The sequence below is a fragment of the Rousettus aegyptiacus genome, unplaced genomic scaffold (genome assembly GCF_014176215.1).
Source record: "Rousettus aegyptiacus isolate mRouAeg1 unplaced genomic scaffold, mRouAeg1.p scaffold_m13_p_2, whole genome shotgun sequence".
NCBI classification, from domain to species: Eukaryota; Metazoa; Chordata; class Mammalia; order Chiroptera; family Pteropodidae; genus Rousettus; species Rousettus aegyptiacus.
In genome coordinates this window covers 40,762,602-40,906,780 of record NW_023416295.1, presented here as the reverse complement: position 1 = coordinate 40,906,780, position 144,179 = coordinate 40,762,602, and the positions used below count along the sequence as shown (strand labels likewise).

Genomic DNA, 144,179 nt, shown 5'->3' with positions numbered 1-144,179 from the left:
CCTAGGTAATTATATCAAGAAAAATGTGTTTATTTTTTAATAATCTAATTGGAGTATATCATTTCTGCAGGCAGTCTAATCTAATAGTTTATAATTTGGGGAAATTCAAGATAATATGCTAGAAATAAGCCAATGGTTATTAATTTGTAGAATTAAGTTTTAACCATTCTTATCTCAGTGTCTTATAGTCTCCTATGGTGGCAATTTATTATTTTGCATGTAAGCTGTATTCATCACTATTGTTTAAGCCTGTGTCATATTCTTTAACCAGTAGAAATAATCTCTATTTTCATCTATAGTTTTTAAATTATATTAGATTAAAATTATTCCTCATATGTCTTATCATTAACTTTTTAATTTATCTCAAAAGGTTTTTCAAGTCATATAACACAAGGCTGCTTTGCAGACACAAAATCAAACTAAATATTATCTCTGCCCTCAGGGAAATTTCAGTCTAGCTAGAGAATTAAAACAAGTAATAATAACTCAAAATTGGTTCCTAGATGAACTTAATCCAAGTTCTTCAGTGTTGAACAGTGTACACTACAAAATTTAGTATAAACTTTTATTCATTTAAATATATGAATATAAAGATGATCTGCCTGCAACAGTCCAGACCTCACTAACCACCAGTACTGATTCAGCTGATCTGGCTGGCTTGCTGAGTGTACCTTTTCCGTTTACCTCTTAGCTCGGCTTGGATAATGTGTCCTGAAATGTCCTTAGTACTTTCCTCTGAAAACACAGTTAGACATTATTATGTACATTTTACAAATAAAGATTAAGATTGAGAGAAGTTAAGTTCTTTGCACAGGGGCCACAGCTAGCACTCCTTTTGAGTCTAAGTGCCAATATTCTCCCTAAAACATGGTCGTCTTCCCCCTTGGTGTCACTGATGTCAGAATCATTGTTCCTTTGACAAATGCTCCACTGCCTAGGTCTGTCCACAAAAACAGAATCTGTTCCATGCAAAATTTAGGGAGACATTGCCTTTTCTACATTCATAATTATGACTTTCTAGAAGAAATGAGAAGAATTGATATCCATGAATGTCTCTGCCTATAATGTTGTGTTGTGAAGGATTCTGAAGCCTTGTTTGAGATTATAAGAAAAAAGTGCCATAATTGTCGATGTTACCATGAATATAGAAAGGGTAGGTAGTTGTATATAACTTAAGTATTTTTTCCTTTCTAATCATCTGTAGATTAGCACAGTTTATACATTATATCTACAATATACTTTTGCTGATTTATGGCGAATTTATTTTTCATTACAATCCATGCTGTAGTCTACAATGACTCTGTTTTGCCCTGACTTTTCACACAACATGGTAATTTTTTTATTCTTGCTTGTAATAACTATCTACTTCAAACAGTGCTTTTTATAATCATTAGAGGAAAGATCTTTAACCTATTTAGTTTATTATCTTTATGGAGAGACTCTAGTTTGTCACTCTTAATAGTTAGATATCATATGGACATAAAGAATCAAAGTTAACAAATAGGTATAAAAAGTAATTTATAGTCACAAAGAATTGAGTTATGGTTACCTTAGTAACCTTAACAATGAACATTAAGGCTTTCTAAGGTAGAAAACTCAATCGCAATAGTACAAAAACATGGCTTTTTATGCTTAATAAGCTGGAAGTGTTATATCATAATTGTGTGCAATAAATTACTTCAGAGTAAAGAAACCTCTAAGACAGTAAATCAGCAATATTTAAGGGTTGACCAGCTTCTTTAAAATGTCCTGTGGCCAGAAAAATAATATACCTTCCACTACAAACTGTCTATTGATATCTATGTAATAAGAGAAGTAAAAATAAAAATTTGAACATATGATAGTCTAAAAAATAAAGACAAATTTCTAATAAAATCATGGAACCCAAGCATTGGTAAGGATCTTAGAGATCAGCCAAAAGCAGAAATGTGTTATATAGATGCCCTTATAGATTTCAACCAGCTTTGGCTTAAGCCTTCAATCGAGATTTTATTTTCTCGCCAAGCACCTTCTTGTTGTTGTACAGAATGAGGTGTTATTATAAAGTTGTTTCTGTGAGCCAATAATCTGCCTTCTTTTTGCATTCACCCACTGATTCCTGCTCTGTCCTCTGGAATGATACAGTGAAAACAATCCTTATAACACTTGACAGACCTTTAGATATTGGAAGACAGCTATTAAAGCTTTTCACTAGTCTGGCTTCTAAGGTGAACCTGTCTCAGTTCTTTCGACTCTTCCTGTAGGTCATAGTTTCCTGCCACTTTCAGCATCTCCTGGTCACATTACAGATTATAGATGTCTTTCTTGAATTAAGGGGGAACAGGTGCCAAATTGAGCGATGTAACTTTTTCCTGTATCAATTAAATTCCAGGGATAGAATTAATGTGGCCTATCTGAGACTGAAGGGATCTATACTTTTCACGATATTCTTATTAGCCATGCAGTCAACTAAACACTGCTTTTGTTTAGATTGTTTCACATGAACTGCTGCCTAATTTCTTTTTCCTACTTTTGTGTACTTATATATTTGCATTTCCAAGTCTAGGCAGCAACCCTTTAAGCCTGCTAAATTTCATCTCATTGTTTTGGTCTGGTATTTTTGCTTGGAAATATAATTTGGCAGGATTGGGAAATAAGGTTTTGGATTGCGAGGCTATTGTTGCCAAGCTTTTTAATCTAGTAATTATATCTTCTATTTCTATTGCTGAAAGTGTCGATCAGGACAGATTTGGGAAGGGAACTCTGTGGTCTTCCACGTTTGCCCTCATTTTGAATTGAAACAAATACTGATGGTTAACTTGTCTTGCATTTGTATGCCTAGAGAAACTTTGTAAAGCCTTTTAAAACTATGATTTTTTAAAACCTCACAGCCACCTATAAGGTTGATTTACAACAGCTATTATATCTTTGATTTACAGATAGGAGTATTTGGAAGGGCAAAGACCTACCAAATGGCACAGTGAGAACTAAAACACATCCTAACTCTTTTGCTTTAGTACTGTCGTAGCTTCCAGTGGGATCCATGCTTACCCTGAGGAAGAAAACAGGGTGTTACCACCAGTAGCCATTGAGATCCAGACAGCATCAGGAGGAAAGGAAGAGACTCAATATCCCTGAACCTGTCATGCACTCAATCCATGATAAACAAAGCGAGCCAATACTTAAAAGTAATATAGCCATCCCTTTTTTAGTTAAGATTATTAGATAAACTATGAATACACCTGGGCTATTATCTTACCTACATTACCGGCTTATCCATTAGGATATTGTAAGAGGTAGTCCTTTCTTCTAAAATTATTATATACCAGTCTTAACATTCTGTACCTACCAATCCAGTAATTCTGGTAAAAGATACCCAAATATTTAGGAATATTTTATCCTTAAAAATCCATGTAAAATCCTATATTTTTTTCCTAAATATTAATTATTTATATAATTATACCATTTTGCAATGGATACATTTTTGTTTTTCTGAAATGGGGATAATATTATCTTTCAAGTTCCAGGAACCTTTGTAGGACTTTGATTTTTTATGATCTTAGATAACTGATGAAAGTTTCTCTGTGATCCTGATATGACATCTCATTTGCTTCTGGAAGCTCAAATTCATTTGTAGTTATCAGAAGTTTTATAATACCTCCTTATAAATCTTGGTCTATGATTGATTACATAATTTATTGATTTCCTATTTTTATTTGGAGACTTTGTCATTTTGTAGCAAATATGAAACCAAAACAGGTTTTGGATATTGTTTGTGACATCTCGAAGTCTGAAATCATTTGGATCTAACAATGTGACTGACTCTTTTTATTCTTCTTCCTGCTCTAAACACAACAGCTGTTTCTAATAACTTTTTTCAAATCCTCAGTTTATTCTGGGTTTTAATTTTTCTTGTATTATTTCTAGATGTTTATACTACTCTTTTGAATGAATCCTATTTTTGAGTCTCTTCATTTTTTATACATCTTTTTAAACATAAGACGTTAATTAGAAAGCTCCTTATACAATCATACTGATTTTTAAAATAATGCTTCCTTGTTTCCTTTTCTTTGAGCTATTTCATTTCCAATGCCATTTACAAATATCCAGCCCTCAAAAAATGTTTTTTAAAAAGAAGAAAAAGAAATTTTTTTACCTATTATAGGCCATGCATTATTGTAAAGGCCTTTTGTGAGAACTGTACCTGTCTTTTCACTGAAAACTTTAAAATCTGTTTTCCTACACTATTACTTTTATGGTCTTTGAGTTTTTGGCAAGTTAAAATTAGCCAAGAATATTGCCAAGGAAACTTTCATACTACATACAAACTGTTGTGATAAATGAGTTTGACTACATGTTTTCCTCTTTGGCTTAAACAGAAAAAATCTGGGGAAATATTCTTTTCAATCTACACAGATTTCCTATGGATAAAGCCTTGGCAGCACCAAATGGGATGGGAAAGGTCTTTACAAAAGCAAGCCATTCTTCAATAAAGCTTGATTGCTATTATTTCTGGCATGCCAGTACCTTAGAATTATTATTCGATATGGTGAAAAATTTAAAGATATGTATGAGAATTATTAAATTCTCAATGTAGGAAGACTTGATATCTTTAGGAATTGTTATTTTATATTTATTAAGGTCTAGCAAATTAGTCTCATCAGAAATCCTAACCTGTAGAAATGATCCCTATCATTGTGGATTTGCTACCTTGAGAGCTAATCAGTCACAACCATACTAACTGGAGATAAAGTTGTTAACATAAAGGCTACTTCCACAAAATCACTTGGGAACTTTGACAAGTGGTAGACAAAGAGAAACATGCAACCTTGACAAGTAAAAATTCATTTTTTTATAGTGTCAGATCTTTTTTTTACAAAGTATGGTGATGCCAGATCTATAGGTTAGATGATTCTGTCTTTCCATTTATTTTATCATTTGGGATCTTTCCAAAATAAGATATTTTGAAAATATGAAGAAAAACAACTAGAAATTATGAAGAAAAGCAACATGTTAGTGCCTCATAAAATCTCTTTGTTATTTTCCTCATTCCAGATTTAAAAACATACCAGAACTGTATATTCCTAACTCACCCAAAATGATAGCAACTATAGCATTAACCAACATTTTTTCTCCAATAGAGTTCATAAAATACTTTACATATTGCTATCTGATATGATCCTTACAACAACCCTGTAAAATAGGTGTGACTATTCCAATTGTACAGATAACTGAGATTCTTAGAGTGTCAATTACTTTCCTCAAGAGAAAAAGCTAGATAGTGACAGCTTAGAATGTCACAGATCTCAATTTCAAATAGTGTATTCTTTTCACTACATTACATATGAGGAAGTTTATGGTTTCTTTAAAAATTCTATTAGAAGAATTCAAAGAAGAGATAGAGGCAGAAGTTAATTGTAATATAGGTCCGGAATAAGTGATGTTAGATGAGGGCAGACCTAAATATCGAGGCCTCAAGTGGAAAAAAAAAAATTAAGGAATTCATACAGGATTAGATGAGGACTATTCAATAATAAGAATGCCATTAATCATTAGGGAGTTGAAAATTAAAACCATAATGAGATACTACCTTACACCTGTCAGAATGGCTATCATCAATAAATCAAAAAGCAAGCGTTGGCGAGGATGTGCAGAAAAGGGACACATCGTGCATTGTTGGTGAGGTTGCAAATCGTTGTAGCTACTATAGAAAACAGTATGGAGGTTGTTCAAAAAGTTATAAATGAAATACCTATGACCCAGCAATTCCACTTCTGTGTATTTATCTGGAGAAATCCAAAACAGTAATTTGAAAAGATATATGCACCTCAAGGTTCACTGCAGCATTATGTAAAATAGCCAAGATATGGCAGCAACCCAAGTGCCCATTAATAGACAGTTAAATAAAGAAGACATGGTCAATATAGCCAATGGAATATTACTCAGCCATAAAAAATTAAATCTCACTATTTGTGACAACATGGACGGACATAGAAGCTGCTAAGTGAAATAAGACAAAGACAGATATATGTTCTCACTTATATGTGGAAACTAAAGAACAAAATAAAAAACAAAAAACAGACTCATAGATACAGAGAACAATCTGATGGTTATCAGATGGGGAGGAGTTGGGATGTTCAATGAAAAAGGTGAAGGGATTTAGAAGTACAAATTGATAGTTACATAATAGTACAGGAATGTAAAATACAGCATAGGGAATATAGTCAATAATATTGTAATAACTGCGTATAGAGCCAGATGGGTACTAGAGTAACTGGGGGGCATCATTTCATAAATTATATAAATGTCTAGCCACTATGCTGTACACCTGAAACTAATATAAAATAATATTGAATGTCAACTGTAATTGAAAAAAGAGAAAAAAAATGTCAATGTCCCAAGCTCTACAATTTGTTTTTATTCTCAATTGGTGTGAATTCTAAGATTAATTTAAAAGACTAGGATCTTTGGTGGCTCAGAAATATTTCATTGAGCATTGTGAATAAATGGCCAAAGCTACTCGATGATGAAAAAGAAAGAAAAGATAATAGTATTTTATAGTTGTTATATTGGAGAAGTGGAGAGAGACTTTTTCCAATTTTAAGTCTTTATCCTTTGTACTAAAGTATTTCTGTTTGCCAAAATATTGTGATTCCTTTCCCTGCAGTGTTTCCTGTGGGAGGATACATTCCTTTCCTATGGCACTTAGAAATGTCCCTGAACCTTAGAACAGAAGTGAAGGTATGTCTTCTGAGCAGAAGCTAGAAGAGCCAACTCATGCTTTTCCATGTCTCCTTCCCCTGCTTCAAGAAGAGAAATATCCAAGAGAAAGGAAACTCTTTTGGTCTGCTTTCTGACACAAGAAAAACAGAGGAGAGCCACAGCAGCCCTGCAATGAGCATATACCATGAGGGAGAAACTTTTGTTGGGGTTTGTTACTGCAGCATAAAGTATACTCTCCTGATAGATATATTCCTCCTTCTAAATGTTTATTCTAAAAGAACTGGAAAAATAGTGAAATGTGCATTAATTCAGTTTCTTAATAATAATTGTCCTGTTAATTTATTTTTTTTCTATTAATAACAAACGAAAATGACATTTAATTTAAATATTTCTAAAGAATATGCTATCAATACAGTAGAAACTGGGAAAATGAAATGACACATTATCAAATATATGAAATATCAAGATATGTACAGCATAAGTAAGGATAAGATGAAAAGTCTTGAAATTTGCACATGGTGCTTAATAATTACAGATGCAAAAAAAGTAAAAATAAAAATAAAATAATTACAGATGCAGCAGTGACAAAGTTCTTCAAAAGCAGTATCCCACTGAGCAGAGAAAATATGTACATTTTTAAGTAGAGTTAAAAATTTTCCCCCAAATTTCTCTAGTTCTAAGAACATTTTTCAATATTCCTATTACACTTTAGAGTTCCCCAGTAATTCCAAAACTGTAGGCTTTTTGAAAACCAAAAGAGCCTTCAAAACTGTCCTTATTGCCCTAAAATAGTCATGAGTAATAAGTTTTGCTTTGACACTTCAAAACTGTATATCACAGTGAATTAGTTATTTCTCATTTTATCTTTAGTTTTTTACAGGAAAAGAAATGTGCACATGTCTAAACTGATAGCTCTGCCGGTGGTCATTTACCTACATTTTATTTGTGCATCCTCTATTTAAATAATAGCTTTTGGTATTTTTATCTTATTATTAAAATTGAAAACTTTAATTTTTTTCCTTAATATGATAGGATTATTTTACTCTAAGTATGTATCATTTATAGTTAACTTCAAGCTCACAAATGAGTAGATTGACCCATATGTTACATACTGAATCCCCATATCAACAACATCTCAAAACATTTCTTTTCATTGACATTCGGATCACTCCCTATAATCTCAAACTTTTGCATTCTAGGCACTTAAGGGTTCCTATTAAAATACTACCAGTTTATTCTGAAGTTGATGCTATTAATACCAGAATGACTTAATTTACCATAAAACAAGGTATTTTCTGAGGGTATGTTTTCATAGAGGTAAAAAAAAAAAAGAGGTGGGGCTGGGGGGAAAAGAACCCAAAGTATAAATAAATCCAAAGCTAGCTCATCTCTCTGTCTCCCTCTATCTACCTTCCTCCCTCCCTTTCTCCCTCTCTCCCTATCCCCCTCTTTCTCTCCTAAAACTTATGGCCAATCTACATTACTGAATCTTCTCCCCATCCTAGTGTTCGACTACTCTAGGGTCAATCCTGGGACCCCTCTCTTCATTATCCTAGCTGCAGTCACACTCTAGGTGCTCACATCTGGTCCCAATACTCCAAATACTATCTACAGATGAACAACTAAATTTTCATCTCCAATCCCAACCTCTCCTCTGAACTCCAGGCTCATATATCTATCATCTTCTCTCTGATGTCAAATAGAGACCTCAAATCTAACATGCAAAATTCATCATTTGAATGTTTCCCAGGCCTTCACTTCCCACTGTTGTTTCTATGACAGTTAATGGCAATTCCCTTCCTCTCAATGTTCAAACAAACAAAGAAAACTTGAGATTATCCACTTCTTAATTTCTCTTGAGCCATATGCCATCGGCAAATCCCGTCAACTCTACTTTAGATTATACCCAGAATCTGACTACTTTACTTCCACTTTTCTCCCCATATCCTAATCCATCACAATCTCTTATCCAGATTGTAGCAGTAGGCTCCTATTGAAATCCTCTCTACCGGCCGTTCCAGGAGTATGTTCTCTATGTACAGGAACCTCTGGGATCATTTTAAAATAGAAGCTAACTGTCTCACTTAACTGATTCATAAAAATAAAATCCATGATTATTATCTTTCCCTTCCTGCAACTTCCTGCTGCTCTTCCCCTCAATTTACACACACATTTTCTCCCTACTTCTCAGATCTCATCTCTCACCCTTCTAGCCCTAAGTCATTGCTGTCCCTGGCCTTCTTCCTGCTGCCCCTCAAGACATTTGCATTTGCTTCGTGCCTGAAAAAGATAATCCCTCAGCTATCTGTACACTTTAGCTCAAGTGTCTGCTCAAATATCACCTTATTGAAAAGACTTCCTTGAGCACACTGTGCAAAAATAGCATCTAATCATCCATCACTGTTTCCTACATTTTTCCTTCATAGTCCTGACCACCCCCTGACTAATTGGATATTTGTGTCATTCTCCTGCTACTTAAACATTAATTGCTAGAGGGCAGGGACTTTGTCTGTTTTGTTCACTCTTATGCCTCTAGTGCCAAGAACTATTTGTTGAATGGATAAAAATCTGATGCATTGAAAGACTTTGGGTGATCAGGGAGCAGGATTAGAGCTGCTGGAAAGGTGTACTGTATGGGGAGAGCAAAGAAGTAGGACCTAACCGGGGATATATGAGTATTCAGGATAAACTTTGTCTACTATACATTTCTCCAAAAGTTATTTTTCAGTGTGAAAAATGCCAGAGAATCTCCTATTTATAGGATATTATTTAAGTAATTTTGACAATAAAAATCAGTGTAATCTTCCTTCCTACTCATCTCACACTCTAACTATGCCCTTTTTGTCTGTAGCATAGTCTCCAAATTTATTTGTATTTTTATGACTCCATAGTAATCAAACAGATGTGATCTTTTCCACTTATATTCTTGGTTCATTCACAACATAATTTGATGTGGAAACTCTTTGTCTTTATTTAAGATGTTTTTGGACTTGGGTGTATGTGTTTTCTTTTAGAAGCTACATAGGGAGCAGCAATGAAGAAGCAGGTATAGTGAACAGAAAAGGAGAAAAAGCCAACATAAGGGGGCAATATCCGGGTTACTGCTGAGAACAACAGACTCAATTCCACTAGTACTTTCTCAGAAGCCTATTTTTAAAAAAATGCCTCCCAAGGTTGTCACCCTGAATGCAGGAGTCTAGAGTAGGGGTAAGCCAACTATGGCCTATGAGCCAAATCTGGCCAGTGACCTTTTGTAAATAAAGTTTTATTGGAACACAAGCATGCTAATTTGTTCACTTATTACTCATGACTATTTTAGGGCAATAAGGACAGAGTTGAGCAGTTGCCATAGAGACTCTTAGGCTATAAAACCTAAAATAATTACCATCTGGCCCATTTCAAAACAAATCTACTGGTTCTTATCTCATGGCATTTATCTTCAAGCTCCCATTCACCATTGTCAAAAGATTTCCTGGAGAGCTTTGTCTCTTCCCCACTTCCTGGCTTTGCTTATAAGAGGGCCAAATAATCTATTGGAGCCTCTGACCGAATGTGGAGGCATGCTGCATGTCATCTAAACTGGTCACTGTCAGTGCCAAATGAGTCTGAACTAGCAAAGAATTGCCCCAGTATATTCAGCTGAAATCAAGAGTAGGCCAAGAGAATATGAAGCCTGCTTCAGAGGCATCTTACAAGTCTTGATTTGAGGATATGTTAACAAATTTGTGCCTTGATAAAGGAAAATCTATTTATAGATGAAAACACTTAACTAATGAGGATACTAAATGAGACTTGAAGAAAAATTGACTTACTGATTGAGGCAGTTATTACGGTCTAATTGACTAATGAGTACTAATCCTAGCCATATCACTAATATACAATGAGGTCGTGTTTCCCTAACCTTCCCATAAATTACTTTTATTTTCTCGCAAGCTAGTAATGCCCAAACCATTTTAGTTATTTTATTTCGTATTTATTGATTTCAGATTTTTATGTTTACATAAAAATTGATAAATGTTTAATGCAAAAAATTTATAAGAACCTATGAAGAAATTTAAATTTTACCTTATTTCTTATCCCATTGCCAAAAACTTTTTTAAATCTGTGGTTTTGTATGTTATCTTCAAGATTTTAAAAATATTCTCTTTGAATATGCATCTACTTATACATAGTGTTTAAAATAAACCATACCAACTTTTCACTAACTTACATATCTCAAATATATATTAGACCCTTCTCTATATCAGTATAATAAAGATACCTCATTATTTTGAATAGCTATATAGTATTCCATTCCATGGATAATATACTGTAATTGATTTCTGTGATAAACATTAAATTGTTTCTAATTTTTTGTTATTTAAAATTGTGCTAAAAAAAAAAAAAACAAACAAACAAAGAATGTGCTCAACACATCTACTGCCCAGATGCTTGTTTCCAAATACCATTCACCACTAAATGGAATCATGGTTCCTTAGGAAAATGGCTGATTCCAGGGCTAGGTCAAGGACAGTGAGCCTAAACCATCTTGTTGTACCAGAAAAATAGCAAGTGTTCTAAAATCATTGGGATTTGTGAAAAGGTCACAGAAGCTCACTTGAAATGGTCTCATTTGCCAAGTCTGGTCCAATTTGAGCACCAAAATAATGAAGATGATATATTCATAATTAATATAATGTTAATATTATGCTAATGTTAATAAAAATTATTTTACTGACTAAAATTAGAATCCATTAGTCCACACCAATATTAAAAAAATTATTACATAGGGAAAAATAAAAAGCTCTTCCTTGTAGTAAAAAGCAAATAATTTATAAAAGAAATGATGGAATTATAAAATCAGTATTTGGTAATCATCATATTAATAATTGATTCAGATATGAATTAATGGGTGAGAGTCTGAAGAGTAACTAAATATTTGTTTAGTCTCAAAGTACCTATTAATTACAGAGAGAGGCATGGTATCTTTATACTAGAAAAACTGGCAAACACTTTAACCAAGCAATCAAGTTAACTCCACCAGTAAGAGGACAAAATTGTACCATGTGTCTCCTGGTATGATGCACTAAGGAAAACACAACATCACTCCCTTGATATTCCTGCCAAAAGTACATGATATGAACCTAACATGAGAAGACATTAGACTAACTCAAAGTAAGAAAAATTCTACAAACTACTTGGCCTTTACTCTTTTAAAATGTCAATGTCATGACATACAAAGAAAGATATAGAAACCGTTCCAAATCAAATGAAACTAGAGACAAAACAATGAATACAATCCATGGATTTTCTTGTTGTTGTAAAGAATATTACTAGGATAATTGCAGAAATCTGAATAACTGCTCTAGATAAGATAATAGTATTATATCAGTATTAATTTCCTAACTGATAAATTTACTGAGATTATATGAAAATGTCCTGGATTTTTAGGAAATACACAATTAAGTATTCAGGGGTAAAGGAGTACTCTGCAACTTATTCTCAATGCAGAAAAAAAGATCGTGTGAGGGTATATGTAGCGAAAGAGAGAAGGAGAAAAAAAAAAGCAAATGTAATAAAATGTTAATATTTAAGAATTCTGGGTAAAAGTTATATTTTTTAGATATTCTTACAATTTTTCTATAAACATCAGATTATTCCAACAGTAACTTTTGTAAATAATAATCTAGTGAACATCAATACATATAAATATTTGTATAATTCTAAAAGTGTAACTATAGGATAAATGCCAACTGAAATTGATAAATCAAAGAATATACACATTTTAGATTTTCAGAGAAATTAACAAAATTCTTCTGTGTTACTCCTGTGTACCCTTTGACAATCCACTAAGACACAGAAGATAGTGCATTATTTTACACCTCAACATCACTGAATACTGTCCCTCTTTTGAATGTGAGTCTGATAAGTAAGAAATAAAATCTCCTTACTGTTCAGAGTTGCATTCCTTTGATTAGTATAGAGGTTTGACATCTTTTTATATATTCAATAACCATTTGAATTCTATTCTCTTTAAAGTAGATGTTCATACACTTTGCCATTTCAGGTGTCATATTTTTATTAATCATTTATAGGAGTTATTAATATGTTAAGAATAGTAGCCAATATAACATTGATTATGAATGTTGATTACACTAGTTTATCCTGTCTTAATCTTTTTAATAGTTTTATAATTTTATATAATTGAATCAATCTTTTCCACAGGCATTCAAGATTTCATATCATGTTTATAAAATCTTTTCTAGTCCCAAGAACATAAATATATTCATCTATTTTTTTTTTCTGGAACTTTTGTTTGTTTATTAAATAACATTTAAGCTTATCAAAGTTATTTTTCTTTCTAAATAATTATTAAAATCCATTTTGGTAATGATAAACTGAGTCTATATAAAACTTTTTAAGTTTTATATTGATAGAAAGGACATTAATAATAATCTGTAAACCAAATGCTTCACATGTTCTATGTTTAAAATAATTGTGTCTCAAAATAGTTCAGTTTCCCTACCTTGCTAAAGATTTATGACTGATTTGGATCCCAAGGACGGGTTTGGTAGATTCTCCCCCACTCAAGTCCTACTCTAACAAATGAGAGGATATGTAGGAAAAATGCTGCCATTCTTCCTGAATAACCTATCTTTTCTTCCTAGAAATAATATCTTAGAGTAAATATCTGCCTGAAGAAAATCTAGTTGTTTTCTGCTTAGGTAGGGCTGGCAGGCAGTGTCAATCCCTTTGATCCCTTGAAAACACATGGGCCTGTGGGCTGCCATCCTCTTGAAGGATCCTGTCATTCCTTATCAATCCATATTAGACAAGGATGGTGTTTTGTAACAATTTATATCCTTCAAGGTGATTTAGCTATTTTCTGCCAAGATTATGCTAGAGGATGTCATTACTTTTGTCCTATCTGTCTCATTACTTTTATTGCCAGAAAATGTTATTGTTTTCTTTCTTGATAATCCATCTCCCTGTAAAAAGATTGTATTAATACTTTTATGCTGGATAAAAAGATTCACTTTTACACTGAAGAACATAGAAATGAGATTGCTGTGCCTGTTCTTTAATGATGCTGTCACAAATAAATAATAAACAACCCTAAGAAAAAAGGACTTTTAAAGTATCAACATGTTAGAAGCAGAATCTTTTTAAAAGAAAAGAGCATCTATATGAGCATTTGATTACGTGCAAATTGACCTCTTTGAGTGATGGCATGTTGGTTAAGAGGAAAGCTTTGGACTTAGCCATTGCTAGCTAAATAACATTGACTGTGTGTTATAAACTCCTGTACTTCACTTGCCTTATCTGTAAGACAGAAATAATAACAGTATGGTGTTCTAGTGCTGTTGTAAACATTTATTTAGAAAAATCCAAGGAAAATATTTTTATACTACTTGGTACATATTAAGAATTCAAGGAGCATTAGCCATCTCATCATCATCATCATCATTATAAACAATCTTTATATATTATAGTAATAACTATCTAAAATGATTTGATTCTAAAATAATATATTTAATCCTGAACAGTATTATCTATAATACACAAATGCCCCTGGACTAGAAATTGAGAGATATTGATGGAACCAAAAGCTTCTCATTAACTCATGAACTATTAAAACAAAGAAATTCATACAACCATTATGGAGTGGAATACTTGTAATAATGTAGATTTAGTTAAGTCAAACCTCTACAAAAAATAGTTTTCATTTTCGGATAATAATATTTTATCATAATTGCCTCTGTAACTAAAGAAGTTTGTAATAGAGATGCTATAAATAAATGATGGCTTCTTTCCTATTCTTTCTGCAATTTTTTGGACCATTCTGGAAAAGGTGGCTGCATGACATCTCTTTGATTCAGACCTCGGACAGCTCCATGCACAACTCCTAAATTTCTAATCCAATGATTCCCTAAATCCTCTCATTCTCCCTCTTGTTCAGTATCCTGCTCTAATATTCCTCCTCCTAGCCCCCCACTATTTAAGTTAGAATTTTTTTATGTTTACTTCTATTCTGCTAGTCTTTTTTTAATGTATATACTGTGTATTTCACATTTTGGAACAAAATCCAACTCTCCAGGAAATAGACATTATATGATTTATTAAAGTTAAATTTCATAATAAGTTAAGAGTGCACAGGATATAATAAAAAAGAAAATATTAGTACAACAATGAACAATTATGAAATTTAAAATTGACTTTTGTATCTAATCTCATCAATAGTTAGAATAACTGGACTTATTAATATATTGTAATATGCAATATCAAAAATACAGCATAGTTTTATTTAACATGATTCAGCAACTCATTCTTGGAAGCAATGGGCAGCAATGACTGCATAAAGATTCAAATAGATTGATTCATTGGCAGTTGAATTGGCTTGCCCAATGTGTGCTAATTAATGGATTAATGAACAGGAGACTCTAATGGAGAACAATTAAAAATGTATGCAATTTTAAAATTAATTATATATGATTAAGATACCATGAAAACCATAGTTTTTAGGGTGTCTTTCACTTTTAACAAATGCAGGGACCGATGTGACCCATACCTCTCTCAAGATACAGGATATTTCTTCAGGAAGTTCCCTGTGACCTTTTTCCTGATCAGTCCCACTTAGAAAGCAGCACTGTCCTGATTCCTATCACAAAAGATTAATTTTGCCTGGTCTAGAACTTTGTATGAGTGGAATCGTGCAATATGTACTTTGTGGACTCTAGTTTCTTCACTTAGGATATTTTTTGAGATGCATTTGTATTGCAGAGTGTGCCACTAATTTAATTATTTTTAGATGAATAGTATTCAGTTTGTTTACTCATTCTCCTATTGATGGACACATATCGGGGCAGTTTCCAATTTACTGTTATGAATAGAGCTGCTATAAACATTCTACTATGCTTTCTGTTGATATATATTTTCATTTATCTTGGATAAACATCAGGAAGCATAATGCTGTGCAAATATATAACTTTATAAGAAACTGTCATACCAACCATTTACTAATGTGGTTTACCATTTTTATTCCCACTAGCATTATGATAATTTTCTGAGAGTTCTATATCCTTGACAGCATTTGGTGTTACAAGTCTTTCATTAGTAGTAGCAGCAGCAGCAGCAGCAGCAGCGGCGGCGGCGGCAGCAGCAGCAGCAGCGGCGGCGGCAGCAGCAGCAGCAGCAGCAGCAGCAGCAGCAGCAGCAGCAGCAGCAGCAGTAGTAGTAGTATAACCCTTCTAATAGGGAGTATCTCATTTGCTTTCTTGAGTTTGAAGATGCTAAGCAATAAGTTCTTTGTCAGATATATATGATGCAAATATCTCTTCCCAGTCTGTGAACTGACTATTCATTTCTTAGTGATGTCTTTGGAAGAACAGAAGTTTCTGATTTTGATGAACTTCAATTAACAAAGTTTTCTTTTATGATTAGTGCTTTTTATGTCATTGCTAAGAAATTTTCATTTTACCTAAGGTTGCAAAACTATGTTACAATGAATTTTTCTAGAAGTTTTATAAATTTAGCCTTTTATTTGTCTGTGAACCTTCTTGAATTAATTTTGATGTATAATATCAAGTAGGTAGGGATAGGTTTGTTCATTTTTTTTCCCCATATGGATATCCAAATGTTTCTACACAATTGGTTGAAAAACTTTCTTTCACCATGAAACTACAGTACTTTGGTACATTTGTGTCAAATCATTTGACCATATATACACAGATATATGTGGGGGCTCTTTATTCTGTGCCATTGATCTGTTTGTCTATTTTTGACTAACACCACACTGTCTTGATTACCATACCTTTATACAAGTCTCAAAATCAAGTAATATAAGCCCTTCGAGTTTTAAGATTATTTTGGCATTCTATGTTTTTAAATTTTTCCGTATAAGATATAGATCCAGCTTGTCAATTTCTCAAAAAGTCTTAGTTACTTTTATTAAGATTTATTAATATACAGATCAAATTGGGAAGAATTTACATCTTTAAAATACTGAGCCCCCTATCCAAGAACATTGTATATCTTTTTATTTATTTAGGTCTGGTTTAGTTGCTCTCAGCAATGTTTTGTGGTTTTCAGTGTAGAGGTTCTACAGATTTTTTGTTCAATTTATTTCTAAGTATTTTATGTTTTTGGATTCTGCTGCAAATGCTGATTTTTAAAAACTTTCCTTTTACAATTATAGAAAAAAATAATTGTTCTGTATACTGATTTTAGATTCTTAACATGTTAAGTTTACTTACATTTAGTAGGTATTTGGAGAATTTTTAGGATTTTCTATACACAATCATATCATTTAAAAATAGTTTGTTTTCCTTCAAACCCTGTTTTTTTTTTTTTTTTTTCCTCACTACATTGGCTAGAATGTCTATTTAGTACAATGGGGAAAGCTTTAATATTTTAACACAACTGTAAGCTTTTCATAAATATATTTTATTAGATGAGTTAAATTTCCATCTATCTCTAGTTTGTTGTAAATTTTTATTATGAATAGGAGCTAAATTTTGCCAAATACTTTTTCCACATTTCTTTCAATGATTGTAGGTATTTTCCTACTTTAAACTGTTATGACATAATCTGAATGATGTTGATTTCTCAATGTTGCATTTATGTCTAAACCACATGTGGCCATGATATATTATAGTTTTAATATATGTTTCTTAATTTGATCTGATAAGATTTTGTTAAGGTTTCCTGCATATATGATTGAGAGAAATATTAGCTCATCATTTTTTTGTTGTATTTTTATCTGGTTTTGGTAAGAGCATTATATGGACCTTTTCAAGTGAAGTGAGAATTGACTTTTTCTCCTGTATTCTCTGAGTTTGTATAAATTCAATATTATTTCTTAATTATATGTTTGATAGACCATACCTGTGAAGCCATCTGGTCCAGGAGGTTTTTTTTTGTGGAAAAGTTTTTATGAGAAATATAATCTCTTTAACAGTATAGAATCTATTGGCTTTTTATTGCTGTGCAACAAATTGTCCCTAAAACTTATCATCTTAAAAGGACTGTCAATGTAAAAACATTCAAACCTGTAAAGAATTTTTATAAAATTTTATTTGAGCCAAACTGATGACATTGCTTGGAAGCAATATCTCAAATGCTTCAAAGAATGATAGTTCTGCAGTTTCTTTTGTAACTTTGGAATTAAGGTGGGAACTAAAGCAGATTGCATGAAGGTGGGGAAAAGCAAGATAGAGACTGGATTACAAGAGAGTGAACAAGATTATGTGCTCCCTTGAGGGTGATTATGCCTTTGAGGGGTCTGAAAAAAAGATTACTCTAGGGTGGACGAGGCTTGCTTATGATCAAAATAATCTTTTACTAGAGAAGTTACAGGTCTGAGTCATGACTACCCACCATGACCTGCCCAGTTAGGAATTTATGTCCAGATCATCCTGTGATGTTACTTTGAGCTTAATTTATTACAACATCCCTTTTCCATTTACAGAACAAACATTTATTATCTCATAGCTTCTGCGGGTCAGGAATCAGGGAGCAGTTTTACTCTTTCTATATCAGAATCTCCATTGAGATTTTAGTCAAGCTGTCAGTCCAAGCTGAAATTATCGCAAGATTTAACTGGAGAAGACACTCCAAACTCACTCATGTAGTCCTGGGCAGGCCTCAGTACCTTGATGGTCATTGACTGGATATCCCTTTTCCTCCCCTTGTGGGCTTCTCCATAGGCTGCCTAACTGTCCTCACAACATAGCGGCTAGCCTATCACAGAGTGAGTGATAAATGGATGATGATGATAGATAGATTGATAGATGATAAGAAAGATGATAGATAGATAATGACCTAGATTATCTTTTATAGCAGAATCTCAGCAGTGACATAATTATTGTTGTATTCTATAGGTCACACAGACCAACTCTGATAAAACATGGGAGGAGACAGCACAAAGGTATAAATACCAGTATTGCTAAATATATAAATTAATATAACCATAAGTAGTGGAAAAATAAATGTATACTTTTTAGAAAATGAAAGTATTTATCCCATTAATATCTGTACACAGACTGGGAGTTTTATAGAGAAGCATCGACAAACTAGAGCCATTGAGTATTTTTCAAATGCTAAATGCAGAACAGTACTTACAAATAGTTAAAAGTCTTGACAATAAGCATATTCTGTGACCTAATGATCCTGCCTTTAAGGATTTATCTTAAAATGAGAAAATACCTGGAGGAGTGTACAAAGAATGTGTCTAAAGAGTCTCCACAGTGTTGTTTAGCAAAGAAACAATGCAAAGAACTTACTTGTTCATGACTAAAGGACTATTAAATAAAATTGGTATTTTGTAGCTGTCTACATGATTTTCAAAAAGAATATTCATTGACATGGAAAGATGTTTATTATTCGTTTTAAGTAAAATAGAAACAAGTCGTAAAATAGAGTTTCTGTGGAGTGATCCCATTGTAAGAAATATATATGTATAAAGAAAAGTCTAGATATTGTTCCTCAAAATATTAACACCTAGAGTAGACATTTATTGTTTTAGCTTACCTGGGATCTATTTCTCCTCCCATTAGCAATACTCAGACAGAAGCACTTGAGATCTTGCTTCCTGGCAATTATCAGTTTTGGCTCAAATAAACTCTTATAAATTTTTTTTAAGTAAGACCCAGATATTCCCATTATCCCTTTCTTATCCTCTGTGCAATGGCTGAGTGGAATGAACTTAAACCCACACTCACCAAAGGAGTTGGCATGTGACCCAATCTTAACCATTCATGGTATTCTCAGCCAGCCACAGTTACTAATTCAGGGAAAGGATTGAGAGAGTTGAGCCCCAGACTTCTGTTTGAATAGGTCTGGAGTTAGAGTGGCCGTATTGCTACTGCTTGGTAGCCAAGACATGGAGGAAACCAGATGCGACCATTCGAACCTGCGTCTCCAGTCAAGCCTTTGTGTCTCCACCTCATTCAGGCTCCAATACTGTGTGCTATGTCATCACTCTTCCCCCTACCACATACACCCCTACTGTTCTTAGCTCCACTTCATCACTTTTGTACTGAACTAGGAAAAAAGAAAGAAAAGCAAGATGAATAGAGGGAAGAAGGAAAGAAGAAAGCTTGGTTTACTTATTTTTTAAAAGATGGCTGTGGAAGAAATTAGGGAAATTTATTTTAGACAAATGAAAACAGCTAAAAGAGAACCATGACCATCATCTTAAAATAGGCTCAGGAGCAACGTACAGAAACACAAACAGAACTATTTTGAATTAAATGTTATAAATTATAGGAAAGCATATTTGCTTCAATATAAACAATAGTGCTTTACCAGTGTGAGCTGTCGAAAGGTAAAATGGGATGCTTTGTAAAGTTAGAAACTTGTAACTGGAAGCTTTCAAGCAGAGACTGGATGACATTCATCAGAGTATAAGAAATTCATTCCTATTTTAAAAGAAGGGTAGTACCAAATGACAACTAAGTTGATTAACCTGAGTAGGTAACTAACTTGGGAACTCTGGGCTTTTATTTCATCTTTTTTTCCCTAATATGAAAAATTAGTCTTTGCACAGCACACTTTTTAACATAATTCAAAAAAAAAAAATACCTGAAAGGGAATATTTGGAAAAAGTTCTACTCACAATTTTCTAGTAGCAAAAATAATTACGTCCTGATTTTTCGTGACTCAGAATAATCAGTAGTCAATGCATGCAATACAAACAAGCTAACAGGACACAGTGTTCTCTTTTGAAAAATAGAGCTACTATGAATTACATAGAAGAGAAATTTTCCTTGGACAAAATCTAAAACATTATATACCATACCAAGAAAAGTAAAACATATTTTTATCAGTATGGGACTCTAGAGTGATTTTTATAAAAACATGACCATGACAAAGGAATATGAATATATTTATATTTATATATATATTTCTAACCATCAGATTTTAGCTAATGGAGTAAAAATCTCAGGTCCACATAAATGTTTATTCCTTTAAAAAATAAAATTTTCATTTTGATAGAAATTCTTTTTAAATGTATAGGCACATTTGTCCCTTTCCTGCCTTATTAAACAAAGACTACACACACACACACACACACAAAGTGTTTTAAAAATGCCTTAATGACCCACACAGTTCTCACTATATTTTCAACTTATACCAGTGCCCTCAGAGCCTGCCCAAGTATGTGTATATATAGCCCTGCATTAGTATCTCACTGATGTGTTTTGACTAGTAGTGTCTTCTTTTTAAGGTTTTTTTTTTTTTGGTTTTCTTCCTTACTATCAGACTCATCTGTCGTTCTTCAATGCTGTTAACAGGTCTATCTCTAGCAGCCTTTTTCCTGATGCTAAATTTGCAGCTTTTTATCTGCCACTGTTTTTGAAAAATGGATAACTTAAGCAGAATAAGAACACATAAGAAAAATTAGATCAAAACGGTGGACTGAGTGCAAGTGTGTGCCTCATCTTTCTTTCCCAAATCCTAAGAAATGAAAGGAAAATATGCTGTATGTGTGCAATAGAACAAGGATCCCTAACCCCTGGCCATAGACCAGTACCGGTATGTGGCTTGTTAGAAACTGGGCCACACAGCAGGAGGTGAGTGGCAGGTGGGTGAGGAGCAAAGCTTCATCTGTATTTGCAGCTACTACCCAGAGCTAGCATCACCTCCCAGCTCCACCTCAGATCATCAGGTATTAGATTCTCATAGGAACACTGGTCCCTGGTGCCAAAAAGGTTGGGGACCACTGCAATAAGGAGATGTCGGTATTTTCCTAATGAATTTATTTGAAGTATAAAATTCCTGGAAGAAAAAAAAATGGAGCATCTTCATTCACACATCCTCCCTGCAATACTAGAGCTGGGACTGAGAATTTGTGATGTAGAGACAACCAAAATCATGTGGCTTACGGGAGGGTTAGTTCCTGAAAGAAAGGGAAGCTTGACTGACTGAAACAAAGTATGTTCCATATGCTGACACTTGCTACAAGGAGGCTTTCCCCATGACCATCCTGACCACTTGTCAAATTTTAAGAAACTTAAATTTCAAATAAGAACCTGACCCTTCTCAGTTTAACTTGAACAGAATTTTCATTCTCTTCAAGTCAGTATGCAAACAGCTTATAAGAATGATAAACTTTTAAGTATATGTAAATTATGTTTTTAAACCCATAAAATATAACTTAATAGTTTTGGAGCTAAAGACTCATGACTTTTCTTCAGTTCTCGAAAATTGCCAAATTATTGTTTCAAATGGTACCTCTCTGCCTGTCCTTCTATTTCCTTCCTCTAGAACTCTTGTTAGAAGGACATTAGAATCTTCACATCTGCCCTCTATATCTCTTAATGGCCTTTTCATATTTTAATCTCTTTTGTCTCTCTGTGTTGTGTTTTAGGTGAATTCCTCAGACTATCTTCTCATTCCTTAATTCTCTTTTTTACTGTGCCAGTGTATGAATTATCTATTGCTGCCTAACAAACCACTTCGAAATTTAATGGTTTGAAATGAGAACAGTTTATTACTTCTTGCGATTTTGTGAGTTGACTAGGTAGTTTTCTGCTAGTCTTGCCTGGACTGCCTAATGCAACTACATTCATTGGGCAGGTCTGGGCTTCACCGGGCTAGAGATGGCTGCGATAGCTGACCTCACTGCATGTGATGTCTCACTACGCAGGCTACTTTGTTGGTGGCCTCAGTGTTTCCAAGAGCAAGATTGTATAAGAACCAATACTCAAGTATTTTTCAAGCTTCTACTTGTATCACTTTTGCTAGTGACCCATTGGCTAAAACAAGTCAAATTGCCTATCCCAGATTCAAGGAGTGGAGAAATAGACTCTACCATTTAATTATAGAAGTTCCAAAAAAATGTATGATCATTCTTTGCAATTTACCATACCTAGCTCGAGTTTATTCATCTTTTATACTTTATATTGCAAGTGTAGTTTTTAATTTCCAATATTTCTAATGAATTCTTTTTCATATCCACATATTTTTATGCCTATTTTGTTTCATGAAATCTTGTTCTTTGTAATCACTATCATTCCTTCATTTCTTTTTTTTGAAAAAGCAAATTTATAAGGTCTTTGTCATGTTTTGCCATGTAATTGACTTCATTGGGATAAATTTACGTTCTGACCATTGATTTTGTTGGCTGTCTTTTTTACTATTACTTTTCACAAGGTTCATTTTGAGGGGTAGATTTTGTTTTCATTTGTTTTTGATTCGTTCTCAGTCTCCTCTACCTATCTTACTTTTAGTTACTTTCCTACTCTTTCAGACCTTAGGTCCAGAATTGAGTCTTATAATGTGTTCTAGGATTCCTACGTTGTTATGACCTATGGGTTTATAATGGGTTTAGGCCTTGGATCCAGAAAGCAGCTTGACTCAGTTCCTAGTCACAGTTCTCTTGCTTTCTTAGCCTATAGCTTCCCGTGAGCCCCAGACAGCAGGTCAGCAGCAATGAGGAAGGTAGAAAATATAGGGCCTTTCTTTTGTCAGCTCCTTTCATAGGGGTGAGCAGGAGAGGCCCTACTCCAGCCACTAGCTTCAAGCTATGAGACAAGCCAAATTTCCCATCTCCTATGGAGAATTTTTAGTCTTCATACCAGCAGGAGCCATTCATTCCCCACTTTTATTTCTAGGCAGGCCTTCAGCTTTAGTCTCACTTAACTCATTTACATTTGAGTCTGTTTATGAACCATGAAGATGTTTGCATGTTTTAGACTTTGTCTATGGCTTTTAAATTTTATCTGTTATGGCTATGGGTTTAGATTAGATTAAGCATATACCACATGAATTGACTACCTGACTAACAAAAGTCACAGAATAGTTTAAGCAAAGCTTCTTATATTAACTCAGAAGTACATGATAATAAGCCTGTAAAAGCTTCTCAATATCATTAGTCATTAGAGAAATAGAAATTAAAACCACGATGAGATGCCACCACACAATTATTAGAATACCTAAAATGAAAGCTTGATCATACCAACTGTCGGCAAGGATGTGGAGCAAAAGGAACTCTCATGCATTGCTGGTGGGAATAAAAAGTTATGTAATCAATTTGAGAAATAGCTTGGCATTTTCTTAAAAAGTCCAACACATACCTACCATATGATTTATCCATTCCACTCTTAGGTATTTACCTAATTCATGTATTCATCCACGTAAACACTTGTACATGAATGTTTATATGACATTTGTAACAGTTAAAAATGGGAGACAATCTAAATTTCATCAACAGATGAATTGGTAAATCAATTGTGGTATATGCATATGATGGAATGCTACTTGGCAATGAAAAGAATTGAACTATTAATATAAGTTACAGAATGAATGAATCTCAAAATAATAAGCTGAATGAAGGAAGCCAGGCCTCTCTCACCAACAAATACATACCGTATGGTTCTATTTATAAACCAAGAAAATACAAACTAATCTATAGTGACAAAAAGTATATCAATAGTTACCTGGGGATAAGAATGGAAACAAGGAAGGGTGGGAGGAAAACATTATAAAGAATCATAAAGGAACTTTGGGGATGATCGATATGTTCATTACAGTTATGGTTTCATGATACATATATGTCAAACTGTGTACTTTAAATATATCCATTTATTATATACCAATATGCCTTAATAAAGCTGTTTAAAATTTAGTTTGATATTATTATATATATCTGAGCCAGTTTAGCTTGGACATATTAGTTTCACTTAAAGGAAAATAATAATATTGACCAAAATATTAATGACAACTATCATTTACCAGGCAGTTCGCCAAGCCAGTTATTATGCTAAGCATTCTAGGCCATTTTACTTGACCCCTTCAACAAACTTATCAATTAGGTACTACTAATAACCCCATTATCTAGATTAAAAAATTGGGGATTAAAAAGACTAAGTAACTTGCTCCATAGGTGATAAATGTATTAAGTGGCAAAATGTGATTTGAACCATGTGATGTGGTTTTAGGGCCAAAGCTCAACCCTACCCCAAGTCGGGTAGGAAAGGATAATTTGCCTCACTCTCCCTCCCCATTCTCCTTTACCCCCGTTTTTATTGACTTCTAGAAAAGGCCATTAAGCCAGTTCCTGGGATGAGAGTCAAGAAAGAGCACCACCTTTTGGTGATATTTCATCAGGTTACATGTATAAGGAAACATTGTGACAGATTTTGAAATTTATGGGGGGTTCTTGCTAATTCACACACCTGGTGATCACCTTTGCTTGTCTTTGGGCTATTTTACAACTTTATAGAGAGAGAAATTACCCTGTAGAAAACAGACAGTAATGCAAATAACTCCTGTCCATAGAAATGCAAATCATGTCTGGTGGAAGGAATACTGTTGATGATTGCTCTGTGGACAGTGACTTCCTTTGGCCAGTATTCCATCATTTATTGATTTCAACATTCCTTATCTTACTGTAAGTTGTCTTTTGAGCTGGTTGTAACAGCTACTGGTTCCCTCATTAATTAGTAAGTTAAATAAAATTTTGGATATGCTCATTTTATATTTGTATGAGAGTCATAATTTTATCCTTTTAAAAAATATCTTTTAACATATATATTAAAGTATAATTTTTAAAAAAAATTAAAAACTTTATTATCTAATGGAGCAGCTCACTGAATTTAGTGATTTCTTTGTAACACTGTCCAACCATGTAATTCCCTTCTGTATATATTTTCAATGACTGTGAGAATTTCAGTTCTAATTTAAGGCAATGATGAGCCCTTCTCATTGCATCTAATTAGGAAAAGTAAAATTTGGGAGAGGAAAATAGAGACTAGAAGCAAAATAAAGGTGGAGAAGTAAAAATGGGGCTTTTTTCCCTTCTATAAATGGATGTAAAGTTTAAAAAAACAAAAGAAGAAAAAACGTAAATGCAGACTTTAGGACTGCCTTCTTGTGACATCTGTAAAAAGAAAGGAAGCCAAATACATGTTCTTTGGCTTGAATTGCTCATAGAAAGAGCTAAGATCTTATAAAACTGAGTATTTGGAAATAGAGTAAGAAATACCTGTTTTATGATGAGGAGTGCATTAAATACAGATGAGTAATGATTTATACCAGTTCAAATATTCAGGTTCTTCTCTGTCCCTTACTTATGGTGATAAGGAGGTAAGACAGAGGAGATGGGGAGGCCTGACCAAGATATAGGTTCCTGGAGCTAAGATGAAATAACCTTGGACACAGAAACTCAGAAAAACATTAATCTATCCAGAACGAATAAAAGATTCTTGCTATCTAAATTATCTGCCATAAAAAAAATAAAAATAAAATAATGGATATCTTTTTTAAACTGAAAGGGAAATTCTGAAAGTTTTCTATAAGAAAGAGAAGTAAATAAACATTAAATATACAGTTATGTAGTATCGCCATTTAAGGTATATAAAATCTCATTGTTGCTGTCCTTATGAATAAAATGTGCTTTATCTGCGATGACATTCAAAGCATTTAACTACCTTCAAGTATGAAAAAACCTATTTGGAAGGATGCATGACCCAGCTTGTGCAAGGTTCTAGAGGTCCCTTACTGCACCTGACATTGACCTGGGATCCATGCTGGATAGTGGAAAGTATTATAGGCTTTGGGGAATAAACAAGACCACAAGGGCAAGAGTCTAGCAGGTGCAAGGCTTGGGGCAGTGGCTATTTTCAAGTCGTATGGGAATATTTTATTATTTTAAATAAAATCAATCTCTCTCTCTCTCTCTCTCTCTCTGTCTGTCTCTGTCTCTGTCTCAGAAGTACTTGGCATAGCTCACCTTAACAGAAAAGGGCAAAGAATCTCCAAAAGAATTGGTTGCTATATGAGTTAGTATTGTACATAGCTACAAATAATAGAAAATTCTATTATAGTAGCTTAAACAGAAGAGATTTTTCATGTCATGAAAAACAGACTAGACATGAGTCCAGGTCTTGGGCATAGTGATGCTTAGTGACATCATTAGGCACCCAGGCTCCTTCCATCTTTGTCTTCTACCACCCTTGCCATCCTTATCATGCTTGTTGCCTCATGGCTGCAAACTGGTTCTTGTACTCCCACACTTTACATCCAAGTTTCAGGAAAGAATAAGGTGGAAGACTGAAGGAGTAACACTTGCCTTAGAGCTGAAACTTTTGATACATGCTCAAGAGACTGCTGTTTGCCTTTGGCCAGAAGTGTGTCACATTATCTACCCTGGACGCCAGGCAGCATCAGGAGGTTAGTATTTTTAGTGATGTTATTCGTTGCCTTGAACAAAATGAAAATTTCTTAGAAAGGATGAAAGAGGAAATAAATATTGGTTGGGTAAAAGGCAGTATATAACACGCTTATCTAACATTCCATCAAAAATTAGAATTGAGTCTTCCAATGAATGCTTAACATTTACAAAAAAGTCTTAAAATAGCAAAATACAGTTCAGTGTGTTATGGGTTTTTAAATAATGTATTGTGTCACTCAGTAAATGTTGTTACATTTAAATTTCACATCTGCAAAGATGTATATAATCACAACCTCATGTTTAAGTGGAAACCGTTGTATTACATATAAGCTGTTTCCAAACATGTATAACTAATCCAATTTCTAACCCAAATTTCTTCATCCATGCAGAAAAATGAGTCCTTACTGATGTTCACATAAAAGCTTTTAGTGAAGGTAAGATTAATTGTAAATTTGAGGAGAGAGAAAGGACATAAATTAAAAATTATAAAAATGTCTTAGTTGAAACAATCAAATATAAGGGAATTTTCAACTTAAAAAATATGTAAATTTCAGAGTTTCCCACCACTTTGAGGTAGTTACATTTTGCTCTTCCTGGTTCTGCTTCTTTTCTCAGGTGATCTTCAGTTTCCATTCTGTCTTTATTTTTGTTTGAATTTTAATTTTTATTCTCCATTTCAGAACAGAATTTTTACAAGAGCAATAAAAAGATTTTCTGCAAATTGCCTGACATTAGATATCTTCATTCTAGAAAATAGGACCCTCATCTGTCTCTGCAAAAAGGCTTTTCCTAATTTCTAGTGCAACAAATGCCATGGAATGAATTATGCTTCCAGTTTAAAAACATCTCTGATGATGAACACACAATGTAAATATGTATATATGCCTTACTGTTAAAATGTACAGCTGACACTTATCAGATTTTGTTTACCAATATCACCATAAATAAATAAATAAATAAATAAATAAGAACATCTACGATGAAATAACATGTAAAATAATCTTACATTTAACATTTGAGCATTGGCTTATTTAATCTGAATCCTAGTTTTGGAAGAAAAATATTCTCAGAATAGTTTCCTTTTGAATCTTATGTGCAGCAGAGAGTAGAGGGGAATCAGGTAGTGACCAACATATTCAGTTAAGAAGCTGATATCTCACATATAACAAATAAAGTGCTATTATGCCTCAATTAAAAATGAAATGATTCTTTGAAAAATAAGAATGAAGGGTAACAAGACATCTTTAAAATATCTTCGTCCTATATTTAAGCTGTACTTACATGTAATTCAAATTAACTCAGTGAAAATAGACCAAAATACTTACATTGATTTAAGTCAGTTTACCTTAAAATTTATGTCGCTACGACAGATATATAGCGGTGACCTCTTTTCTTCATTTCTCAAAGCGCAGACAAATTCCTGTTTGACATTGAATAGACCCAGTCACGTAGAACTTATTAGAGATTGCTTTAACTTGGCCAGAATGTGTTGTCACTATAAAATGTTATTTCCTTCTAGTGAGGATGTAAGTTGGTTCAACTGTTGGATGATCATTTGGTATTAATATTGAGAGTATTAAAAGGCATAGCAATTTTACTTTATGCTCATATCTGAGCACCTCTTTGGATAAAGTAGATTTATGTAAATAAATGTTTATCATAGAGTATTTATAAAAGAAAAAATGGAAACGATCTAATATTTATGTCATTAGACTATAACCTAACATGCGGTTATGACCAAAGATAGAGTGAAAAAGTAGAATTTGAAATAGTTTATACAGTATTGCCTGAATTTTAAAAATTACTATTCATGCATTAAGATCCAACACTGAAAAATTACTGAAAGGAAATTCAACTTGCAGCAGTCATATCTAGGAAAAGAGATTGCATCCTTCCATGTGATTTTTTTATACATGTCTGATTAATTACTTTGAACAAATTTCTAAGCATAGATATAATACAGTATATGATATATTATTATTTTTAAATATTTATGTCATATTTTCAAATGACCATCCTGAAGTGTTATACCAATTTGTATTTTTTTATTATAAGCAAGCCAATTTCAACTTATGGGTACCATGCTTACCAAATCTTCCTTATATTTTTTCTTTATTGTTCAGTCTATTTACATTAAACATGAATATTTTGACAATAAAGAATACACACAGATGTAAAATGGCTGTGAAGATATAATATTAGAAATGCAGATGAAATAAAGTAGAACACCGTGTCCCTCAACAATGATTGTTAGAAGTTTCTTGCAACCAGCATGAGCCCAATACATCAACCTCTAATACCTGTCTATCTTCCTTTCTTTAACTAAGTGGTAGATGTTTCTATTTAAACATCTCATCATCCATCTTACATTATATAGTCAAAAGTGGGACTCCTGCTCGTTTCATTTGTAACAGTGGTAGCATTCTTCTCTCACACTAGAAAACTTTGAGCTATCTTTGACTTCCTTCCTTGCCTATCATATGAGTTACCAAATCATAAACTTTCCTGAACCTATTTTCTGTTCTTTCTTGTTTACTTCCAAAGCTTCTACCCTAGCACAATTTTTTATTACTTCATTTATGCAGCTAGTATGTATTGAACACCTACTTTGCAACAGAGCATTTACACTATAACAATGATATTAGGACTGATACTATTCCTACCCTCATAGAATCCATAGTCTAGCAAGGGAGGCAGACAGTAAATGATAAATTCTACAATTAATCATATAACTACAATTGTGGTAATACTTCACAGAAGGACTAAGATATTAAGTACAAATAGCTAGAGGTTCAGATCTGGTTGGAGAACTCAGGTGAAGGTTTCTTCTGGAAGTATCATTTGCCTTGAGCTCTGAAGTGGTGGCATTAACTAAGTGAAGCAGAAGAGAACAATCTGGGCATAAAGAACAATGTGTTCAAAGACACTGAGGAGAAAAGGGCTTGGGGCATTTGGAATACAGGAGCCCTCTCAGCCCAGGCCAAAGCCTGTTTGGGTAGAGGACAAAAAAAGGAAGAGAGTGGTTTGCCCTGAGGCCTGCAAGGTCCGGGTAGGCTATGTACTAGATTGTAGCCCTTAGCCTAAAATTAGCCTCTCTGCCTCCAGGTTATAGCCCCTTCAATTACTGTTGCCCACTACAACTGGATACACCTTTCTAAAAGATCCTGAGGAACACATCAGTTTACTGACACAAAGAAAACAGAAAAAAAAAAATCATTACTTAGTAGATGCCTTGGGCTTTGGTATGGATTGAATTATATCTCAACTCCCCCAAATTCATTTGTCGAAGTGTCTACTTGTAGTTTTATTGCAGATGTACTGGTTAAGATGAGGCCATTCTGGAGTAGGGTGGGCCACTAATCCACTATGACTGATGTCCTCATAAAAAAGGGGAAATTTGGAAGATCAGTTGTACTGTTGGGAAAAATAACACAACACAACAAGCTAGCAAACCCAATCCTGTTCTGGTTAACGGTGCTGATGTTCAGTTAACAGTTGTCTGATAGTGATTCAGGAGAAGGGAAAAAGAGGCCCTCAGAGCTCTCTTACATTGCATTTTTATATGCCTGAGCACCTGCCAATCTTGGAAATGTGCTGCTAAGAAGAGGGGTTCCTGAGCACCTATCGAGAGATGTTCAGTAGGCTGTTCTGTACTAGCAGTCTGAGTGTCATTTTTGCACTAGGAGTTTCAGAGAATGTTCCAAAATTAATGTTGAATATTCAGAAGTAGTTTATACTTTTCTACCTAGAAGAGGGCTTTCTGTAGAGGATATTATACATGAGAACTAGGTTATTATATTAATCAAAACTGCTACATTGTGTTGTGACCCTCTTTTCTTTGGTAGTCATAGTGTTCTAGGATTTAAACATCCTAGAATATGTCACAATTTTAGTAAGCAACTTAATAGACCCTTACAAAGAAAGTTTTCCTACTTAAAACAAATATAACAGTTATGCAATATAAGTTAAGCCTATGTGGCGTTCTGAATAATGGCCCCAAATATGTCTACAGTTTCTAATTCCTGGAACCTGTGAATATAACTAAGATGGCAAAAGAGACTTTGGAGAGGTAATAAGGATCTTGAGATGAGAGGATTAACCTGGATATTTGGGTGGGTGCTAAGTGTAATCACAAATATTCTTATAAGAAGGGGGAAGAGGGCACTTGGACACAGAAGAAAGAAGGCCAGGCGACCACCTCATCAGAGAGAGAGAGAGAGATTTGGAGATGCAGTAAGGCCGGCTTTGAAAAAGAATGAAGGGCCCATGAGCCAAGAAGTATAGCTCTAGAAGCTGGGCCAGGCAAAGAGAGAGATTGTCCCCCTGTTCTGGAGCCTCTGGAGGGAGTGTGACCCTGTTAATACCTTGAATTCAGCCCAGCGAAACTGATTTTAGACTTCTGACCTCCAGAACTATAAAATAAATGTTTGTTATTTTAAGATATCAAGTTTGTGGTTGTTTGTCACAGCAGCCATTGGAAACTAATACATGTTCTGGATATGTGGCAAAAAAAGATGGGGAAGGAATAAAAAAAAAAATTACAGCCAAAGTAATCATAAAATATCTTACGCCAAACCTCTGAAAATTGTGAACTAAGAATTTATGACCTAAGGATTTTTTGTTCGTTTTTATCTCAATTTCCCTCTTTTTAGAGAATTCTAAAATCCACACAGTAAAATCAAAATGCAGCTAATAAAGAGGTTCCAAATGCTTGAACATAAACTAGTGCTGAATGGGATATTTTTATTGGTCCTTAGATGAAGTGAGGAAAATAAAGACAATGTAATGAGTTTTTTTTAATTAAATTTATTTAAATATTTGTTTATGTATTTATATTATTATCCCTTTGTAAAATCATATTCTGTTGCTGTAAAACCATATGCTGATGTTATGTTATAATTTTAAGCAGTAAGTTTAGAATAAGGCAGCAAAATTAAAAGCTGGCAATTGGCTCTAATATTTTTTGGAACTTTTACTGGTCTATTAAATTTAGAAACAATTTATCTAATGCAGACAATCATAAAAATTTTTCTACCTTATCAACTATTTAGTTACTTATTGCTAATACAACAAATCGTCACAAACTTAAAGCCTTACAACAACGAAAATGTATTATCTTGCTATTGTACAGGTTAGAAAGCTGACCTGGGTCTCATTCTTGCTGTGTTGGGATGGCTGTGTTCCCTTCCAAACAGCCTAGGGAAGAAAGCATCTCTTGTGTTTTCTTTTGCCTTGCTCCAAGAGGCCTCCTATATTCCTTGATTTGTAGCTCTTTCTTCCATCTTCAAAGTCGCCAACAGGAGATGGAGTACTTCTCATACCAAGTCATATTACTGTGAGCTCTTGCTTCATGTCATTCCCTCTGACTCTTTTCTTCTGCCTCAATTTTTCACCTTTAATGATCCTTGTCACTTACCTGAATAATGTAGGATAATCTCTCTATTTTAAGATCATCTGATAAACTGCCTTAATTCATCTGCAACCTTAATTTCGCTTTGTCATGTAACTTTGCATATTCATTGGTTCCAGAGAATGTGGTGTGGACATGTATTTTTTTTGGGGGGGGGGGACTTTATTCTGCCTACCATATTAATAAACTTAGACTAAACAGCAACTGAGACAGAAGAATTAAGGTGGTTTAATTTTGATTATTTCCATAGGATGAATTATGAGCATTGAAATTGCCAGATATAGCCACATTATAAAAGTTTTGAAGCATAATTTCAAATTGCTTTGCAGAAACCATTGCAAACTATTACACAAACAATTACATAAATTAAAGATTAGATTCTAAGACGCATCGTTATTTTATGTGCCATTAAGAAGAAAAATTACTGGCAAGTAAACTATGACACTATTTTTTATCACTTATAATTTTTATTTTACTGTTATCGAATGAATTTTCTTAAACTTACTTGACCTTGGGTTTTTATCATGCATCACAATAATACAAAGAGCTACAGCCAAGTTCATGGAGTCATAGGCAATGCCAACTACATCAGAAGTGCTGCCTGACTGAGAACGATTTAAGACATTACCGATCAGATAGTACATTTTAATGTCAGAGATGTTAAAATGTGCATGTTAGAATCAATGAAACATAATATATAGAGAATTGGGAGACCCTCAGAGTATAATGATTTGACATTCTTGACTCCCACTCTTCAGAAGTAACTGAGATGGTCCATGGTGGGAGGTGATTTCAGCTTTGCTGAGGCACACATTTAATGTTTCCCATCTGGTCACAGAATGGGGTACCTCAGTTAATGAATGAGTATGGTGGGTTACACATTCAACTTACATAGCCATGAATGCACCTGTGCAGCAACTAACACTCTCCTTGGTTGCTCTACGCCTAAATTTAAGAATATACAATGATTTTCTATAACCCTCTTGAATGTCAAGTCTATAGTGGGCAGTTATAAAAAAAAACAGCATATGTTAACCAGAAGAGGGGTGGGAGGAGGGAAATAGGCTTTCAGAAAACCTGCTTGAGTAATTAAAAATAACTACCATTTATTTAGGGGTTACCATGTGCCAGGAACTATGGTTAAGGCTCTTTTAATATTTCCACATTTAATCTCCCACAACTAACAACCTTGTATGCTTCTTTTAAAGATGAGAAAAGTGAGTCCTGGACTAGGTAATGATATGTTCCAAGAAACATGGCTAGGAAGGACAGAGCTAGGTTTCGAACCCTGGTTTGTTTGAATCTAATCACTATACATACTGCCTTCTATATTAATTATATCTAAGTAAATAAATCACTGCTTCCAACCTACTGAAATTACATTAATGTTAGGGGGTATTTTTTTGCCTCTACTGTAAATCATCTTTCTTACTGGATCATGCTTATGATACCTCAGAAAAATATACTTTATGAAAATGAACAAACCAGAAAGTAATAGCACAAAATATAGATTTATCATTTTTTCCTAAACTGAGAATGACTAAAATCCACTTCCCAAAGACATTCTTGCTGCTTGCTGCCTCAAAATACCATTTGAAAATTATTCATTCTGTGTCATGACTATGAAATAATATATATTATATAGTTTTAGAATTAATAAATATTTTTGCGAAGTATCTATTTAAAACTACTTCTCTGAAAAAACACTCCACATTATTATATATTGAAATGCAGAGGCAACTTCTATCACCAGTACATTAATTCTTAATAAATAGGTAAACTTCTATAATCTGGAAATTTATCCTCTCATATAATAGGTGGAACTAAAGTTATGATTTTTGAAGACATTAAGGGAAAAATAGCCCAGTAATCTGTTTCTACATATCATTGATCTATAGCAATTTGAACACATACTGACATTTACTCTTTAACTTTAAATATTCTTTTCCTACTGTTTCTCCTCTTCACTAATATTCAGCATTCTTACCACTTAGTAGTTCTCAGCTTTGACTATATATTGCAATCACCTGGGAGAGATTTTAAAAACCATCAGTGTCTGGGCCTCACCCCCAGACCTTGTGATTTAATCAATCAGGACTGTGGCCTGTGCATCAGGATTTTTAACAGCTCCCGATCACCATCAGATGATTCAAATGTGAAGCTCAAGTTGAGAACCACTAATATAAAGGGTCAGATCATAAAAAAATACTTTTGTGTGTTTTAGAAAGAAGGTTAATTCTAATGACTTAACTGTGATACTTTTAAATTAGCCACAGAGTTTGACGTATATATGTTATATCTGTTCCTAAGACCATAGATAATCGAGACTTAGTTATATTCCTAAATACTCTAGACATTTCATGAACCAAGAAATATAACCAGATCATGATCTTATTGCAACTCTGCTCCTAAAATTATCTTATTTGTGTCTGGAATTCCGTAACAAATTTGTGTTTGGATCATAGCACCAGAAAAACCAAGGATACTTCTGTCTTTGGGGAGGGGGGTGGGAGTAGATGGTAACAAGGTGTAAAATTATAATTTACTGTCTCGGGCAGTAATCTGGCCAAGTTTCTTAAAAGACAATTTGACACACTAATAAAACTTCTGCCAAAATAATCTTTTGCAGCACCAAAGTAACTCTAGATATGATAAACTGGCCGAATGCATAAATTTATGAAATAAATAATTGTAACAGGTTATCTGTACTTCTGATATTGCTGTTTTCTCTAAAACCACATAAAAGAAAGCAGGATTCTATATAGCAAGTGGTAGAGATGCAGTTAGGCTCCAAACAATAATAATTTTTATTCATACAAAATTTTATATATTTTTTAAATCTTCTTCATAATAAAATTTTTTATTTGATTTCTATGGTGATTTAAAGTCACCTCATTTCTTGGTAATGTTCTTTCTTAAATAAACGTTTTTACAACTCAATCAGCATACTAATAAAGTAATTTAAAAGAAAATTCAGGATTGGTTGATGAGAAGCTATCATGATGCTGTTAAGAAGGATAAGGTAAGTCACTATAATGTTTATATCTGGCATTATTGCTCTTTCTAATTAGCATACTACCTCTGGTTTAGACTCTACATCATTATACATCAATACCCCACTTTACATAGCTCCTCAGTGTTATGTCTTCCAAACAGACAATTGGCAACCACAACAGCAAACACACTCCGTAAGGGGAAAATATGACCTCTTAAGAGGAAAGTGTCATCTACTGGGATTTGATGTCAGCCAATGAATATTCATTAAAATTAACATCTGTTACTTGCACAAGCTGTGGCAGTAAATCAGTTTTAAGAAGCTATGCAGAGATGGATATCACATCCCCTTCCCTCACCCAAAATCAATCTCTTTAAAATGAATCCCTTTTGTTTGGGTTGTCCATCACAGATACCACACTAAAATACATTACAATGACTTAGCTCAGGCAATACAGAGCCCACACATATGCTCCCAATGTCAATCCCTTACTCCTTATTTGCAGCACCTAAGTTATGTGATTTATCAAAATATATTTTTGTAAATGCTGCAATGTTGACCCTTTTTTCAGTCTCTAACAAATAAGTACTTGTAGAAAGTTGACTATTTGTGCATGCGTGGCACACACACATATGCATACATATTTGCAGTTTTACTAATTAGATAAAGTATGTTCATATTAAGTCATTAATCCATACGTCGTACCAGACTAGCCACAGATTGCCTGATGATGCTGAGAATTTTCTCTAGACAACTCCTGTAAGTGACTCACTATTATTTTTATATACTCACATAGTTAAATGCACAAATATAACTTATCAGTGTTTAAGTGTTCTTTCGAGAAACCCAGAAATTCCAGCATTTTAATAAACTCTCCTTTAGCCAACATGAGGCACAAATGAACTGTTGCTCTTGTTAGTGAAGACTTCAATCAATGCTAAAATGGTCTTAAATCTAAATGAGGAGATATTTTTAAAATTTAAAAGAAAATGTTAAATTTCAACATGAAATGCTTTGTTTTTAAGATTTGGCCATCTCCTCTAATATTGAAGTGATAAAATACCAAAATTTATTGTCATAATAAATAAAACTTTTTAAGTGTTAGTCCACTTTGGGAGGCTTTTCTTCTATTAAGAGTCACTAACCTGCATGTACCAAACTTATAAAGAACAATTTTGAAATAACTTCAGTTGTTTTCTTTTAATGGAAGTGCAGAGAGAGAGATGATATATACATTTAATAAATACAATAATTTAAAAAGTAGGTCAACATTATAATAGGATAAAAGGGATAGTGGAGAAAAGGGAAAAGGGAATGGTATAAAGAAGGAGAATAAACTAGAGGTAGACTGGCAGAAGAAAAATTGCCCAAAAGGATGAGAAATCATTTCCGATTTTTATAGAAGCTTCCTTACATACCTCTTTCTCATTGGACAATCTCTGTCAATCCCACCATCCAAAGACTGTCCAGAAGTAACCCTCTTTGGGATGCCTAAAACCCAGCACTTACCCATACTTTCCTAGCTATCGATATCTCCAGCCTGTCCCAGAGGTCCTGATCCTTTTGCTCCCGACAAGCTATTATTTTCTTCTTTTCCCTTCCATCCCCTCACTTGGAATGCTGCTTATTTATTTAGAGGTGGCATAGCATAGCAGTCAAGAGCATGTCTTCCTCGGCCAGAGACCATCATTGACTAGTCATATGACTTTGAGCAAGTCACTTTATCTTTGTGCATTTCGGTTTTCTCATTTGTAACATTAATATATAATAACTGTACATGCCTTATTGGGGCTATTGAGAGTATTAAATGAGTAAATGTAAGTAAAGTACAGCATAAAAGACACTAAATGTTACAGAAGTGTTCACTTTGAGCTTCAACAGAGTGCTAGGCACTGGGGATTAAGCTTTCATGGCAGGGAGTGAGTGAAAGAAACCAATAAGTAAAATGTCCTAGCTGGAAGGTTGAACTCTTAACTCTATTCTACTTTAAAAAAAAAAAAAAATGAGTTTGAGTAACTTGCTACATTACGAGAAATAATTCAACTGCTGTTTTTTTGACCACAGAATTAGCCTACGATAGAACTTCTTTTCCATCTATCAACCAGTGCCTACTTCAGAGCTGCTCTATGTGTCTGTGCTTGACTGCCTGTCTTTTGAAGGACATGTCATCTACATTCAAAAATACAATTTAGTCAGGAAACTCCTATTCTTGGACCTTGAAACTCTCCCTCTTAAATTGTCCTACTAGATTATAAACCTGTTAGAGCAGAAATGGTTTCATATCTTGTTTGGCACGTGTCTTCTAGGATTGTTTTTTAAAAGGTATTTTGTTACATTTCTTAGATGAGTAAATAAAGGCTCGGATATGCAAATAATTGAATGTCTTTCCTGAGTTCGATTATATAGCAGAGTGTAGTGTGTGGAAATGGTAAATTAAGGGCTTAAAATTTTTTTTTCCCAGGGACAAGAAAAAAAATTAAGTTTTAGAATTAATCTGACCAGGAAGTAGAAATCTCACTCAATGTAAATAATGTTATTAAAAATGACACAAATTATTTTCTTTACAAAATTCCAAACTAGAACTACGGGTATATTTTTCCCCATTTAAACTGACAACTGGTTTGGGTGCATATATACTCATATAACCAAAATAACTGAGGGGAGGGTGGGCCGGATTGGAGTAGAGTAGCTGGTTATGGTAATCTTTTTATAAGAAGGACATTCACGTTTTTTAAAGCCAAATTGAATTTTAACAGCTAATCAACTTGTGTGGATACATATGGCTTTAAATCATTGCTGGCATAAGTCTTGCCGTTAAGAGTATGAAAGTTTAAAAAAGCACTACCAGCCATGTTAGTTAATTCCATTTGTTCAATAGCACTTACTTAAACAATAGCATAAATCATAGAAGTTCCAGAATTGGAAAAAGCTTCAGACTCTTTCATTTGGCCTATGAGGAAACTAGTATGTAGAAGGCTAAAGCAATGTAATCCAAAGAACTAGAACCCAAGATGCCAGGTTCCTAAATCAATGACCATGATGTTCTGATTGAGAGCTAAAGAAAGATCAAATATATAACAGTTTTATTTTTCCATCAGTTCTTTTAAATACTTCTGCCAGTGAGTCTGAGATTGACTGAGGTTAATTGATCTTAATCTTAATTGCTAGCATTTAGCTTTATAGGAGATATAACTTGATCTCGTTTATGTAGACATTTTATAAAGCAGGTTAGAAAAATTTTGCTACACTACTGTATTTTAGAGAAGAACATAAGCGAATGTCCCTTTTCTGACCATGGCTCTATAAGTAGTTTGGTGAGAAAATGCGGTCATGGTTCTTCTGACATGTATTTTAGAGTTTAGGAGCACATACCAACCACCCTTAATTTATTTGTACTTTAACCTATTATCCTTTCATTAACCTGTTGCCCTTTAATTTCTCTAAATACTTTTGGATTCCTATATGCTTGGCCTGTGCTACTTTTCATGAAAATCAGGTTCATAAATATATTAGGTAGTATAAAAAAAATCATGTCTCTTGTTATTGTTATTCTATACCATTCCTGTTAATTGTCATTGAGTGTGAAGATAATGTGGCCATCCATTCATTAATTCAGACGTTATTTACTAAATATTAGATGCCAGGTACTCTATTAGCACAAAAAACAGATATGGTCCCTGCCCTCAGTCTGGTAGGGGAAGAAAAATATATAATTACCCAAATATTTACTTACAAACTGTGATAATATTATATAATGCATAGTGTATTATGAGTGATTATAACAGAATTATCAAATTTGTATCAATGTTTCTTGAGAATATCTTTTCATGCTTATGAGTAAGGGTAAGAAAATATCATTACACTATGAGAGAAGAACTTTCTGATAACATCCTTTTGACATCTCTACAGGAGCTTGGGAAACTGGACTATATGCTCTGGTGGATATGGCGGTATAGTGGAATGGGAACCGAATTCCAAAGTTCTGTCTCTAGTTCTGTCAAGAGCTACTTTTAAGACTTTAGGGAAGTCATTTAGTGTCTCTGAGATTCAATTTCCTTTGTCAAAAAAAGTCTAGTATTTCAATATTCTTTTCTTGGATTATAAGTACTGGTACTACCTACCTCTTTCACATGCTAAGTGCATATTCTTATTGGAAATTGTTTATTGTTTTTTTTTAACTCACATCACTGTGTTTCCTTAATTTGAGTTATTTCAGGATATTATAATCCAGAGAAGTTAAAATCATATGCACTTTGACATTTTATCAGATATACTTTTGAGATCTTTTATAAATTATGATAAACCTCTAGAAGTTGGACCTGAAAAAACACTAAAGTATAACTCTCAAAAACTGAATATCCTAATTTTTAAAAAATTGTTTTACTTCTTTAGTTATAAAGACATTCAGCTAAAATGTAAACTTTTTATCATGTCGAATTAAACTAAAACTACTTTCTTTGCAGCCTCAAATTAAAGCATATTGTTTCTTATCGAATCTCTTCCAATGAGATAAACACTTGTGTAATATAGATGGCCAGAACCCAAAATGAGTGTTTGCATATTTCTTCCAAATCTCTTTTATACATTTTCCTATCATATTATGTATACAATTGTTTTCTGAAGCAGAAAAAATACTCTTTTCCTGATTCACACATGAAATATTCTAAAGCATCTCAGAAAATTTTAAGTGACATAATATTAAGTAAAAATATTAAAAAGATGGTGCATGACATCTTTTGTTAGTCTTATTAACTAAGCAAAACATGAACTGATCTCATAGGAAAGGATTTAAACCATGAGATGGAATTGATGGTAAAATTGATAATTATAATATTCACCATTTTATATTCATGTATATGCCACTGAGTGAATGGACCATAATTTACTAAAGCATAGCCTTTATGTTGGACAGTTTGAGTAGTTTCCATTTTTATATAGTATAAATTACACTGGGATAAACATTGTCAGGCATATGGCATTTTTTAATATTTTGGATTATTTCCTTAGGATAGATTCCCAGAAGTAGAATTACTAGGTTAAAGGGTATGAACATTTTTATGACTCTTGAAACACATTGCCAAATTGCTTTCCAAAAAAAGCTTATAGCAATTTACAATGCCACCAGCAATATAGGAAAGTGCCCTTCTCATAATATTCTCACAGGTATTTGGCATCACAGTTTTTAGATTTGCAAATCTTGTGGACAAGAATGTAGTACCTTATTTTAATATGCATTTCTTAGATGTTTTCAAGGCCACATGACAGTTTAATAACCTTAGATTTCTAACACATCTTTTAATCATGTATGATTTGATATTTTTATTAGTCTATACAGAAGTATATGTGATATATATTAATCTTTTTTCATAGTACTGTCTTATCTATTTTGTTATTTCAACTTGGTGCATGTAGGTATATGTGTGTCAGGAAGCATATTGAGAATTCAATTTTTATACCTGATTAAACATATGTTTTCTTTTGTGATCCCCCCTCCCCTCCCCGTGTGTATTTAGCATAGCATGTTATAATTCCTTTGTCTACATTAAGGACTCAAATTATTCTAATTTTCCTAAGTAGTGACTTTAAAAAAAAAATTTAACACTTGAATTCAGCTGTAACTTATGTTGATGTAATATGTTATGATTCTAAGTGTGATCTTTCTCCATATTGGTAACTTGTTACCTCAATATTACTAATTGAATAATCCTTTGTTTTTCTGTGTTTTAGGTAAAGTCTCATTTGTTATATATTAAATCACCTAGTTCCTCATTATTTCTTCTGTGTCAGAGATCTATCTGTCCTTGGCCAGAGCTTATTGTTTATTTGATGTAGAGTCCCCTCTGATAGCTGTTTAAGGATTTTAGAAAATGGTCTTGCTTATTTTTCTTATATCCACCTTATAATTTTCATAAATTCTAAAATAGTATGCTTGAATTTTCATCATTTCTGTTAATTTATAAAATTATTTTTAAAAACTGTTTATCAGTATACATTTTCACCAAATATGAACCTTTGCATTTAGTCAAATCTTTTTTTGTTTAAAAAGCAGTACCTGCTTATTAAAATAAAATTAGAAAAAAACTGGCTATAGAAAAAATAAAAAATCTTATTTATAGTTGCTCTAAAATATAAGCATGGTTAACTTGACCTTTTAGAGTATGTTCCTTTCAGATATTTTTGCCTTGCTAGTTGTAAAGATACGGCATAGTCATTTGACAAATATTTATTGAGCACTTACTTTATGCCAGATACCTTGCTAGGGATTGAAGTCAGGCTCTGATTTCACAGAATATAAAAAAACCTGCCCTCAGTAACATTTATCATAATCCACTTGTGTATTTTTGCATATTCTTCATATTTATATTACTGTAAATTCCATCATATGGGTGAATTTGTGTAATAATTTTCCTATAGTTGGACATTTCCAATTTTCCATGTTATTTATTTATTTATTTTTGCATTTAAAGTGTTTCCTTAAGACACATTTCTTGAAATGTAGAAATTTAGTTAAAGGATATGAACACATTTACAGTTATTGACACCAACTTCCAAATTGCTTTTCATAAACCTAGTACCAGTTTTCACTACCACTGGAAATGGACAAAAAGGATTTTTTTTTTTTTTGCCAACTTGCCAGCAATGATTCTAATCATTAAAAATTGTTTTTATTTTGATAGGTAATTCATTTTTTTTTTTTTTTGATAACTAGCAAGGTTGAGATTTTCTTTATTTTAATAAGGTTAAATAAATGTATTTCTTTTGACTTTTCGAAATAGGCCTTTTGCTCCATTAAGGTGCTTATGTTTTCATTTGCTTACCAGCTCTTTATGGAATAAAGACATGAACTCCTTTTGATATTTACCCTCCTCCCTCAGAGTTATCTCAAAAGATAAAAGCAGGAAATGATCAGAGTTCTGTGCCCTGAAGTCCTTGAAGTCAGAGGATTAAGCACCTTTCCATTTCCAGGGCCCATCCCAGGGTCTGGCACACAGCAGGTTTTCCATACATGACACGATGGAGAAACGCAGTAATGTCAAGCAGTACATTGGACTCTGGGGTCCAGAGACACTGAACTAACAATGGCAAACATGGCTTCTTTAAGCCTGGGCCAAGTATTGACTTCTTACTAAACCAATCCTGTTTTCATAGGTAGAAAGAGAAAATGTTATAGCTGGAGGACAAAAGGATACAAGTAACTGAAGAGCATCTCAAATAGCCTGAAAAAGGAAAAAAGAAAGAGGTAAAATAAAGATATATTTAGAAAAGTTGTTGAGTGAAGGAAATAAACAAAAGCAATCTGAAATCAACAAAACAAATTAATAGGTGTTTATTCTACATCCATTATGTATGAAGTATGCTGCTGGCCAGGGTATGTGATTAAAAAGATCAGTAGCCTCACTGTAGCTTACGTAATCACTCAATTCAGAAACTCCGTAGGCAACTCAAATTATATATTCCTATAGAATTCTTGGTTATACACATATATACTTATGTTCATATATAACACTGAGACCTTTTGAAGGCTCAGGAAAAAGTATCTCCCAAACTGGGGAGGTTTAAAGGATTCTGGGGCCTTCTTTGTCTGCTCTTTTGAAAGGTCCCTTTTGGTCATAATATTTGGGAGAAAAAGGAAGAGGAGGTAACTGTGGCAATATTTGTTGCAATTATATTTATTATCTTTCCTCTTACCTCTGACTCAGTGTTGTGAATGAGCTAACAGGACTCACACTAACAAGAGAAGAATAGGAGACAGAGAACAATCTTTTTGTGGTAGCTGATATCTGCTTTGTGGTACTCTTTTGAGAGGACATATGGGAAATTTTTAATTACATACTTTATGGAATAAATTGCATTAAGTTAAATTTGTACATGCTCAGGAGTGCCTATAAAACATCCCTAATTTTAAGGGTAAATATGACAAAAACAAGAGAGAAAATTATTATAAAACAAGGTGTCCCATGAAGAAAAACATCATGTTGGAAAGAATTCATAATTTACAAGTTACTTTCTGGTCAAGAGGGTGATGTCATGTTACCTTGGAGGAGAGCTGTGAGCTGGAAAGAATCGCCTGAATGACGCCTTTAGTCAGGTATGAATAAAGGTAGCTGGGCACCCAATACTGTGGGGAGCAGGCCACTACTCCCTAACCTTACAAAGCCATTCATTCTCTTTAGGTAACTTTAACAAGATGGGAAGTACTATTGAACACCTATTATGTCCCAGGTACTTTGCCAAGAGCATTATCTATTTATTATCACCTATTGATCCCTCTGGCCTAGTTCATTGTTACTTCTTTTGGCTCAAACCATATTACCCCAAACTGAACTAATAATTCTATTATTAATTAATTGATAATTAATAATGTTCCACTCCTTCCATTCACTTCTTTAATGCAGCACTTCTTATTTCGTAGCCTACATTTCTAGCTGTCCCACTTCCCATTGAGCTCAGTAAGAGGAGCACCCGTACTGCACTCCGATTTCTCAGTATTTGGTAGTTCCTAAGTGACCTGTTGAGTGATTGTTAGCTGGAACTCTATGACTTCAAACTCATCGAAGAATCATGGAATTTTTGAGCAAGAGGACTTAGAACCTTTGCTACAATCTTCTTTTACATATAAGAAAAATTAAGTTGGGACAAGGTCACATAAACTTAGTAGAATGAGATTAGAATCCAGTTCCCCTGCTTTTCAGCTCAATATTATTTCTTCTATAGAAGATACCACCAAAAACACAGCTACATATCTTTATCTCCCAAATCTCCTGGGTCCACTAAAATCCTATCAGCAATTGGCCTTTGGGCCTTCAGGCTATTTCTTGTGATATTAAATTCCCTAAAAGAATACAGTTTTATACACAGCTTTCCTTTCACAGCTTCCCATTCCAAACAAAGCAAAGTCCAAACTCCAAATTGGCTGGCTTTTGCTGTAGCATCACAGTATAAAAGTTGGGGGGGGGGGACCTTCTGTCTGTATTTTCACTAACAAGCTCTTTCTACAAGCTTGTCAACACACACACCATAGTGTTTCTTCACCATTTCTTGAGAACATGCTGTTCATTCTGTCTGGAGTATCCTTCCTGCTTATCAACCTGGTGAACTTTAATGAACTGTTCCTCTTCTGGACTGGCAGCTTCTAGCACAGAATGGAGACCTGGCTTTAGTCACATAGTAATTGAATGAGTGAATTTTGTGTGTCCAGCACTTAGCAGAATAGCCCTCAATGAAGTTCACTAAATGACTGTGTCTTTGGAAAATTACAGAAATGTAACTGATTCTTCAGAGTTGTAAGCAACCCTCTTCCAAAACTTTGCTATCTGGAGGAAAAATAAGTAAATGTGTTGGTTCACTCAGTCTTTTTTCCTTCTTTCTTCTTTTAACTGTAGAGCTTATCTGTTGACTCTGCCATTCTCACTCCCTCAGTGAACTCCATATTCTCCCAGCACCCCTGCCCCTGGACACTTGTGGGAGAGGAATTCACAAATCCCTTTGGGGCTCTATCACTGAAGCAAGTTCTCAGTAGTTGGAGAAGTGTGGGCTGCAAACAGGAAGTTTCTGTACTTCTGGCTACTTTGTCCCTGGGGCCAAAAAAGTGCAGAGTCCACCTGGAGACTCAAGAGAGAATGACAGAACAAAAGTAACCTTTGCTACCCCATCTGAAGGGTTTGTGTGGACATTGTGACCAAGTATCAGTCAGGTCTTCTCTTTGCAGAACTGGCATCAGGTATGCACATCGGAATAGTCCTACAGTAAATTGTCAGGTTTGAGCCTTCTAACTCCCCACCCTCATTTAAAAAAAATCCTGAGCGGGACATTTAAAAAATTGTTTTGGATTTTTAAGTTTTCAAAGCATCCAAAGGACTGTCCGTTTTGGCGGGCTGAGGGCCAAAGAGAAGCAGAGGCTAGTCCCATTGCCTCGAATCCAATTTTTTCCTCCTTCAGTGGCCAGAACCCCATCTTGCCCCTTTAGCTCACATGAGGGGCAAGAGGCAGCATTCCTCAGCCTGCCTGGCCTCGTCAACGACACCCATTAGTCTGCAGTCTTCCAGGGAAGCGGGGTACTCCCGACCACATGCCCAGGGCTCTTGCCCAGGCGTGGGAGCCCCGGCGTCCACACGGGCCCCTGAGCCGTCAGAGGGGATATGGCCAGCCCTGAAGATGACCTCGGTCCGCCCGCCCCGAAGGCACCCCCAGCCTGCGGGGCGGGTAGCCCAATGGGCAGCCTCGCTCTGGAGGCGGGCTCAGGCCGGAAGCCACCCCGCGGCACAGCAGCCCCGCGAGACGGCGCCCGCGCCCCCGCCCTCTCAGGCACGGGCTCCGCGGCCAAGGGCGGCAGGGGCCAGCCCGCCGGGTCCCCGCCGCGCTCTTTGTCCTGGCCGCGCGCGGGCGAACGCGTGCGCCCCCCGGGTGAGAGGAGGTGCGGAGAGAGCGCGCGGGAGCGCGCGGGAGCAGCTCGCGCCCGCCGACGCCGGCGGCGCGCGCCCCTCCGCCAGGCAAGCAGCGAGCACGCGCGCCGCCGCCGCGCCCGCCCCTCCCCCGCGCTCGCCTCGGAACTTGCTGACTACGCGGCCGGGAGGAGCCGAGCCGGGCGGCGGCGGCGGCGGCGGCGGCGGGAGGCCACAGCGCGCGGGGGTCTCCCGCGTCCTCTCCGCCTCACCGGGAGCTCGCGCCCTCGCCCAGCCGAGCTCCCACCCCCCGTTTTTTTCCGAAGGCGCTGGGCGGCGCCACCCTCCGGCCGGAGCCCGGCACTACACAACCCCCTCCGACTTTCAATGTTCCACACTCCCCGGCCAGAGCCTCCTCGGCTTCTTTTTTTTCCCTCCCCCCCCTTTCCCCCCCCCAGCTGCCTCCATTTCCTTAAGGAAGGGTATTTTTCTCTCTCCCTCCCCCACACCGTAGCGGCGCGGGAGCGGGCCGGGCGGGCGGCCGAGGTAAGGCGGCGGGGCCGGGGGGCCGCGTGGGGGGCGGCCGGGGCGGCGGCGGTGGGGGAGGGGGCGGGGGCGGGCAGCTTTGTTCGCGCCGGGCGCCCGCGCCGCCGGTGTCCGCGAGCCGCGGCGGGGCCGGCCGGGCTGTTCGCATCACTTGGCGCCCGGCGCGGCGAGCGCTGCCCGCGGCCCCCGCGCGGCCCTCCCCACAAAGGGCCGCGGAGCTGCGTGGCCGCCGCCGCCGGCCGCGGCTCGCCTCCGCGGGCGCGGAAATTTGTTGCACTTCTTGGGGCTTTGTTTGTTTGTTTGTTTTTCCTCTGATTGTTTTTTTTTCGTTATTTTGGACAAAATGTCGGTCCGTGATGTAAAAATTGAGCGAGGAACCTTGATGGCATTGAGAGCTTTGCAGAAGGTGCAGTTTGGATTCTGCTTTTCCCAGGGTGGCAGCTCGGTCTTGGCCGGATGAATCTTCGCTGCTGGCCGTGGAAACGGCAAGAGCAGCTTGTTAGTTAATTTTTAAATTCCTAAGTGTTGTATTTAAAGGCTTACGTGCACAGAGGAGGAATCGCCACCTTAAATAAGCATATGGGTGATTAACAGGGTATGTTTTCCTCTCGGAAAGGGAATTTGGTAGCTTTGACCAATGTCAGTGTGTAAATATTTAGACGTTATTAGTGACTTTTTAACATTTTTCAGCGAGATCTGTTATTTACAGTGTGTCATATGTTATTAATGCTTGTTGCCTAAGTTCCCTGGCAAATCTGTTTCATGCCTTCTGAGAAAGTAGACAATTGATAGATTGTCCAAGGGATGGAAAAAAAAATGTGAGTGGGTTTTCTAACTTGAGTTTGGTAAATCCCTGAACGCTGGCGTTCTGAGACACATCACCTCCCCTGTAACCTTGCTGTACGATGAGATAAGTGTGAACACTTTGAAGCATTTTCATTAAAATACGATTTCACGTGAATATTAGAAGAAAATTCTATTGGTTTATTTCTTAGATTTAACATTTCCTTTCTTCCCCTCTTTTCTTTTAAAAAGTTTTCCAAGTAATAACTTCATCAAGATGTCCAGTGATAGGCAAAGGTCTGATGATGAGAGCCCCAGCACCAGCAGTGGTAGTTCAGATGCGGACCAGCGAGACCCAGCCGCTCCAGAGCCTGAAGAGCAAGAAGAAAGAAAACCTTCTGCAACCCAGCAGAAGAAAAACACCAAACTCTCTAGCAAAACCACTGCTAAGTTATCCACTAGTGCTAAAAGGTAATATGTTAAAGAAAGATTAAGCACATTTTGGGTTGTCTTTCAAATGGTTGGACAGTTTTGTTTGTTTTACATAAATAGCAGTTCAGAAATATTTACTTCATGAATGAATTGTCATTCTTTAGGTGGTACATAAACCACCTCTCTAGACTTACACTTTTAAGCAAACTTATTCTGTACTTTTTGGTAACTTCATTAAGAGTATCCTTGATTGGAGATTGGGACTAACATTCTAACAGATTGTTTAAGGAGTTGGCAAGGAAAATTTGGTAAACCCAAATTAGCTGGTACATTGAGGATGTTCCTTTTTTATGAGTCATACTCTTCATCATTGAAATTGACACTTCTAGAGATTAGCATTGCCTTTCTTCATGAAACTTAATGATCAGGAACAATTATGTTTTCTAGAAAAATTGTAAATTCAAGGCCTTGGCTATATTTGAAAGCAGATTTAAAAATTCTGCTGTAAATCTGCTTTCAGTTTTCCAAACATGACTTTTAAGTCATGCATCCCAGGTATTAGTTTTTGTAGTTAAATTACAGTTCCGCCTCTGAATTCCTAAGGGCAAATAAAACTGAGAAGTAGACATTTACAATTTTAGGTGGCACTTGGTGATTGAAAACTTTCATTGCACTGTGCCTTTTCCCTTTAAAACTTGTGGATGTGCTTGACACTTCAGTAATCAACAGCAAGAGAGACATTTTGTTGGGTATAAATGGAAAATCAAGTTTCATGTTGACTTTTATTACCTACGATGGTGAAAATAATATTCTGTCAAATGGCACTCCATCAGTGATAGTGGAATATCCATGAATTCTAATAATTATACATCAGCTGTAATTACAGTGTTAGGCAATATTGACATTTTTGTTGATTTTTATAGATTACAACCAAAGGAAAAAGAAAACATGAAAACTGATCAAATATTGGCATTCCGTAGTGATCGAAAAGTACTCTCATTTTCCTATGGATTTTCATCTCGTATCAATATTCAGCTGTTAATAACTTTAGAATATTTTAATAATATTAAATAAGTCTTTGGAATAACAAAATCTTTGTCAATTTATTGTAGTCTTATTGGAGAATGTGTTAAATGCATTTTCAGTTTTGAAAACATCAAATTTGAATTAAAAAACTGCTTTTTTTCCTTTACTCACATCTATTTCATAATATCTTATTATCTACTTTCCCCCCAAATTTATTAAATTTAAGTGCTGTACTTAAGATCAGGGAAAACAGATGTGGTTAAATGCCAGAGTCCCTTGGAAGTTTTTCACTGGTAAAGGTATTTGTAAATTTTAAAGTTTTTTTTGACAGATAAAATATTGTCAAAACTATTAATGTACAAGAGCAGTAGCTTGTTAATTCTTACCTTGGTAAAAGTGACTTGAAGTCATTGTCAAATATTCTAGTGCTTTCCCTCCTCCCTTCTTGTCTCATTTGCATATAAGCTTGAAAAGAGAATTTCTTTGGCAAAAAGTGTTTTAAAATAGATTTTATATTCTTTACTGAGTGCTAGTGGAGGACTATTTCTCAAATCAGGTGTAAATGTCTTACTTATTTACAGTAGCAAGTGAGAAAAAAAGCTGCAAAGTTTCTGTTAAGGGATTTGGGTTATGCCTCTGAGAACAAAGAGGAAGCAGCCATGTTAGCATTACTGAAGGCAAAGCCAGCCTTGCATTTAACTGCATGGTGGTAGAGGGCAGTGTAATTCCCCGGTTATTCTGTAGACTATCTCAAATCCTTTTTGTCTGTTCTCATTTCACTAACAGAATTCAGAAGGAGCTAGCTGAAATAACCCTTGATCCTCCTCCTAACTGCAGGTAAGAAACAGATTTTATTGTTTTAATTTCAAATTGTGGAAAAATATCAGATTAATGTATCGTCCTTGGATGTATGTTCTGTAGGACACATTTGCTTTTCAGCTTTACAAGTAGATTAAACTGGAATTTCTAAGGTGAATTAAATAAATTTGGGACAAAAAAATACTTTTTGGCATGTTCATACATTTTGGACTTACACATATACTGATTTTGTGCTGCTTACCGAGATTGGTATGAATGGTGCTGATTTTTGTACTATTTCTGTAGAGTGTGTTTATTTAGAAGTATATTGCAGAAACTTCTAAAATTTTGCCACGCTTTAAAGTTACTGCTTGTGTGCAATCTGAACTGACCTTCCAAATTTAGAAATCGCTGAATGTGTTACAAAATGTAAATGCAGTAAACAGAAGTATTGTTTTCTATTTGATTTATTCAGTAACTTGCCTTAAGGACAAATTTTATGTGCAAAGCTAATGGTTTTAGTTGTTTTTTAGAAAATGCATTGTTGGCATTATTTACATTTTAATCAAATATTCTAATTACTTGGGAAAATTCTTTGTAATTTAAGTACATGAAATGTGTATGACAAGCAGTAGATGAATTGGAATTTGTGAGAAGAATTAATTTCAGTGAAACTCATGTAGAATAATTTAAGATTGTTGGTTAATATAGGATATATTAAAATAACCGGTAATTTTTTTCCTGAAACATTTTTTTTTTCCAATTCATCTTTCTTAGTGCTTTTCTTTTTAACAATGGCTATATGCATTCCAAAATTCATCAGTCTTGTTAGGTAATTTTCATATAGATGCATGGTCAAGAATGAAAGTGGTTGCTAAAATTAAGGTTTGATAAGGTTTGATATGAAAATGTTTTCTTGTCATCTATATTTTTGCTACAAGTTATGTTCACTTGTGATGATCAAACCTTTCTCAAGTCTATTTAAGATATAATAGTGTAAATTCTACTTCTTACTATGCGTGTTAACAGGGTCCTCAGCTAAGGTGATGTCATCCTGATATATCCAGTGAATTACCAGTTGTGCTCATGTTTGTTATCAGTCATTTCAATCCAAAAAGAAAAAATAAATGTAAAGTAATTTTAAACAGTGGTATGTCAGATCCAAAAATATTAGTTATGAGCCGCATTGTCTGGTAATGTAGCCACTTGTGGCTATTGACCACTTCAGTTTAGTCCAAAATGAGAGATGCTCTAAGTATGAAATACACATCAGATTTTGAAAACTTAATATGAAGAAAAGAATATAAATTATCTTAATGGTTTAAGAAATAATTATTACATGTGGAAATGATATTTTGGATATATTGGTTTATATAAAATACATTTAATTAATTTAACTGATATTTTTTACCATTTTAATATGATTATTAGAAAATTTAATATTACATGTGTGGCTTACATTATATTTCTATTGAACAGTACTGCTCTAGAGAATAAATAAAATATTTCCTTCTAGGCTTCTAAATGTGTAAAATCTGTAGCCTTTTAGAAGGGTTGAGTAAAATTTGCTCTCTAAAAGAGTCACTTAACTTACAGCGTGTTTTCTGATATTTCCCATTGTAAAAGATGTAAAGATCTATCAGTTCAAAACTCTTAAATGTTTTAAAATTGTATGTAAGGTCCAATATTTTTAAAGGTTTCTGTTGATTTTCTGCAAATGGCACAAACTGGAGAACCTGCATAAATCTAGAGAAACCCGGTAGACAGGTGTTAAATACCTTTAGAGCAACAGCGAAGTATTGCAGTTACTGAAGAAAGACACTTTGCAGTTTAACCCAGGAATGGTTCCACAAGGTCACTGGGGATTATTTTAGAGTAAGTGGAATCTTTCTAGGAGATAGGAGGTTTAAGCATGTTTTTATTTTTCTCTTTATATTCCAGATTTCGTTTCAGTCCATGAAATAACATTAGTGATGAGACTAGTGAAATAGCAAACCTTTTGAGCTTGCTTGTGAATAATAACATGGAATGTATCATCTGTGCTTTTTTCTTTTGTCAGTTTATGTTTACTGTCATCTATTGCAATTGACATCTTTCTGTTCTCTAGGTTTTTTTTTTTTAATGAGTTACTTTGTGATTGTAAGTGATTAAAGAAAAAACAAACGAGTCTTAGTAAAGGGACTGGGAAAAGTTTTTATTCGATTGGGCACAGTCTTCTTCCATATATACCTGACATGTAAAATATCGAGATATTTTTGTGTTTTATTATGTCTTCAGATTCTTTTGGATGAAATAGCTAGTCCTTGCACTTTAGCAGGAACTTGGACTGTTGAGTGTTTAGTAGAGGCATTTTAAGATTTTTGACAGCTAAGTCTGAATTTGTGTTGTATTTTTACCTTCTTGTCTGATATGTGACAGATTGTGTAGTATTGTAATTTACAGGTGCATCGATGAAAATTTTAGCTTTACGGTGATTGTATAGTTTAAATTTATTAATTTGTGTTATTAAAAATGGGACTCTGTATAAATAAATACTAGAATATATGAATTCATGTTGCCCAAAATTGATGAATAATTCCTTTGACTTTCATGTATAGTTAATTAATCAGAATTCCGTTATGGTTTTGAATATGATTTTTACCAGCTTGTCAAAGTATGTGACAGATTTAATTGTTCCTCAGGGAAGAAATGAAAATATATCTGTGTACATTTAGGAAAAAGTTAAATGAAATGGAAGGAAACACAGCAAAACCAAAATTACTCAGACTAGATTAAGATTTCTCTTAAATCTCTTGCTGTTTAATAAAATATTTTTTAGTTATTATATATCCATGTCTAATATTGTATACACCCAGTGTGTTCTTATGATAGGCTTAATTGTTAAGTTGTGTGGCTTTAAACTTGTTTGATGATATTTTGATAATGTTGGTTTTTTTTTCCGGATAGTATAAAAGTTTGATAAAATATTATTTCCAGTGATTTGATGGTATTTCAGTTTTTAGGTATGGGAGTGCCTTTAGGCCAAAATATCCTAAACATAGGCATATAATATTTTGTGATTTCAGTTTGTACACTTTACATACTACACTCTAGATGATATAGATAGTTGATAACACCAATGAAAACGAAGGAAAATTGTGTTATGGGCATTTCATTGTCTGTTTTTAGAGAAAGTTATTGACTAGAATTGTTGAGTGAGTGCTGTTAAGATACTTAATGTTCCACCTGTTTCTCAAATCTTGCTCTCTCTCAGTTACCACTTGTATGGGTGACAAAGAATGCCGGATTTTTAACTCAACCTCTAATTCTTTCCATATACAAGCAAGTGCAAATATAAACTCTTAAAACATTCTTTTAATATGTTCGTATTGAGTCTGTGTTAAAGTACATAAGATATTCAGGGACATTCGTAAATAGTTTTTGGATGTGGAAAAGGTTTATTGGAAGCAAGTGTTGAAGTGTCAGGTTATAGTATTAACATGTTTACATGTAAATCCTGAAAGCAGGAGTATTATAATACTTGCAAATTTTGCTATCTTCCTTATTTTTAAAATCATAAAAGAAGCAAGTAAATTTTAAACCTGAAGTTGGCGATTCCTGATTTACTCATAAACCGAGCTGTCTTAACTGTGGATGAACTCTACCTCCTTTTGAGGATTACCACCACTTTCCACCATTTTCTAGGGTAGACTAGAACTTTGTTGCTCAGGGATGGATGATGTCAGACTAGCAGCATCTGCATCATAGGTGAGATTGTTAGAAATGCAGAATCTTGTCTCCCCACACTGTGAAGTACTGAATCAGAATGTGAATTTCAACCAGATTCCCAGGTGAATCATATATAAAGTACTGGTACTGGAGCTGGACTGTGGGTTCATATCCCTGCTCTGTCACTTGTTATTTTACTTTGGATAAATTGGGGACTATTTTTACCTTTTAGTATCCTTACCTATAAAGTAGAGATTAAAATGATACCTCTTTTATAGGTTTGTTATGAGGATTAGATGAGTTATTATGTTTTAAAGTTTTGTAACAGTGTAAATTGGGTCAATCAAGTAGTCACAGCTGATTAAAGTAGGAGAGAGTTTTGCAGCATGCCCTCACTCTTACTTGCATTCTCTCCTGGAACATCAGCATCCTACCATATGAATAGTTTCATTTTAATCAATTCTGCATCTATTTATTGAGACCATAGCAAGCAGTTCATTTGATGTTAATAAAAGCAGCTCATTGGAACTTGAGTAAAAAAGAAAATAAACTTAATATTGGGCAAGGTGAACAAATAGTATATCCCCTTTAAAAGAATATGGAAGCATTTTCTAATTGGTATATAAAGGCAGGTCATATCAAAACATGATATCTACATAGCTTTGTTGCTTATACTGTACTATGAGATTTTAAACCCACACCTATTGATTGCTTTTTCTTTCGTACTTATATATTTAATTGTTGGTGGTGTTTATATCAAACTGTATGCTATGCGAATATCCTCAAAATAAAATTGTATCATAAATCTAGTCCTAGTTTCAACTCTTCAAAAAAAAATCCTGAATTCCCCTTTTGTAAAAATTAAGTTATACTTGGAAACTTAATTACAAAAGATAAATACAGAACTACTCTGATTGAAGGTGTTTTCCAATCCACCCTACTGTGGTCATCTATTAGTCGATAGTTTATTATTTTATTATTAATTAATTACATTTTGGCATTAACATAGACCTCAAAAAATCATGAGGATTTTTCTTGGCACTTGGATATTACTGATAATTTTAAGTATTTTTCAGTAAGCTAATAGTTGTTTTAATACAGGTATAATACATAATGCAGTATGTTAATGCTGTATACTATAATTATCCTATAATTATTTGCGTGTTTGTCTATCTTCTACAAGTTAATATTCCTTTGAAAGGAGAATTGTCTTAGATATCTTTATCTCTTCACACAGTGCTTTTGCATGTGAAGAGTGTTAAATTGAAGTCTGTCAAATTGACAGGAATAGAAATTCTGGGTAAAACAATGACTTTGGAGTGGAGAGAATCTATTAAATATCTCATGTATTATTTACTTCTTAAATAGTTGTAATTTTTAATATGATTCAAAAGTATTTGGCTACCTTCTCATTATAAAAGGAAATTGATAATCACAGTAAACCTAATTATGTCCCTCATATATGTGAGTGTAGCAGAAGTACTGTCTTGACTATCTCAGTACTATCTTGACTAAAAACTTTCCCAAAGAATGAGGTGGTTGTAAACAATGTTCTTCCCCCACAAGAGGTAATGTTTTTATTAGGTATTTATTAAGTTCAGTGCAGATAATGTTAAGTAGAAAGTGGGTGAAAACTGTGTGCAATTTAAAAAGTTACATGGTTATTTCGCAGCTGCATACAAGACTGTTTTTTTGTTTATTTTTCCAAATTGTTTCCTTCTTTCCATAGGTAACCAATTAGTACCTCATTTTCTCTTTGAATGAGTTTCTATAACAACAGATAGATAAAGTTTAGTCATAAGAAAATCAAGTCATTTTTGCTTAGAGTGCCATTCGGACTGAGAATGGAGAACTTAATCTTCTCGTCTTCTCTACAAAATTGAGATTAAAAACACGTAATAAAATCACTTGTAAATCTAGAGAAATAGAAAATGATTTTTTTCTTTTTCCATATTGCTTTTGACAGAGAAGTATATTTGACATTTTATTACAATCTGGAAAAAAAATCTTTAAACTTTTTATCTTTTGTCTCTAGATGAGTAGTTCTCAAAGATGGGGGGGGGGCATTTTTGCATCCCTACTGTCCCCTCTCCAAACAATAGGCAATACCTTGGAGATTTTTTTTTTATGAATATTAATACTATGTGAGATAAATAGAGACTACAAATAATTTCAGATTAGTTCATGTTTGATGTTACTGCCAAGTTATTTTACTGCAAACTTTTTTTTAACTTTGATTTTTCGAACTTTTGGGATTCCAGAATTGTGGATAAACAACTGTGGCTCTGTGCTACTTTTATTATAGTGATAAATGACTATAGCTACTTTACTCATGGTGAAAGGGTGTATTAAAGTTTTTTTCTGCTTTCCTTTCTTTTACCTATTTCCTAAAAGCTGTTTTCAGTTTCTAATTCGTTATTTTAGGGCCATTGCTCCTTTGTTGTTGTATAACTTGTATGCTTAACTAGAAAGAAATTTAGACTCTTAATTTTAGAATTCTTTCCCCTTAAGGTGAAAACATAAGTATCAATTTCTTTTTAAGTTATTCTGTGTATATTTGGTTACTTCTCCACTTTGCTATCAAATATTGTCTCTTAATCATTCCTTTTGTTCTAGTTGTACAGAATTATATAGAAAGGAAGATAGCCTTTAATACTTAAACACAGGACTTGCCATTTTTATGTATGCATTTTGTCTTGCATTTGAGTGCAATTCAGCTACAAAAAGATACACTGTATTTTGCTAGCTGTGTTGCATTAACTAATTTAGAAGATTTATAACACATAGACATATAGAGATTTATTTTTCTTGCTCATATGAAATCTACCAGAGGTCCGGGAACTCTCCTGGGTAGCTCTTCTGTGTGTTGACTCAGATCTATGCTGCTTGTGTCTTATAGCTCTGCCATTTGGAACGTGTGTCCAGGCAAGAGCCAAGAGTCATGTGCTAGCTTTTAAGTGCTTTGGTCTGGAAGAAAGACATGAATTAATCACATGGCCTCAGATAGCTGCAAGGTAGCTGGAAAATGTGGGGGAGCATATGGGGATTCAGTGAGAAATCAATTTCTCTGCCACAAATGATATATACTTCCATGAATAGATGACTTTCACTGTCACTTTAAAAGAGGAAGAAGGAAATAATTGAGCACCCACCCTGACACTCTACTGGAGTTCATAGTATAGTACCTATTGATACACTATTTTGTTTAGTTCCCTAAACAAGCCCTTGAAGTATCATTCTTGTTAAGATTTCAAAACAATCTTAGAGTTGAGAAAATTGTCAAATGTCACATATGTAGTGCATATACATAATTGATCCAGGGCAAAATACAGGCTTACTTTTGACATGAAAGTAAGCACTTTTGCTTTTGTACAGAGCTGCTTGAGAAATTCGGGGAAAACAGTTCAGAGTTAATTATGGCTGGGTAGGTGCATGCTTAGTGTAAATACATCTCCTTTATTTGCTTATAGTCTATTGAAGGATCCAAAATACTGTTTCTGTAGGGTTTTTAGAACTTGGCAAGTAAGGTCCAGATGGTGAGTTGGAGAAAGAAGTGTTTTCTTCTTTGGCTTGGGGGCGCTAGACTCTTACCCCATACCCCCCTCCCCTTTTTTAAATTAGAAGTATTTTCTTTTCAGGGAGTATTCCCCTACTTGCCAGCTTTCTTGCCCTACTCTTTTTCCCTGTAAGGAAAAAGGTAAGGGATTGAATATGATCATAACAGAAAAGGCAAATCTTTGTTCTTTGCCTTATAGTTCTTTATGTATGGCTTTCCTGTAGGCGAAGGTAATAACTTTAAATCTACCTCTTCTTTTTTCTCTGGGATACTATGAAGTAGTCCATGTTTATGAATTGCTTTGAAGTTGGATAAAGTCTCTTTGGAGATAAAAATTTTTAGCTTTATGGAGAAAAGCCCCAACCAATCACATAGGATTTTGGGAGAATTTTAATACTGATTTCTCAGCAGCATGTGTACTTATTTTTAAATACTTGTACCAGATCTGACTTTCTACAGAAATTTGGCTTTATATTAGATTCCTCTTAATTTCGTCAAGTTTTATATAGCTTCATAGTTTAAGCATTGTTTTTCCTAAACTTGTGATTTATACAAAAATTATTCCTAGGTATTAGTAGGGGGATTTGTTTTGTTTTGTTTTTTTTTCTTATGAGTCTTTTGGAAGAGGAGCTGGTTCACTTAGCACAACAGACCTAATGTTCCCAGAATGACATGCTAGCTTTATATGGTTCATTTTGGATTGATAAAAGTAATGAGTTTTACGAATCAGTCTGAGCCTTTCACTTTGTCTAAATCCAATATTAAAGTAAAATTCTAAAGTTTCGAGATTTTTCTATTAACATTTTATAGATGTTTTAGGGTGTTTAGGTAAACAGCAAAAGCTTGTTTTTGGTGCTGCATATTTTGTATATAATGGTCAGTGGGAAGTAGTTAACCTTAAGAATATAATAGCACTAGAGTCAAATTTCTAGAAGAATCATTTACATTTAAAAAAATCCCAGTCTCCGTTTAGTCCTTCATGTATATAATAATTGTTTTAATTTTATGGTTATTTGCAAGAAACAAAACTTTGAAAGAAATTGCAGTGGTGCTATGTTCGTTCATTGTCTGAGGTTTAGTCGTCCTGTTTGAACCAGTTATGTCATTCCAAAGTTTCTTTGCTGCTTCACTGTCTGAGAGCAAATATACTTTGTCATTTTGTTTAACTTTTTGCTTGTCTGAGGTAAAATAAAGACATCTCTGGTCTGAAATTGCTTTTGGGAGTATAGCTCTACATGTTTTGGTCTGAATGAAAGGCCTAGGGAAACATGAATTTTGTTACCTTTTTATTTTATTTTCCTTTTCTTATAAATCATCATGATGATCCTCCCTTTACATCCATGGGTCTCACTTTTTATAAACACCGTTCATTCCTTTTCTGAAGGTGCTTTTTTACAGTTTGTTTTGTCATTTTTAATCTTTTAGGTCCTTTACAAATGGACCATTTTTTCACATTAATTTTAGTAGGTCACGAATCCATTTATTCAGAGTCCCCCTAGAGAATCGATCTCAGAAGATTGTGGCTACATATTTTTTATAGCTTCCTATTGCTTTCTGTAGTCTTCTCAATTTAAACAGTAGCAACAACAAAATATAGAGGGCACCATAAGGCCTTGGCTTTTATGGTTTTATTTTTCACACTTGTTTCTAAGAGTATCAGTAATATTTGCTGGATTTGTGTAGATATATGCTTGTAATAAAGTCACCTGTTATCACAGGGAGGAAAAGTCTGGCATTTAAACACAAACTTAGATGCATGTAATCTATGTGGAATTCAATGGCAGTTTTAACTAGTGCGTTTTTAGATTTTTTAAAAAATTGCATTTATACCATTATCTTAAAAAATTTAAAGACCTTTATCTTCTATCTTCTGAGATGCCTAATATCCCCATATCCATTAGAGGACTATGGCAATAATTCATTTTATTCTTTCTCAAACTCTAAAATAAACACATTGCAAATGATTGTTTTTCCCTCCTGCTGAGTTTTCTTGATTTTTTTAAATTAACTGTTTATTATGGAGAACTTGAAACACATATATGAAAGTAAACAGACTCATGTGCTGAATCCCATGTAGCCTTCACCCAGTTTCAGTAGTTACCACCCTTGACTAACCTTGTTTCATCTATAACCCCCTCCATTTCACCTTTCGTATTATATTGAAACAAATCTCAGACATTTCATCTGCATTTTTAAAGCACAATTATTTCAGTGTGCATTTTCACAAGATAAAGATTTCTTTGAACTTAACCACAATGTCATTAACATACTAGAATTATATCGAAGTTCCTTAATCAGTCATTATTCAAATTTACAAATGTCTCATGGATGTCCTTATGCATCCCCCCAACCACAATTTATTTGAATCAGTTTTGAAATAGGCACTTTGTGATTGTCGATATGGTTTTTATGTCTCCTCTAATCTGTAAGTTTCTTCTTTTGCGATTTATTTAATGATGAAATGGGCCTGTTTCTGAATTTTCCTTATTCCGTTCCTATGGCATGGTGTAATACTGACCTATTCCTTTGTGGTTCAGTGTTTCTTGTAAATTTGGGAGTTAAGTCAAGAGGCTTTTCCCTCCCTCCCTCCCTCCTTCCTTTCTTCCTCCATCCTTCCCTTCTTCCCTCCCTCTCTCCCTTCCTCCGTCCCTCCCTCCCTCCCTCTCATCTGTCTGTACTTCCTTCCTTCCTTCCTTCCTGTCTGTTTTTGACAACTGCTTCAAAGGTGATAGTGTGCATTTCTATCAGGAGACACATAAGATCTGATTGTCTTTTTGTGATGCAGGTAGCCATTGTAATACATCTTTAAAGAGAAATTTACCCACATCCTCTATTTAGTTACCTAGTTAGGTAAGTTACACAGTAAAGGCAAAATAAATGTTTAATTCTTTCCCTTATATACCATTTTTATTTTTAAATTCTTTTTCAAAATAATGAGTTGGTTTCCTCAATATCCTTTTCAGAATCATCGTGAACTCATATTTGCTTTGTTTCAATCCATTGTGCTACTTTAGTATATCGCCATTATAATCCTTATAGACCGTCTTAATTTTAAGTAAACTTTAACTTAAATTGCTTTGTCCTAGGAAAATTCAGCTGTATAAAAATCATATAGGCACGTTTAATGATAAAATAATATAAATGCATGCATTCAACTTAAGGATTGCCCTAGGTATTATTTGAAAACTGAATACTTATTGAAACTACTGTTTTAAACATGACATTTTCCTAGCCACCTCTTCATTATTTATCAAGGGTGAATTAATGTCTTAGCATTAGAATAACTGAAATAGCTTTATTAGAACTATAGTTCTGTTTTTAAGTTTTGAATTCAAATAGTTCAAAGTGGAATGCAAAGACCTTTATCAGAATCAATTTATCATGAGTTGAAAAATGAACATTATCATTATCAATATACAAGACAAAGCAATCTTTGTCTACTTACAGTTTTTCTCATCAGGACCTCTCGGCGTTTTGGGCTGGGTCGTACTTTGCCTTGGAAGACATTGAACATCTTTGGATTCTGCTGACTAAATGCTAGTAGGGGCCCCCTTCCAGTATTGTGGCTACCAGAAACCAACTCCTCCTCTCATTTCCAAATGTCTCAGGTTATTACTTCTAATTGCAAATTACTGTTCTAGAGTCCACATTATAATGATAGTGAATCATAATGCTGTAATTAAAAAAAACAACAACACTATTTTTATATAATGTTCCTTCAAGTAATGTATAATAATTTGTCATAGATTTCTTTTGTAAAGTCTATCTTGACCAAGTATGTGTGATTTTGCTGCACGTGTAATTGTCTTCTATGTAGAAAATGGTTATTTTCTTCCTCTAACAGATTACTCTTTACACTTCCCCCCAATTCTGAAATCTCATACTAAATTTGAACTTCGTGCATGAGCTTAGCATATACATATACACCCTCTGTTGCAAATATGTATCTTTGTATTTACCTTTGATCTTATTATTATTAGTGAATTTAATTTTATTTGTAGGAAAATGTGTGTTCCTAACAGGATTTTTCTGCTAGCCTATCGCCACAAACTGAACTTTTCTTTTTTTCGTCAGTCTCTTTCTAATTATTAACCTCTTCCTGTTTCTGATAGATTTATATTTAGAGCCCATTTAATTCTTTCATTTTTTTTCTCTCTCTATTCACTATCTGGCTTCCCATTTATCTTTAGTTTATTGGGCCATATGTATAGCTCCTTCTCCACTTTTGTATTTCTTTCCTCTTTTAAAATTTGGTTTTCTCCTATTTTATTTCAGCATATCAGTTGGTAATTTAGCTGACAGTGTTTTCTTCATGACTTATTTTAATTTTTTGTTCATTTTAGGTGCCCCTTTATGTTTATGTACTTTCAGCTTCTTTTTTGATGTTTCTGAAATCTTTTTCTGCTGTTTACTCTTCTTTAGTATAGTACGTGTGATATCTATTCCTTTTTCACCCTTCTATGTTCCTGGGCACTCCCACATTTATCCACGCTGCTTTTTGATTATGGAATTCCCTCAGAAATCTCAGCAGTCGTCCATCAAAATTTTCTGCATTTTGCTTTTGTAATTTTATTTTTATCTTCCATTATGTGTAAAAGCTCTATGCTTTAGCAAAAGTAGTTTGTTTCCCACCTCATGGCTATAAAACATGGGTTTTCTAGGTTCTGCATCTTTGTTTATGTTCTCTCTTTCCCTGGAATGGCTGTCATCTTCCAAATAGTTGTGATCCTTTAAGGCCCATTTCAGATCCTACATCTTCCTATGAAGACCTTCCTGCACATCTCTGTTTTGAGAGATTTATATATTTCTGTAACTTATCGCCTCTTGTTATATGCCTTCTTCCCACCCAGAGCTGGGTATGGCTCTTTTATTTCTTTGTATTTTCTGTTCTTAGTGTAATGCTCTTGCATTACATTTTAGAATAATTCTAATGAACTTACTAGTTGAAGGTAGTTCTCAAAGTGTGGAGCACCACAGGGACCCTGCTTTGACCATACATTCTGGTTTATACCTATTGTCTTATTATAATTATTACTAGCATTTCCTTTCACTTTCAGAAATGCCCCAGTTAGTATGATAAATTATAGGGTCATCCTGATGCTATATGCGGACAGTGTTCTGTTTTGGGCTTGGTAAATCAGAAATTCTTGTTATCAGTAATTATCCAAAGCAGAGATTCTGATTTAGTTAGTCTAAGGGTGGCCTGAGAATGTGCATTTTAAGAGAAGCATGTCTTAGGATTCAAATACTAGCTCTCTAATCATTTTTTGAGAAATAGTACTCTGAGGTTTAAGGTCTTAGTTGGAATGGGGAGAGTGGGGAAGGGGCAGGGGAGATAATGAAATATCATTTATTCTCTATGAAGCTAGAGAAGAGCAGGTAAAGACATGTTTCTTATTTAATTTTAATGACTAGCTGTGTCTTAACTTAAGCACCCTGGATATACTTTGATTACCTGTCATCATGGACAAGTGTTGGTAAAAGCGTATGGGATGAGTCTGCTAACATTAAGGCATGTGTGTGTGTGTTTAGCTAATGAAGTAATGAGGGCATGAAATTTTAGTGCAAATAGATGAAAATAGAAGTAAATCAGAACTTAAAAAGTTACAACTTTGGAAGATAAGTCACAACTCTGGAGCTAAAAGCACCAGAGATATCCTAAATCTCATGACTATCTGTTTTTATTTATAAAAACAAAATTAAACTAACAGCTGTCTCTTCAGATAATCAACAGAGGATGATTATTTGAAAATATAAAATATATATTAGATTTATAAAATAACTTTCAAAAATTTATGCTTTGGTTAAATACATTAAAATTTTTCAGATAAGATGATTTAAACTTCTAAGTGATAGTTTCCATGTTATCTTTTGTTCTAGAGCAGAGAAAAAGGTAGAAGACACTTTCAACATGTTTTGAGGCAGATACGATCTGAATCCCCAAACATTACTGCCAAAATGACAATTGTCTAATCTCATGATGAACAAAAGTATTAAAACTGTAAAGACAAGTAGAATTCATTTTTTTAAAGAAGGGAGTAATACCCCTCAACAAAGGAAATTTGTTACAAGGCTGCAAAGAATGGCAGTTCCCAGTTATCTGAGTACAAAATGGGCTAAAGAAGAAAAAGGATTGAACATTTCAAGAAATATACAATATGAAATAAAAGTATTTGGCATATTTTATTCATTCATCAGTTGCGGATATTGGGGATATTGGGGTTGTTTCCACCTTTTGGGTACTGTGAATAGTACCACTGTGAACATTTGCGTAATAAGCATTTGTTTTAATACCTGTTTTCAGATCTTTGGGGAGTAGAATTGCTGTGTCATATGTTACTATTCTGTGTAACTTTTTGAGAAACCGCCACATTGCTTTTTACAAAAGCTGTACCATTTTACTTTCCCACCAACAATATGTGAGGGTTCCAATTTATCCACATCCTTGCCACATTTATTCTCTGGGTTTTTATTTTATTTATAATTTTATAGCCATTCCAATGGGCGTGAAGTGTTACCTTATTGTGCTTTAGATTTACATTTCCCTAATCACTTGTGATGTTGAGCATCATTTGGTAGATTTCAGTTCTCTCCCAACTTAAACACTGTAGAATTCTTTCTTAAATTGCTTTCGCATTTTTCAGCATCAGCATTTAACCCTGTTTCTAGCCATAGAAAAATATTTTTAAAGTTTTTGTCAAATAGAACTTCAGATTGAGACTCAGTATATGAAATACCTTTAAAAAATAATCTGTTAAAGTTTTCAAAACTGGAATAAAGATTACTCGTTAAGTGAAATTGGGATAAATGAATAGCGACTTAAAATTATTGTTAATCACAACTTTTCCAGTATAAGCTCCAAATGATTGAAAATTTTAACTATATTGTAAAAAGTCAAACTGTTGGAAGACTTTGAAAAATGAACATATGCATTATTGGTTGATCCAGAACATCTAAATTGTACAACTACAGGGGGTGCCACTTACACTGTACTGTGTGCTTTGTTGAACACAGAATACAGTGTGAATGGCACCCCCTGCAGTTGTGCAGTGTGGTGGCCATGATTAGAAGCTGAGATTTTTTATTTTAAATCCATAAACAAAATTATAAAGGAGGTCATTGAAATTCCGATATGTAAAGTAAGTGCTATGAAAAGGAACAAAACTTAAATACAGGAGAAAGGTTTTCATCAGCATTACAATGGATGTGTATATTTCATAAAGAGTTTGCTCACATCAGTGATAAATTTATTAAGATTTATAGTGATTGGAGGAAGGATATAAATTCACACAAGCTCTTAAAGAAGCAGAAAGTAGAAACAACATTAGAGGGGTTGCATTCCTTGGACTGTTTAAAAAACTTGTTGAAAGTTATGAACCAACTCTTCAGAAAAATACTTTGAACATAATATTTCAGGTTTAGGGGACCACAGAATTTCTTCCAAGCTCTAGAGTTTTATAAATGAATTATTGCATTTAATATAAAACTAGTACTAAGAAACAAAGTAAAATATGTCTCATATTCAGGAAAGATAGATAGGAGAGAAGTAAGTATATATAGCCTCCAGAAAGTTGAGAGCTTGTATTTTGAAAGTAAAATTTAAAGAGCGTCTTAAATAGCTGGGGGAAATAAAATTGTTTTGCCTTGACTACTATGAATATGTAGGGAAGAAGTAGAAATATAACAAAAGAGATGACTTGAACAAGAGGTATATTGATAAAACACCAGATAAGTAAGTTTGCTCAAGCACAGTGGATGGAATACACAGAAAAGAAAATAAAAAATAAAAAGATTAGGCCTGAAGTATCCTAATGACAACTCTCAAAAACTGAAGGTCAGGACCTTGACACGTTAAGGGCAATGGAAATCTTGCTGGGTATTGAAAAGAGGAGTTGGGGATTTAGAATTAACAGATTAGCCTGTAATTTCAGTTGTGGTGGTTAAAGAGACTTGGGTAAATGGCAAATAAAATGTTCTGGGAGAAAATGATGTGGATGCAATGCATCTCCTAAATCTGATAATATACTATTTTGAAATTGGGTGAGGAGATTTTATTATTTTACTTTTTAATTCTCTAGTAAGATAATACTGTCTTCACTATGAAATATTTGGTGATAAAAACTGTGATGTCTGTCCATGTCTTTTTGTTTTAATAATAGAAGTTTACAAGGAAGTCCTACTTTTCTAACTGTTGCTTATGGAGATTCAAGGGCTTGAATATCACAAGCAGCAAGCAATAATACAATATAATAGAAGCTCAGTTGGCATTAGTTAGAGGTACATGTGGCCTTCTACACCTACCTGGCAAATGACATTTTAGGAATTTGGTTGACTATGGTTGGCCTACTAACCACCACTTGAAATGGATTCGTTTTAATGGATTGCTGTTTTAATGAAAATATTTATCAGTTGGCTGCATAGTAAAAGCACTAGTACGTTAGTAACATAATGTTGGCTTCTGATCTGTTTTCAAGTATAATTACATATTAATATGTTTATTTTGCATTGTTCACTGCTGTTAGCAAGGCATCCTAAGCGGTTGTATGAAAATGTATGGAAGGGTGACAGGAAACGGTGATTGTGTACACTGGCAGATACATTGCTTTTTTTATTGTTAAAGACGAACTTAGAAATGATTACAAATAAAATAATCTAAGCTCATCTTTTTTAGATTCCATGATTTAGAACAGTGCTATCTAATGCCTAATAAAGATATAATGCAGGCCATGTATGTAATTTTTAATTTTCTAGTAGCCACATTAAGTTATAAAGAAATAGGTGAAATTAATTTTAAGATAATTTTTATTAACTCAGATACCTAAAATTATTTTAACATACAATTAATATAAAATTATTAATGATCTGTTCTACCATTTTTTGGTACCATATCTTTGAAATGTAGTATATATTTTACACTTAACATTTCAATTCAGACTAGGCACTTTGTATGCTTAATATCCATAGGTAGCCAGTGACAATCAGGGATTTAGAATATTTCTTCTTGTCCTTCTACCTATTGTGGATTAACTTGTCTTTTATCCCTTCTTAGCTCTTTATTGTGCATAGATTTCAAGAACGGGGCGGGGGGGCACACCCCAGTTTGTAAAAGGAAGATTAATAACTCTTTTTGGCTAGCGGTGAGGAGATACGAAAAGTTCAAAAGAGAGCTCAGTACCCCTTACAGAAATACAGGTTGTTTTCCAGAGGATTTTGTTTTGAAACATCTCTCTCTGCCCATGGTTCTTTGTTTAATTGATATCTTATGGTAGTATATGCATACTTTTTGTTTGAGAGGGAATCTGTCTTTTTTGAGAGTGGACAGTGTAACTTGAACATCACTTATAGTAAGAAGTATGTTCAGCTTAATTGGGATTCCTAGATAGAGTTTATTTGGTAAGGAGCTTATATTGGACTTAAATATATTTTCATTGTTTTTTGAAGTCAAACTGTCATTTGTTATGAGTTTATTTTTTATAGTAACACCTTTTAAGCAAATGTGAGCTAATGTAACTTTTATCTTTTTGTAGATAATCTTGCCTTAGCAATTTCACATCTCATACAGCCTCTAATGAGAAAATGTGGTATTCTCACTCTGGACATTTATAGAAGTACTTTGTAAATAACTTCAATTCAAATTATGTCTTTTCTAAGAACTTCCAGAAAGGGTAATATTGTCTCAAGATGTAAAATTAACTTATTCTAATTATAGTTATTTGATGTAAACTTTAAGATATGGTTAGTTCCCTGTATTTAGATTGTGATTTTTATTCACTACCCTAATTCTACAAGTCACTTTGCTGTTTTTGAACACATAAATTTTGAACAAATAAATTTCGTTTGCACATAGTACATGATAGACTTTTTCAAGACTTCTAGTGTTGCTCATTTTGATTGCCATTTATTTTGTGTGTGTGTGTTGAATTATGACAAGTATCACTTAATTTCAGCAATGCATGCCCATTTGAAAAAAAAACAGCGGTTAACTGACTACTAGGTACTTTGCTGGGTTACTTACATGTATTATTTTTCAATTTTCTGAGGCAGATATTATCATCTTTTTAAAATGAGAGTAAATCTTTGAGAGATTACGCAATAGTTTAAAGACATACTAATTAATTGTGGAAACAAGATTCAAACTCAAGTGCATCTGATCCCAAAGATCATGCTGTTCGTCATACTGCCTTAGACGTTGTTATGGCAGGAGGTATGAGAGTGTGTGTATATGCGTGTGTGTGCGTGCACATATGTGAGAGACTATGTATGCATGGTTGGGGTTTGGCACAGTACTCTGTGATAAGGAATACTTTTAAATTTATGTTGCTGTTGTATGCATATGGTTAGGCCTTATTTCTTTTTAAAGAGGCCAAGGCTTTATAGTCTGATATACTGTGAAAAAATATATATTGTGACAGCCAAGGCTGCTTTTGCTTCTTGGCCTTTTGCAAATGTAGTTATGAAGGCAGTAGTGTTTGTTAAATCTTAAGGTAGACTATATCTTATAAAGAAAACATTTTGAAAGAATTTTAAATAAAACACAAGAGTTTCTATTTGCATAAACTTGAATACTGGTGAGGCCTGTCAGCCATACTCAGTACTTTGTGTTTGGGAGTTATTTTTAACTATTGACTTTAAATGCCTATGTCACAGACTCATTTGGTTGCAGTAGATATAAATCAAACTGGCTTAAGAAAAACTTGTTGGTATTACTGAATAATGACAAAACTGAATTGTTTCACATAACCGAAAAGTTCAGGGTAGAACATCTGACTTACCTCCATATGCTAGTTCTTCTTCCTCTTAGTTGACTCCATTATTAGATAGGCTTTCGTTGAAGTTGTAAGATAACTGCTAGGACCTCCCAGAGGTTGAGATACAGTGTGAAGTAATGTGAGAGTTCTGGCCTCAGTATTTTCATCAGAAGTCTAATTGCATCTTGTGAACTCTAATTGGGTTCATCCTTGAATCAGTCACAATGGGGTGAGTGGAGTGGGGGTGAAATGTTGTGTATATATGGTTCACAAATAGGCAAATGCTCTATCCCTGAGACTTGGGTAGCAACAACTCCACTGGAAGCATATAGGTTATGAGAAGGGCTGAAAATATGAAATGGGTTACTGCAAGTCAAGTGAATGGAACTGAGGAGCAAAATTTTTATGTACCTCTTTTGGGATGGCAGGCATTCTCCATAGTCCTTATTCTTCCCAGTATGCTGGCTTACTTGACTAATTTACATTACCAGCTTGCCACTTGAGAGCATTTGGATTTGATTCTCCTGGTTTTATAGCTTCCTGTTGAAGAACTATTGAAGAATTTGTTTTGGTTATATAAATGTATGTTTTTCTCTACTCCATTTATCAGATCTGTTTTCATAGCTTTAATCTTTTGGATATCTGTGTCTTAAATATTCTTATGATTATGAAATTCCATTTGTTTGAGTTGTGGAACAGCAAAGATGTTTACAAAGGGTTGGGTTAATTCATTTTTTTGAATGACTTTACCAAAACAAATTTACAGGCATACCTTGTGTTATTACGCTTTGCTTTATTGCACTTCATCAATATGGCGGCAAGACCATCCATCAGGAACTGAGCTGAGGCTCAGATGATGGTTATCATTTTTAGCAAAGTATTTTTAAATTAAGGTGTGTACATCTTTTAGACATAATGCTATTATTGCACACTTTAACAGACTACAGTGTAGTGTAAACTTAACTTTTATATGCACTAAGAAACCCAAAAATTCGTGTGACTTGCTTTATTGGGATATTTGCTTTATTGCTGTGGTCTGGAACAGAACCCGCAATATCTCCAAGGGTATGCCTGTACTTTTTGGTTAAACCTCAGCAAGATGTCTTTAATTGCCTCTGTTAGCTTTTTTGAGGAGCCTATAGCCAGGATTTTGGCTTGTATGGATAGTTGAATTAAACCAAAAAGCTGATCTAACAACCAGTGGTTAGCCTGAGGGTTAGGTGGCTGCATTAACTGGAAGGGAGAAGGGTCCAAGCCTAGTCTTTCCATAGGAACAGAATCAGGAGGCATTTCTAGAGTCCCTTACTCTGAAAGCAAGCCAGCACCAGGGGGTGTGGAGAGGCACAAGTTTGTGGTATTATATGGGATTTGTGTCAACAGGGTAAAATTAACAGTAGAGCTAGAATTGAGTACAACTCATGTAGAAAAATTTCTTCGACAAGATTCTCTCGCACTGGCATTAAATTCAAAGGCATAGAATTTGCTCTCACAGGCACGTCGTCACTTCTTTGAAAGGCTTACCCTCTCTGTCCAGTGTCTAATTTATGATGTCCATGTCGTCACTTCTTTGAAAGGCTTACCCTCTCTGTCCAGTGTCTAATTTATGATGTCCATGTTGATTGTGATTTCAGATTTTATCAGCTTCCACTCTTTGCCTTTTCAGATTCCATGAAAGCTAAAGTTTTGGGGTGTAGGATGGCCAGATAAAATACAGGACACCTATTAAATCTGAATTTCATGTAAACAACAAGTAACTTGTGTTATATACATGGAATATACTTATATTAAATATTTCTTGTTTATCTGAATTAAAATTTAACTTGAGTGTCCTGTGTTTTTCTTTAAACTTTTTATTTTGAGATAACTATGGATTTGTATGCATTTGTAAGAAATAATTCAGAGAGATCATCCTGTGTTTCTCTTTGCTAAATCTGGCAACCCTCTCTGGCTCTTTTCATCACAAGGCAACCCAACCTCAAAACATTTGTTTTGCAAATAATAAATATTAGTTAATAACCTTTAAGAGCCCTGTAATACTTCAGATAAGGCTGATTTTTGAAAGAATAATCTTTGAGGTGAGGTACCTACTAGTACTTACTCAAAATTTCAGAATAAAACTACTTTAAAAGCCACGTGGAATTTAGAATTTAATCTTCTAGCGAGATACTGCATTGGAAATGTTCTGAAACAATGAACTAATTTAGCCTGAGACATCTCTGAGCAGGTAATATTATGAGCCAGGTAGTCTCAGATCTCTTTCATCTCCCAGTTCTTCAAAATTGTCCCAACTCTTTTCCTTTGACCCAGATTTGGCAAGAGAGTTACATTACATAATCCTGTCTTTTCTAGCAGTTAGTGGTGATTTCATAACTGTGGAATTATCATTTGGATAAATCAGGTCCTACATGTCCACCACCTCTTTGAATCAGATGAGAAAAAGAAAAGAAGTAACTAAAAAAGCTTCAGATTTTCAGAGTTCTTTAGTTAAATTGGAACAGCTTATTTCTTTATTTTCCTTATCTGGACAATAGGTGATATGACATGGGGGAGAAACATGGTCAGCTTATTTTCCACACAACTACTTAGTCAATCTCAGTGGTTTCTCTCCATTGGTAAACCCTTTTTAGCACTTTTATTGTTTCGTAAACAGAATAGACTGAACTGGGAGGAAGGAGAGGAAGTCAAACTGAATGAAATAAGAATTGATCATCTCTTTTTTCCTTTATGCTTTGAAATACCTGGGCAAATAGGCATAGAACATTGTTTTCTCTAATGAAGAGATGAAAAACAGAGCTGAAATTAGTCCATTGGGCATTCCATTAAATAAGCTGTGGTCGCCAGCTTTACTTTCTCTGGTGGAACACAGCATCCAGATGTTCTTTCTGCCACTGCTCACTGAGAGGCGTGACAGTGAATGGAGGCCAGTAGAGCAGTTGGTGCTGCTGCAGGGCTCTGTCTACTCTAGTATTGTCCAAAAGAGCTTTCTGCAATGGTCTTATCTATCACATGTGGAAACTGAGTGCTTCAAATGTGGCTAGTACAAGTGAGGGACTGAATTTGTAATTTAATTTTACTTATTCAGAATTTTAATAGCCACATGTGATTAGTGACTAAAATTGAATGGAGACTTGAGGCTTTATCCAAGCTTCAACAGGAACAGAAAAGTCAACTTGTGCTTATTCCCCAATCATACACTGAAAGTAAAACCAAACAGATGCAGTATTTTGTATTCTGAATAGTCTTTAGTCTGGCTTTATACAGTAGGACTTGACAAGTATCAGGATTTAATCAGTTTATACTTTAGCTTTAGTGATTACTTGTTGTGACATCATGGAGTCTCTACAGTTTAGACAAATATGATTATTGTGCCATTTGGACAGCTATTTTGCGTGAGGGTTTTGCATTTCTACATGAGGTTTGGCTGGACACTTTGCAAATAATTCTGTTAATATTTATTAAACAGTTACTATATATCTGGCATTCCAGGTTTCTTGGAAGTCTTATGAATGTTATTCTCACTTTAAGATGAGAAAACCGAGGCACAGAGAGAGAAAGTATTTGCCTTGGATCAAACAGTTGGTAAAAGGTAGAACCAAGATTTGAGCTCAGGCAGACTGGCTCCAGAGATCATGTTTTCAACTGCTGCATTGCACTGGTCTTGTAAGTAGTTAAAGTAGCCATCACATTTTGTTTGCATGCATAGTGGCTGACTAGTAGTGGAAAATGCACTAAGTTCCAGGGATATATACTGCACCCCTTGATTGTGTGAGAAAAGATTTCCCAGTTCCAAGCCATTTAGGACAGTGTTTCTGGCAGCTCCAGCTTCTGGAAGAGCGAGAGATTGGGCCTGGCTATGATAGAGTCAGTCTCTAGTGGTGAGGAGGATGGTAGAGGGGGTGGGGGGGAGAGAATTCCTAAATGGCTTTGGGTTGGGGAAAATAGCATACGTAAAGCAGTCAAAGAGTACTGGACATGCTTAGCAAGTCAGCTTATAAGCAAACATTAAACAGTTACTGAGACATGGTGGTTTAATTTCTTGAGAGCTGAGTTTGAAATAATTATTTGATATATTATGACCATAATTCTCCCTTGTAGTCTTTGACAGAGTCATTCAGTCTCACATCACACCTTTCCTTGAACTTTTGATTCCCCAAAATCTTAAGAGCCTACTGTTGACCAGAAGCCCTACCTATAACATAAACAGTCTATTAACATTTTGTATATGTATTATATACTATATTCTTACAATTAAGCTAGAGAAAAGAAAATAGTATCAAGAAAATTATAAGGAAGAGAAAATACATTTACAGTACTGTACTGTATTTATCGATACCATAAGTTTGCATTGTCTGTTTACAAGATGAAAAGTCTGTCAGTATCTACGTGAATATTGCCTTAATATGAAACAAAACACTGTAAATGTGATATGTATTACAAACATTAGACACAAAAGATGAAAATATAATTTTAAAAAATTTATATTTATATACAGGTATAAGTATTCATGCATTGATAATGAAGAAACACCAGTATGATTGCTTTATGGTAACCTAGTGTAATAGATAGGATTGCTTCATGGTAGCTTTGCCTATACACAGTAAATGAGTCATTATAAAATGTGTATGGCATATAGTATTACTCATATTCATAATACAGTATTGGAAACATTACATTAAAAAAAAAACTTACCTGTGACAATAAGCTGATACACAGTTTCTCCAGTTGTGAGAGAGAGAGGGAGAGAGAGATAGATCAAGGAAAGAGAATGAGAGAGGAAGGAGATATACTATACGGTATTATGATTCTTTGAAATCAGTTATATAACAATAAGAAAATTAACACATTCGTGCCTATATAATGATAAACTATTCACTTTCAACAACTCTCGCACTTGATGTTCTATACAATAATACTTAGGCGATGATGATGATGACCAAAAACATCTCATACATATTTTGCCATAGAGTTATTAGATTGCACATGAAGGCAGTCACATACATATACAACAGATAAGTTTATTAACTTACTCATTGAGTGGAAGTGATCATCATAAAAACTTTCATTCTCATCCTTATAGAGTAGTCTGAGGAGGGAGGAGCATGACAGGGAGTTGATCTTGCTGTCTCAAGTGGCAGAGGTGAAGGGGACAGAATGGGAGGCAGGAGAGGCAGGCATACTTCATGTACCTTTACAGAAATACACCATCATTTCTGTCTGAACTTTTTGCTTTTTCACTTCTCTAAAAATGTTTCTGTACTGTGCAAATCCTGCTTCCACCATTTGCTTTAGTTGCAGTGCCTGTATCATAGAAACGTCCATGTCGTAAAAGAAGTCAAAGCAATCTTGAATCATCAGAACTTTTCTGCCAGATTATCTAATGTCAATTTGTTTTCTGGCACTGCTTCTTCTGTGTCTTCATCCTCATCATCTGGCATTGGTTCGGAAACACTCATTCCCATCGAGCTATCGTCTTTTATTATCTGATGTGATGTTTATTACCTCATGAATTTTTGAAACCCTTCATCCCCCCACTTTTTTTTTTTTTTTTTGATGATATCCACAATCTCTTTCATGATTTCCTTGATTGATTCTGTCATAAGTCCTGTGAAGCCATTCACAACTCTGGACATAGTTTTCTCTAGCAGGAATTTATTGTTTTGGGCTCAGTAGTTTTCACAGCTTTTCTGTAACAACGATGGCATCTTTAGTGTTGAAATCCTTCCAGATTTTCATGATGCTCTCTCAGTTGGAGTTCTTTTCCATAGTGTTGACAGTTCTTTCCATAGAATACCGAATGTAATGAGTTTCAAAGGTCCTTTGACTCCCTGGTCTAGAAGCTGAATTAGAGATGTTGTGTTTGGGGGCAAGTAGACCCACTTTGACACCTTCAGTGTTGAACTTATAGAGTTCTTGGAAGCTGAGGGCATTGTCCAATATCAAAAGAAATTTAAAAGACAGTCCCGATTATTGTCAAGGTGCTTCCTGACTTCAGGGACAAAGCATGAATGGAACCAATTCATAAAAAGGGTTCTTGCTATTCAGACCTTTTTTGTACAGCCAGAAGACTGGTGCTTTGTATTTAACTTTTCCCTTCAAGGCTCCAGATTTAGCAACTTTATAGATAAGGGCAGTCTTGATCATAAACCGGCCTGCAATTGCACAAAACAGAGTTAGCCTATTCCTTCCTGCCTTAAATCCTGATGCTCGCTTCTTTCCCTTGCTAATAAATGTCCTTTTGTGACAATTTTTCCCAGAATAAGTCACTTTAGTTTGTATTAAAAACCTGTTCAGGCAGATATCTTTTCTCTTTAATGATTTTCTTAATGACGTCTGAGGACTCATCTGCTCCCTCTTGGTCGGCAGAAGCTGCCTCTCCTGTTTCTTGACATTTTTTAAGCCAGACCTCTTTCCGAAATTATCGAACCATCATTGGCATTGAATTCTCCAGCTTTAGCTCCTTCACCTTCCTCTGGCTTTAACTTGTAATAAATGATTTTGCTTTTTCTCAAATCATATTAGAGTCTGTAGGTATGCCTATCTTGTAACAATCCTGCACCCACACTAAAGTGCATTTCAGTATAAGATAAAAAGATAGTTCGTAAAAAGTACACAATTTTTATGTCTGCTGGTGTAGTTACAGTGAAGGCCTAACAAATTTTCTTTGTTCGCAATGGTCCTTAATGCTAGATTCATTATCTTGAAATGGTGGGCAACCACAGCTGCAGACCTTAATCTATGGTACATATCAAGCAATTCAGCATTTTGTGGTAATGTCATGATTTTCCCCTGCTTCTTGGGAGTACTTCTAGCATCTCTAGTGGCATTTTGCATGGGTCCCATGATGTTATTCCAGGTATACAGTATTGCACTAAACATGATGAAAAATATGTGAAAACCCCAAGAGATCACTTTTTACTGAGATATGCAATTTACTGGAGAGACGAACTGTTCATTCAGAGATAGTGTAACACAGCTTTTTAAGCAGATACTTGTAACACTTGAGATCACTGCAATAGCAACAAGAGGTGGCTGTGAAATTATTACAGTAGTACAGTATGTAATATAGTGATTTTTATGCCGTTATGATTTAATACTGCATCTTTGTTTACATTTCTCTTGACTTCGAGTGGTGCCACATGCAGTCAGTAAGTGTTGTATGTGTAATTTTTGATAAATTTTAGCCTTTTATAATAATTTATATATTTTTATGGTGGTAAATGATAAAATAGACTAGTAAATAGATATATTTTATGCATTCATGACATACCTAATGTTTTCTTTATATATAGATACATATATTTCTAGGCTATGCAGTTCCCGTGTGAGATTTTTCACATCGTTGCAAATTTCCAAAAATTTTTCCAATATATTTATTGAAAAATATCCTCCTGTAAGTGGACCCATGTAATTCAAACCTTTTTCAAGGGTCAACTGTGGTCTTTCTTCATCACATTAAGGCTGTAATTTATTTTCCAATGGGAAGGTACAATTAGTTGAATGGAATAACATGCATGAAATTCTACAGCAGTGCCAAAGATGATTATTCTCAAACAGCATCTTTTATACTATTTGTATAAAGTAGTTAAAAGGTAAGGGAAATCGTTTTTTTCTTTTGGCCATCTTTGACATTCTGTTATCTGTCAGCTCCTTTTGAAAGAATGTCCTATCTAATCCCTGACTGATTTTCTCAGTAATTGTTATTTTAATGCTAGAGTGTTGTTTATGCTAGGCACATAATATTTTTTTTTTATTTTGAGAAATTAGGCATATATGAAACAACTGAACAATAAATGATCTTTTTCACTATCTGTAAAGCCTTCTATGAATTATTAAGTTGTCATATTGCTATTGTGTACTGTAATGTGTACACTTGGTTGAATCTGAACAATCATACTTTTCAGTATTTTTTCTTTTTACTAGAGTGTTGTAAAACTTTCTTATGACTCCTTACTCTAATATACATGCTAACATTAAATTCTCTAGGAAATGTAAGCAACATTGTTTTAAGGATTTGTTGTTGTCTAGAATTGCAAAGTGGTATTAATAAAGCATATTGGTACTTAGCTACTTTATAAATACTTTTTAATTATAAAAGTACAGTCTTTTATTTTTCCCGATAAACTGTATGCAGTCTTTTTAAATATGTTTTTTACTCTTTATTGTCTTCTAATGTATTTGTATCTTGATACTGTAAATACCATTTCTATTTTCTGTTCTAGTCTAGCTAAATATGTGGTTGTAATTAAGATTCTAGTCACATCTTTTTTTGTTTGTTTTTTAAACCCTTTCTAGATCATGGTAATGTTTTACCAACTAGAAACAGTAAGGCGAAAGTCTATAAAAGTATTACTTCTTGTATAGTACTGGTATAATAATTAGAAAATATATATTTGTGGTAGGGTGTATTCTTTTATATTTTAATTGTGCTTCTCTATATAGATCTCGTTTTCATTCAAAGAAATCAGTAGAAGGCTCAATTTCAGATGAGTTTGATAGAACTGGTTACTAACATGTTATTGTACTACTGTTTCTTGTTTGTCCTGTCCTTCATAACACTGAAGAGTTATTTTTTTGAGGTGATTGTTTTTAGTTGATTTCTTTTTAAAGTAAGACTAGTGGTTGATATTTTAGCTATAGAAGTCAAAAGGATATTCATGTATTTCTAGGTTTGCCTGTTTGCCGTAATCTTTTTGTGTGCTGTCCCCTAACAGTAAGGGAGATTATCTGCAGAAACTGCAGGTTTTTAATACTTCTGTCTGATTGAAATTTCTCCTTGCTATAGTGTAAAAATTCTCTTAGGATTGGCACTGTTTTAGTTAGCGTTTGGTAATTGTTTTATGGCTGCCAAAAATGAATTGAGTAGTTACATGTGAACTTCATTTCACAGTTAGATATAAAAGGAAAATAGTAGCTAGTAGAATTATTCTCAGTGTCAGTGTAATATATTTTCCTTTTTCTATGTTTAGAATAAACAGTGCTTTCTAGTGGGACTTTATAGTCACTAAAACGGCCCTTGACTGATAAAACTAATTTAGGGGAAAATATTTTTTTTTTATAAAAAGAAGTATGACATTCCATAATACTGAATATATAGCCTTCTTGCTGCTAGTTTTTGTTATAGCCTTTTTTTGTGTGTGTGCGTTTTACTCTTTCTTGGATGTGCTTATTGGCAATATTCATATTTGTCTCAAACTTTTACACGTGCTTTGAGTACCTCTGCAAAAATGACCCTGCTGATTTTTTCTTAGTGAGTGCCCAAAGTTAAAACTTCCTACTGAACAGTTATCAGCTTCAACCGCACATCATACAACAGGTAGGTCCTTTGTAGATTTATCTGTTATAAGCACCACACTTTGTTAGTAAAATCAAGGAGCAATTAAGTGACTTGGCTACAAGGTCTTGATTCATGTTTGATCACAGCTGAAACAAAAGTTCATATCTCTAGTCTCCAGTCTAGGGATCTTTTTAGTGTTCCTCAGACAAAATTTTCTTTTAGAAAGATAACTCCTTGTATGGCTGCAAAGGAACCATGATATAGAAGCATCATTTCTAACTATATTAGTTGCTACGTAATGTTCCTCCATTCTTCAGCCTTTATCTTACTGCCAGTTTTATGTGACCTATAACAGTTTAATCACTGAGATCTTGTGGCAGATAGTGTTATAATAATTGGATCATAGCATTATTGTTTTTATTTTAGCTTTTGAAATTAATGAACCATATGTCCTCCTTTTAACTGCTTTTAGGAAGAACAAAAGAAAGATTGACTGTAATTTTTTTTCAACTGTTTAATTGTACATTATGGACAGTGATTTTATTTATTTGCTCTTAAATTCCCTGAGTGAGCTTTATTAGGCAAAGTGGACTCCATAGAATACATCATGTTTTCCTGTCACTTTAGTGTTTTCCAAATTAAACTATTATTTTGTATGGTAGGGTAGCACTATTTTATCCACTGCAAGGTAGAGGACAAAGTCACTAAATAGGAAGGGGAAAAACTAATCATTATCTTCTTTTGAGAGAAAGCAATGTGATTGGTCACAAGCTACAGGTTTGTTTTTCCCCTTGCCAAGAATGACATTTTGTTTTTCATTAGTTTCAGGTATACAGTACATTATTTAGACATTTATATAGTTTATGAAATGATCCCCATGATTACTCTTATCTTACCTCTGCTCCTACACACAGCCATTATCTTACTGCTGTCTACATTCCCTATGCCGTGCTCCCCATTGCTGTGACCCTCTGTCAACTACTAATTTATACTTTAAACCCTCACTGCTTTCTCTCACCTCCCTCCCTTCTGGTCATCACCTGATTGTCCTCTATATTTGTGGGTCTGTTTTTGATTCATTTGTTCTTTTTTTGCGTATCAGTGAAAGCCTATGGCATTTATCTTTATCTTTCTGACTTCTCTCAGCATAATCACCTCTAGGTCCTTCGATGTTGTTGCAAATGATAGGATTTCATTATTTTTATGGTTGAGTAACATTCTGTTTTTTGTATGAACCATAACTTCTTTATCCAGTCATCTGTTAATGGGCATTTACTTGCTTCCGTATCTTGGCTATTGTAAATAGTGCTGCCCTGAACATAAGGATGCATAGATCTTGATGAATTATTGTTTCGGCTTTCTTTAGATAAATACCCAGAAGTAGAATCCCTGAGTCAAAAGGTATATCCTTTTTTGATTTTTTGAGGAACCTCCAGGCTGTTTTCCATAGTGGCTGTACCAGTTTACAATTCCACCAAGAATGTATGAGGGTTCTCTTTTCTTCACATCCTTGCCAACACTTGTTCTTTGGATGGTAGCCATTCTGACAATGAAATGATATCTCATTGTGGTTTTAATTTGCATTTCTCTGATGATTAGTGACCTTGAGCATCTTTTCATATGTCTATTGGCCATGTATATTTCCTCTAAGGAGAAATCTCTATTCAGGTCTTCTGCCCATTACTTAATTGGATTGTTTTTTGTTGTTGCTGTTGCTGAGTTGTATGAGTTCTTTATGTTCTTTGGATATTAACCCATTATCCAGTGTATCATAAGGGAATATCTTCTCCTGTTCAATTGGTTGTCTTTTCCTTTTGTTGATGGTTTCTTTTGCTGTGCAAAAACTTATTAGTTTCATTTGTTTATTTTTCCTTTTGTTTCTCTTGCCTGAGGAGATATCCAAAAAGAAATTACTAGTGGCACTATCGGAGAGATTACTGCCTGTTTTCTTCTAAAACTTTTACTGTTTCGGATCTCACAATCCATTTTGAGTCTCTTGTATATGGTGTAAGAAGGTGGTCCAGTTTCAATTTTTTTGCGTATATTTGTCCGATTTTCCCAACACTATTTATTAAAAGGATTGTCTTTACCCCATTGTATATTCTTGTCTCCTTTGCCATAGATTAAATGAGCATATAGACATAGATTTATTCTGAGCTCTCTAATTCTGTTCCACTGATCAGCGTATCTGTTTTTATGCCACTACCATGCTGTTTCGATTATTATAGCCTTGTAGTGTAGTTTAATATCAGATAGCGTGATACCTCCAATTTTGTTCTTTCTCAAGATTGTGGTGGCTATTCGAGATCCTTTATGGTTCCATGTAAATTTCAGGAGTATTCGTTCTAGTCTTTGAAAAAAGCAGTTGGTATTTCGATAGGGATTGTATCAAATCTATAGATTGCTTTGGGTAGTATGGCCATTTTTGAGAACAGGTTTTATACCTCCTTTGTTAATTTGATTCCTAGGTGTTTTATTGTTTTTGATGCAATTGCAAATAGGATTGTTTTCTTAGTTTCTCTTTCTGAAAGTTCATCATTGATGTATAAAAATGTCACTGACTTCTGAATATTAATTTTGTATCTTGCTACTTTACTGAATTCATTGATCAGTTCTAACAGTTTTAGTGGAATCTTTAGGGTTCTCTCTATATAATATCATGTCATCTGCAAATACTGAGAGTTTTACTTCTTCCTTTCCAATTTAGATACATTTTATTTTTCTTTTTTGTCTGATTGCTGTGGCTAGGACTTCTAATAGGATGTTGAACAGAAATGGTGAAAGTGAGTGTCCTTGTCTTGTTCTTGATCTCGAGGAAAATGCTTTTAGCCTTTCCCCATTGAGTAAGATGTTAACTGTAGGTTTGTTATTTGACTTTTATTATGTTGCGGCATGTTCCTTCTCTTCCCACTTTGCAGAGAGTTTTTATCATAAGTGGATGCTAGATTTTGTTGAATGCTTTTTCTGCATCTATTGATATTATCATATGATTTTTATCTTTCAGTTTCATAACATAATGTACCACATTAATTGATTTGCAAATATTGTACCAACAGTGCATCCCAGGAATAAATCCAGCTTGATCATGATATATGATATTTTTAACATATTGCTGAATTCGTTTTGCTAATCCTTTGTTGAGGATTTTCGAATCAGTGTTCATAAGAGATATTGACCTATTGTTTTCTCTTTTTGTAAAGTATTTGTCTGGTGTTGGAATCAAGGTAGTGGTGGCCTCATCAAAGGAGTTAGAGAGCCTTCCCTCTTGTTGAAAGTTTTGGAATAATTTGAGAAGCATAGGTGTTAATTCTTCTTCGAATGTAAAACATTGAAAACCAACTGGTCCAGGACTCTTATTTTTGGGGATTTTTTTGATTATTAATGCAGTTTTAGTGGTGGTAATCAGTTGGTTCAGATTTTCTGTTTCTTCTTGACTCAGTCTTGGGAAATTGTATGTTTCCACAAATATATCCATTTCTTCCAGATTGTCCAATTTGTTGGCAAATAATTGCTCATAGTATTTTCTTATGACCCTTTGTATTGCTATGGGATCTGTAGTTTTTTCTCCTCTTTCATTTCTGATTTTATATGAGTCCTCTCTTTTTTCCATGATGGTTCTGGTTAAGGGTTTATCAGTTTTGTTTATCCTTTCAAAGAACCAGCTCTTGGTTTCATTAAACTTTTGTATTGTTATTTAGACTCTATTTTGTTTATTTCTGCTCTGATTTTTATTATTTCTTCTCACATTGGGCTTTGCTGTTCTTTTTCTAGTTCTTTTAATTTTAAAGTTAGACTATTTATATGAGCTTTTTCTCGTTTCTTGAGGTAAGCCTGTATTGCCATGAATTTTCATTTTAGGACTGCTTTTGTCATGTCCCATAGATTTTGAGTCATTGTGTTTTCATTTTCATTTGTCTCTAAGTATCTTTTGATTTCTTGATCTCATTGTTAATCCACTCATGTAGTAGCATGTTCTTTAGCTACATTGTGTTTGTTTTCCAGTTTTTTTCTTGTAGTTGTATTCTAGTTTCATACCATTGTGATAAGATAGTTGGCAAGATTTCAGTCTTCTTAAATTTATTCATATTTGCTTTGTGGCCTAACATATGGTCTGTCCTGGAAAATGATCCATGGCACTGAGAAGAATGTGTATTTTTGCTGCTTGGTGGTGAAATGCTCTGAAAATATCTATTAAAACCATCAAGAATGACTTTTTTGAAGATCATGCATATTCCTTTTCAGTGCAGTAATGCTGATTAGATTAGCATCACCAATTAGAGTAGTCTTAACAGATCTATTATATATATTAATGTATACTGTAAATTATCTAATATAATTCAGGCAAATATTTTGTCTTACCACTTGCTAGTCAAGATGTTTGTGAGTTGCAATTGTTATTTGAATCAGTTTTGTCTTATGATTTACATTGTTTCCTAGGTAATTTGCTGTGTATTTTAGATACTATACTAACTCTTAAAAAACACTAGAAAACACATGGTCAAGGAGCGTGCTTGTGCATACACATACATGCGCTTACCTGTGTCTACACACCACATGTATATGTATATGTGCTGTCATGGATTCATGTTTGTGTGTGTATAATTGATTTTGAGTCATTTATCTGACAATCACATGTTGTCAGATAAGCACACAGAGGTTTAACATTTAATGGCCCAACGTAATTTCTTTGTTATACCTAAAGCTAGTTTATAGGATCCGAATAGTAAAAGAGGGGTATATTTTTTGTATGCTAATAGCTTGATACACAGACAGTTATATTCCTTTATTTGTCATTTTATATGAATATGTATGTATTTGTAGCAACATCTGCTTTTCGAATTAAGACATTAAGCCATTAGGTGACATCATGCATTAAAGTTTTACTGTTGTGTAATACATGTTTCGTCATGAATTTAGAGATATTGATGGATATTGGCATTTTTCATATTGAAAATTTCTGGAGTTGCTACCATGTGTTAGACATTACTTGGTATCAGTAATGTAACATTGAATAGGTCAGGTTTTCTCTCTGTCCATATACTCCTTCCTTTTTAATGAGGAAAGCGTATACAGTAATTTTTAAAAATACAGATAAATGTAAAAAAGGAAAGATACTAAGTGTTATGATAGTATACCATGAGGGCTGTGTTAATTATCTGTTGCTATTTAATAAACTACCACACAAGTTAGTAGCTAAAAGCAAACATTATTATCTCATGCTTTATATGATTCAAGAATTTGGGAGAGCTTTAGCTGAGTGTTTTTGGTTCAAGATCTTCCATGAAATTGGCAGTCAAGGTGTCAGCAGGCTGTAGTTATCTGCAGACTTGATTAGATTAGAGGTTTCATTTCAAGATAGCTCACTCGCATAGCTGTTGGCAGGAGCTAGGTCTTAGTTCTTCACCGTATAGGCCTCTCAATAGGCTGCTTAAATGTCCTCATAACATGGCAGCTGTCCCCAGAATAAGCAAAGAGAAAAGAGGAGGGGAAGCATGGTTTCTTCATGTGTTCTGGGCTCCCTTAAAACATGATTGCTAGGTTTCTAGGGCAAACATTCTGAGATCGAGAGAGAGAGAGAGAGAGAGCTAGTGCAAGCTGCATTGCGTTTTCCGACCTAGCCTTAGAAGCCACACAAAATCAGTTCTGCTGCATTCTGTTCATCAAAATAGTCCCAAAGTCCCACCTAAATTCAAGAGAGGAGAAAGAGACCATGTCTCTTACTGGGGAATGACAAGATTCTGGGAAAGCAGTTGGACCACAGTATTAATGTGGTAATTTTTGGAAAGTATAATCTGCTGCAGAAGGGAGAGAACAAGAGAGGATGCTGGCAGATTAGTTAGCATGCTTCTTTTTAGTCCAGTGAGAAAATGATGGTGGTGGCAACAGGGATGGAAAGAAGTAGACACATGTAAGAGATATGCTAGACAATGGACAGAATCTAGTGACTAAAAAGACGTGGATGGTGAAGGAGATGGGACGTTAAGGATGACTTCCATATTTATGACATGAACAATCAAATGAATATGGTGCCATAGTTTGGATAAAGACCAAAGTGGGAGTTAAGTTTTGTTTTCAGTGTTTGTGGTTGTGATGAAGATTCTAACTTCATTTCTCAATGAATTGAGTTTGAGTTACATGAGGGACATTCAGTATAAACAGAATGTTGCTAGTCCAGCTCAGAGAAGCAGTCTGGGCCAGAAATATTTGAGAATTTAGTTGAATAGATGGCAGTAGGTATGGTTAAAGTTCCTGTAGGCAAATGTAGACTGAGAAGATAAAAAGAAGGAAAAAAGCTCTGAGGAACTTATCTTTTAGTGCTTTAGAGGAGGCTACGTCAGCAGATAAGACTGATAAGGACTGTCCTGGGAGATAGGAGGAAAACAAGATGGCTATATTTCAAGGAAACCTAAGGAAGATAGTGTTCCATAGGGGTATCAAAGACAAGCAGGTTGAGGACTGAATGTTTAGTGGATTTGGCCTCTGGGAGGTGACTTTAGCAAAATTGCTTTTGAAGAGGAGTGGGGGTAAAAATAAGTTGGTGTGTAAAGTGAGTGGGAAGGGAAGGGGGTGGGGTACCTGGTGAAGCAACTCTTCTAAGAATTTCGATCAGGTTGGGGAGTAGAAGGACTAAGGCCTATAGCTGCAGAGAAAAATGAAGTTTTTGTATGTTTGTTTGTTTTTAAATTAAAAAGTTTTCCCCCTGTCTAAAATGGAAGAGGCTTGACACCTCTAAATGTTTATTTAAGGATCAAGAAAGCAGAAATAAGGGCAGAACTCTAGATATGTTGTTAATTTAGTGTAAAAGTTAAGGCATGCAAAAGGATATTTAAAATTGAGATAAGGCATTTATGGCCCAATGTCTTAAGCCACTTTTGCATGTAGTCACATTAGACCATTGTAAAAATGTAGATTTTTACTTAGCTTTACTTTTTTGTGTAGCTTATATGTATTTTTTCCTAACTAAATTGGTCACTTGGTTTTTTTGGTTTTCATAAATTTGGAACATTTGTAAATAACTGGAGTATTTATTGAGCCAAAGCAAGGATAGTACTCAATAGATTTTTTACAATAAAAGGGGAAAAAAAGTAAAGGATTTAACTTACAAAAAAAAAAAAAAACACAAGTGGTGAAATAAGTAATAAGGTATAATCTTAAGGAAACAAACTAATGGCAGTGTTAAAACACAATATCAACATTCTTGGGAAAATGAACAGTTTCCATTAAATGATAAAGGCAAGACTACTTTTTACTTTGAATTTATCATTTCAACGGATAAGGATAGGTTAAAAGCAAACTAATTGGCTTAGGAAGTCACCCCAAAATAATAGACATTTAAAAATAGGTGCTACAAATTCTGTCAAAACTGAATGGTAACAAAAATTGGAATGTACTTAAAAGACACAAAGAAGTCCGAAATAAATGTAATCACTAAAGGAGTGCTTGGTCTTTGTCCCATTTACTGGAGATAAGACTCAGAAAACTAGTTATTAGCTTAGTAGTTCACAGCTAACTATACTGGAAATGCCTAAAGTAGAAATTGGGTCCTCTTCTCACCCTGTTAAAAATGTACGGTGGAGCATGTTAGAGCTATGAGAATGAGACTGAGGTAATTACCAGTGAAGATTAAAAAAAATAATAAAAAAAGTTTGAATAGATAGTAATGAACAATATAATGAGTTTGGTGTTAGAGCAACGGAGTTTTAATCCTAAATGTCACCAGTTTAGCTGCACAAACTTGGAAAAAACATAAAACTTTGACTTTTATACCTTTCTGTCTTTATCGGTAGGTGGAGTTGGAGTCAGAGCTTTGAAAAAACTCAGATTTATTGAGCACCAATTATGTGAGAGGGATAGTGTCATTTTCTTGTTTAATTCTTAGAACACCTTTTGAGGCTGCCCATCTTAGCCCCATTTTATAGATAAGGCTAGGTAACTTGACAAGATGACCTGGCTAGTAGGTGATGAAGGTAGGAGTCCAGCTCAAGTCTGTTGACTCCAAAATTGATGCTTTTTATACAGTATCAATACATTCCATATTTCATTCATTTTTGTACCATTTTAACAACTGTTGCCCTATTGTGTCACTATAACTGATTTACTTGATATTTTTCTATAAATGTATATTCACATGTTTTACTTGAACTTATTTCAGAAGGAAGCTGCTTGATGAATAAAAACAAAAATGAACTATTACCAAAGACTGAAAAGACAAGAAACTCTCCCTTCCAAACCAAAAACAAGAAAAAGAAAGAAGATATGTGAAAGATAGGAAGGAACCAAGGCCCCAGAGAGAGAGAGACATCTTTTGGGTTAGAGGCTAAAGTCTGGGAATGCTGGAACAGTTCAGAGAAGTGGATTTGGAACTGGGAATTTGGATCCCAAATGAGAACTGTGTCACAGACAAGAAAATGGGAAATAGAATGAGGAGTTCCTGGATCTGATTTAAAAGAAAGAGGTAGGGGTGGGATAGAGAGCTGGGCCAGGCGGAGAACCTGGATTATAGGAGGGACCGGAAATAAGGATGGAACTCTCCCTCAGAGCGGGTAGGAGGGTAGAGCCTATAAGACTGGCATAGGGATCAGGAAATCTGGACGATCAGGACTCTCCAGAGATTGAATGAATATGTAGGTGGAGGCTGAGGCCCTAGAAGGACCATTGGCAGGGATAGTGAGCAGAAATGAAACTCTAGAGGATGGGTACATCAGACATTGGGACTCTGGAGGTTTGGTTGACAGCATAGTAGAGGGAACCAGGTACGATTCTTTCTTGTATTAAGGCAACAGTTTTTGTCCTAAGACTGGACCATGAGTGCAACAGTTCTGGGCAGTTTTCTCTAAGGGAAGACATTTTTTTTTTTTGGTATACAATCTAACATCGTCTCTTGTACATACAGTAGTATGCACACGACACTTAAACAGTAAATATGGCTGCTTCTAGATTTGATTCATTAGTCCCTTCTAGCTCTGGGTTCTCTCTTGTTCTAGTTTGTGTAGAAATATTTGCCCACTTGCGTCACGTGTTGCTTATTTAAAAAGTCAAATAAAAGACTTATTTTTTTATTTTAAATAATACTTAGAACTTTTAGTTTGCCTTGTCTTTCAGTTACCAACTAAAAAGAAAGCTTTGATAACTACAGTAGAGGGGATTTAGGCTTCCTTTTTAAAGAGAACGATTGACCTGAGAGATTGAGTCCATTATTAGAAAAGGTTGTATTGGTACTTAATGCCAGTAAAATCTAAAGAACACTATATTTAAAGATTCTGCTCCTCTTGAAGGAATGTAATTCTGGTGATGTCATACATATGTAAATACATGCACACCTATAAGCACCTGTGTTTACACATGTGTTTAGTATTTTCATCTATACACATATACTTTTTTAGGAGAATGTAGTGCGTGTACTGTATATCTATAAGGGTGTTGTGTATGTATTTAATATACATAATCACATATTTCAGTATAGATGATCCATTTATTATTAGCTTTTGTGCCAAAGGACCCAGGGGAGTGTAGGTAGTAAAAATTGTGTGCCTTTTTTATCTGCTGACACCTCTCCACTTTGTTTGTTTCTAATGTTTGTTCTTTTCCTAGCTCTTTTAATGAGCAGGTTCTGAAGAGCTTGAAGAAAGAAGTCATTTTATTTGCAGGAGTTAGGGTTTTTCGTTCTGCCAGAATTATTCATCTTTGATTTGGTATCACAGTGATAATATCTCAATAAATGGCCATAGTGTAATAATACAACACATATAATTGTTCCCCACCCCGCCCCACCCCAAGTATCTGAATGATCTAGAAAAGTTCCATACCTTTTCTGTAGGGGAGAATTATTTTCCTGATAAACAATTATCCGGGCTAGGAGCAGGGGACCCCTAGATTCCCTGGTCTTAGATTTTTCATTATAAATTGAGGCAGTTGGAGAGAGACTAAACTCAGAAGTTCTCTTGCAGCTCTAAAATTTATGAGAGTGTGGGTCTGTGAAACTCTTAAGTGGACAGGTGTTAAATCGTGGAACACATTCAGCCAGTGCTCAGAATTTGCTGCCCACAAAAGTTACTCAGAACCATATTAACTTTGCATTAATCTCCCTTTTGCCACAAAAATATAGTTTCAAAACACAGGTGCAGTGGTATTTTTAATTTGTTTCATGTTATTTTGGAAAGCGTAGCATGGATTTTATTTTCATTTTGAAGGAACAATAGCAACTACAGAACTCTCAGGAGTTGGGGAAGCTTCATTTGTAGTTAAATTAAAATTTATTTTCATTGGAGAGCATGATGTACCAGTTATTTTTAAGTTTATGTACTGTGCGTGCGTGTGTGTGTGTGTGTGTGTGTGTATCTTTTGTAAAGTTGATGCATTAGTTTCTTTGGGCTGCTGTAACAAAGTACTACAAATGGTGTGGCTTTAAATATACATTTATTGTCTTACAGTGCTGAAGGCTGGATGTTCTTGAAAGCAAGATGTGGGCAGGGCCATTGAAGCCTGTAGGGGAGAATTTTTCCTTGCCTCTTCCAGCCTCTGATGTTAGTTAGCAGGCAGTCCTTGATTTTCCTTTGTAGGTAGATGCATCATTCGAGTCTCCGCCCTTATTATCATGTGACTGCCCACTTTACTCCAGTATGACTCATTTTTAATTACTTATGCAGTTACTCTGTTTCCAAATATGGTCACATTTTAAGGTATTGTAGGTTAAGGGATCAATGCATCTTTTGGGGTGGGACACAGTTCAACCCATAACAGTTAATAAGAAGTTTTTATTATAAATAATAATGTACTGAAACCAGATTATTGTCCTCTTTATTTTATAATTCTTTCAACATGCCACTACCACATTTCCATGTGCTGAGCAAATGTTACTAAATTCTCCTTCGTTTCTGGTATTTAAGATCAAATAAAAGCCTTAGTATAAATTTAGAGGAAATGTTCAAACTAGTTTTTGTATAAAGCTAAGAGAAAGAAGGTGAACAATTATAAAAGTTTCATATGTAATACATAAGAAAAAAATATTAGCTATCATAGGAATTAGAAAACTTTAAATTAATCTTAACATATCCAGGAATTCCTTGATGTGAATGTAAAATCTAGTGATATGGTTGTAGCTCACTGGGTAGATTAAAGTTTTTATTTAATTTTCAGATTTGGAGAATAAGCATGAAATAAATGTCACATGCTTTCTTCTAACAGTGACGACACTTTCAAAGACACTGAATTAGTGAATATAGAAGCATTGTTCCTAAGGAAGATACAGGGCTAGGTTCCTGTGAGCGTATATTTTGGTCAACAGATAAGTATATAACCTCGTTTGTTTCTGTTTAAGGACACCTTTAACATACATTGTTAATTCATTAACATTGAACCCATTACCAGCGCATTATAAATCATCCTTCAAGGAAGCTTATTCAACACACTTTCTCATAAGGGACATTGAAGTCTTCATGTACTTAGGGACACTAGACAGCACTTCAGCACTATATCTGGGGGCCATTTCAAACAGTAAATCATCAACAAAACACAAAAATGCAAAAATCTATGGTACTAACTAGACCTTAAGAAGAGCACTTGTTTACAGTAAGAGAGCTGAACAGGAAGGCAAAGTGTTTTCCTGTTCAACCTCAACTGAGACTCCTTTATCCATGATATTTGTAATCAGCAATTTAAATTAATTTAATGCCTCATTTGGTGGTGATAAGGAATCTGCTACTTTAAGGAATCATGAATTGTGTGGCATCAGAAAGAAGATGAAGGACTTTAGCCAGTGTGACAATGTGCAGCATCTCTCACACTACCTGACTCAGCAATAGTTATCCTCTTTAAGTAACTCCATTCTGACAACCTCTGGATATTTCTGGGCATAAAAATATGGATATCCAGTATAGCAAAGGGGTTAAGAGCATGGGCTGTCTCTTGGAATCACATGCTACATATGTGACTTTAGGTCTATTAAGTTCTTTGTACCTCAGTTTTTTTTCTACAGTGAGGATAGTAATAGTATCTTACCTCGTAATATGTGAGAATAAATGAACTGATACATAGAACTTCCTTTAAACAATGCCTACCACTTAAGTTAATGCTCAGTAAATGTTATAGTATTACTTTTGTTATTATCATCCTTAATTTAAGTAGACCCTTTTATTGCTCCCTGTCTCCTACTGTCATGGTGATAGAGCAATTGAAAAACGTATGTTTTATGATACTTCTCCAAATTGTAACCTCTCCCAGTATGCATGTTTATTATAGATCTGATTAGTCATTCCCTGCAGCCCCTCTTACAAACATTATAAGAGATCGTGAAGGGGAGGAGATAGATATATATGTTCAGTCCTCCATTGTGAGCCAAAGGTTGATATGGGGACTTTAGCAGTAATCACTAGGACTGTTTTTAAAAATATTTATTAATATCTTCATCTGTCTTTTTCTCACATTAGTTTTTTGACTGATTTGTTCTCAGAAAATGTTTGATAGAGTATATAAAATTGACTCTTAAAGTGAATTGTGGGTTATGTTAAGACTGGATTAGGAAAAAGCAAGACTCCATCCTTCCATCCTACCATCATGTCATTCATTCACTTTGTATGAAAAATAATTCAGAAAAATTTTCAAAAAGAAAGGAACATTTAATAAAGTATTTTGGAAACTGAGTTTCAAACATTATGGAATGAATGATCAATAACCAAATTAAGTAAAGTTCTGATAAAACAATTGTATACTTGGAATTTTTTCTTAATTTATTTTCAACCTTACATTTTACATATGATATTATGAAAATGTAATTGTAATGTGCTGCTGTGTAGATATGAGTCAGTGTTATAGTAATCTGTTTTTCTTTTAACATGAAAATGTTTAAACATACAGCAAAGTTAAAAATTTTATAGTGACTCCCTTTATGCCTACCACATAGATTTTATCACTGAGTAATTTAGTTTTAAAGAGGCAGTTTGATATGACAGTTTTAAAAATGAAAAACTGGTACTCTCTAAAAAAGCAAATATGTGATTTCCAGAGTCTTTAATAGAAATGAAATAAGGATGTCTATTTTTTTTAAACTTAGATAATTTTCTTAAATTGTAATAATGAAATTTCAAAAGTAAGTTTTTCTGATGTATGTTATATTGTTTAATCTTCATTAATAACAATAAAATAATAAAATCTCATGATCCCATTGACAGGACAACCAAGTTTTAAAAATTGTTAAAAGATTTTTAGAATGAAGCATAACCAATTCATGTAGCTTTAATCAGTCACATATTGGTGGGCTCTGAGACTAAAGTTGAAAATATTCTCAGTTAAAAATACCAAATAATTTTTAGGGATAACAGTGTTTTGACATACAGTTTAGGATTTAGGGTGGATCTGGGCTTTTGTCCAGAAACCAGACCACTTTGTTCAACGTTTGAATTCCTAAACATATTCACTAGCCTAGACACTTTCTTAAATGGACCAGAAACCCTGCTATTAATAAAATATAGGACAAGGAAAGGAATTTGGTTTTGGAAAATGTTTTTATTACCAGCATTTTAATTATAAATATAATTTTCAGTCTTATAATTTTAATTTTATCATTGAAGATGCTACCTATTTTTTTCTCTGGTGGTTGATGTTAGAATGTGTTTAGTCATGTTAGGCAAGATATAACTTTGACATTTTCTTTAAGCATTTATTATGAAAACAGGTGTAATTGCCTGGAATGTGCATTTTAGAACAGTTATTTGAGGTACCTTTAATCATAGTTGTTAAACACCATGTTATTCCCCCACCCCTGCTGCCCAGATTTAAACAGCTACAATGCTGTGTTATTGAACTTGTCTCAGAAATGATGGAAATACAGGTCATAGTAATTCTGGATTTGAATCATACTATTGCCTGTTAATAATCTTCCACAGTCACATCTACATATATTAGCAGGAAAGAATCATTTTAGTGACAGTCTATTATTTAATAAGAGAAAACTTTGAATTCACACCTTGCCTTCTGTAAGAACAAGTGTAATGTCAATGTGTAGTCCTTTTTTGCTTTTAAAACTAAAATATTTCAACTTTATATGGGAACATTTTCAAAAGATCAGGAAATGGATTCATGGAAATTTGCACATAAATTTGTACTCATTTTACCTAAAATGTGTAAAAATTATTTTTAATGTTCAAAAATGTTAAAATTTGAATATTACCAAGAAGCAATTTTATTTCTTTTAGAATCAACAGAGTAGTTAATAAAATGACTATGAAACTGAAGAGACTCTTGCTATAGGATCAAGTGTGTTGGAATATAATGAATACTTTTAATTAAAACAGTGGGAAAAACTGAAAAATTTATACCCTTTGGAAGATTTAGTCAAAAATTTTGAGAATAATAATTTGAAGCTAATACTTTAGACGTTTTCATAGAAACAGAAAAATGGGTTTTTAGGTATAGCAGATGTGGATGACATGATTTTATAGATTGTTTGGCGTTTTCTTGTAATCTGAAATTTACAAGTAGAACTGTTTGACCCATTAAATGAAAAGATTTTAATAGGAATTCCTAGAAGGAAAGCCATTTTATTTTGAGCTTTAACTTAAAAAAATATTAAGAATTCATTTATGGGTAAACATTTATAAAATGTTTTGTTTTCAGGCCTTATGGATGCTAGAATTTTTTTTTTTAATGTTTGAAAAAATATGTAAGTATGAGAAGCAAGAATACTGGAGCATATTTTATCTTTTAAAGGTCTTTTAAGGTGACCAAAAAACCCCACATTCTCTCCTAGTAATTTTTTTCATATAAATAGTATTGAAGTTGAATATAGTTCAACTAGATTTTATTTGCCATCTCCTTTTCAACATTGCTATAACTCTACTTTCTTAGTCATTTGATTCAACAGAAAAAGTATATTATTTCATTTGTAAATGTACTCATTAAGTCTGCACACACCACATAATGCACAGAAAAAAATAGGTGTAACATGCGATGAAGCACAATAATAAAACACAATGACCTCTTGCCTACCTTAAGAACTAGAATATATCATTTACTGTATCTATATTGTCTTTATCTAATCCTCTACTACTTCTCTCCCACCTAGATGAGAATTTTAAAAATTATCCCCCCCCCCAAAAAATTTATTTCTCTACTGCTTTAAAAATGTAGGTTCTGTGTTTAGTCATAAACAGTATATTTTTTGCTTATTTTTGAGCACTATATATGTCATATCAATGTAATTGGACTTTTACAACCTTTTTCTTTTTTTTTTTTTAAGATGTAATTGATATTTAACATTACATTAGTTTCAGGTGTATAAGAATGATTTCATGTATCTGTGTATTAAGAAGTAACCACCACAATAAGTCTAGTTAATATCCATAACCAAATGTACTTAAAATTTTTTTTCCGATGTGAACTTTTAAGATTTATTCTCCTAGCAACTTTTAAATATAAAATACAGTATTTGACTCATTTCTCTTAGCATGTTATTACCAAGATCATGTTGTCGCAAATGGCAAAGTCAAGAACCATATGAATTCACTCATATGGGATATAAAACTGAAAGCAACAAATGAACAAACAAAACAAACAAAAACTCATAGACACAGATAACAAGTATGGTGATTACCAGAGGGAAAAGGAGGATGGAATAGGGTAGATATATGATGATGGAAGGACACTTGACTTTGGTGAACACACAATGCAATGTGTATTATATGATTGATGTATTATATGATGTATTATATAATTGTATACTTTAAACCTATATTATTTTGTCAACCAATGTCACCTCAGTAAATTTAATAAAAATTAAAAAAATACAATATTGTTAACTATTGTCACCATGCTGTGCATTACATTCCCAGGACTTATTTTATATCTGGAAGGAAGTCTGTACTATCTTAATCCATTTAGCTTAGTCCATTGGCAACTTCCGATCTGGATCTGTTCTCTTTATCAGTGAGTTTGTTTTAAGATTGCACTTAAAAGTGAGATTATGTGGTATCGCTTTTCTGTGTCTGACTGAACTTCACTTAGCATAATGCCCTCAAGATTCATCCATGTCATCGGAAATAGAAAGATTTCCTTCTTTTTTATGGCTTTTTTTTGTGTGTACCACATTTTCTTCAGTCATTCATCTATCAATGGACACTTAGTTTGTTTCTATGTTGTAGCTATTATAAATGCTGGCGCAGTGAACATAGGAGTGTGTATATCTTTCTGAGTTAGTGTTTTTGTTTCTTTAGATCAATACCCAGGAGTATAACTTCTGGATCCATATGGTAATTCTATTTTTAATTTTTCCGGGTTTTTTTCCATGGTGACTGCACCAGTTTACATTCTTACCAATGGCAAGTTTTCTCTCCTCACATCCTTGCTAGCACTTCTTATATTTTATTTTATTTTATTTTATTTTATTTTATTTTATTTTATTTTTTATTTTATTTTATTTATTTTTTTAATGCCTACAGCATCTGGTATTCCTGAGTGGTCTCCCATCCAAGTACTAACCAGGTCCAACCCAGCTTAGCTTCCGAGATCAGTTGAGATCGGGCATGTTCAGGGTGGCATAGCCTTAGACAACGTTTGATATGTTTTTATTCCAGTACCATACTATTTTGATTATTATAACTTTGTAAAAAGGTTTGAAATCAGGGTATAATACTTCTATCTGGTTTTGTCGTTATTTCTCAGGATTCTATTGTGCTTCCATACCACTTTTAGGATTGTTTATTCTTTTTCTGCAAAACATGCCATTTGAATTTTGATAGGAATTGCATTGAATCTGTAGATGGCTATGGGTAGTCCTGAACATTTAACAATTTTAATTCTACCAATCCATGTACACATAATATCTTTCCATTTATTTGTTTTCATTTTCTTTCATCAGGGTCTTAGAATTTTCAGTGTACAGATCTTTCGTCTCTTTAGGTAAATTTATTTGTAAGGAATTTTGATGCAGTGGTAAATAGAATTATTTTTTGAATTTTTTTCCTGTAGTTCATTATAGAAATTCAACTAATTTTCATATATTCATTTTGTATGCTGAAACTGAATTTGTTTATCAGTTGTTTTTATAGTTTTTTTGGTGGAGTATTGACAATTGTCTCTAATATCATATCTTTTATGATATGGATGCCTTTAATTTCTTTATCTTGCCTAATTGCTTTTCCTAGGACTTTCAATACTATTATTGAATAAGAATGGCAAGAAAGAGTGTGCATCTTGTTCTTGATGTTAGAGGAATGGTTTTCAGCTTTTGTCTCTTGAATATGATGTTAACTCTGGGCTTGTCTTATACACTAGTTCTATTTTCTTATGTTTCACTTGACATTTTACCATACCTAGTAAAAGAAATCCTAACTTAATATCTTAACCCTCTCCTGTAACACAAGGACTTTAGAACAGTTTAACATCAACAGCTCCTTTCCTGATTTAAATGGTTCCAGACTAAAGACTTTTTAATTACCATTGTTTTCATCTAACTCGTTTTCCAGGCTCACAAATGCCACTGTTGAAATACCATGTCACTAACCCATTCTTATCATCCAAGAATTATTTTGTGCAGTAAGAAACCTCCATCAGGGAGGCATTCCATCAGCAAGACCTAGAAACCAGAAATTGCTAAAAATCACTCTTTTGAGGTTTTTATTTTCTGAAGAAGTGCTGCTTTGAACAGATTCCGTGCCCAGCTTTTCTTGGGAGTTATCTCTGATAAAATGAACTTTTATGTTGGAGAAATACCTTATGAAAGCTTAAAGTAAACATCATTATTTCAAAGGAAAAGTAGAACATGGCCTTATTGGTCTGGTAGAAATTGTATGAAATAACACATATTCAACATTTATTTTTAATTGTCTCTAGTAAAAATGTATATTATTATTCATGTATAGAGACTGCAGAAGAATCATTTGGCCAGCTTATTCACATGGCTCTGATCAGCAGGAGCTTCCAAAGTGTAGCTAGTGTAGATAAGATACTGAAGTTTCAAAAAATATTAGAGTGAATATTCAGTGTTTTTGAATATATTCTTTGTATATTGGCACTGTCTCATTTGTATGCATTTCTTTATTGTTAATACACTAAATCTTTTGACCTGGTATTTTTTCCTTTATAAATAAGAAAAATTTAGGCTCTGAAAAAATAAAAGTAAATTTTAAGTGTATCGCCGTCATTTGAACATGTAAAGAAACAAGATAAAAAAAAATATCATTTTTAAATGTACTTCCTTATTTCCGACTATGAATCAGAACTACTGAAATTTATGGGCAAGTGTTTGATGTAATTTCAGGATTATCAAACACTATCTGAAATTTCCTGGATTTAGCGTGTCACAGTATTGTTATGCCCTACTCAAATTTCGGTATACATTGAATTATATTTCATTTCTATTTATATCGAAGTCTCTAAAGAGGTATTGAGAAGGGCAAAGTGTGACTTTCAACAGGTGAAGAGGATTGAGTAATAGAAAAAAATCACTTTGAATTTAAACACAACTTTGTTGTGGAAATTTTTCTAAAGTTAAAGGATCTATTAATAACATCATCAAGAAAGAATTGGTTTGAGACTTGTAATTCATGAAAGGCAGAGGAGAAGAGAAAAGGTAAGATCCTAGTATTTAGATAATTCCAGGTAGAGAAATTCTATTTAGATAAATAGCAAAATGCTCTTTGGAAAAGCTACATAATAATAAATAATATGCACATCATTCATAAACTATTCAAATCACTTAAGTATTTTAGTATTAGTATTTATAATTTTTAATTTGTTTCTATTATAGCATAAGAACTATTTTGTTTTGGTGTTTGTATTCACTCTTTAATGGAGAACACCACTTTCAATAGTGAAAAGTGAAACCTACAAGTAAATTTCTTAAGTACCTTTTGTGATTTATATGATGCAGGGAAATATATATCTCTATAATGGAGATACAGATTATATAGAGAATATATAAGGATGGACATATGATAACATCCCTTTTCCTGAGGTGTAGTCTCTTGGTCCTTGCAATAGTTTTTTACACCTACTAATTTTTCTTTTTCGCATGCAAGCATTATCACTATTTTATTGATTAAAAAATATGTTTCTAAGGAGTTAATTTTTAAATAAGTATCATTGCTAATACAAGTCTTTCTCTGTGTGTCCTCAGGGTACTTGCAGTGGGGCATGGAGGCAGGAGAAGGGTCACATAATAGGCAATAAAATTTATAATGAATTCTTTTAATACTTTAGTTGTCAGCTGCTTTAGGGTTCAGTATTTTATGTTATACTGAATTCTAGGTATATATTAAAGTAAGCCTCCAATGTAGTGGGTGATATCAATACAGTACTTTCCTTTACAAAGACAGAATCCTCAATTTTCTTGAGTGATATCTTTGAAATATCAAATTGTTCTTTAAAATCGACAGGATGGAGGGATTGAATCATAGCTGGCACCATTTTGGACATTCTAGTTTTTTACAATGAAGAACAAAGTTGGCAGATTTGCACTACCTAATTTCAAGATGTACTGTATAATGCTACAGTAATCATGATAGTGTAGTATTGGCATAATGATAGACATATAGATCAGTGCAACAGAATAGAGAGCTGAAAGATAGATGGTTACATAAATGGTCAATTGATTTTTGGCAAATGTGCTAAGGTAATTCAGTAGGGAAATGATTTCAACAGATGGTGCTACAGTAATTGAATATACATATGCAAAATAATGAGCCTCAACCTTTACCTCACATCATATATAAAAATTGACTCAAAATGGGTTTTAGAAATAAAGTGAAGTTAAAGCAATAAAACTCTAAGAATAAAACATGAGGTTTTCATGACTTTGGATTAAGCACATTTTTTAAAAACGTGAAATTAAAAAAAAATAGATGAATTGGACTTCTCAAAATAAATCTTGAGAAAATGAAAAGTCAAGCCACAAACAGAAAATATTTGCAAAATCTTTATCTAATAGAAGACTTCTTATCCGGAACATATGAAGAACTCTTATATCTTAATTGCAAAAACTAAAAATAAAACAAAGCAAAACAGCTCAAAATAGGCAAAAAATTTAATAGACATGCCACCTATGAGGCTATAAAAATTCTAATGATACTTAATGTATTTAATTATGAAGGAAATGCAAAGTGAGATTCAACTATACTAGAATGGTTAAAATGAAAACAACAACAACAACAACAAAAAACATCATACCAACTGCTTGGGAGGATGTGGATTAGTTGGAGGTGTCAGACATTGAGAAGCAAAATGGTAAAGCCACTTTAGTAGTTTGGCAATTTGTTATACGCATACATATATTTACCATATTAACTACTGTTATGGGTTGAATCATGTCCCCCAAAAAGGTATGTTTAAGTCCTAACCTTCAGTACCTTGGAATGTGGCGTTTTATGGAAATAAGGTCATTGTAGCTTAAGATAAGGTCATACTAGAGTAGAGAGTTATTAATCTAATATGACTTCTGTTCCTACAAGAAAAGGAGAGTGACACAGATAAGAGATGGCCATATGGGATAGAAACATAAGAGGAGAATACTTAACACTGTGTGACAATGGAAGGAGAGACTTGAGTTTTACAGCCGTAAACAAAGGATTGCCAAGAATTCCTGACAATACCAGAAGCTAAGAAACACTCTTTCCTAGAGGCTTTAAGAGAGCATGGTTCTGACAATTCCTTGATTTCACACATCCAGCCTAGAGAACTATAAGAAAATAAGTTTCTGTTATTTTACGCCACCCAGTTTATGATATGTTGTTACAGCAACCTTAGGAAACTAATACACCCAGCAATTCAATGTGCAGGCATTTGCTTAAGAGAAAGGAAAGCATAGTTTCACAGAGGTGTACTTACATATTTGTAGCAGGTGTAGTCCTAATAGCCAGAAGCCGAAAAGCAGTGTCTACCAACTGCATGAGTAAATAAACAAATTGTGGTATATCTACATAAAGGAATGAGTCTGAAGAGATTATGTGAAATTAACAAACTCAGTCACAAAACGCTATGTGCTGTATGTTTCTACTGATACAATGTGCTAGAAAAGACAAAATAATAGTGACAGCCGTAGTTCTCATGGAAAGGGTGGGGAGAGGAGATTAACTGCAGGGAACAGGAAGGAACCCTTTTGGGATAGTGGAATGTTCTAAATCGTGATTGTAGTGACGTTACAGGACTACACGTTTGTCAAAACTTATCAAATTGTTCACTTCGAAATGGTGATTTTTATTATAAATTCTACCTCAACAAAGCTGATTAAAACATTTACAAAAGAATATAATAAATGGGTACATTGAACATATAACGAATATATTTTAAGATTGAATAAAAAAAATTTGTCTTAAGATTGTACAAATGTTACTTTAGGCTATGATAAAATTTCTGGTAACTGTCAGTTGCAGAATCAAAAAGTGCTACATCTCAGTACCAGAAGTGATGGTAATGTACTCTAGAAAAGGATTCTAGTGATAAAGACTGATGTCAAGGAGTTGAATAAAATTTTAATGAAACCTGAGAGTGAAGAAAAGCATTATTTGCAAGACTAGTAAATATTTTAAGTGGCCATTTGACTGTTTTCCTTATGTACGTTTTGTGTGCTATTGCGTCAACTCTGACTACTGGTGACCCTATGAATGAGTTATGTCCACAATGTCCTGTCCTTCATAACCCTATTCAATTCCTATAGTTTAGTGGACTCTGACCTTTTTGGCACCAGGGACTGGTGCTCTGATGAGAATCTAATGCCTGATGATCTGAGGTGGAGCTGAGGCAGTGATGCTAGTGTTATAAATACAGATGATGCTTTGCTCACTCCCCACTGCTCACCTCCTGCTGTGTGGCCGGGTTTCAGGGGCTGGGAACCCCTGCTGTGCATTCATGCCTATGCTGCTTTTATGGAGTCAGTCCATCACATGTTTGGTCTTTCTCTTCTCTTGCTGCCTTATATCTTTTCCAGCATTATTGTCTTTTCCAAAGAACTGTGCATTCTCATGATGTACCTAAAATAGGACAGCCTCAGTTTTGTTATTTTAGCTTCCAGTGATGCTTCGGGCTTAATTTGCTCTATGTTCATCTTTCTGGTGGCCTAGGGTATCTGTAGAGCTCTTATCGAGTATTATATTTCATAGTAACCAATTTCTTTCTTACCATCCTTCTTTGCTCTCCAACTTTCACATCCATACATAGTAATTGGGAATGTGAAGGTGTGTATAACCTTAGTGTTGGTCTCTAATGACACATCTTTGCTCTTCTTGATGATCTTAATTCCTTCATTGCTTCACTTCCAAGTCTCAGCCCTCTCGTGTTTCTTGACTGAAGCCTCCATTTGAATTGATGACTGAACCAAGGTAAGCAGAATCTTTAACAGTTTCTCTGTCTTCATTATTTATGTTAAAGATGTATATTTCTTCTGTAGTCATGATTTTTGTCTTAATGTTAGATGCGGTCCTGCTTTGACTTTCTTTCACTTTCATCAGAAATCACAGCTACTTTCTGTCAGTAAGGTGGTGCCATCTGCTTATAAGTTACTGATATTTCTTGCACAGCAGTTTTCACTCCTTCTCTGAATCCATCCTAGTATTTTTGTAGATGGTCTGCATTCAGATTAAACAAAAAGAGATTAAATACACCCTTGTCTGATGCCTTGGCCTATAAGAAGACATTCTGTCTCTCCATATTCTGTCTTGATAGTGGCTTCCTGTCCACAATACAGGTTGCTCATCAAGACAATTAAGTGCTGAGGCACACCCATTTCTTTCAGAGCAACCCAAAGCTCTTCATGATCCATACATAGGCTTCAGTGTAGTCATGAAACATAGACTAATCTCCTGTTTCCTTGACATACCTAAAATTGATATACTTAAATAGGCTTAGGGGAAACTTTTTTTCTTATTACTGGGAAAGTAGAGGATTGCCTTTTTTTCAGGCATGCTTAGAGCTTTTTGTTATACTCAGTTTTAAGCAGAGTGGATACTATCTCCTTCATTCTTCCATTAGACATCGAACTATCTCTAGTTTTGCACATGTGGCACTGTGTTGCGTTTAACCATTTTCATATCTGTAAATTCAGTTTTCCTTACCATAGTTATAATGCCTGGCTTCTGATGATGTACATAAAGTCGATAGATAGATCAAAAAATTTTTTATAGTCTACAACCATGCCTCCCTGAACAAGCCCGATCCTGTCTGATCTTGGAAGCTAAGCGGGGTTGAGCTTGGTTAGTACTTGGATGGGAGACCACCTAAGAAGACCAGGTGCTGTAGGTATAAAAATAAGAAATAAAAAATAATAAGAAATTGTAAGCTGACAAGGTCCTTGCAATCTGTGAGGTCAACAAAGGGTTGCCTCACCCCAAAATAAATAAATAAATACAATTAAAATAAAAAAAAATTTATAGAGACTCCATCTTGTGCCATGATGCTTGTTGTCATGTTTAACATTTATTTAGCAAGCATTTATTGAGTATACGTTCTGTAGAAAGCATTGTACTAGCTGGTTTGGGACATATATAAAAATGCTGTAACACCTAAACTTTTAAGGTTAGAATAAAATAGAATCTCTATGTAGTGTAAGGTGTAATATAAAGGAAGAGGGTGGATAATCACTAGAGCTTTCAGTTGGATCATAGGTTAAAAATATTGGAAAAACTGTTTAGTCTGATGACAAAGGAAATCACTTCACCAGCTATAATATTCAGAGTAATCAGTTTAAATGTCTTTTAACAAAACAGTTTATGGGATTTTTATGAAGTTATCTCCTTACTGTCATATATGTTGGGTTGATTAAAAGAGTTAGACTGTGCAGTAAATGAAATACTCTATCTTAAAAGAGTAGAAGACTTGAATTTTTATAAGTAGTCTCTTAGAGGTTCCTTCTGATGGTTCAGCACATTTCTTTTCTCAAAGAAGTACAAACATTATACTTTAGAGTTTCACTGGCATTTTTTTCCCTTAAAGAAGATTTTAGTCCGCATGTAGAGTATCAAATAGCACTTGAGATATAGTTCTTTACCTCTTCTTATTAGGGTCATTGAACAGAAAATTGAGGTTTAGTATGAAATATCTTTTATATAGATGATCAGTATGGCTCAATACTAATTGTTAAAAATGGATGTCAGGGTTTTCTGTGAGTGCTGTGTAAAAGGATTCTTAATACTGCCAGTTTTGATAAGATTTTGTGAAATAGAATTGTATTCATGGCTGTTGCTTTCTTTCGCTTGGTGACTTGAATGATAACCAAGCTTTCCTTGCATATGAGGTAGTGTGATCTAGAAGAGCATTGGAGTGTGAGGCATATGACCCTATCACAAAGTGGAGGGTCATCTTTGTTCCTACAATTGACTTAGTACTATAGTGATGCCTGTGCCTTAGGCAAGAGAAAGCAATCATAAGTGAGAGAATATTTGTGAAGCCTTCTGCTACATTTGTCCAAAGTAAGAAATCAGTATTGGTAAATTACGATGAACTAAGCTCTAAGCTTTATTCAGATTTATCTGTTTTTTCACTAGCATCCCCCTTTTTTTTTTTTTTTTTTGGTTTAGAGGCCATTCCAGGATACCACATAGCATCTAGGTGTCAGATCTCTTTGGTCTAATACATCAATTTTCAAGCATATTTTAAGTTTTCCAGATGTTTGAAAAAATAATGTTTGTTCTTTCTTTAGAAACAAAGTATGCACTGAACTTTACTCAGTCTTTTCTTGTTAACTCTAGGCTGTTATTGTGAAAGATGTTACTATACTATTCTGTGCCTTCAGAAGTTTACATATTTCATGTTTTCTGTCTTGACCTCAAGCTGTTGCGTTCTGCTTCTAGTTGGCCGTCCATCAGGGTGATCTAACCAGAAAGCCAAACACCAGAGTGTACTAGAATACGTTCAGAAAATTCAGAAAGAGGAAGTTACTTTTCGCTTTAGGGAGGACCTTCTATTTATTAATGAATTCAGATAAGAATATTGAAAGAGGCAGGAGTGATCAGGGAAGTAGGAGAAATGGTATGAGTAAAAACCTGAGGAATTTTCCAAGAATTCCAGAGGATTTCCGTGGCTTTCCAATGCTTCCGTTCTTGTGTTATAAGAAAGATTGTTTTAAAAGCTTGCTGAATGATTGGATATGGGGCCCTATGAAGATGAGGCTTAAATCTTAAGTTTTATGCCTGCACCACTGGTGATAAATAAAAGTGCTATTTTTAAAAATAACATCTATTTTCTGATTATGAAAGTATAATTGTAGAATATTTAGTAAGACAGAAGCAAAAAGTAAATAATAAAAATCAACCATTTCTTTGTAGACGTAACCATTTTATCTCTAAAATATGATACATATACATATTTTTGACACATCATGATTATTACTGTATACAGTTTTGTTACCCTTTCTCCCCCTTTACTCTATCATAAGCATTTTCCCATGTCAGTCTTCAAAATCTTGATTTTTAGTGGCTATATCATAGTTCATAGTACCATTTTGTTGGACTTTTTAAGTTAGAGTCTCATTATTGTTATTTGCTTTCAGCTTCCTTGTACAAATTCTTTATCCACATCTCTATGTATATTCTCTTAAAAATGGCTTTTGACACATGCAATTATGGAAACTTTAAAAAACTTGTACTCTTCTCCTCCCACTAGTAGTGAGTATAACTGTTCCTCTTAATATTTTGGCAGTCAAGTGCAACAGTTTTGGTCTTTAGAAGGACCAGGTTTTATTTTGAAGATTATTTTGACTTTGTTGAGTTTGAGGTAAACAATTGGACAAATATAATGTTCAGTAACTAGCGCTTGATGAAGCAGAGATAAATGCAAAATACATAATGCTGCAAATAAAGGATTAGAAACTGTCTATATGTAGTTTATATGAAACAGGATATCTCTGAGAGAGAGTGTGTGTGTATGTCTGTGGGTGTGTATAGTATGTGTAATGACATCTGTGACATTATGCATAGGAAAAGGTAGAGTGCTGAAGACTGAACTTAAGACCAAACTGAGATAATAAGGGATGGAAGTGAAAAAAAGAATCTTTCGAGGTGAAAGAATGCTGGAGGTGATAGAGGAATATGTGTTTACATTAACAGGATATTGTGTTTTCTGTAAGGTCTTATCCTGAGTAGTATGCAGTTTTTGCTCATTGTGTAGCAACTGCTTTTATAATTCGAAGTTTCTGATCTAATTATAGTTTTCAAATAATGCCAGTAGAACTGTTTCATGTCATATAGTGAACCTTTTGCTGTTTTATATTCTTTCAGATGGTAAGATATTCATTACTAAAGTCCCTGAATGATAGTTACAGGTCTCAAACTGTTAAGTTCTTTTTAAAAAGTATTTTATAGCAAAATGGTCATATAATATCCCCTGATGTTATTGTTAGTGATCTAGGCTTAATAATTAGGTATTATATTTAATAATATATTTTTCCATTATGTAGAATTTTCTAAATGTTAGTATGTAAAGTGAGAGAACTTACTAAATGTTAAACTAGGACTTTAAAATAAGATTTTACCTGTCTCTAATAGCTCTACCTGTGTTTATGCTTTTAAGTCTTGACTGCACATTGTATCACCTGATGAATTTTTAAGCTCTCTAAGCTCAGACCACACCCCACACTGATTAAATCAGAATCATTTGTTAGGGGATAGGATGGCTAGGATCTACGAATCAGTAATTTTTAAAGCTCCACAGGTGAATCCACTTGGCGGCCAAGGTCATGGTGATCCATTGTTTCAGATGTAGTAATGCCACCAGTGAACTACTATAATAAGTCCTCACTTAACGTTGGTTAGTTCTGCAACTTTAAGTGAAATGAAGTACATTGGCTCCTGAACAACACAGATTTGAACTGTATGGGTCCATTTACACCCATTTTTTTTAAAAAAAATAAGATAGTACTATTAATGTATTTTGTCTTCCTTAATGATTTTCTTAACAGTTTCTTTCCTCTAGCTTACTTTATTGTAAGAATACAGTATGTAATACATATACAAAATATGTGTTAAGTAACTATTAGTTATTAGGAAGGCTTCCAGTCAACAATAAGGTATTAGTAGTTAAGTTTTGAGGGAGTCAAAAGTTATTTGTGGACTTTTGACTTTGCAAAGAGATTGGCATCCCCTAACCCTAGCATTCAAGGGTCAAGTGAATAACAAAACTGATTTTATCATATCCTAATGGATGCAACCAAGATTTAAGTTCCTGTGGCACCTTATCAACTTAAAATAAAACAGCATATTCAAGGACCTGCTGTAGTTCCTAACAGGATTGCTTATTAAAATCACCTGGGAGATTTTATCCATACTGTTCTTCTCTCTTTCTCCCCTTATTACTTGAGTGAACTAATGTTAACTGATGAGAATGTAGCCATGCTTTAGATGTGTTAGGACAAAAAAACCATAGGATTAATTTGTTAGTTACTATTTTTCCTGTACTCTTTTTGGGAAGATACTCTGCTTATGTTAAGCGACTTCAGATTTATCTAGTATTATTTCATGTTATAATTTTGTGTTGTTTGTTCAGTATTTGTATAATCTCAATGAGGGTAGGGTTGGTGTCTGTTCTGTTTATCACACTTCTTTCAGTACCTGATAGTGCTCAGTACATAGTAGATACTCAATAAATGTTACAAGAATGAATCATTAACACTGAGTTTTGGGAGTACCTCACTGTTTTATATCTATATGTATACATATATGTTGAAGCTTTATAATTATATTATCCACTGAGGAAAATGATCTTTCATAAAGCAGGATAAAGGTTTATTGAATTTTAAAAGTCTTTTACAGGTCAGAGATTCTATGTGGGCATTATTAAGTTTTGAACAAAGATGCAGCCCACAACACACAATTCATAGGAGATCCTACATTTCTATACTTGGTCCTTGTATCAAACTTCAAAACAAAATGTGTAGAAATACTAAAGGCCAAATGGGTGCTTTTGGAGTCTATCCTTAGTTTAAGCTTTATGATAAACTAGACTAGAGCTTGGCACATTTGCCAGCTTGTGTATTTTACACAGTCATACTCTGTCTTAAAGTAGAAGGTGGAAAATAAAAATAAGACAGATGATCCTGTCAAATATGTTTGACTTTTGATACAGCTTTACAGCATATTGACAGAATAGCTAAAGTTTCGAAGGAGCCCTTAACTTTACAGTGTGCAATGGGAGGAAGGAAGTTACCTAAGAAAGGATAAGTAGTTCTAGCTAAGATCTCTAAAAGCTCTTATTAAATCTGTATTATTTCAGAGTTTGGGAATCTCTATTGCCAGAGTTCTCCAGTTTTAGGATTGAGGATAATAAAGCATATCATACAAATTTACTCTGCCTATTTGAAATCTTTTATAGTTTAGATTTACTCCTGTGGTCTTAGTGCTTCAGGCATATAAAACTTAACGTGTGTGTGTGTGTGTGTGTGTAATTCAGAATAGAGTATACAATGAAAGTAGTTTTCTTTCTACTCCAGATTACTAAATCCTTCTTAGAGAACACCATTATTAGTATTTTCTTATGTATCTTTCCAGGAGCATCAGTTCATATTACCAGTACACACATCCAGCATGCAGATAGTTTATCCCTATAGTAGAAACCGTTCATATCCACTGCTCTCTACCTTCCTTTTTCCCCTCATTTAACATATTTCTTGGAGATCTTTCCAAGTTATTTTTATTTTTCTCACCGTGAGCTTGTACGATCTTCATATCCTTAGCAGATGAAGTCTTCCTTATTTTCTGATATCCTTTTCAAACCCAGTTTCTTCCCATAATCTCTCCTCTGCTTTGCTCCCATTTACTTTTTTTTGTCCCTCTATTATACACCTGTCACAGGTCTGCTACATATTATCGTGACTTAGATGTCGTTCTCTCATCCCAGATGTTATCTCCTTGTCTCACTCTTCATAATCAGGCCCATTCTACCTAAAAGGTCATTAATTACCACCTGTGTACCAAGTTCTCAGCCCAGGGCCCAACTCTTGAGTTGTAAAGATACATACATATATATCTTGGAGGGGGGGTGGAACACACACACACACACATACATATATATGTATTTTATATATACATGTATATATACACATATATATCTTTGAAAATGCATCTTTAACATGTCTATTTCTAGTTTATTTCAAATATATCTTAATCCTAGTATTTCTAAAACCAGCTTCTTTCTCATTGTTCTTGCCTTAGTTAATGGCATCTATAGTCATCTCAGTCCAGAAAACTACAAGTTTTGATATCGCCATCTCCTTCACCTCTCGTATTTCAAAAACATGAGTTTGATTGGTTTTTACTGAAGTACCTCTCAAATCCATCAGCTTCTCCTAATATCACTTTAGTCCAGCCTGCTGTCATCTTCACCTGGATTACTCTACAGTAGTTCCCCTACAGCCCCTCTGGTCCTTTGCCAGACCATTCTCTCTACACTGAGGAAGCTTTTCAAAATGTAAATATTAGTATGCCCTCCTCCCTTGCTTAACATGTTTTGATGACTTCCTATTACATTTAGAATAAAGACATACCTTTAATATAGTCTGATAAGGTTCTGCATGGCCATTTGTTACTACTTTCCTCTTTAGTTCATTTCTTCTTTCACTCCCTTCTCTTTGCCTCTATCACTGTGACCTTATTTATAGGCCTTGCCACTCCCCTTGCTTCTTACTGCCTCAGGGCATTTACGTATGCTGTTCAGCCTTTTCCAGTTCTCCCTTCTACTTGTAGTAAACTCCCACTGGGTTTTTAAAATATCATCTCAAGCATTGCTTCCTCTGTGAATCTTTTCTGATCTTCTTAACTAGGTCACATCCCCTTAGCACTCAGCAAGGTATACCTCTCCTTTGTACCACATCTTCTGTTTCACATTTTTTTGTACTTTTGATTAATATCAATACCCCCAGCTAGGTGGTAATTTCCCTGAAGTCAGTGGCTATTTCATCTTTAGTTTCCAGCACAGGTACCCAGCACAAAAAGTAGACACTTAAATCTTTAATGAATGAATATATTTCTACTTTCTCCATTGACTCTACTGTGGAAAATATGCAAAATACTGTACTTTGCATATTGTAAAAGCTCAAATCAAAGTGAATTTATATGCTCAAAAAGGCACAGTATGGATTAATAAGCAATATCATTCTTCACTAGACTTCACAAGGTCTTATATTTACCAGAGAAAAGTCATTCTGGGGGAAGGTAATTGTGAATTGCTAGCAGATAACAAGGTCCATTATTTTAGTTAGTAGAATTATTTCCCTGTGTTGTTTCTGGTTTTTTCCCTTCTTCCATTGTCTTATATCTCTCCCTAATAAATTGTAAACTCCTAATTACTTTCAACTTGGCACTCAGGAACACCACTTTTTCACTTACAAAACAATTGTTTGACGTTTGGAAAGAAATAGAGATGATTAAGATTGTATGCTGTCTAGATACTGTTTGCCTGTGTGCTAGCCGCAAGACTTAAGGGGAAACTACTTAACTGCTGTGAGCCTTGATTTTCTCATTTTCAGTATCTATCTCAGTAAGATAGTATTACTGTGAGGGTTAAATGAGATACATACCATTTAACCTAGTGCCTCGTGGCAACACACAGCTCTTGGTCAATGCAGATGCTTGCTGTTGTTGCTACAGCTGCTATTCTTGTTGGGATACAGTTTCTCAATACAGAGGTTGCTTAGGTTTCCAGTCTAGTTAACACATGTCCTTTTAGCTTTTGATGTACTTAATTAAATTTATTCTATATACCAGAAATATGTCAAAGCTCTGACCACTATGGATTACTTTGTTCAAGTGAACAGCTCATTGATAACTAAGATTACCTTTCCCTGTTTCCTGTGTTTCTGAAAAGGTAGAACTCACTAGGCTTTATAGGAGAGTGTAGTGGACTAGGAGGAGAAGGGGTGATGAGTGTTTGAATTAGCATTTTGGAGTGGAAGATAGGCATTCTTGATGTCTCCATTAGTAAGAGAAAAACCAGGGATCTGCAGATAAACAGTACCTTATTTAAAGTCATGGGGAAATGACTCGTGAGCCAGCTTTGAAACCACCATTTATGTAACTGTGATTAAAAAGTGTTCCAAGTTTCAGAGTACCTGATATTAAAACAAGTTGGAAACTGTTTTTATAAACCAACACTTAAACATTTTCTACTTCTCGCTTTAATATAGAAACATTTCATTGTTCTATACTTTATTTGTATTTTTTTCCTCATTGATTCACTTTACTTTTTTAAGAGCAGTTTTAGGTACGCAGCAAAACTGAACAAAAGGTGTAAAGAGCTCCCATATACCTGCTGTCTTCACATGCACAACCTCCTCACTACTAACATCCCTCATCACACTGGTAGGTTTGTTACCATTGATGAACCTATATTTGACACATCGTTATCACTCAAAGACCATAGTTTACATTAGGGTTCATTCTTGATGTTCTACATTCTTTGAGTTTTGACAAATGCATAATGACATGTATTCAGTATTGTAATACCACGCAGAATACTTAGACTGTTCTAAAGATCCTCTGTGCCCTTGCCTGTCCATCTCTCTGCCTAAACCCCTGGTAACCACTTATCTTTTTACTTTCTCCATAGTTTTGCTTTTTCCATCATGTCATATAGTTGGAATTATATAGTATGTAGCCTTTTCAGATTGCCTTCTTCCACTTAGTAATATGCATGTACATTTCCTCCACTTTTATGATTTGATAACTTTTTTTCTTTTTTTCTTTTCTTTTTCTTTTTTAAGTGCTGAATAATGTTTCATCATCTGTATGTACCACAGTTTATCCATTGACTTACTAAAGGATATCTTGGTTGCTTCCAAGTTCTGGCCGTTATGAGTAAAGCTGCTGCAAACTTCTCTGTGTAGATTTTTGTGTGGACATAAGTTTTAAGTTCATTAAATACCAAGGAGCACAATTGCTGGATTGTATGGTAAGAATATGTTTAGTTTTGTAAGCAACTGTTAAACCATATTCCAGAGTGGCCATACCATTTTGCATTCCCACCACCATCAATGAATGAGAGTTACTGTTGCTTCACATTCTTGTCAGCATTTATTGTTGTCAGTGTTTTGAATTTTGGCCATTCTAATAGGTATGGAGTAGTATCTTGTTTTAATTTGCAGTTCCTTAATGACGTGTCTTAGTCCCTTTGGGCTGTTCTAACAGAGCACTGTAAATTGAGTGGCTTATAAACAACAGAAAGTTATTTCTTATGATTCTGGAGGCCAAGAAGGTAAAAATTTGGTGTCTGCTGAGGGCTTGCTTGCTTTCTGGTTCATAGACGGCTACCTTCTTGTGTCCTTCCATAGCAGAAAAGGTCAAAGAGCTCTGGGGTCTCTTTTATAAGAATATTCGTTCATTCATGACAGCTATATCCTCATGACTTAACCACCTTCCAAAGGTCCCCCTCCTAATAATAACCATCATATTAGGGGTTATTTAGAGCACACAAAACATAACAGTATATGATGTCAAATATCTTTTCATATGTTTGTCATTGTATATCTTCTTTGGTGAGGCATCTTTTCAGGTATTCTGCCCATTTTTAAATTGAATTGTTCATTATCTTGCTGAGTTTTAAGAGTTCTTTTTAAATCTTGGATAATAGTTCTTTATCAGATGGGTCTTTTACAGTTATTTTCTCCTAGTCTATAAATTATCTTATTCTCTGACATTGTCTTTTGCAGAGCAGATTTTAACTTTAATGATGTTTAGCTTATCAATTAATTATTTCTTTCATGGATCATGCCTCTGGTGTTATATCTAAAATGTTAATGCCATACCCAAGGTCATCTAGGTTTTCTCCTATGTTATCTTGTAAGAGTTTTATAGTTTTGCATTTTATTTTAGGTCTGTGATCCATTTTGAGTTAATGTTTATAAAGAATATTAAGGCTTTGTAAATTTCATGTTTTTATATGTGGATGTCCTGGTTCAGAACTATTTTTTGAAAAGACTATCTTTGCTCCATTGTAGCCTTTGCTCCTTTGTCAAAGGTAACTTTTGACTTTATTTCTGTGGGTCTATTTCTGGATCTTCTGTTTCATTGATCTATATATTCTTTTGTCTTGGTTATTTTTGCTTTATAGTAAATCTTGATATTGAGTAGTGTCAGTCCTCTGATTTTGTTCCCCTTCAGTGATGAATTGGCTATTCTGAGTCTTCTGCCTCTTTTCCCCTTCCATATAAACTTTAGAATCAGTTGTTGTTATACACAAAATAACTTGCTGGGATTTTGATTGGAGTGGCATTGAATCTATAGATCAAGTTTGGAAGAACTGACGTCTTGACAACATTGAATCTTCTTACCCATGGACAAAGACTATTTCTTCATTTATTTTGTTCTTTATATTTTTATTAGATTTTGCTATGTAGTACTTTAGAATTTAGTCAAGGTGCATAAGGCCTATAGAAGTTATGGCATCTTAGTTCAAGCTCTTTCATTTTTGTAGCCATAAAATTAAACCCATGCTTAAGAACTTAGTAAGATTTTTTTTTTTTTCATTTCAAAACAGACTACACACATAGGAATATTTATGTTAACAATTTAACGATTTAAAATGGGACTCTCACCATACACTGCAGTTTTCATAGTTATATAAAGTCAGAATTAAGTCATTGTTATGTTCTTCTCTACTTAAATTTAGTTAAGCTCATTTTAAGATAAGACTTTTTGCCAGAAGGATAAAAAAACTTTTAGAATGTAGTATAAATCTTTGCATTTGGCTTAGTATGGGATTAAATTGTATGTGTTAAAACCATTATATTAAAAAAGTATATTTGTAAATTGAATCCGTTATTAAATTAAGCATTTGAAAGTTCTTATAGAGAATCATTCCAGTGCTGGAAAGGTATCGTGTTTATGACCCTTGCAATAACAGTAATCACTGAAAAAAAAAAAAAATCAAGCAATGAGAAATGGATTTTGCTAAAATATCAGTTGCTGCTAATGTCTGAAATAGTGCCACTTGTTAGCAGTAAGAGCAGCTAGCAACAGAAAATTCCCAGGTGTGCAAGATATAATAGCTTATGGGAAACATGGTATTTAAAAGGAAGAAATGAGTGTTTTCAGGGGAAAACAATAGAATAAAGGTGCTTCTCATTTTCTTGATGCTATTTAAACAAAGAATTAAGTCCTCAGTTGTGGAATTTAACTATTGATCTTTCTTTTTGGTATTAGTGCATGTTGAGGTTTCAGTAAGCAAAGCCCCCGTCAATTTCGTCTCTGCATTTTTTTTTTCTTCATTATTTGACTCAGAACTGGAATGAATTTTACTTTTGCTCTGTCAGTAAATTATGAAGTAAATGAACCCTTCCTTATGAAGATAATACAAGAAAAAGTTCCCTTTTCGCTTCCCTCTTTCCCCTTTTTTTTCTTTCTTTTTTTCTTCCCTTTCCCCTTTCTATTCCTCCTGCCATTAAATTTACTCTGTAAGATTTTCTTTTCTTCTCCCATTGGGCATATCCCACAACTCTTCAATCACTTTGAGTTATTAAAATACATCAAACTTTTAGGGCATAAGAAACCCCATCCACTGTAAATGTGAGAGCCCACATCTTGTAACCTGATGGAGCTTATATTTTAGTAGAAGACAGTAAGTCTGATAAATAGATAAAGTATATATTGTGTTAGAGAGTAATAGATGCTATGGAGAAAAAATAGAAAGGAGGATATGAAACATGGAGATCATGTGTGACATTTTAGATAAAGTGGCCAGGAAAGGGCTCGCTGAGAAGATGACTTTTGAGTCAAGCCTGCAGAAGGTGATGAAGCAAACCATGTGGATATCTTGAGGAAGAGCATTCATAGAGACACAACTGGTTCGGAGGCCCTGAGGTGGAAGTGTACATTATATGTTGGAGAAACTGGTTGTTCAGCCAGTTGAACAAGGAAGAGAGGAACAGATAAGAAGGATGGTGGTGGTGGTGATGGCAGCGTATTATACAATGCCTCGTAGGGTCATAGACTTTGACTTTAACACAGAATGATAAGAAGGTTAGCCTTTGGATAGTTTTGACCAAAGTTGCATGATCTGATTTACTTTTTACTCTCTGCCTGTTTGTCATATTGAAAAGAGATTACCGTGGTGGGTCTAGGGTCAAAGGGGAAAGCAGGGAGGCTATTGTAGTTAACCAGGCAGAGGATGTTGGTGGTTGAGTTAAGGTGGGGGTGGTAGGAGTGGGGAGTAGTAAAATTTGGGGTATGTTTTGAAGGTAAATGAATAAAATTTGCTCATAAACTGGATGTGGGGTAGAAAGAATGTTGTCAAGGATGAGGTCTAGGTCTAGGCTTTTGCCCCTACGAACTGGAAGAATGGAGTTGCTGTTAACCGAAATAATGAAGACTGTAGGAGGAATTAGAATATCAAGAACTCAATGTGGATGTAACATGTTAAATTTGAGGCATTTTTCAAAATTATTAGACTTTTTAGTGATCATTTAGTATACATAGCTCTGGATTTCAGGATAGAAATCTAGGCTGGAGATAGAGATTTAGGAGTTAAGAGCTCATTGGCTCTGTTGAAAGCTATAGAATTGCATAAAATCATCAAAGAATGGATATAGGTAGAAAATAGAAGGCCCAAGGACTGAGCTCTGGAGGACTGACAATATTTAGATGTTATTAGGGAGGTAAAGAATAGCAATAGTGGTTGAGAAGGAGGGGTCAGGAAAGTTAGGAGGAAAACCAGTAAGTATATTATTCTCGGAAGGAAACAGAGGAAAGTATATCAAGGAGGAGGAAGTGATCAACTGTGTTAAATGTTGCACCAGGCAAAAAAAGATTAGGATTTGATAAATGAACTTTGAGTCTAGCATAGAAAGGTTGGATGAGAGCTGTTTCAGTGGAGTGATAGAGAGTAAGCCTGTTAAGATAACATGAGATAGAGGGGTTAGAGAAATGGGGGCGGGAGGAGGTATTAATAAAGATTGGGGAAACAACATTGTGGTATTGTTGTCGGTGTGATTCACAAGAGAGGGGAAAATAGATGATCTAAGACGGAATGTAGAGTTGCTGGAGTGTTGCCCTTGTGGAACAGAGAATGAAAACTAGTGAAAGGTGTAAATAGCTCCTCTCTTGAGATTTTCAGCATTTATCACTTATTTTCTACTCAGCTCTGAATCCTCAGTGGCAAGTCTGGTGCTAGCCTATAAAATGCTTTGTTTGAATTAGAGTGGAAAGTCAAACCTTGATCCAACACTTTCCTCCCTCCCCTTCCCTACCTGCCCCCAGGTCTTGACTAGCAGATGGCACCTTTGTAAGAAGGAGAAAGGGCTTCTTAATTCAAACAAAGCAGCAAACACAAGGCAGCAAACACAAGTTTAGCCCTCACCCTACGCTAGGTGTTTTTGGAACACAACAGTAAAGGAATCACACTACAATAAACTACAACGCTACTCAGTCTACTGCAAGACAAAGGGAAAGTCACATTTAATATTCTGCTGTAATAAATACATCTTTTGACCTGTAGCAAATAGCATGATAAGGCAGCAAATTTAAGAACCAAGAGTTTGGTGTGGAAATCTCAGCTCTTGCTACCAACTAGCAGAAGAAATTTAAGATGGATTATTTACTTTCTGTGCCTTGGTTTCTTCATATGTAAGGGGAGGAGTTTGGCCTCAACAAGATCCTTTTCAGTCTGAAGTTCTATGATTCATTAAAATATAGTAACCCCCAACTTACCTGCTATCCAACTATCTGAAGCATAACAGTTCTGCTAAGAACCAAAAAATATCATTGAAGAAATTTGGTTTCTGTGGAGAACAGCTCCCCTTGGATTCTTACACAAATGATTACTTGCAAAATTTGACTGGGAATTAAATCAGATATGGAAGCATTGAAATTATAAGAGGAAGTAAAGCAAACCATTGAGGACAATACAGACTAGTTCACAGACTTTGTCTAAATTCTGTGTGACTCATTTTGTAGATGTAGTAAATACAGAAAGTATTTAACTCTCTAAATCTTCGCTAGATTTGTAAGGAGAATTAAATGAGTTTTGTGCTGTGATACTTTGAACAGTGCCTGGCTTATAATAAGGATGAAGTAAACCTTAGCTAACACCACCACCACCACCACCACCACCACCACCACCACCACCACCACCACCACCACTGGTGTGTGACATGTATAGTTTAGGAACATTTTAGTAAAGTAGCTTAATTTAATTTATAATGATTAGTTTGAGCAACTGAGGGGAAAAAAATAACTTAGAAAAAGGAAATGCTATTGAATCAGGTTTAACATATTTTTAAAAACAAAATCGGTACCTGGTTTTATATGTTTTTAGTTACAATGAAAATTCACCTAAGGAATGTACATGATTCTCAAGTGATAACAGAACAGTGAGCCATTACTGCAATTATTTCTGATTGCTGTGTATATACTTAAAACTTATAAAATAAGATTTTGTCATATGTATCTGCCTTAAAGATAGATTATTAAAGCATCCTATAAACTTTTTTGATTATACTGTCAAGTTTTCTATGGCCTTTCTGTATGAACTGTTTTTCAGAGCACTTATTCGGTTATCGATAGCATTTACCTGTTTATAGGTCACAGTTTATGTTTTAGAATTAATAAACTATAATAGTTAAAGCATTTAAACTATTGTGTCATATTGCAATTAATATGGTTGATTTATCAGTGCTGGCTTGTACTTATTTTAAATCAAACATACACAGATCATTTCTAAACTGATGGTCACCTTAAAAGAAGAAAAGCTTTATATAGTACATTAGTTCAGAAAGTTAAGATTAGTCCAGTGGAGATAATACTGGAGTTGGAAAATCATGATTTAATCAACGCCATCATAGCCCAGTTCAGCCAAGAATCACAGATGGGTGTTAAATCTAGGGAAGGAATGTTGATGAAGAGCAGAATAGTTGTATGGTCTTAAAGTCTCTGTCCACAAGTTGCCTGTTGGTTGCAGGGAAAAGATACTAAGCAGTAGGAAAATTGGACAGCTTTTGATCTGGGTAATAAAAATTAACATCACCAATGAGGGACAGGTGAATACTATGTGCCTCCCTATGTAATACCCTGAGAACACATCACTTAATGTGCTTTTCTGGCCAGGAATGCACCACCTGCATCTAATCATGAGGAAACATTAGACAAGTTCAAGATGATGAGCATTCTATTAAAAAACCATTCCTCAAAAATGTTAATGTTATAAAGTCAAAGGCTGAAAGTCTCCATATTAAAGAAGACTGAAGACTTAGGACATGGATTATCCCAAGACTGGATCCTGAATCTGGAGAAAAATTTAATGTTTTTGTTTGTTTGTTTGTGTTTGTTTGTTTAAGGCATTACTGGGTCAGTTGACAACATAATTTTGCAAATTGTAGGTAGAAGTATTGATAGTCTGCTTAGAGTTGTATCTATATTGTGGTCGTATTAGAGGTTATTTTAGGAAATGCACACTGAAGTATTTATGAAGAAAGGCTACGCTGTATTTAACTTACTCTCAAATGGCTCAAAAAAGCACTTTTGGTGTGTATACATATGTACATGTACATACACATAGAGAAAGAAAAGGGGAGGGGTAGTCAAGCAAAGTCGGCAAAATGCTGACAGAAGGAGATTCTGGGTGAAGTTATATATGTGTTCTTAGTTCTTGCAGTTTTCCTGTAAGTTTGAAATATTTCCAAATACGTTTATACACACATGCATGCACTCATTGGGGCTTGTTGCTGTAGGTCGCTAATTTACCTTTAATACTAAATTTGTTTAAGATGTTAACATTCATTGTTTACAGATATATACATTGATTTTTAATTTCTTTTTAATAGTGCTGGGCCTAAAGGAGATAACATTTATGAATGGAGATCGACTATACTTGGTCCACCAGGTTCTGTGTATGAAGGTGGTGTGTTTTTTCTGGATATCACATTTTCATCTGATTATCCATTTAAGCCACCAAAGGTAAGAACCTAGAAGTGTGTTCTTTAACATTTATCCCTCTCCAAAATCAGTTTGTCCTAGAGGTTACATGTGTATTGATGTAATCATTTTAATTTCATTGTTTTTCTTGGATTGATATGGAAACTCATGTAACCAAGAATTTTGAAACTGTTAAAGTAATTGGTTTCTGCCTTTTATAAATAACTTTGTAATCAGCAGAAAGGGTGTTCGTTAATTGTAAATAAAAACATGCCACTTTGCACATCAATAAAGCAGATAAATTTTAGGTTTTTAATATGAGCAGGAAGTGTCCTGCAAACCTTCCTTGAGAAACATTGGGATAAGAAATAAACCTGTTTGACACCTTTCAGAAATAAGGGTTAAATAAGTTGAATTTTGTGTTAAATACCTGTCTTTATAGATGAGCAAAAAATAGAAAGCCATGGCAAAGAAGAGGGGGACACTAATACTATTTAGTAAATTTATTTTGTGCCCTCCGTAGGTATTATGTAATAGAGAATGAGGGTGGCTGGGTGACATGTCACAGAATATGAATAAATGGATAACAGAGAGAAGGGATGAGTTGTGCTTTATAGTGACCGGCAGTTATTTTTCAAGTCTTAAACATGACAGTTACTTAAATAGCTTTCTCCTCTGCCTTCTCATTATAAAATGGTCAAGCCATCAGACAAAAACCACCAATATTAAGCCTGCACACTATTATGCTTTAGTCACAGAGACTTTCACCATATGTGTTGTCAAGCCCTTAACTATGGTGAAATGTTTTTCTTTTCAACCTTGTTCCTTCTCTTCCCAATTCTCTTTAAAATGCATGTATTGGTATAATGCCTGCAGTCATATACATGTGCATGCATGTGTTGGTGTGTGTAAAAATAAAGGATTTGTTTTGTTTTGTTTTTAAAAAATCATTTTTCCATTATCTAGTAACAGACAGTTCCACCTAGTGGTATTTACCTCAAATTGCAGATGCCAAACACTTTCAGAGAGATGTTGGTGTCCCCACTCATTTTGTGCCCCTCGGGTGATCAAGGCTGCTGGAGCTGTGGTCGGCGTGAGGTCCGGGAGCCCTGGCCCAGACAGCCACAGCCGAGCTGACCTCTTGGCTCCTGGGACTTAAGATTCAGTGGCTACATTATATCACATCTGCAGTCTCCATGATGAAGCCACCAGCACCTTTTCTGATGCAGCTCGATTCCATGTGAGATTAGAACTGTATTTCATGGTCAGCATAAAACCTCTGACGTTCTCTTTGCCAGTCCGACCCCATAATGAAAACATCTAATAAGAAAAAATTTTTTTTTTTTTTTTGTCAATTATAGGTGTCAGTTTTTTGAGTTCTTTACTATGTGTTCCCATCAAAATTTAAGATTTTTAAATGATTGTCTTATTTAATGTTCCCAGGTATGTTGTAGTGTATGTTTTACTAGATTAATCAAATAAAGGGACCAAACCCTCATGCTAATAATACCACAAATAGTATTCATAAGAAGGAGACAATGAGGTAAGTGTGTATATCTTCTCTCATGTTCTCCTTCTAGGAAACCTAAATAATTGAGGAAGGTAAAAATAGAAGATAGCCCATGTCCTTTTTTTTTTGCAGCTATTTCTCTCAACTGTGTACAGATGAAAGAAATGAAATTGCAAAATACAACAAGTAAGCTATTATATAAACAGAAAAAGAAAACAAATGACGTGTTAAATGGCAGTACATCACTAACTGCTCAACTTGAATTCAGCAGCTTTCTGTATTATAGGAAACAAAACTTTAGCAAAATTGCTCATGACTATATTTGTAAATAGTGATACTTATTTCTACATGCCTTGTTTTTCATACTGGAAAGTAGTTTTAACCTGGTAGCAAAAGCAGCAAAAAAGTTTCACAAGATTTATTTTTTACAAAATTATCTTCACATGTGAGGAAAATCTATTAGACTTCTTTCTTAGCATCTTTTAAAGGAAAAATAGAAATCGATGCAGCAGTTCCAAACTGTCGTTCTATATACAATTGATCATAATCACTTTGATTAATGTAATGGTTATTTAGCATGTTAATTTTTTCAGTGGTCTCAATTTTGAATTTTTTAATGCTTTAATGTTGATTAGTTCCTCTTGCCTAAGATACCTTATATAGTATTATGAAGCAATATTCAGATCTGTAGTTGGACAAGTAAAAAAGAAATAAGACTTCTCCTTTTATGTTAGTGTTAGGTACAATTATTTCTTTACAGTACTGCCTATTTTTGAAGTTCAGATAAGGTGTTGAACTTCATGAAATATAATAATAAAATTCAGTTTTCTTCTATTCACTCATGAATAGCTGAAAGAATTCAAAATATATTGTTTGTAAACCATGCATACAGTCAGTTGTGAATGATCTGAACATATATTATTCCTACATTCTAGAGCAGACCTGTCTAATAAAATATAATGCAAGCTACACATGTAATTTTAAATTTCCTAGTAGCTACATTAAAGAATAGAAACAATAAATTACATTTATTTTTATTTAACCTAATATATTTATTTAACCTAATATATCTAAAATGTTTTTATTTAACCTAATATATCTAAAATGTTTTTATTTCAGCATATAACCAATTATTATTAATGCGATATTTAACATTCTCTTTTTGGTACTTAGTCTTGGAAATCTGATATGTATTTTACCCTTGTAGCCTATTTCAGTTCAACTAATCACATTTTAAGAGCTCTGTGTAACTAGTATGTATTGTATTAGAACAGTTGTAGAGGTGCATAGTTTTGCATCTCCTCACTCTTGCAAGAACAGTGGTTTCTTTCTTCTTTTTAATTTTACATCCTTATCAGAAAAACACTTTTGAGGGCTTTTAATATTTTCTTTCCAGACTCTACTTGGAAGATCATGGTACACTGCTAGTTCCAAGAGATCAGAAACTTTTTTTCTCTGCAACTCCAAATTAAGAATTAACCACCCAGTTAGTTTTTGTGATTGTTTTGAAACTTGATAGCATTTGTTCTTATGGTTTATCCTCTCTTTTTTACACATCTCAGGGATATATTAGCTTCCTTTATTTAGTAGCTTAAGATCTTGTGTGTTGTATTTTACTGTCTGAGTCTAACAAGACAGTGAGCCAATCGTGGAAATGAAAGGTTTAGAAATAGGCTCGTAATTTAACCAATCTCCTTCCAAATCCTTCTCCAGTATTTTCTGACATGTGGCAAGAAATAGCTGAATTGATACTGATATTTTCTACTTATAAACTAATGTAACTTTTGTTTTATGTTTTTTAAAAAATTCTTTACCAGTCCTACTTACCTTTCATTTTTGTTGTCCCACACTGTGTCTTTAAACAGGGGTATGTGTATACACAGGCACACACTTGTGTATGTGCATGCACACATACACACATACATGTATAGAATTATTGTATCATTAGTTTTGGTTAAGCTAATCCAATCAACTACTCACTTTGGTTTAAAAATTAATGTATTTCCTGCTATCCTTGGTAAAAACAATTTCTTTCAACCAAATTAAATAAAACCATTTAATTTTGTTATCACGTAAGCCTGGTATTTGATTTGCTCTTCCGTTAAATTATTTGTTACTTAGTATGATTTGTAATGTGTTACCCTTCATTTTTGCTGGTGAGAGTTATAGTTGGTAAGAAAGATTTCATTTTCTTTCTGTTTTTAATGTGACTGCCCATAGGTTACTTTCCGCACCAGAATCTATCACTGCAACATCAACAGTCAGGGAGTCATCTGTCTGGACATCCTTAAAGACAATTGGAGTCCTGCTTTGACTATTTCAAAGGTTTTGCTGTCGATTTGTTCTCTTTTGACAGACTGCAACCCTGGTAAGCAAATACTTATTAACATATACAATGAGGCTACAGAGACCAGTGAATTTTCTTGGTTGACTTAAATGTGGGTTTGAGAAGTAAATGCTTTCGGTAGAAAGATCAGCATAAAACATTTTGCCAGGAAATTATCAGTGCTTTTTCAGTTTAGAATAGACCAGAAGTTTCACGATAACTTTCATTAGATAGTGGAATACTATCCTATAATTGTTTTCTATCATCGATGGACTGTTTTCTGAATTATATAGCTGTGCAAACCACTTTTGACAGTAATAAAGTTTTCTGACACTAATGCTTCCTTTTCTTTTATGCTGCCATGTGCTTTAAAACAACCGTTAGTAATGAAGGGCTTCTTGTTCTCTCTTCCTTTGTGAATTATAGTTAGTTGTATTACATGTAATAATAGTGGATATTAAGAAATTATAGCTGATGAGAGAGTTGGACTAGATTATGATTATATAAACTCAGATAAAGTCATTACTCCATAATTCATAACACTTTAATGCATAATTTCCTCACATGATCTTTAACATGGGTAGCTGACTTGAAAAAGTGATGTTTAAGCCAGGGATTTTGCATCTTATCTTACTGAGAAGTCTTTTTTCAAAAAGAAGTTGACTTTTGATTGATCACTAAGGCTATTACTATTATCTTAGGCTCAGCAGTTATACATATACCAAAGATAGTAGACAGACAGAGAAATAGGGATATCTACAAGGATAATTTTTTGTGGCATCATTTATTAAAGCAAAAGATTAGAAACAATCAGAATGTCCATTAATAGAAGATGCGCCTATTAACAAAATGAGACTGTTCTATATGAACTAATAGGGAAAGCACTCTAAGATACTTTATGTAAAAAAGCAAGGCACTGAAAAAAAAATACATATGCATAACAATAATATTCTAAGTGTGTGTGATATCTCTGGGTAGAAATGCCATAAACAGATAACAGTCATTTACCAGGGAGAGAAACTTCTGAGTGATTCGAGTCAGGAAGGGAGAGAGCTTTACGTTTTACTGGCTGCTGTTCGGTATGTTTCACATATTGTATCGTGTGTACATATCTTTTTTGAAAAGCAAATTCAAAATAAAGGTTTATATAAGATTCTAGTTCAGAATTCTATTTAAAGCAAAATGGTAAGTTTTCAAATGGAGACAAGAATAATAATTTGAATCATACTGCACAGAAAGAAGGAAACATTTTATTCTGAATAGAATTGTATTTAGACCTGAGTTTTTATTTTAAAATTAGTTTTTTTTAATATAAGAAGGCAGAAATATAATTATCTAGCATACTTTCATTGTTGAATAAAATTCCAAGAGTAAAAAAAAGTTTGTATATTAAAGCCATTCATCTTTTTAAAAAATTATCAGCTCAACATTTTTTTATTTAATGGGGGTTTTCTAGTTTGAATATTAAAATACACAGATGATTATGTTACTTTAAGCATTTTTATTTTGAAATTTTAGCCATTGTATATCAAGATGCTGCTGAAAAAATAGCATTTCAGTTTAATAGAATAATTAGAACTGTACCTCAAGACATCATATATTTTAATATTCTTTCCACTTTTCCAGCGGATCCTCTGGTTGGAAGCATAGCCACTCAGTATTTGACCAACAGAGCAGAACATGACAGGATAGCCAGACAGTGGACCAAGAGATACGCAACATAATTCACATAATTTGTATGCAGTGTGAAGGAGCAGAAGGCATCTTCTCACTGTGCTGCAAATCTTTATAGCCTTTACAATACGGACTTCTGTGTATATGTTATACTGATTCTACTCTCTGCTTTTATCCTTTGGAGACTGGGAGATTCCCCAAAAAGGTAAACGCTATCAAGAGTAGAACTTTGTAGCTGTAGATTAGTTATGTTTAAAATGCCTACTTGCAAGTCTTGCTTCTTTGGGATATCAAAATGTATTTTGTGATGTACTAAGGATACTGGTCCTGAAGTCTACCAAATATTATAGTGCATTTTAGCCTAATTCATTATCTGTATGAAGTTATAAAAGTAGCCGTAGATGACTAGGAATTATGTCATTTGTATTAAACCCAGATCTATTTCTGAGTATGTGGTTAATGCTGTTGTGAAAAATGTTTTACCTTTTACCTTTGTCAGTTTGTAATGAGAGGATTTCCTTTTACCCTTTGTAGCTCAGAGAGCACCTGATGTATCATCTCAAACACAATAAACATGCTCCTGAAGGCATAGTTTCCTGTCGTAATATTTTAAGTCAGTCTTGTTAGAAGGTGTGTCTGAGATGATTGTTGATGAAGTAAAAATGCGGATACGAAGATTGACTACTAAAGATTAGTAAAAATAAATGAATTATTAAATTGAAAACTTTTGAAATTTTATTAAATGCCTAGTTTTTTCCTTTCAAGTCCTAATGAGAGCATGTAATGAGCTTAAATATGCAAAACTGAATTTTAAACCATTGGTCTCAAAAACGTATAAAGCGCTGCTTTTGATAATATAATATTTGAGCTAAAAAATAATATGAAATCCTGGCACACTCAGGAATTTGATATTGTCTTATGGAATATTTTGTTACCAAATTGATGATTTCTATCCACCATTAGGCAGTATTGTCAAATAACTGTAATTTGATAGCTATTCTGTGCCTCGTTGCATTTTTTACTTCTAATCCTGATCTCATATGGGTTACCATTCTCGTTGTGGCAACTTGGCCAGCAGATGTAGCCAGAGGCAGAGTTGACTAAGGTAGAATAAAACTGCACTGGTGTGCAGATGTGGCATTATTTCTCAGTTGAAAAAATACCAAATTTTAAGGGGTTTACAGGTTATAAAGTTTTTCTTTCTAGTTATAATTTTTTAATATTAGTTTTCTTACAGAAATTATAATTACTTCCCAATATTCAGGTTTGCTAAACAATATAAGTATGCTATTTTTTTCTGCGACTGGGATAATTATTTAGGTGATTCTCTGGTCATGTAATTAAGCTTGTGGAATTTAAGGCAAATGTCTTTTTTAGTCCTAAGTATGAAAATAGAATGCCATCTTAAAATTTACAGAGTGGAATTATTAGCATAAAAATGCATTGCTTCAAGATAAAACATTTATAGCTGCATTTCCTCTCACTAAGAATAGTGGTCTCCTACTTGTGTATTTGTCAATAGAAGTCTAAATCAGGATAAAAATAAAATTAATTATATATCTATTTTTCACTTAAACTGCCCCCTACAAAAATCGCCCTTTATTATAAAGGAACACCAAATGAAAAGGTGGTATTTTGAAAAATTCAAGCTTAGGCCTATGAAAACCTCTAAGCCTTGACTGTTTTCGATGATGACTAATAATGTGTAATGGAGTTCAAGTCAGTGGGATGAGAATGGGGATCTTTTATGTAAACAGTAAAGCTTTCTGTGTAGGTTCACTATATAGAAAGTTTTTGCCCAATTCCAATTTTGTACATTCTACTTCTTAGAGTAATATATTTCTCTCTTGGTGCTAGAAAAGCTTTCATCATTCTGAATAGTAGGATGTTTAGGAATGCTATCATTGGTCTTCCTTCATTTGCTATTAGCCTAATTATAACCACCAACCTGTTTTGTTACTTGTGGGCTGTCCTCTACTCACCTGGGACAGAGTAGAGGAAATTGTTACTTGAGAAAGTATTATGGCTCTTCCACAAACTGCCTTGTAGCCTTGAATAAGAGACTTTTAACTTTGAATTTCAGTTTGTCTATAATACAGAATCGAATTTGATTATTTCCTATCCTCTGTTAGCCCACAAACTCAAGTAATTCTAAAATTTATGCTTGTTTCACTTTTTCTATAAAGAACAGGCTATAATTTCAAATGGATCTGGAAAAAAAATCATTATTTGGTTTCCTATATTAGGTTCCTTTAAAATTCTGAAATTTTCTTATGTTCTCTACTTTTGAAAAACTACGTTTCTGCTTCCCAGTTCTATAGGTATTTATCCGCGTATACTCTTAAGGGCTTTTTTCCTTGAAACTTTGCTCTAGATGTAAATTATGATATTTCAAAACCCAGTCTTTTTCTCATCCATTAAGAGCAAAATTTACAAGTTACAAGTCCAAATGTAACTTTATAAGTATTCAAAAATGGTCATGGCACCATGCATCCCATAGAGCCCACGTCTTATGTGCCCTCAGAGGCGCCATGCAGTGCACCCCTACACACCAGGCATCATTTAGTTACTGAAGGACCTTATCTTATTTAATATCCCCTAAAGAGCTCTAGGAGAGGAGACACTGATGATCCTCAGTTGACAGACTGAAACTGATGTACAGACAGGTTAAATAACTTGTCCCAGATTACACAACTAATATGATGTGGAGGTACATATCGAATATATATATAGGAAAGCAGATATACATAGATTAATTGATAACTTCTGAAAATTATTCAGTAATAGAAGGTATGGTTTTGTAATTTAGTAAATCTTTATTTTAATAGTCTATTTTAAAGTCTTAAACCTTATAAAATAAGGCTTTGTTGATAGTTCCCAGTGAATATGAGATGTGTTTGTCTTCTGCCTTAGAAATTTGTCAAAGGAATACTTTTAACATCAAGTGATTTCCCTTTTTTTTAATTTGGAAAAAGAAATGTTATTTTAAATTTATTAATCACACATCACATAACTACATTAGAAAAAGAAAATCTATAAATATTTGATGACTGCTTTTTTCCAAAATGACAAAATGTATTAGTTATCGAGACATTGCTTTTTTTTTCTTTAAATCCAGGATATCTTAAGTAATCATAGGGACAAAATTTTGTAGACACACAGTTTGAATTGACCCATGTATATGCTACTATTTCTAATAAGAACTTTGAGATGTTGTGTACTTGGAGTCAGCCCACTAACTTGTCCAGGTGTATTCTTAAAACAATATAAGAATGACTTGTAAAATTTAAGTCAATTTCAGCCCTCTCTGACTTCAGATATTAACCTGCATTGTAGTTATGCTAATGCAGTACTTAACACATTTTCAGTTAACAGTTATAGTGTAGTCTTTGGACAGAATTATGGCATGATAGGAAACATTAATTTTATAAAACCATTCCAAATTATTTTAAGGGGCTGAGATGATTCTACAGTAATTATGTTATTCACTTATGAGTCTGTTAGTTTTCCTTATTTTAGATAAATAGAATATATAAATCCATTGTTTTTTGTCTAAAGTGTTTTTAAGTAATACCCAAATAATAAAAATGATTTATAACTATATTTTAATAGATAGGCATTATTTGAAACAGCAATTTTTTTGTAACTAGTTTGTCAACTTTTGGAGGGTAAAGTTCTTCAGTTATTTAACTGTATATCTCTAGTGTATAATAGAATGTTACTACACAGTGGACTGATAGTCCTTTCAAAGTAGTTATAAAGTAAATTTTCGGGCTGATTTATTTTATAAACTGCATTGCCAACAGTGATGGTAGTATTAAACCCTGTTACCCAGAATGAACCTTGTTAATTAGAGATGAGTGATCCTCTGGAGTGGTTGTATATTGTCAAACCCAGTCTCACTTTCCTCTTTTTCTCCCAGACTCTGTTAAACTCATTGGTACTTCTCTGAAGGGAATGTCCTGGGTTTCCAGCAGTATCTCTCTTGTTTTAGTGTGTCACCTGCTATGTTCGCAACTTCTTGGGGTCCCAATAGCTCAAGTGACTAGAAGCCCAAGGTGACATTTAAATGATAATATCCTATGTATTAGTGAGACCAAACATAGAAGCAAAGTTTGAAAATTTAAAGAAAAAAAGTAATAAATTACCTAGATTTAGGCACAGGAACAATATAAACATCCTTTAGTAGTATTTTTCATTAATTTAATTATATATGAAAAAGTGGTTTGACTTCGATTAGGCAGTAGAGCTCTGGGTGTTAGCGCTGGGCGTGTTCAGAAACTATGGCATAGCAAAGGAGTTGTTCAGCAAACTAAATATTACCGATTAGTGTATTTAGAAAAAGTTCTTTAAATCTTCCGTATTTATAGGTTGGTTACCTCGTTGAAACCCAGTACAGCTAACGTCCCAATTATGCAAGTCTACCCAAAACAAATCAGTAGTAGCAGTTTTTTTCCCCCAAATCCTCCAATCAAGTCTAGCTCCTTTGATGAAACCTTTTCATTTTACTATTATTCCGTTAATCTATCTGTTTCTCTCTGACACTGTCTGCACAAATATCAGAAATAATAAAAGGAATTCAAGCATATTTGCAACTACCAGCAACAAGCCAAGTTCCTTCCTCAGTAAGAATCCTGTTTTTTCTTTTTTTTTTTTTTCTTTTAGAGGGGGTTTGTGGAGGAGGGTGGTTATGTTATTTAACCCCTTGACTGAGAGTTTATTTTACAAATTGTAAGTACTTGTTAATTGAAGGTCCTTTACATGAGGATTTCACAGTTTTATCTACAAAATTATGAACAGTATTTTTGAGGAGCACAAGGGAGTGAAAGAATAAATCTCAACGTAAGGGTATCACTGGCACCCCTTAACCTGATTCCTTTATCATTTTTAGGAGCACTTTCATCCTCTGCTAAATTCTTCTCTTGGCCTCAAAATTCCCAGATGGCAGAAGGCACTGTGATGCATACGGAGATGAATACACTGTCACGTCCTTAAGTCATTTATAATTTCTTGTCCAGAGAGATTTTTTCCCTCTTCTTAGCAGAGGAGGACACATCTTTGCTAATGTGTATCCATTTTCTGTTGAATGAGAAATTGAACAGATGTCCCTGCTGATTTAACTATGAAAATATTAGTATAATGATTTGCTAAGTTTTTCCCGATCTATATGACATTAAACATACTTAATACTATTTGATGCTTGTAAAATAATTACTCTCTGTCATACTGTTCTTACTATCTTACTACCCGGTGTCTTTAACATTCATTTTGGCATTTTATTATATTCAGTTTAACACCTTATACATATTTCTAGATAGTGACCTTTTGGAGGATAATAAATGTACTCCTTGTCTCTATCTCAGACCAGTATCTAACACACATGCTTGCTGAATGATGAATATTATGTCATGGATATAAGTCTTCTCCATAAGGTAATTCAGAGACCATGTGAAGCATGTCAGTCATGTCTTAATTCCCCATCATACTGATTCAGTGCTTTATATGTTGTAGGTGCGGGATTGATTCTTTTTAACTTGAAATAATGAGAAGTAGCAATGAGTTATTCCCATCTTTAATGTCTCCTTGTTTAAAATGGAGAATGATTTGGTAATTTTCAAAGCCCTTAAATAAACCAAAATACTTTCTGCCCTACAAACTTTACATAATTTCCCATCATTATTACTATCTCCTTAATTGATATATTTCTCCTATTCCCTTTTGCTGTTAAAGAGAATACATATCTGTTTACCATATTCTTTTAGGGAAATCTAATGGGAAAAATAAAAAGTGATGGCCTTCGAAAAAATTTAAGAGAAGTAAATTTAGAATAAAAGAACTAGAATACAGTAATATAGAGGAGTATTGAAAGTCGATTATTTAGGTATTATCCAAGTCTCTTAATTTTTTTTTTTCTTTCTCACCTCTAGCTTCTGTGAGAAAGGAAAATAGAATAGGATAAAGAATCAAACAGGTCACTCTTTTTCTTTATTGCCCTATGTTTTCCTGCACCAGTATGTAAAATTGAAAGATGACCAGGTAAAGGCTCCCTAACTACAGGAGTGTAATTTGAGCAACTTCTCATTTATTGTAGCATGAGTATTTCATAAGTCAGCTGAGCAAACTCAGGTGTGCTGGCTGCTTTCTGATCCAGGCCCACTTCAGACTGAGGGGGGGGAAAGTAAACCTGTGGAGAAACGGGTTACTGAGTGGTGTTGGGCACCAAGAGAAGTACTGCCAATTATGGAGTCAAGTATGTAAGGAAACTTAGAGATATCCTAGTGTCTGAAATTTGGGGGGCTTATAATAGTCTTTACGTGAGCATTTCACCATTTCATCTACGAAGTTATGAAGAATAATTAAGAAGAACAGAAGGGAATGAGGGGATAAATCTATATATAAGGGTATCACTGACACCCCTTAACCTGATTCCTTTATCATTTTTAGGAGCAATTTAGCCCTCTGCTAAATTCTTCCCTTGGCCTCACAACTCCAAGATGGTAAAAGGTAATTTTAAATATACTCGTGAGACAATATTTATTCTATAGTTTTTTTTAATGGCGGTTTTATTTGTGTTTTATGTCATCCCCCTTAACTTGATCATGAGCCCGTAGCAATCAGGGAGTCTTTTCGTTTCACTCAGGCAAGTTATTAGTTGTATAGTCTAGCAAATATTTTTTAGGTTTAGGATTAGCAGTGAACAAAGCACACAAAATCCCTGACTATGGCATTTACTTTTCAGAGCAGGGAGACAGAAGTCGAAAAAAGAAAAGAGTATAGTAAATTATATACATGTTAAGTAGTATAGAGAAAACTAAAGCAAGGAAGGGAAATAGAGAGTGTGTGCTGGGTGGGAGAAAGAGGACGTTGCAGTGCAGTTATAAAAAGATAGTTAGAGAAGACGTCAGTAAAAAGATGAGTCAGAAGCTGAAGATGGTGAGGGATTAGCCACATAGGGGAAGAGTATCCAGGCAGAGGGAATAGCAAGTGAAAAGACCCTGCAGTAAGAGAATGCCCGATGCATGTAAAAAACAGCAAGGCCCCAGAGGAGGTGGAACAGAATGAGCAACTAGGAGAAGAGTGGGAAGCAAGTGCAAGGAAACGACAGCTGGACAGATCGCATAGGGTCTTATAGTTCATCATACTTCATTGTAAGGCGTTTGATAGTGTGCTAAATAAGATGGAAAGCCATTGGAGGGCTTTTTAGCCAGAGCGATAGGATATGACAATGTTGTAGTAGAGTCTCATTACTCTTAGGGAAAAGACAAGGGAGAAGGAGAGAGGGAGCAGGGTTAAGAGATACTGATGGCTTCAACTTGGGTGGTATTAGTGTAGGTAGCAAAAGTGATCAGATTCTGGTTCAAGGTAGAGCTAACAAGGTTTAAACTAATAGATTTGACTATGTCATCTGAAAAAGGAATAAAAATTTGGCATCTGAGCAAACTAGAATGCTGGAGTTAGAATTAACTAATATGAGGAACCTTGGGGTGGGGCGGGATTGGGAAAAGTTTAAGAGCTTCATTTTCTACAGACTAAGTTTCAGGTTCTTATAAAACATCCAAATAGAGATGTCAGGGCAGTAGATATGCAAAATTTTGTTGTTGTTGTTGTTGTTTTGTTTTTTAAAAATGAAATCAAGGAAATAAGTGCAGCTAGAGAAGAAAGCCTGCACTCCAACATTAAGAAGCTGAGATGAGGAATCAGCAAAGGAGCCCAGGAAGAAGCAAAGAGGTAAAAGGAAAACCCCAGGAAAGTATGGGCACTGGGAAAGGAAGTGAATTTCAAGGAGGTGGAGATGACCTCCTACATCATATGCTGCTGCTGAGTCAAATAAGAAGAGGACTCAAGTGTCCATTTTATTTAGCAACTGATGGATGGTATCACTGGTGACTTTTACAAACAGTTTTGTTGGAGCAGTGAGGTCAAAAGCTTGGTTAGAGTAGGTACCAAAGATAATGGAAGGAAAGAAATTGGAGATTCCCGTTTGCAATAAAGTAGAAAAATAGTGTGTAATTGGAGTTGGATTTTTTTTCTTTAAGATGGAAAAAATTACAGTAGACTTGTATGTTGATGGAAAAGATGAAATAGGGAAAACGGATGATGTAGGGCTGAGAGGCAATGTCCTCAGAAGATCATCCGCTATACCATGTATTGAGGGTGTTTTTGAAATTTTGCACTTGACTTGGACATTTGTCTCTTCCTGATTTGACTAGGGACTCTGGAAAACATAGTGTCTAGCACCAGCACTTAAAGCCGTATAGCCCTTCACCAGATTCTTGAATTCTACTAGGTGGGCAGGAGGGGATAGTATCTAACACAAAAGTCAAGTGGTTGGCCTTTGCTGGGAACTCAGACATCTCACCCCATCATGCGTGGTTAACAGAACAGCAGAGGACAAAGGGTTAGGTCCAGGCTGGAGGATAGATGTAGTGCAAAGCTCTTGTTGCTTCTGCTCCATGAAATAGGAAGTAGTTATTGGCTAAAAGTGAGGATGGGGGAATCAGTTAGTTGGTTTAAATCTTACACACCTTAATATTTTCTTCAAGTGATTTTCCTTATGCCATTAAAGAATCTACATTGATGTCAAACTAAACTAGAGGAATTTATTTATTGAAAGCTATTTCTGTTTTAAATTCTGGAAACAGAAGAAAATGATGTTTCCCCAAAAGCTCATCATAGTGTAGTCGGAAAAAGAGACGACTTAACAGAGAACTTTGGAAACACCATAGTAGATGATGTGGCAGGTGACTTCTCTCAGTTGGGTAGAGGAAAATGGCTTCTCAAAAAATCCTTTCTTGCCTATTCAGATGATTCTAGAAAATGGAGCATTCTTCACCCCAGGTCTTTGTGGACGTGGTGGTCAGAGAAGGACAGTGGTACCAACTCCCATTACCGTGACTTCTCCCCCTAGTCGCATGGTAAGGCAGTCCCAGTTCCAGGCCTTCTGTTTCTCCGGGCCAGACCTTTACTCGGGAAGTAGGGAATTTGAAGAGCAGCTTTCATTTGCAGAGAACCTGTGGAGCTGTGAGCTTATGGCCAGGGCTCACACCTTGTGTTGTGCTTCCATTTCCCTGCCACTGTCTTGACTTCCTGCTCCCCAAGATTCATACACAAGAAATGGGGCATATCTTAGCTTATTTCCTCTAAAAATCTAGTCAGTCAGAGGCCCGAGTCATAATTGGCACAACCACTCAATTTTGCTTAGAAAGCTAAGAATTAAATATTTGGAGGTTAACTTTTTCCTGATTGAACCTTGCTGAACAATTCCTTTGCTGTCATTATGGCACATTAAAACCCAACTATACTTGTCTGAACTTGAAGAAATAGGGTTTGGCTCTTCTTAAGTTAATCATAATACTCTAGCATATTTCACATACACACGGGTTGATAGTTGCTGACTTTTCCCCTTATTTCTGAAGGACATCATGTTTTGATTTTGTTCTCTTCTTTTTAGCCTAGCCTTAGTCAGGCCCTTGCTTATCGCTGATCTACAGGGGCCCTTTAAGTTTCCTTCTTGTCCATACAGAAGATTCCCATCTATTCTTCACACAGCTATCACATTAATCCTCCCAGAATAAGCTCTTTTTCAGGACACTCCCTGCTAATAAGACATGAGTGGTTACCCACTGTTTGCAGAATAAAGTCCAGACTCTTTAGAAGCCTAGCTTTCTGTCATGACATCAGTGTACGTCCATGATGAAGCAGCATCTATTTCAGTAGCAGCTTCAGAGGCGCTTGCTTTGTTGTGAAATACCAGAGTCATTCTTGCCAATGGCAGCAGTTCCATCTTTCACTTAAAAATATTTTCTCAGAGAAGTAGCAATAGTGACTCACTGAGAACACTTCCTTAATCCTCTGATTCCTCTTCAAGGTTTTCTGCTGTTACAACTACAACTCTATCATGCTCTGACATTTTTATCATTTTTGTTACTACTAGCAGTTTGAAGTATTGATACATTTAACCTAGTGGCCATGTTAAGTTTCAAGCATCAGAAAATGAATTGCTTGAGATACTTTGCTAAGCACACCAGTATTTTCCATCTGAATTGATATACTTGGTGCTTCAAGACAGATGGTGTGTTGCTTCTGTGCCTAAGAGCATTTGGCAGTGCTGAAATCAAGCCTTCTGTTCAGTCCAGAATAATTCAGTGATGAGTGGGCAACTTCGTATATATATTTTTTTGGCTGGATTTGAATATTTGGAAGTGTTTTAGCTTACATATTAACTATATGTGAATGCTTTTATAAAATGACAGTACAGGCAAGTACATAATCAGTGGATAAGCACTGTTTTTCATTTTGGCATATGACACCATTTGTTTTTATTTTCATTATAGAGATAATGTTTATAGTAAGATTAACAAGTATTCAGGCATATTTAAACATGGGCACAAAACTTTTCAGGTTTAAAGTTACTTGTTAGCTAGACTAATGTTAGTTAAGATCAAAAAGGGGAAGCTTTTCAAACGTTATTGAAGAGGCTTTTAAGTCTCGTGTTGGTCATCACTCCTTGGTTTCATTTTATTCCCTTGGTTAACATCTCTTTTCAAGTACCTTGCTAAGACAGAATTTTCTTATTTAAGGCCACACTGGAAGATTGCAACGAATAGCATCTCCAAAATTCTATGTTTTGTTGCTTAAATTTAGAAATCGTGTTTTGTATTCCTTTTGACTTACAACTCATTAGAGCCTTCTGAATGATTGGCCAGAGATGCATTTTTTTCTCCTCGTGTATTTTCAAAGTAGGATTTATGTAACTGTGGTTTTCATTTGGGGAACACTAGGTGTTAAGTATTATAGGATGCCAAGTCTCACAAGACAAGAACACTCTGAAGAGGAACAGCAAAAACACCTGCGTTCTGTACTCGGTTGTGGGTTATGTTGATGGAGGATGATGATTGTTGATATAAGAGAGGGTACTGTAATATGGAGAAAATGCCTGGCCCATTTAAGCTTTGGGGAAAGGTTTACACGTCTGAGCTTGGGTTAAAAATATTGTATTGCCTGTTCTTATAATGCTGGAAGTATAAAGAGATCAATAAAAAGTTTTCTCAGATTCTGTAAGTCAGACTTGTCTCTCGTTTCTCTACATTTCCAAGGAAGCCGAGATCACAAAAGCTGGTGGATTCTGGTGGTGGGACTGTTAGTATTGATTCTATAATGTTACTGTAAATTTCTGATATTAAATATATTGTGCAGAGGCGCACTGACCACATCCCACATCCCTAGATTCATATCATATAACATATCCAAGGACCGATCTCTTAACAGTCATCTATTCAGCATCTACAACTTTGAGCATGTCTGGAAGACTCAGTCCTTGTCTACTACATAGTGGCATGCCTTGGGAGAATGGCACCTGAAGAGTGATTTAGGGGGACCCATACACAACTAAATGACTGAAGGCTTCTCTGAAAATCACTGGAGTCTGTTAAACACAGTAGGGTTAAGTTGGAATTCTGACCAGGAATCTTTAAAATTATATCTAAAATAAAACATTATCAAATAAAATACATATTGCATATATATGAAAACTAGTTACCAGGGGCTGAATGAATCCTGACATTTTGACACTTTCTCTTGAAGAAATGAATCTGGAGGTCACAACATTTAGATTTTAGTTGTATTATCACTTAGAGTAATTAGAGGTCATAGGTTTATCAAAATAGTTTCTTTGTGAATAAAGCACTCCAATAATAATGCAGTTCTGACTTCTGGGTCTTCAGGTTACTGAACTCTAGAGTCAACGTAGTTTAATTAACCACCAGCCTGTAATAGAGTAAGCTTTCAAATTTCTCATTTATGGTCTTGTTTGTAAGTAGGGACATATATTTTTATTTCTCTGGGCCTAATTTTCTCCATTATAGAAGTGAACAAAAAACAAGAACACTGAAGAAATGTGACAGGAAAAAATTAGTGGTAAAATACTGGGCAGTAGAAAGTGTCTGGAAAGACTTTTTAAAGCAGTAATACAACACAATTGCAAATTGTATGGATAATTATATGTTTGGGTTTAGCATGAAGCTTCACTATTTGAATATTGTTTTTGCTTGTGCTAATAGGTTGTGTTGCATCTTTTTTTGTTTTTCTGTTTTTGTCTCTGGGCTCTGAAGATTGAAGTTAATTAATTGCCAACAAGGACATAAGTGAGTATATATATATATATTTTAAATTTAACATCACCAATAATGGATACATAAGGATGTTTAAATTTAATTAAGCAATATAGCTGCCATATATTCCATGATTTTACACTCAAGAGCTGGCCTGGTCTAATCATTTCTAGGCAGTTTTTCTGACTCCCAGACATAAATGAAAGAGTGAAGGAGTTAAAAGAATTTAGAAGTATTCTGGGTGTGGTAGAAACAAACTCAGGCACATTAAAAAAAAAAAAAAATACACATTTCCTAATCCTTGAGGTTTCTTTTTAGTTCCCTGTTTCCTCTAGACCTACAGTAAAAATGTTTTCACTTTGCTTTCTTTTTTCCTTTTTTTTTCTTTTCTTTTTTTTTCTTCCCAGAAAAAGGTGTGTTAGAAGGGTCTGCCAGAACCAGAGACTAAGCAGAGCAGTATAAAAAAAATTCTTTATTCCAGCTTCCAGAATTCCTCTTCTACAGCCTTGCATGTTCATTGGAATAAGGAAGCCATTAAACGGTAGAGTGTGAAAGTAGAGTGTGAAAGAAGCCCCGTCCAGTGGTGGAAGCTCAGTTGAAAATAAGGAAGTGGGCTGGTGGGGATCACGTAGTCCCTCCCTGTTTTACTAAAGGGGAGGACACAACATTTAAATTTAATTTATACTGTAGCAGAAATAATGTGATCGTGACAATCTTCCAATAAATGTTTGTTAATCCTAATTTAATCACAGGCGGGTGTCAGATGGACTACCTCCTGAGGCCACTTGACATTTATTTCTTGCAGCCTCAGGCAGGGACAGAGGAAACAGCTACAGTTTACATTTGTGAAAGCTCAGAGTAATAGAAACATTTCATTTTATGTTTTTATTCCAAAGTAAATGTATTAAATGAGCAGTTAGATAAATGCTTAGTGAAGTGCCAAAAAGCTTACACATACATTTGCTTAAAGGAAGTTTCCCTATGGATTTAATAAAATTCTAACCACAAAGAGGTAAATTAATTCAAGGGATATAAAGTGAGAAAACTCACTTTCCCCACATTTTCCTTTTCTTATCTCCCTTCCCTTCTCAAGCCTTTTTTCTTCCACCCTTGCTGCCATTCACTGTAGAAAGAGTAGGTGAGCACATAGTTACATTCTTGCTCCTTTAAATGCTGAATCAGGGAGGTTTTTTTGAGATATTTCACAGCTACAACACTAAATAGCTGTTTGCCACCCCCACCCCATCATCTCATAACTGTGGATTAAATGTTGAAAATCGGTCAATGTTTATAATTGAACAAGCAAAAACTTAAATATACAGTAAGCGTGCCTTGCTTTTTAATTTTTTTTTTTTTTTTTTTTTGATCCTTTGTATAAAGACCGTGCAGTGCTTTTGTTTCCCTGTGCCCCACCAGAAACGTGGAGTTTATTTGGGGTGTATGGTATCCCGTAGAGCACCATAAATGTCCACTAGATGTCAGTGTGTCACTAAGTGAAGCCGGTTAAGCATGTTCCCCACACCCATGCTTGAAACATTGGAGAGGTGAACTCATGATTTTTAACCGGAGTGATAGAGAAATTTTAGTATACAAGTTAGTAATGTTTGTACTGATGAATATTAATAAAAGTGAAGTATTTTATTTTAAAAATCCAGTACCTTTCATTTGAGGATTTCAAAATACTCTACTTGTGTTCTGTTTTTTTGCAATGATATCCCCAAAGAGAGAGAATGCAAATATTCATTTTACATGTTACAGCAGAGTAACCTGAAGTGCAAGGGGACAAAGTGGCCCAAGATCACCAGTCAACATCCGATGGACCCAGGCTGGCATTTCTGCAGCCTACTCTACCTAAACACTCCTGCTTCTCCTTTGGTGTATTTAAATGCAGATTCCTTTCATCTGCCATTTGTATCAGCTACCTTGCCTATAAAAGAAGCTCAAGAAGAGTGGAATGATTAAGCATGATTGAGATTATCAATTTAGTATGGTGATGTTTAAGATGGAATTTTAAGATTTTATAAAGATTGTACAAACAACCAAGATGATAACTATATATTTACGTGTACTATATTAAAGATGGTGAATTCAGGCTAATGTGAACCTCACCTTAGTTCATGTACTGAAGTGGAGAAGGAAAGAAAAGGAAAGAAAGCCAGTTGTAGTTTGGTCTGGAAGGTTGAGGCTATTGGGTGTTTGGGATTTATGGAGCATATTGGATGTTGTAGATTTTACACTGTATCATTTCCTTAAAGAGGAGACTACATATAATCCTGAATATAAGGATTTAAATAGTGATTTTTCCAAGTTTGTGTAAATACACAAGTTACAACTATGTAAGAATTATGTTTATGTATATAAATGTAAAGAATACACAAAAGATTTTAGGTGGCGGGATTATGATAAATTTAAATTTCCCCATTATGTGGTAGTATTGTTTTTATAATAAATAAAAAGAAAAAATTGTTTCTCCTTTATGGATCATCTTGTAAATTTGCCACAATCCAACTTTAGAAAGGCTTGTTTTTTATATCAATAAAGTACATTTTAAACTTGAAATTTGAGAAGATTTGGTTTGGTTTGTTTACTTCAAATGTTTCAGTTAAATCATAGAAATCAAGGTTAAAGTGGCAGAAGTACAGGGTCATACTTTCAAACATTACTGTGAATTTTAAATAAAAATAAATGATCGCTCAAATCCCAATAGACTATTTGCTGTAGTATTTAGTGCATTGTCGATATTGAGTAAATATTAATGAAGTGTTTAGTAAATGTAGCTTTCTTCAATTTGTATTTTCTTTTAAATGGTGCAAGATTAAAAGTTACCAGTAAAGTTAAAGAGATTTTTTAAATTAAAAATTATAATAGCTATTGATTTTGCATGCTTGGGCCTATATTTCAACTCAAAACATATTAAAACATGCATGAATCAAATTGAGGTGTAAAATAACGTTTCACATGTGAAAGAAAACCTGTACTTTTTGGTATGTCTCATTTCAAGAAAAAGTGGTGTAGCTACTATTGAATTATGTATTAAAAATTTCATGGACAATAAATAATAAAATCTACAGAACTAATCAGGGATTAACAATTGGAAAAGTTGGGCGTGTGTATCAAAATTGCCTATCGAACTTTTTATAAACCATATATGTTTCCTTTATACTATCTCCATCCCATAATCATGATTTGGAAACCTGGATTTTCAGATTTGTCAATAGGGTGGGTGGATGGAGGCAAGAGTGTGCAACTTCAGGACTTTCTTTTAAGGGTGCTGCAAAGTCCTGGTGCACGTAAGACCTTCAAAAAGCACCACCACCCACAGGTGTATACTCAGTTTAAGTTAATTCTTAGACTCCTGGAGCCACTAAAATGTTACTAGCCTTAAACATTTTGAATACTGGACTCACAGTGGTCTGGAGTTAGAGTTGAAACAAATTTAGGTGATAGTTGAGGTGTGAGCAGACTGCAATCTGGAGGTGAACTCTGTTCTATATCAATTCTTGTTCAATGTAAAGGAAAGCAGCATGAGTGGAAGACCAACACCTGCTCAGCCTACCTCACGTCTGATTCGTAGCATATCAAAAACCACAGCTCCCATAAAACCTTTATCATAGTTGTTTGCTGTATCTAGAATCCCACCATTAGAAATTCATTCTCTGGCTTAAAATAAAGGCATCTCCAGACATCTTCTGTTTTTAATACTGATATTACAGGTATCAGTAACACTTGAGTTTATTCAGTGATTATACATACACTAAAGCTCATTAACTCAGAAAAATCACTCTGAAGCCCAGCTAGCTGACTGAAGCAAGTGGTTGGGGGAGGGACTTTGATAAGAGAGAGAGTGAAAGGGGGGGGGGTACAAAAAAAAACAACGCTCTAGGGGACTGGCAGGAAGGGCAGAAGCTGTTTAAGAGAGTTCCTCCAGGAAACAGGAGATCCATTTTTAACTAAAATGCAGGCTGTGATTCTATAGGGCTGGGGGAGGAGATTCTGCATTTCTAAGAAGCTCCCAGGTGATTTCCATGCTGCTGGTATGGAGGAATTTAATCTGCTTCACCTGTATTTCTATAGCAAGACCTACAACCCAGCACGCAAGATTCATGAGACCAGAAGTTGATGCCCTTGAGTCAGACTAAGAATCACCAGGAAGGGACGGTAAAACATTTCTTGGTTCTACCGCAGGGATTTTGATTCAGTAGGTGAGGGCCACAGGTTTGGCTTTCTAACAACTGATGCTGGGGACTGACTGTGAGTAGGAATGCTTTAGACAGCTTATCTCCAAGCCATATCTGCGGCCCTGAAGCTGGGATCCCAACATACGCTGAAGATCCAAGTTGTGGGCGCTTCCTGACATGCTAACAAAGGTGAGCCCTGCATGCTCATTTTCTACAAAAAAAAAAAAAAAGAAGAATCAGCTAGATCTCCATTCAAGCTCTTTTGATGTTGGCTTGTCTTTGTAAACTTAGTCACAGGAGAATCAAGCTTTCTTCATATTGGTGGCTTGCATACTCAGTTATCAGGAGGATAAAGACTAGAAATACTGTAGGCACAGGACCTCAAATTCATGTAGATCATAATTTCCTGGTGGTGGTGGGTTGACTTGCTTGAAATCCACAACTTGTTTAAGGATATTCAACAGGTGTTGGTAATGATACTGTTTCAAATGTTGCAGGCTTTTCTTGCCAAAATCTCATCAAACGTCGATAGAAATTTTAAAAACTTGGAAATTTTTTCTTTTTAATTTAAGAATTCAACACATTAAAAATGTGTTGAAAATCCTCCATAGGCAACTGGAAAAAAACTTCTTAAAGTTTTTATCTTTCTAGGATAATTCTTATTCTGTTCTTGTTAAGTTAAAGGGTAAAGATGGGGCTAAAAATAAAAGATTTTAACTTAAATTGACTTAAAAGATTTTTGTTTTTGTTATTGTAACAGCTTAAAATGCAAAACTTGCTCAAATGTTTGTTTCCAACAAGCCATCTCCTTTTTATTTTAATCGGTTCTTTTTTCTTCAGTATTTTTGGATGTGTTATTGTCATTATTATGATGAGAAAAATCGGTATAGCTCCTTGACACATAGCAGTATTTGATGATAATTACTTTAGTTTAAGGATTATCAAAATTTAATATCTGAAAGATTAAATATGCTAAGTATTATGTTAAAAACATATCTTAAAACAAGTATGAAGATTATATATTTTTCATCTTTTAATCAGTTTTATTCATTTAATATATAGCCATCCCATTTGAGCTCTAGTGTGCTGGGATTTGTAAAATTTCTCTCAGCAGGCATGCATTTAAGACCATTAGCTTGTCTCACTGGGGATTTGAGAGAATTGATAAAAAAAAAAAAAGTGCCCCATGCCACAGCTGAATAGCACAATTGGCAATAGCTAAGAAACCTCATTTTATAACAACATGTACTATATGAAACTATAATAATAAGATTCATCAAATATTGCTTATTAGAGGCTGGTCTACTTAGCAGGGCTAATCTGAACAAATCTATCTAAAGCACGCTTCTTTTCCTTTCATACTTAGAGAAACCTCTAGGTCGTGTGCTATAGTGGATGTATTTTTTCAGTTAACATTAAATGTCAATAGTTAAGTTAAATTATTTACAATTATATCACTATAAAAGATTTTCGGTTGAGAAAACTTCACCCCACCAACCCACTTAGGCCAGTTTTCTTTGTTATATACTCTCATACAACCAGGCTTTTTTCTTCGTAGACGTCACTTCACTCTGTGATTAAGGTTATTTTCTCATTTATGTATCTATTTGACTATGTATCTTCCCCACCTGAGCTTGTGAAGCATAGGGACAGGAGGATCATGCCTTCTTACTCCTCACTGACTGTCCAGCGCTCAGCATAGTGGTACTCAAAAAACATTTATTAACAGTTATTTGCTATTGAAGATTTCTCTGTACTCATGCGTAACAGGTATTCCTCTAGGTATTCAGCTTTGGGGGCCATTCAGAATGTTTATTAATAGTTATTTTGTGCTTTGGTCCCTCAAATTTCTCTTTAGTTCAGATAAAGGAGAAGTGATTGCTTGGAAGTCTCTACTGCTCTTCCTTCCGTTAAAATGTGGCTACTCCAACTTCCTGGGCCTGACTTCCCAGCATAGGCCCGAGAACCCACTGGCCGTGTCCGCTGCCACCGCTGCCCCCACCTCCCACACCTGTGCACAGGGTGCCATGACTTGTTACAAAGGCTGCGTTCTCCAGGGAGACAGGCACTATCGGGACTAGGGCCAGCTTTGTCCCCATTTCATGAACCCATGCATTTCTGCTTCCATTCTTGGTAAACTCAGGACCCCTCTGTAGCTAGAGACTGTTGAATATCTTGTTTGTTTCATCCTAGACTATAAGTAGGCTTCTTGGGAACAAAGTTATTTTTCTGTACTCAGTGTCTCACCTGCTGGCTGTCACATTTTTGTGCCTTTAATAAATGCTTGTGGACCAAGCATATTTGAGGGGATATTTTTCTACTTCCGTGCTAAAAACTTGAGGCTTTAGTTTTATTCTTTTTGGTAAAATTGAAACCAGAGCCCATTATCAAAGGAGCTAGCTAGGCACTCTGTTTCTAATGCTTCTGAAGTGGTTTTATGAGTTGTTTCGTACCATTCTGTACCCATCCCAGCCTGAGCGTTCTCTCTTTCCCATTCCAGGTACGTGTGTGTTCATCAACCAGGCTGTGTCCTTCCTAGCTATGTTCCAGATTCTCCTTGCCCAGCCAGCCACGTGTCTCCCATTCCCGGGCATAATTTTCTGTGGGAGAGAGGAAAGGGAATTTGAGCTATGAAAGTGTTCATTCATTTTCTAAAATGTGACTTTAAGGCAATATATAGAGGCAAACGTTTGCATTAAATTTATTTCTACATTTAGTATTGTTACTTGGAGTTGTAGATGTAAAATGTTTTCAGATTTTTATGAACTTAAAAATATCCATTAACTAGGTCTCGCCTTCATACTCTTTTGGACCATCTGTGCGGTTTCTTTTTGTTTTTAATAGGACAGCTTTGTTTTAGATCTTAACATTGTTGGCTTTTACCCACGCTGGTTTTCATCATGATAGCACCCCTCCCTTATAATTTCTCAATTCTTATGGTATATTTTTTTAACAGTATAATTTACTTATCTAGATTAATGAAATCTTTAATTTTATGCTCAGTGTACTCAATGATTTAATAGTTATTGGTTTTAAGGTTTTGTTTTGTTTTTTCAGTCTATGAGAAGCAGACAAAATTTGGTTAGTTGAAACTATTAGCATAACATAGTAAGAATGGGCATAGAGTGTGGTAGTTAAAAACATGGACTTTCTACCCCATGCTAGCTGTTTAATCTTGGGTAAAGTATTTAACCTCTCTGTGGTTTAAATTTTTTATCTGTAAAATGCATGTAGCAATTGTACTTTTTTCATAGGGTTGCTGTAAGGCTTGAGCGAGATGGGGGTTGTGGAGTGTAGCATAACTGCATTTGCCTGGTGCATTATGTGCTCCGTCAGTGTCAGTTATGTTTCTTGGAGGTACACAATGTCAAACAGCACCTCGGAGTCTTTATTTTCCCTATTTCCTAAACAATCGGACTAGCCTAGTTCTTTGTCTACCTCTAATCTCATGATTAACTGTACCTACACCTTTCTTGAGACTGATTTGCCCAAAGTTGCAAAGCAAACGTGGCAGAACCAGGATTCAAATTCGGGATCCTGTAACTGACAAGCCAAGTGGCCTTTTTTTTTTTTACATGGTAGGGAATAGGAACATACAGCATGCTGTCTTAGTAAGGATGCTTCTTATGCTGCTAGTGTCGTTCCCCAATTCTAAAACTGATTCTACGAACTGAACTGTCCCCCAAATTAATAATTATTGGAAGGACCCAGAGTCTGTAACAACCCACCCAATCATACTTTGTCAATTTACATCAAATGTGGTTTATTTAATTAAGAGGAAACTTACCCACGTAAATGCATCACCAGAAATACAGCACTGAAGTGTTTTTGCTGTTTTGATAATTATAAATTTGCCGAGGACTTGAAACCAAGCATCAAACATTCTTGTACTAAACCAACTGTCAGTCATACAACCTTGTCGTATTGAACCTTCTTTACTGGAAATTTTCATATTAGAAGTTCTTCTTTTCCTAGGGAAATATGCTGTTTCAGACACGGGTAACTGCCTCAAAGCCCGTATTTGTTTAGGTCCTGAACAAATTGGGGCAGAGAGGACATCAATATTACTTTCCATTTCTCATTATAGAGAACATAGGGACTTTGTTGTCCAAGATCCACAGCAGTGTTTCTTAAAGGGTGATCCCACAACTCATCATCTGGCTGGAGAGTATGTGGGTGTTGAGGCCTCATTCCAAATGTCCTCTAACAGATTATACTGCGAAGTGATCCAAGACTCTGCATTTTAATAAACATCCAATATGGTTTTCATACTGCCTGAAACAACTGGTCAAGATTTATGTACACAGGCCACTTTTACAATACACTCATCAGTATAGCCAAGGCATTCCTCCTAGGGTGACAAACAAGAACAGGCCCTAGGAAATATTTTTTCTACAACCACTTATTGTTGTTTTTTTAAAATATATATTCTGAGATATATAGGGGCCCAAAAAGAAGTCATTTTAATTTGCTTATGATCATTGCTGCAGTCAAGATACATATGTTATAGCAACAGCTTTCTAAAAAGATGCCTCCTACTGGTGAAAAGTATTATGCGCTTCGGTGAGAAGGGTATTTCATTTGCTATGAAACACTGGTGTTCACTTTTCATGACTTTTTAAATTTCTGTAGTTGTAATCTGCAACTATTTTTGTTGGAGTTAGGCAAGAAAATTTTTCTCTTAAGTCGTGAACCATTACAGTGCTATGCAGTGCCGCCCCAGTACAATGCTCAGTCAATGAAGCTGGAAGCAAAAATATGTCCCGTAGAGAGCAGAGCATGTCGTCATCATTCTGATGTCTTAAATAATATCATATGAAACCAAAAATGACCAAGAAGAAGCAAAGTGTTTCTGGAGACAGCTTTGCGGCTCTAAAATTCCATTACTTTTACATTTACAGAGTGATCAATAAAATAATTTGATCTATGTTGTTGAAAGTGTGAGATGTTGATTGAAGACCCTCAGCCAAATATATGTTAAACCCAGAAAACTGTACTTAGTACTAATAGGTAATCTTTTTAAAGAGATACTTCTCTGAGCATTTGACAAATGAGCACAGTAGCTCTGCTCTACTCATTGGTAGAACCTGATTCCCCTTCCCAAAATAACACGATTTATAGTTTGTGATTATGATGAAGATTAATATAGGAGTTTTAGCCAAAGCATTGTGACAAAGAATTAGTATAAAATCTCAAAGAAATGAGAATTAACCAGTTATTGTGTTATTATGGATGATTCTGCTTAAAACTTATAGCTGAAAAGTTGGAAAACTCAGACAACTTCCTTATTATTTGTCTCTACAACATAAACAGTGATAGTCTTGTGTTTTAGGTTACTTTTACTGAATTTACTGACTCCTTTCCTAAGTTATTTGAATGTGAAAAGATAAAGATGGACCATCAAATTAATGATACACACATAAATCCTGAAGATAAACACATAAATCCTAAGGACATTAAGGCAGGAGGGAATAGCTCTGGGCTGGAGTTATCAAGAAAACTTCATGGAAGAAGAGGCTATTGAGCTGAATCTTACAGAAATTAAAAAGGAAGCAAAAGATGGGAAAAGACAGTGGTAATGCTTCTGATGATTACTATCAAGTACATTTGGTAGATGATATATTGAGAAATAGTTGTAGAATTCTTGGATTGAGAAAGTAAGAAATAATGTTGGAAAAGTGAATTCATTGAAAACCAGTAGGTTCCTTGAGGCTTATGGGGCACACGCACACCTTCTGCCCTGGGGTCTTCAAAATACATGCTCCCGAGGGTAAAGGTATAAATGTACAAATGTACAGTTGAAAGACCTTTGCATCCATGAACTTAGTCACCTCATACAGTAGTAGTTCAATGGGGAGACAATGCTGAAGGTGTGAATTTTCATTACAGCAGAGCAAATACTTTACTTCTTCTTTGGCCACTCCGCCACCCCAGGGGGGCACTGATTCCTCTCACCTCCTTCCAGGTTTATTTCTGTCTTGCTGGCTTCTCCTCTGTTCTCTCTGAACTTTACTCATATTTGTCCCTTTTATCCAGAGGGAAACAAAAGAACAAGAAATGCCACTCTCCTTTCATGCAGAGCAGCTTCCCCTTCCTCTGATTTCTTGATTTCTGTTAACACTCAGCTGGGCACCAAGGTGGGAAGGAGCCCACAAGCAGGGCATTTTCCTCAACAAAGACAGTTCTTTCCCTAAGAGAAATTCCTGTGCCAGCTATCAAAGCCCTCATTGAAAAATTAACTTCATTACACATACAATGACAAAGAATATAACAAAAAATATTTTCTCCAGTTCCTCTTTGTTCCTGTAGCTCAACTCCCTGCCTCACTAACTTGGACACTCCACCTACATTCTCTTTCTAAATGGTAGTCATTTTATTTCTGGGTGATCAGGGTTTTCCCTCTCCCCTCCCTTTCTCCCTCCTTCTTCCATTTTTCCTCCTTCCTCCTTCTCCCTTTCCCCTCTCTTTCTCTTCTCTCTCTCCCCTGTGATAATGAGAGATGAAACTCCCCCTGCCTGGAAGAGTCACTTAAGACCTCTTCCTGTCCTTTAAACTGCTCCCTAGAAGCAACTAATATTCATTACTTGTTAACGACTTCTTGTTCAACATAATGTGAGTTTTACAGTTACATACATTCTCTTATTTAATTATCTCCATAACCATGCAAGAGAGGTATAATTATCCTCATTTTTATAGATATGGAAACACAAGATTAGAGAAATAAAAGAACCTGTTCAAGACTACACAAATTCAAGACAGAATAAGAATTTGAAAGCAACTCTGCAGGGATTTGAAAGTAAATTAGGTTGATTCCTTACGACTTTCTGCTATTTCAGCTTCTCTCCCAGTTTTTTTTTTTTTTTAAGTCTTAGGCTTGAGTGAAAGAAGAATTAAAGCTGTACTAATGTGAACAAAACCACCAACATGTCATCTCTTAAATTATTATTAAAATTTAAAAACTTTAACAAACATGCCTCATATTAATGGCCCTTATTATGCATTTTCCTTTACTGCAGCCATAAAGAGCACTTAACCAGTTTAACTTTGCTTTTCTAT

At 34.6% G+C, this 144,179-nt stretch overlaps 1 protein-coding gene and 2 pseudogenes across 6 annotated transcripts; 2 read left to right on the top strand and 1 right to left on the bottom strand.

Moving 5' to 3' along the window:
* The first annotated feature begins 45,571 nt into the window (after positions 1–45,571).
* On the top strand, positions 45,572–121,426 carry UBE2E3 (ubiquitin conjugating enzyme E2 E3). 6 transcript variants are annotated; one of them, XM_036236019.1, is made up of 6 exons: positions 45,572–45,752; positions 47,226–47,444; positions 49,218–49,268; positions 115,235–115,367; positions 119,056–119,203; positions 120,788–121,426. In XM_036236019.1, exons 2-6 carry the CDS (start codon positions 47,251–47,253, stop codon positions 120,883–120,885), a joined length of 624 nt encoding a protein of 207 aa, XP_036091912.1. In that variant the 5' UTR covers positions 45,572–45,752; positions 47,226–47,250; the 3' UTR covers positions 120,886–121,426. The 6 variants fall into 6 exon arrangements, with proteins under 6 accessions (XP_036091912.1, XP_016020102.1, XP_016020098.1 ...); XM_016164616.2 differs by having other exon boundaries at positions 45,656–45,676; XM_016164612.2 differs by lacking the exon at positions 45,572–45,752 and adding an exon at positions 45,814–46,190.
* LOC118614677 lies at positions 92,937–93,055 on the bottom strand (annotated as a pseudogene).
* LOC118614735 lies at positions 99,620–99,738 on the top strand (annotated as a pseudogene).
* Positions 121,427–144,179: the final 22,753 nt, after the last annotated feature.

What these genes read in the sequence shown, in the direction of transcription:
- UBE2E3 (XM_036236019.1), top strand. Translation starts at nt 47,251, where the DNA reads ATGTCCAGTGATAGGCAAAGGTCTGATGATGAGAGCCCCAGCACCAGC. An exon ending in TTATCCACTAGTGCTAAAAG is followed by an intron (nt 47,445 to 49,217) that starts GTAATATGTTAA and finishes TTTCACTAACAG; the next exon opens with AATTCAGAAGGAGCTAGCTG. An exon ending in GATCCTCCTCCTAACTGCAG is followed by an intron (nt 49,269 to 115,234) that starts GTAAGAAACAGA and finishes TCTTTTTAATAG; the next exon opens with TGCTGGGCCTAAAGGAGATA.